Here is a 144,179-nt window from a genome sequence, read left to right as displayed (position 1 = left end):
GCTAAAGTAGAGCATAACAATGGTGATTTTGTTTCCTTCTCAGTGGCAATAATTGTGCCCATTTTTAAATCCCAAAAGAATAGTTTGCTCCAGATCAGCCATTGAATTCTCCTCTGCTTGCTCCAGCACAATGCAGTCTCCTGACTTCTCTAAACGTTTCCCCAGCCTTTTGCATAGTCCTCGGACTATTCCAGTATGTGCCCCCCAAGCACTGTACAGGCCACATTGAATCTGCTCCTTTTACAATAACAAATATGGAGTTTAATATCTCATTTTGCATGACACCGAACTCTAAAAGCCAAGGACCATTGAAGGTACCTGATGACACATGACATAAGGCTATGCAATCATCATTTATAGCCATGGTGTTGCACCAGTGCGAGCACTGTGCATGTTCTCCCATTCCTGCTCCATATCCACAACTGTTTCAACATTAATGAGTCCAGTGCACCTGAGCTTACACCTCTACACTCCCAAGGCTTGTGTTCCTTCTGTCTCATCACACAACAGGGGTGGGGATGTAAGGCCTCTTCACTATGATGAATGTCTGCTTTTGCACTCTGTGTCCTACCACCTCCCTGAACACCACCATATCTCCTGTCCCTCCTTTACGTTCCTAGTCATTCCCTTTCCCCTCTGTCCTCTCGATTCCTGTGTCAGCATTTGCTTGGTGCATTCACTGTCCCCAATTTCCTTGGCCTTGACTGGCTCATGAGGTAAAGAGGCAGAGATATGTTATAAGAGGAAAAACACTGGGGCCTTAATGCTGCCTTAGCGACATTTTTATTTATGCTAAGGTGGCCATTCTCCCATTCCATACTTACAAAGTGGTGCAATGCATGCATTGCGCCACTTTGAAACCCCTTATGCCACATTACGCATGTGCCAGGCAAAATGTATGCAAGGGGGCATTCCCATGCAACGAGGCTCAAAAAAATGGCGCAGTGAAATTTACAAGATTTCACTGCGCCATTATTTCCGTAATTTTTAGAGCCTGCTCAGGGCAGAGGTTTAAGGGATGCACCAATAATGATCTATGATCCTCCCTGTGCTTTGCTGCACTAGTGGCAAGATTTTTGGCGCTAATGTAGCAAAGTGCCACATCAGCATCACAAATTTTGACGCTGTTGTGGTAGTGACCACTGTGGAGTGCCGTATTGTAAATACGGTGCAACCATGGTGTCGTTAGTGGAACAAGGGGGAAACAAGAAAAATTATGCATCAGTGAAAAGTGACGCATCGGGACAGATGCACCACTTTCTTGTAAATATGCCCCACTGTGTCTTATTAGGGTAGGAGAGAGCTGGGCTTGGGGGTTGAGGGCATTTTGCAAACATATCATTCATGTATTTTGCCAGTAGTATCCTTTGGCATATTTCGAATACATTTTCTTGAAGTTTAAACCGCAAAATCCTCATTTTGAATCAATTGTTCTCAAAATCCTCTCACAGATGGATAACCCCGAGCACACCCCTCTTTCATTTCAGGCTCTCATGTCATGCTCATTCAATGGTTCAACTCGGTCAACATTCCGCCCACCCCTTTTAAACTCCATCACACGCTGCTGTAAAAAAAACTGTTTGATTCATCAAAACATACAATTGGCATTGCTCTTGACTATGGCGGAAATTGCAGGCAGTAGTAAGCTAGGGTTATGATCATATGGAAAGAATGAATATTACAGCCTGTGCGTCGAAGACTCCCCCATGGGTTGATGATATTCGTTTAGAAGTTTCAATCCTAGAAGCACACAAAAGGGATCTAAGGGGCACATAAAATGAAATCTTATCTTATTATACAGCGATCTATGATTTCCCTTAGAGGGTGAATGGCAAGAGGCAATGACAACCGTTTACCACCATGTAGGCACTAATGTGACATGTGCAAGAAGTGATAGAAGAGGCAGGGAAGAATAGACGTGAAATTAGAAGGGCCTAGTACAATGGAGGACATCGTATGTGGTAAAGGGTGTATATAATTTACTCTTCTTTTGTTTATCTAAAAGTGCGAATAATGAGCTACAAAGTGTTGGTAATGTATGAATTGAATATTAAGATATTTGACATACAAATACATTATTCCTTCCTCAGGAGATGCACTTGGGGCACAACCCCCAAATCTAGGGTCTGTCGCCAGCTCGTGCCCTTTTATTGACCAAAAGAGCCGGCTCCACCAACAAGTGAAAAAAAAGAATGACAGCAGGACTGTCAGTGCACAGTGGAACTGTTAATCTCCGGCATGGTATTATTCTTTAAAGGTACCCACACATAAGAATTTATTTTTAGGAAACAAAAAGCAATGTCCCTAATGCCTAAGGGATTTCAGTCAAGGAGCAGTGGACATTGTTTCAGATTTTTTTTCTGTCTGGTATCACCATGCTGAACTCCACCCCAAAATTTACCGCGGCACCCAGCACTTTTGACTAAAGCCCATCCCTACTTGCTGGAGTCAGGATTCGAGCAAACTTTCCACGTTCTAATGTCAGCAGCTTAGTGTCCGCGTCCCCAATTGTAGTGCCTAGAAATATGAAATGTAAAAAAGAACGCCGCTGGGTAAATGATAAGGTAATATTTGAATGATGTAGCACAGGGGAATGCATTTCAGTTCGCAATATGTGTGGGAGTAGGTAATGAGTGCTTATCTCCTGCGAATTTCAACCACAGCTAAACAAGGAGACCGTCAAATGTGAATAGAATCATTTATGCATCGAAATCAGATGGATTTGTGTAATTTGCCATGTGCAAGAGTGAAGGAAAGCATCAAAAACGCTGAAATAATAGAGGCGAATGTGTGACGGCAGCACAAGCCCTGAGGTACTCATAAGAGAAAGGCAGAGAGACAACAATAAAGAGCTCTTCCATTAAAAGGGAACCCCTGGGAGCTTTTCATACATGCAAATGTGCATGATGACAGCACCAGATGTTCCAAGTAAGGTGAAAGGGTAGAGTGATGCACCAAGTTAAATGCAGTGAACAGATTACAAAGAACCGAAGATAAAGGCAAGTGTTGTGCATGTTGTAATTTAGACAGAGAAGAACTATTACCAAATGAGTCATCTGTACAAAAACAAAGTTTAGAGGAGAACGCAGTAAATACGCATATTTAGGAAATGGCTGAAAGTTGCAGATAAGACTCAGTGCCTGCTACATAACAAATAAAATGAAAAGGAGATTTGGGAAGGCTTTTAGAACATAGGGAGGAAGCAAGCAAAGGTTGGGTTTAGGATACTAGGACGAATAAGAAATGTACCATTTTGCAGTGGACAAATACATATCAACATCAATTAGGAGTGACTAGATTGCACAAAAGGAATGAATTAGAAGACAGGCATTGGGCTGGTAGGTGGTCATGATTTAAGAAATATAGGTAACACACGGGTGCAATTCACAAAGATTCTACTTATTCTTTCATTTCATTGGGTGAGGTCACACCTGCTGGTGGAAGAAAGCTTTGGGAATCGGGCAACAGCGGGGGTTGTATAAAGTCTTGAACAAGAGGGTTGACAATAAGAAGGACACCCTCTTTCTCACAAAAAATGCATGGTATTGTCTAAAAAAGTGACCTTTTCGAAAGTCAGAAAGATTGGAGGTTGTCTTTGATTCAATCTCCTCCTTCTCTGCTTTTACCGGAAGCAATCTGACATGCTTCTTCCCCTTCTGCATTTGCATACACACCCATTTATATACATTTTTTGCCTCCTGCTGGTGCCACACAGTTGCTCCACACTGTTGGAGGTGACCCATGTGTAATGGGGGGCAGTACTGCCAGGAGTAAGGCTTAATTCTTACTAGTCTTTCATACAATTGACATTGTTATGTTTCCAATTTATTTCTCTCAGTCTTTAATAGTTCACCACATTTGCAAGTGCTGAGTCCGGAGGTTTCTCTCCTGATTCTATATCCCGAGCTTGATGATTTCTTCTTCCTTTCCTCTTTATAGGTATTGGCGGTTATGGCTCGGAGACTCTCAGGTAAAAGAATGAACACAGAGAAATTACTATTTCTTTCCTTTCCCCATATTATCTATTCTTTTTCTTTCTATACCATAGTTCAATCTCTGTTCCTCTCTTCCCCTTTGCAGACTTTGACTCTTTGTATCTTGTCGATAGATCATTCTTCTACTTTTTTGAATCCTTAAATTTATATTCTGTCTTGCTTTCTTAAAGTAAATTTTCTTTTCTGTTCGTTTCCTTGTTAAGATCTGTCTCCCATTCTAATTTTACACCCCTGATATCTTAGTGCAGCAGAAGGTAAAACATAAGATCAAATAACTCAAACTAACTCTTCTGTCAGAGCACAATTGAAAGGGAAAAAAGTGGGTCAAAAGGTGAAAAGAAACAAATAATCTAAGTAAAGAACTTTGTTTCATTTTCAATCATTTTAAGTTGTCAGTATTCTAGGATCAGCAGGTAGTCTCACAACAATTTAGTTGAACATTTGTATTAAGCCTGCCTTGTTCTGCAGCTACCATGTCAGCTGAGCTCCCCTTTAGTGTCCCTGCCTCCCAATCATGCCTCATCGCCAAGACTACAACTTTTCACCCACCCGTGCTAGCCACGCTCCTGCAGGAGTGTGTCTGGGGCTGGACACCGTTCCATTCTGGGTGGAGCTCAGAATATGCGATAGCTGCTGGGCTTGTCTCTTCTCTTCTCGTCTTCACTGTGACTCTGCTTGCTGTGCTCTCTCGGCGTCCTCCAGCTCAGTTCCTCCACTCCCACCAGATGTTCTCTCACAAGGCATCTGTCTGGTAGCTCTCCGAATGCTGACCACTGTTTTCACTTGCTACTCCTCTAACTCGTCTCCTCCCAGTTCCTGAAGAAACAAGGGGAGGCTGTCTTTTCTTTGTAGCATTTCCTTTCAGTTCCTCACTTGTAGTCCTCTTCCTGGTTTTACTTGGTTTTTTTTCAGGTCATTTTGGGGAGCCGAGGATAAGTGGAGTTGAGGGTAAGTGATTATTTTGTTCTGCTGCTCTGTTATATTTCCCCTCCTTTTTATTTTATGGTTGGGAACATCTGCTTTAACATGCTCTATTCCTCTTCTATCTTTATTCTTGAATTGGTACAGTTGTAAAGACAAGAACCACAGTAATATACTAGAAGTGTTCCCTTTTTAGGGTCGAGCCTGCGTTGCATGCGCTCGCGCATGCGTATCGCAGCAAGACGCTTTAGTTATTAGAAAAGGGCTCGGAGCCCTGTCAACGTCACGTCAGTGTGTTTCATTGGTTCGTGGGCTTGCCTAGTAAAATCTGCTTGCTCTCATCAGTGGAAGGCATGCACACGTCATGCCTTTTCCGGTGGTTAGCCCTCCTCGAGCGCAGCGACCAAGTACAGAAAACATGCGAGGCTCGCTGTTTTCTGTTGGATCGTGGACTACTTTTTCTCTATTTTCCTAGCGCGATTTCGCTTGGCAGAAGTCGAGCGCTTTACACAGTTAATTTCACTTTTTCGGGTTATGTACATAAAAGCACTTTTGCCGATAGATGAAAAGTCGGGTTAGGAGTTTACAATGCGATCAGCTCTAACATGAGCAAACGCGAGACCCGTTGCATTGCAAATGCTTGTTATGCTATGTAAGCGGCACGTGGTCTGTTATTGCATAAAGGGACAACCTTCCAAGTAATACCTTAACTTGAGGACCACGTAATAGCCAGACATTGTATGGGCGAGCACAAAGTGCTCGTCCATTCTCTAATCTCTCTTTGGGCTTGAAACCACGCCCATGCTACCTCAGTCACTTACATTGGTTCGTGGGCCTGCCTTTTAAAATCCGCTTGCTTTCATTTGTGAAAGGCATGCATAAGTCATGCCTTTTCCGGTGTTTAGTCCACCTACACAGCAACGGTAAAGAACCAAAAATTTACGAGGCTCCATGTTTTCAGTCTGGGGTCCGCACCATGCGCAGAGTGATCGCGCTGCATTTTACACGTTGTTTATTTTTGCTTTACAACGCTAATAGCCCTAACTCGAACAAATGCGAGACCCGTTGCATTGAAAATGCTTGTTTATATTGGGGCCTTTTAACTCCCTAAGGAATCATTTCCGACTCACAAAAAGGATAGTTTGTTCCTCTTCCTCATTGTTTATTTTTAACAGAACTGCCCGCATCAGTGGCATCAATCTGCAAGATAAACAGTTTTCGCTAGGTAGGAGACTGCAGAACCAGTTTGGAATCACAGCTTCTGAATTTTCGAAAGAAAAATGGGAAAGGATTAGAAAAGACTCTGATAGTGGCAAAAAATTTTCAGCATAATAGTAAGGGGATCTGACCTTTTAGAATAACTGGAGATAAACCTCCTGTAGTAGCCTAGCAGCCCTGGCATACTCCTCTTGTTTTTCGAAAAAGGAATATTAGTGATAGCCTTTACTTTTTCATCCTGTGGCTTTGTCTACTCATGGAGGCTTGGGGGAGCAGAGGGCTTGCCCGGTCTCTCCCCGGGCTTATCGGGCATCAGTGGTACAGTCCACATCCCGAGTTTAGTTATTGGTTTAGGTGCCGGATGGGGCGGGGAGCGAAGCACGGGGATAAAAGGCAGGGGCAGGGTGTGGGCGGCCTCTTTGGCCGTTGTCACACCCAGTAGGCGTGTTGTCTTTGTGTTTCAAAGGGTAGGCTTTGGTTGTTTGAGGCGTGTCTTAAGCTTTTATAAGGCTTTTCTGTATCTTTTGGGAGGAGCTGTGTTTGTAGTCTTTGGTTTGGTTAAGAGAAAGTGTATTATGGAGCCAAATAAGGTAGTCCAGGCTCTTAAGACCTTGCAGGATGAGGGCAGGGAAGATTTAATAAAGGAGAGAGTACTTGAAGAGGCCTGGGTTGGTTTGAGGAGGCCTAAAAGGCTTTCCTCGGGAGGTGTGAAGGCCGCGGTGATCGCTTGCTCATCGCCTCCCAAAAAGTTTAAAAAAAATTAAAATAAGAGCGTGGAAGGTGGCAAGGTGACCCGCTCACCTGATCTGTTGCAGGAAGATTTGCCCCAGGCATCTGGGTTGCATGAGCCGATCGTGGTGCGACGTCAGGGTGTTGGGCGCTGTTCAAGGCATTCTGGTGTCTCTTTAGCCAGGAGAGTGGCCGCGGGAGGGAGAGGGGCGGGCCCTCTTAGTGCAGTGGCGGTGGTTAGCCGAAAGGGGGTGCGGCATGTTGAAGGGCATGCGCCGGATTCGCACGCATCAGGCATTCTTTAAAACACGCCCAACCGCCGCGGGAAAGCGGCGTTGAGCGTAATGCGGCCATTTTAGAGGAATGGGAGTTAGGAGGTGCCTTTAAAATGGCGGCGCCCTCCAAGAGGATGTTTCCTGTTCCGCGGACTTTAGAGGAAGGGCAGTTAGACGCGGCTGTCAAGAATGCCGCCCGCAATAATTTTGTTGAGGAGGATGTCATTGTGATATCGGATGAGGAGATGGAGAGGCAGGATAGCCGCAGAGTGGAGAGGGGTAACGATAATTTGCAGTCCTTTGGGCAGCCTGCTAAAAGGGTGAGTAAGAGTGTACTAAGGATGCATAGTTTGGATGGTTCTTTGTGTCAGGAAGTGCGAGATGGGAACTTTGGGTCCCAATCTGTTTTTAAAGTGGCTGAACAGGTGTAGTTCATAGATAAGGCTGGTGTGGTTATTACGGGTATAGTTTGTGGGGAGACAAGTGGAGATGGCTCTATAGGTAGGGCTCAAGTTTTAATGGATTTTTGGCAAGGAGGTTTAGATTAGGTCAATTCTGGGTGTGACGCTCCTCGGTTTCCGGGCGGACAGAGTGAGTCGAAGGTGCATCAGGAGGCTGGGCGGCCTTCTGGTGGTCAGAGTGTGACGGTAAAGGTCAGGGCACCTTTAGGACACCGACGTGAAGGGAAGGTAAAATCCGGAGCGGTTTACCCGACAGCGAGGGAGTCGGTTTTATCTGGACCACTGGGTCAACGTGCGGGCTCGGTTTTTGATGAGCAGCCTTCCACTACCCCGGGCGCTAGTACAAGGTTTGAAAGCCCGGATGAAGAATGGTTGGACTACGAAGAAGACGTGGAAGAACAAGTTATTCCAGCATTGAAGAGCGTTGTCAGGGAGGCAACCCAATCGGTCCCAGAGGTGGTCCGGGGCGATCGCTTTGGGAATCATCATCGGGACATGGCTGTAGGCAATTTGCCCAGAGGTGAGGAGTTTGGTTTGGGTTCGGTGAATTTTGGTGTTGAAAGGCAGGTTGGGGTTGGAACTGGTACGAATGTGGGTAGTGTTGTTGGGGGGCTAGTATCACGGAAAGGCGGGGTTGATGTATTGATTCAAGTGGATTCGGATCCTGGAAATGGGGCAGGTAAGTCGGAGGTGGGTTTGGATATGGTTTCTGGTGGGGTGCCTAAGGAGGATGAGGCTATTGAAGTACAGGATTCTTCCAAAAGCGTAGGGGTTGTAAGCTCAGGGGGCGCGTCTAAAGGTAAGAAGTTGCCTTACATTGGAGTGGCGATGCCTTTGGGGGCGTATCTCACTCAAAGTCTAAAGGAGAAGATTTAGAAGGGTGAGTTTGTGGATGTATTTAAATTGTTGCACAGAGAAGTTCAGGCGAAAGAAGGGTCAAAAGAAGAGGAATGGGAGTTAGCGAGGCGACCCAGGGTGCCTACAAATATTGAGAACTGGACGTCAGCCTTTTAGATTTATGCTAGTGTTTACTGCGAGCGCCATTCGGATTCTTGTGTGGCTTTGTTTAAGAACATGGATGTGGTGTGTCGGGCACAAATGGATTATGGTGGTTTTGGTTGGTTTGTTACGACGAAGAATTTCGTGTATGTAAGGCCATGGATCCATCTAAGGTTTGGGGTGAAATAGAAAATGAACTTTGGATGCAATGGTTGTGGACGGCCAGGTATGCGCCTACTACCATACGGCTAGTGGGTTGCCTGTGCAATATAAGCCCTTTCAGGGGCGTCCCACCCATTTTGGGGTGGGGTTTGGACAGCGGGGTCAGTTCCAGGGTAATGGGTCTTGTTGGTCATTCAACAGTGGATTCTGTAACTGACAGCCATGCAGGTTTAGGAACGATTGCTCCCATTGCGGTGGCAGGCACCCAGCATATCAGTGTTTTGGAGGGATCCAGTGGGGCTGGCAAGGTCAGCAGTCAAGAGGTGGGGAGAGGGGTAGGGGTCAGATGCAGCATGTTGCTGGAAAAGGGCCCTACACCTATTAGATGAGAGGTCATTTCATATTGGTTACAGTTTTATCCTCATGTTGAGGACGCAAAGATTTTGCTTTATGGTTTCATGGATGGTTTTCGGTTATGTTATCAAGGTCCCAGGTTGCACAGATGGGCTAACAATTTGAAGTCAGCGAGAGTTTACCCGGCGGTGGTCAAGGCTAAATTGAAGAAGGAATTGGATTTAGTGAGAATTGTAGACCCCTTTTTGGAGTGCCCGTTGCCTAATTTGACGATTTCACCCCTGGGGGTAGTACCTAAGAAACAGGCTGACAAATTCCGTTTGATCCATCACTTGTCTTGGCCGGCGGATTGATCGGTTAATGATTTCATTGCGGTTGAGGACACAGCAGTGCATTATGCTTCCGTGGATGAAGCTATTGCATTGGTGAAGAGGTGTGGTCAAGGTGCGGAAATGGCTAAATCAGACATTCAGTCGGCTTTTCGATTATTGCCCGTGCACCCAGAGGACTTTTCTTTGTTAGGCATTCAGTTTGAAGGCGCAATATATGTGGATCGGATGCTGCCAATGGGTTGTTCGGTTTCTTGTTCATTATTTGAGATGTTTAGTACCTTTTTGCAGTGGTGTTTTCATTCTCAAAAGAGTGCTAGGTTGGTGACGCATTACTTAGATGATTTCTTCTTTGTCGGAAGGGCGGAGTCAGGTACATGTGGCAGGTCCCTGTTTGAGTTTGAGAAGTTGATGTCTGAGTTTGGTGTTCCACTGGCGAAGGAGAAGACAGAAGGTCCATCGACATGCCTTAATTTTTTAGGCATTGAGCTTGACACGGTGAGGATGGAGGTGAGATTACCTCAAGAAAAGGTGCAGCAGTTAATTTCCATGTTGGAGGAGGCTGTCAAGAAAACCAAGTTGGAATTGCGTCAGGCTCAGGCTTTACTTGGACATTTGAATTATGCTTGTAAAGTCGTGAGAGTGGGAAGAGCTTTCTGTAGGAGGCTCGGCTTTGCAGTGTGGGGTGCGATTTTGCCGCATCATCATATTCGGCTCAAGGCACACTTCCGAGAAGATTTGAGAATGTGGATTGGTTTTCTGCAAGAGTTCAACGGTGTTTCGATGTTGGTTGAGGATGCTGATTGGTTTTGGCAGGTTCAGATATTTTCTGTTGCGTCTGGAGCTAATGGTTTTGGGCTGTTTTGGGATGGACATTGGGTGGCGGAAGCTTGGCCAGCTGGTTGGAAAGAGGCGAACCATAGTATTGCGTTTCTAGAGTTTTTTTCCATTGGTGGTTGCCCTGGTTGTTTGGGGCCCTTACTTGGCTAACCGGAATGTGGTGTTCAATGTGGTTAATCAGACTGTAGTGGCTTTGGTTAATTCGCAAAAAGCCAAAGATGAGAGAGTGCCGAAGGTTTTGCGCATTTTCCTGTTGCATTGTTTGAAATTCAATGTTATGTTTAAGGCGAGATATATTCCAGGAATTAATAATGATATTGCTGACACCCTATCTCGTTTTCAGTGGCAGAGGTTCCGTGGTCTGGCACCGGAACGGATTTTCAGAAGACTGCTGTACTGGGGGAGTTGTGGGAGATAGGAGATTGAGGATGTTGGAGCTGGTACAGCAGTCTATAGCTCCGTCAACGAGGAAGAGTTATTTTCAGGCCTGGTTGGAGTTCTTGAATGCAGGTGCAGTGAAATGGGTTGGGGGCAGCGATGTCATTTCTAGAAGAAGGGATGAGGCAGTTCGCTTTATTATGCACCTCATTGATAAGGGATTGTCTGCGGTTACAATAGCGGGTAAGTTGTCAGGGATTTCATTTTATGGTAAGTATTTTTGGGGTTATGATCCAGTTGAAGGTGAAATTTGTAGGAAGATTTTGGCGGGATGGCTAGGTCAGGGGGTGTGAGATGGGATAGAAGGCATCCGATTACATCACAGCTTTTACGGGCCATTCTGCAGGTTTTGGAGGAGGTTTGTTTTTCGGATTGGGAAATTAGTTTGTTCTCGTTATGTATGGCTTGGCTATTCCATGGGGCATTTCGCGTTTCGGAGCTGCTGGGGTTGAGGGGGAAAGAAGGCTTATCGCGTTCGGATGTACAGGTAAGAGGTGGGGACATTGTCATATGGTTGGGTAAATCAAAGGTGGATCAGTTGGGTAGGGGCTAGGAGGTCGTTTTAAAACATACGGGTTTACGAGACTGTCCAGTTGGGCTTTGGCAGGTTTTTGCGGGTAATTTGCTGGAGTCTGCAAGGTTGGTATTTTTGTATCAGGATGGCTCTTATTTAACAGCATCCCAGGTCCTGGCTGTATTGAAAATGTCTATTAGGAGGTTGGGGTTAGATCCGAGTTGTTATGGGACGCATTCTTTTAGAATCAGTGCTGCGACAGAGGCAAGAAGGTTGGGGAGGAGCGATCAGGTAATTCAGGATTTGGGTAGGTGGAGATCACAGTGTTTTCAGCGTTTCGTTAGGCTGTTTAAATAGTTTGATGTGCTTATCTGCTATCTTTTTTATTCTGTTTTTTCTCTTTCCTTTCACCTCCCTTTCTTCCCCCACTCTTGTACTCCGCTTTTGGCTTTTCTGTTGGGACACTGGTGCAAGCTTTTTATGTCAGTACCTAACATCTGTTTCTTTATAGGTTGCGTTGGGGGCCCGGATGGAGCATGTGCGGTTTGGATTGTGGGGCATTCCTTTGTTCGCTGGGCCGAAAAGCAGGCAGCTACGAGGCATTTTGGTCACCAATTGGGTTTGGATGGGACAAGGATTAAAGTTAGTTGGATGGGCAAGAGTGGGATGAGGTGGGGGGAATTATTATATGTTCTTTCTAAGAGGTTGCGACAGGGGGTTTGCCCTGATTTATTGATTATCCATTTAGGAGAGAATGGCTTAGTTGCGCTTTCAGGTATTGGTTTATTGAAGACGATGAAAATGGATTTGGTAAGGATTAAAGAGCGGTGGTCGGGGACTCACATTGTTTGGACTAGTTTAGTACCTAGGAGGGTTTGGATAGGGCTAATTATTTTAAGGGTATTGAAAAGCAGCATAGGAAGGTGAATAGGGAAGTGACTTTTTTTTTGTAGGATGCATGGTTTTTCAGTTTTAAGTCATGACTATATTATTGGCTCTGAGGTGCAATTATTCCGGCAGGACGGAGTTCATTTATCATTTATTGGCAATTAACATTATTTCTTGGAGCTGCGCTTGGTTTTTGCAGATTTGTTGGGGGAGAAACTCTGGGATAGGTAGAGGAGTTTGGGTGGTGCAGGAAAACGCCTACCGGGTTTTCCTGTGTGGCCGGAGTTTTGGTCAATGAAAACATTTCGGGTGGGGAAGGGAATCGATCAAAAAAGATGAGAGGACAGGGAGTTTTCACAAGCAAGGGTAATTTTAGAAGGTGGACAGCAGGACAGATGGGTAATGGGTATGTCGGGTCAAGGTGGGGATGGGATAAGGGTTAGTGCTGAAGGGTTATTTAGAGGGGGGAGGGGATAGGAGGAAATGTATGTATTAGTGAGGAATTCGTAGTTTTGTGAGGCTTTTATGCCAAGGTTATGGTTTTGCCAGACCTGTTCTATTAAAGCGGCATTTTATACCTTTTATAACAAGTTTGTGGTCTGTTCACTGTAATGCACGATTGCCTAGGAGATACCTGAGGTATTGAACTTTGGAATGCTTTTAATATGGCAGGTAGATGTTGTAAATGATCTGCCATTTAGCACTAAATATAACAATATACTCCGAATAGGCCAAGGCTTAATCCTTGTGAGCTTCAAGAATTTAATTCATTAACCTCTGAAATGTAGCAAGTGCCCTGGGAAGCCCAGGTTTAAGGCCGTAAACTGGAAAAGTTTCATGTAGGAAAAAGTTAATTTGAAGTAGCAGTAAAACATATCGTTCAAGAAGGCGCCCGACCAGTACTTGCCTATTTAGTCAGGTACCACATTTGCATGGATTGACCAAATGAGCAGTGTAACAGATATTCCTTACGTTGTTCAAGTGACATCAAGGCTTTTTATCCTGATGTGCTCAACTGGAGGTAGCCATAAGCTCCTAAAGTTACCATTTATCAGAACATGCTTCAGATAGGCCTTGACTTTATAATTATTGATGTCATTTTTATTTTCAGGCTATATTCTGTTTATACAATAATGTGAGTATAGTTTATAGTTAATTTATTTCAGTGTTTACACTGCTGTAGCCTATAGATGTTTTTTTAACCTTTTTTGAGGGATTTTTATTTTATTTATTAGGATTTACATCTGATTGATGTAACGTTGACCGGTATTGCTGGGATCTAAGGACCCCCTCATGATTCAGTACATTGCCTGGGATACTTGTTGTTTATGTTGTGTTTCTGCTGGTGTTTGGGTCTCTTACTGGTCACAGGTTTTTGTGGTGTTTTCACTGATTTGTTTTTCCTTTTCACTGGGTACTTTGATCCATATTCTAGTTATTCTTCGTCTTGGTGGCCTGTGTCTTTATTTTTTATCTTTGATAATTCATATTTTGACTGTAGTCATTTTATTGTAGGTGTTGTTATTTGGCAAATGTCTATATGTATCTGTGAAGTGCAACATTTCATCCTGAAGATGGTGACATGTACTTTTCAACACCAGGGGACCAAAACTTTGACGCTGTAATCACCACAATTACCATAAGGAGATGCAAAATTCTTCCCTCAAAATAATTTGTTTCAAATAGGAGGACTATGTTGTTGGGTGATACAAATTGCACCTCAGATTTTCATAACAGGATTTGTTCATTTCAATCTGAGTGTCACCATGGGAAAGTGCAATTTGATTTATGGTTTTTGACCCTGGTTGTCTTGGATTTGTATCTTGATATAATAAATTGTATTTTACATTCGTCTATATACACGTGCACCCTATATTTGTCAAATTTTTAAATTGTTTGATTTACAAATTATTTATTGGTTAATTACATTAGCAGATATATTTTTTACTGCTATTTGAAAATAAAATTTTCCTTCAGAGGATTTATTTTGTGTACATGTATTTATATCCAGTCTCCTGGGGCTTTACTGTGTTGCCCTAGTGTATTGTGTAGTAAACTGAAAAAGGACATAGGGAGTTGCAAACACAGTTTTTATCCTACCGTTGTAGGGGAATCTTGCAAGTATCCTTTTGTTAGATCAATAGTAGATAGGTAATGAGACTCTCCTATTTGTTCTTTATTTTTGTCTATTCTAGGGAGGGGGTAGCTAACACATTTCGACAGATATACAGCCTGTAAATCAGTGCAGACCCATATGGTTCCATTGGGCTAAGGAACCAGAAATATCTGAGAACACCATTCCCTTGAGGATGGTTCTAGCACTACTTCAAGTATCAGATTCAACCTCTTCCTGTATAGCCTCTGCCTAACTTTAGGAATGTGGTACAGGCAATGTTTAATTACTTTCCTGGGTTCTTCTTGAATGTTGTGAATGGCTAAATGGGTTTTACCCTGTTGGTCCGAAAAGATCTCAGCAAAGGGCAAAAGGTAGTTGTGTAAATCCTCCTTTTGATTTGTAGATAACAAATCTCCTACAGAAAGATCCCTTATTATACTGTTTTCCGTGTGGGTGGGCTTACCCATCCGCACCTGAGGAGAAGTCAATTTATAAGAGATTATTTTGATATATTTGTTTTCTCCCTGTAGACAAATGCAATTTGTAGGTAATATTACCCATTCTCTCTACTCTTAACAGGGATATTGCCAGGTGGAATGTAGTTTATTATCTGATGTGGGGAGCAGTTGTAAAGCCCAATTGCTTATTTTAAGTTCTCTCCATTTTCTTCCTTTGTTGTAAAAATGTAATTGTCTTTGTAGGCCTCTTTCTTGATTACTTTTGTCTAAGTCCCTTAGTTTTCCCAATTCAGCTTTCAGTTGAATTGTATAGTCTACAATAGGTCCCTTCTCTTGTGAATCTTTCTCCTAGTCTTATCTGGTCATTTCAAGCACCCTTGACTGCTTTGAACTTCATTATGAATCACAAATAGAGCTGGGGAAAGTAACTGGCCCAGGTTTTCCCTTCTCTGGTGCTTACCTTCTTTAAAGTTAAAGTACCAATCTTTGAAGCAGCATTTTATCTTTGCAGTAGTACATCAGTCCGGGGATGCTCTGCAGATGTAGAAGTTTTCTCTTTAAGTGATGACAGACCTTTGCATTAGTTTAGTTGATTAGCTTTGGTAAACCAACCATTGAAAACTTTTGATTAGAGCACCTGCAGTCAGAACTTGTTTCTCTGAGGGTAACTGCTTCCGGATACCAGTTCACCTAGTCTACTAAGACTAAAACATATTTATAACCCTTACTAGGAGGTGTTAAAGGACGAACCAGGTCCTCTCCTATCCTTTCAGAAGGATTCCCAATAATAGGCATTTTTTGATCAGGGACTTCAGGAGAGCGATGTGGATTCTTTTTTTGGTAGGTAGTGTGCTCTTAACAATATTTCTTTATTTGGGCGAAAAGACCAGTCCAAAAACATTGTTCTAATATGGCTTGTAATGTCTTTTTTAGACCAAAGTGCCCTGAAAGGAGATAGGAATGGGCAAAATCAGAATTTGTTCTCTCAAACAGTAGGAACAATCAATTGAGGTTAGTCCCCTTCTTTTCCTATTCGGTATAATAGCCTCTTTTGAATTTTAAACAAGGGATATGTCCGATTGCCATTCTCCTCTTAGGAACAACAGTCCTATCTTTTTATGGGCGGAGACTCCCCACTCGCAACAACACTACTCGTAAATCCCTTTGTAAATACCCAACAATCATAATCCTATGCAAAAGTGTAAGTTTACCTTTGTCAATCAGGCACCTAGTTCCTGGTACTCTTTTTTTTCGCTGACTAACCCTTACTTTCCAGGCTCCATTGCCAGGTACAGCCAGACCGGCATCACTGGGATTATTCACCGTGAATGTTATTGTGACTCATGTACACAGGAAAGTTAACATCATCTGCCATTAAGGCTTGTGAGCCCTGATGTTTATGATCTTTTAAAGCCTGCAATCTCACCAAATACTGAAAACCACAGAAAACCACTCATTAAGGAACACACAAAGTATGCATTGTTTCCATTTGCAGTATAGTACCACGTGAAATCACTGACTAAAAAGAAGCACTTGGAAATGAGGACATACAATGATCAAATTGCACGAGGGTCAGAAGATAGAAATTGAATGTGAAGCCTTTCCAATAGCAGTCAGAATACTGAAATCAGTCCAATGCTATAAACAAAACCAAAACCAAATCAAAATTAAGTGAAGGCTATTTCCAGAAATGGTATATGATTGTACTAGACCATGGGTACTTGCAAACATTTTGCTAAGGCCCAAAAGGTTGGCAGGTCAACTGTCGGGCCGCCATCCCCATGAAGAGGAGACCACAGTAGAACTGGCGATCTTTCCCCCAGCCCGATTACTAGGTTTTCATTGGGCTGACTAGTGGAAACCAGAGGTTTCTGCTGGTCAGCCTAGTGGAAACCATGCAGCAGCATTGGCTTCATGTAGCCAAGGCCAATGCTGTAGCACAGAGGGTACCTCCAGCACTCTCGGAATGTGCACTGTCTGCCTTAGCAAAAGGTGCGCATTATGATGGTACTGGGCAGGGGGGCCCTGAATTGCCCAGGACATGGTCGTGGGTTGTGCAGGGGCCCCCCTGTTGCCCCCAATACTGATCTTCCATCACCATTTTCATGGTGGGATCTAAGCCATGAAAAGGCTGGCAGAAAGTGAAGCTGTGATCAGCACGGAGGCTGAGTACAATTTCAACTGCCACCTTCTGTCAGAAACCTTGTTTCTGGCAGTGGCATTGGTTCCCTGGTGGTTCAACCATGAGTGTTGTAATTTGGTAGTCGGACCGACAAAAGCAGGGTGGTCTGACCGCCACTGCGAGTCTGGCGGTCTAAAGACTGCCAGACTCATAATCAGGCCCTTAGTCTGTGGTGTGACCAAGGGTCGCATTGATGCAATAGGGCTGTGGGGGCTGACTGTAATGTGGGTGTAGGAGAAGTACAGCATGTAAACCTAGTGTTGGAATTGCACAATTTGAAACCAGAAAACCTGGAATCAATCCCAGCTTCCCCTCTTGACAAAATAATGTGATTCTAGGAAATTGTTTTATTTCACTTTCCATCACTTTTACAAATTTTCACATATAAAAGGAGTTTGAAATACATGACTTCAAGATGTGTGCTGTAGGAAATCTTCTGCTGTGTATGATTTATTAAACTATAATGTAGTCAATGTATAACAGCAACCCAGTCCACCCATGGAGTGCACATAATAAGTTAATAAACAAAATAACCAAAAATGTTTCTCTTAAAATAAAAAAAAAAGGAAAGAGGAAAAGAAGGAAAAGAACAGCCATCAAAATACCACAGTCTAATCAATCCGAAAAGAAGACATGCCTAAAATGTAAATACACAGAATTAACTTGTTGTAAAATTGTGTCAATAATTTTTAAATAACATATCATATACGCACAAATAACATACTTTAATAATTCTGTAATACACACATATAATAATGGAAAGTATAACATAAATTAAATCACAAACAGAAAACTAATAATACATTATAGGGGATAAACCTATAGCAAAGAGAGCACATTAGAATTGCACATAATATTAGTCCAATGCTAGCTATGGTAGAGCCACCACCAAATAATATGTTGTTCAAAGTATAAAATAACACAATCACCCTTCAAATTTAGGAATGGTGTAAAGCACTCAAGAGTAGCAAGCACATGGTCACAAGAGCCTACAACATGTATATTAAAATTATAATTCCCCAAAGTTTGTAAAGAGGTGCCTGGATAACTCATTGCCATAGAAAACCTAGAAAAAGACTAGTAGGTAGAAATAGGAGAATAAATGGAGAAACACCATGAGCACCTAGGACATGTGACATTATACAAATCCTCCAGCATTTAAATATAACACATACTAAGAGCCTCATAATGAGTTTGGTAGTCCTCAGCCAAACTCACTGTGGCAGTCAGATCGCCACACTACTGGTGGCCCAACCGCCATATTATGATGCTGGAGGTCAGACCGCCAGGTGACGGCTGCCTACGCTGGGATCAGGGATCCCGACGGGTTGACGATGGTCAAAGTTGTGGTCAGCCACTGCGGTGCCAAGTTTGGTACTGCCATGCTGATCACAACTTTGCCTTCTTTCAGCCTTTTCATGGTGGTGTGCTTCTTCAGACAGTGGGCATTCTGAGGGTGCTGTGTGCGACAGCATTAGCAACGCACGATTTTCACTGGCAGAAATGTCATAATACAATGGTTTCTGCCGGTCAGCCCAGTGGAAACATAATACAACAGGGGTGAGGTCGACGACTTGATGGCCGCCTCACCACCGTCTTATTGGACTTGTGGTGGTTCAACCGCCCAACTCGTAATTGGGTCCTAAGATTTCTTACCACATGACAATTAAAATGAATGCAAAAGAATAATTGTCTATGTAACTAACAATAATTTGCTAGACCTACCATAGTGGAACACATGGATGATAAATGGGACATTTAAATCATGCACTCCACCATTGGCACAAATATAAACTATGCATGTGCAATACTACAATACAGACGGGCAGTTATCAAACGAGCAAAGGGCAACCTATAAGAAATAGTTTATCACCAATCAAACAAAAAATAAGTAATTACAATCCCCAAAAGATAATTATTTTTTAATAAGCTATGGTTTCTACTATCCTAAAAGACTGGCCACACACACCAGTACAAAGTTGCTACTACCACCTAAACAGAATATATGGAGGCACCTACAAAAACCTAAACTAACTACAGCATAAACCACAAATGCAGAATTGGCCTGCGAAGTAAAAAACACAAACCGCCTTATCCTAAGTACCAGTCACAGAAATAGGCAAACACTACGACAAGCTTATAGAATCCTTATACTATCAATCAAAAACTTAAAAACCTCTCACCATTAATGGACTATTTTGAAGACACTTGGGTTGGTTGACTGCACCTATATACACACAAGCCCCAACCCAAACTTCATAGCCCTTGGTAGAATGTTTATGACAGCACTATCTCTCCAGAAGTCCAAACTAAAACACACAGTATAAAAGTGGCACAAGTCCTTTCAAGGAACATTTGAAAGAAGCCACACAACACTTTACCAATTGCTGGAAATATTTGAAAAAAAACTGAATAAAGCTACTAAGAAATAAGAATAGACCAACACATACCATAAGTGAAACCAAAAATATTCAAACAAACTAAACAAATGCACTAAGCAAATTGCAGTGATTTAATAACAACCAAGGCCTACCCTACAAAAACTACTGTCAAAAAATGTTACCAGAAAATAAATCAACTAAAACCCGACTTTAATAGATTTAAAAATATTGCTCTAAACCATTTTATAGATCATAAATTATTTAAAATATTTTAACACTCTGAACTAAAAATATGAAAAAGAAACAAGATTTCAGAATGATCAAAAATACATTTATTATGTATTAAAACAAACACTTTCTGTAAACAACTATGATTCAATAAAATGAATCACACATAGAAGAAGAGTACATAATGTAATATAATAACATTTCATATAATTACAAAGTAGCAAAATATGAGCAAACACAATACAATTAAAAATGTCCGCCCATCAAACAAATCATTTCTCATATAGAATTGCTCACAATATTGTAGCTGACGTTTTCCATAGACAATACAAGATCTATACTAAAGTTTAATCTATCAAATGTTTGTATAAATGAGGCCTAAAATGCAGTAGTACAAATGAAAACTAGAATCCATCCAACACAAGCAAATACAATCCAGAGGAGCCATCCAAAATGTTAAAAAGACAAAAAATGCTCCAGCAAAGCTGAAAAAAATCCTGAAAAATATTCTGCCAGTCAACAAATTCCATCTTGTTTTCCTCGTAGAGAAAAAATGGAACTCACTCACAATCAACAAAAAGAAAACCTGTAAAACACATTGATCATACATGTACAATAAAACAGAATTGGGCCTAGTGCATGCTCCTCAAGCAGCTACACAACTACCCCTAAAACTGACATTAACTATAGCCAAAAACATATAAACATACAAACACTGATCTAATGAACAATATACCACCTCCCCCAGACATATTAAGTGTAGAAAATATATCCAAATTAAACTTGCTTTTAATGGAGAACAGTAATGAGGGACTGCTAAAGTGCAGAACTACTAATGTTGGAAAAAGAAGAAAACAATAGGGTAAAAAAATGGAGGAATTATGAAAGTGAAAAGAATACTTTTTTACTATACAAACTAATGCTATAAATAAATGTACAAAATATGTGAAAAATATAAATGTAGATAAAGACTTTAAAATGTGAACATTTATCTTATGAAAAGTAAATATAATTCAAATAGTGGGACGATGAAAATGAAATTTAAGTTTTTTTAGCTATACAAGCCAATGAGATAAATAAATACAAATATTTTACTTGTTTTCTAAATAATGTATAAAATATGTGATAAATGTACATACATATGTACATGGTTTCAATATATAAAAATAGTCACATTTAAAATATAAATTGAAAAGTGCAAAATGTGCCCTTTAAAAAATATTAACAGCAACAGGAATGTAAATCTCTGTGACAATATTTACACAAATTATCTGAAAATACCTGTATAAATGGTTTAAATTACAAGATGAAAATTGTGTATTTAAAAATAAGATGTATGAATTTCAATAAAAATTGTTGCAATAAACTATTAAAAAATGTTTGAAATAGGAAACATAATTTTATTTAAACACACAGAATAATTACAAACTAAAATAAAACTGTATCAAGTCCAACTAACTTACTTAACCAAATAAAACATTATTTATGAAACTTACATTCATTATTCCCAATCCAAACTTAACTAGATTTGGGAAAGCTTTTAAACTTTGGTGGTGTTAGATTTCCTTATCCGACTCCAAACTTAACTACATTTGTGAAAGCGTGGGACTTTGGTGGATGGGGGCTAGATGTTCAGTGCCCACTCCAAACCTAACCAAATTGGGGAAAGTGTTTGACATTGTGGGGGGGGGATCAGATTTACTATTCTTAATTGAAATGTAACCATATTGGGGTACGTGTTTGACTATGAGGTAGTACAAATACTATGCTTCCACCAAAATTTAGCATATTGAGGAAAGTGGTACATGGGTTAGGTTACATGTAATATCACACTACAATCTAAACCACATTGTAGCTAAACAAACATTTAAAATAAAAATCAATAATTGCACATATAACTAACCCAACTTCTTACAACTGAAAACATCTAAAACACTGGGGCCCTCATTAAGAGTTTGATGGACAGGAAAGCCAGTTTGTCAAACTTCCGACATGGCTGTCTCTGCCATAGGAGGGACCACCCCACCTGACCAATTAGGTGGCATATTTATACTTTGCTTGCACTGTTTAAGCGTCAATAATTGTGATGCTAAAACATGTTGAGCTAACTCTATATTTATATTTTTATGCTAGAACATCTAGCGTCCAAATATTGGAGTTAGCCTCATGTTGTGGATGCAGCAAACTACCTTGCGCTAATTAGATGCAAGGTAGGTGTTCCCGTCCACCATATGACGCTAACCCCCTACCGCCTCATTTATACTTCGGCGCAGAAACGACATGCATATGGCGTATGTGGACCCAAATAATGGCGCTAAGCCTTCTTAGCGCCATTATTTAACGCCTGGGTCGGACCAGGCGTTAGGGTACCTCTGGACCCACTTAATGACCAAACACCATGGAATGGGCCCATAGATGCCCACCCAAGCCCCAGCAACACCCCTCACCCACACCAGATGGACACATAATTGTTTTTTTAATGTACCTTTGGGGGCCCCTAAAATGCGGCCCTCTGCCAGTCACAGGGCCTTCGGCCTTGCCCAGGGGACACTGGCCCCCTGAGCTGGCCAGTATTGGGGATGACTCCTGTCTTTAATAACACAGGAGTCATTTTTGGGTGCTGGTGCATCAGAAAATGACCATAGGCTGGTTAGTGGCATATTTATTGCTGCTAACCAGCCGAGCATCATTTCTAACCCTCAAAGCCACCATTCGCACCCATCTCCAACTCATACGCACCGCCAAAACAGATCACTACATGACACACCTTGACAACAACTCTCAAAACAGTAAAGAACTCTTCACCATCATTAATGAACTTGCCAAACCCAAAGCCAGCAACATAGACCCCTCACACACACAGCCCCTATGTGACGCCCTCTCCAACCACTTCCACCACAAAATACTGGACATCCACAGAAGCTTCATACCACACACACCCACCACACACACCCCTCACTCACCCAACTCAACCCCCACTCATGACCCCCCACCACACTCACCACCTGGGCCCCCACCACACACGAAGAAACCAAAAAAAACATGAACTCCATCCACTCCGGATCCCCCTCCGACCCCTGTCCACATCGCATCTACAACAAAGCCAGCCAAACCATCGCCCCCATACTCCGCAACATAATCAATTCCTCTTTCTACTCCGCCACCTACCCAGACCCCTGGAAGCACGCGGAAATCACTGCTCTCCTAAAAAAAACAAAGCTGACTCAGAGATCCTCTCCAACTATCGCCCCATCTCCCTCCTCCCTTTCCCCACCAAGGTTGCAGAGAAACTAGTCAACGCCCGCCTATCCCACGTCCATGAAGAAAACAACACTCTTGACCCCTCACAATCCGGGTTCGCAAGAACCACAGCACGTAAACTGCCCTCATCGCATGCCCTGACGACATCAGGACCAAAGTTGACAAAGGTGAGACCGTGGCACTCATCCTCCTAGTCCTCTCCGCAGCCTTTGACACCATCTGCCACCACACACTCCACACACGCCTCCACAACATAGGAATTCGCCACAGAGCCTTAGACTGGCTCACCTCCTTCCTCACCGACGGGACCCAGAGAGTCCGCCTTCCACCTTTCCACTCCACCGCTACCAAGATCATCTGCGGAGTCCCCCAAGAGTCCTCCCTCAGCCCCACACTCTTCAACATTTACATGATCCCCCTAGCCAACATCCTCCGATCACACGGAATCACTATCCTCTCCTACGCAGATGACAACCAACTCATCCTCTCCCTCACCCACAACCCCGCCACTGCCAAAACCAACCTACACTCTGCTCTCCTCGACCTTGCCAACTGGATGACAACTAACCACCTCAAGCTTAAAACCGATAAAACCGAGATCATCATCTTCAGCCCCAACAAAACCACATGGGACGACTCCTGGTGGCCCACCGCCCTAGGCCCCGCACCAACCCGCAAACCACGTACGCAACCTCGGCATCATCCTGGACCCCTCCCTCTCCACAACACAGCAAATCAATGCTTTAACCTCCTCCTGCTTCCACACACTCCGCACTCTAAAAAAATCCTTCAAATGGATTCCCCCAGAGACCAGGAAGACAGTCACCCATGCACTTAGCAGCAGACTAGACTACGGTAACGCCCTCTACGCCGGCACCACACTCAAACTCAAACGCAAACTCCAGAGAATCCAGAACACAGCCGCACGCCTCGTCCTTGGCCTCCCTGCCTCGAACGAATCTCACCACACCTCAAATCCCTTCACTGTCTCCCCATAGACAAGAGAATCACATTCAAGATCCCCCTCCACAACACCGGCCTAACCTACCTCAACGAAAGGGTGAACTTCCACACTCCTACGGGCAACCTCGATCAGCCGCCCTCGCCCTAGCCACAGTACCCTGCATCCAATGCACCACCACAGGAGGCAGGTCCTTTTCCTACCTCGCCCCCAAAACCTGGAACTACCTCCCAACCAACCTTCGCAAAACCAAAGACCTCCTGCTCTTCAGAAAGAACCTCAAGACATGGTTGTTCGAACAGTGACCCTTCCTGCCCCCCGATCCCCCCTCCAAGCGCCTTGAGACCCTCACGGGTGAGTAGCACGCTCTATAAATTTTTTGATTGACTGATTGATTGACCCACCAGCGTCTTTTACCCTACCGCCATCCCCTAAGCTAGCGTATTCCATAGATATGGCGCACAGCTGCTGCCATGGAATGGCACTAGCCGGTGCTGAGAATTTTACTACAAAACTGTGTTAGCGCAGTTCTGCGGCAAAAACCATAAATATGCACCTAGGTCTTTCCCGCTAGGCCGGCGAGCGGAAACCTCAGTTTACGCCCACCAGCCTAACGGGAAAAAAGTGGCAGCATTGTCTACAACTCATAATCGAGCCGGCGGCAATGCTGTCGCCTGCAGGGTGCACCAGCACCCTTGCAATGTTCACTGTTGGCACAGCAGATAGTGAACCTTGCAATGGTGCTGGGCAGGTGGACCCCTGCACTGTCCATGCCATGTGCATGGGCAGTGCAGCTGCCCCCCTGTGGCCCCTGCACCTGTTCTCCATCAGCTATTTCATGGCAGTGAAACCGCTATGAAAAGGCTGGCAGAGAATGAGGTCGCAATCTTCAGGGCAGCGCTGCCACCGCCAGGCTGTAGAGATCATGGATCCTGGCGGTGCTGAGGAACCCTGGTGGTCTGACGGCCAGGGTCTTTATGTGGAGGTCGGACCTTCACAGCAGCAGCCCTGACCGCCACCACGGGCTGGCAGTTTAATAAGGCCCTAGACTTCCTTAGGTTCTGGATGAGCTAGGGCCTAAAGTCCACAGCTAGCCACACTGAAAAAAAGGGTCAGTAGTCAGTGGGAAAAGTGTGAAGTGTCCATATTGTGTTTTGTGACCTTTCCTGTCAGGGGCAGTAGTCCTACCTACTCAAGTGAAGTACCATTTTTATTGGCAGACATTGAAATACAGAATAGTAGAACATTTGTTATTATCAATTGTAATTCTTTGTATTTGGGCCTTCTAAATGTAAGCCACTATGCAGGAAAAAAGACATTTTGAAAGATGCACTTTGAATCACATGCTAGTATGGGTACCCACAACTTTAAAGATGTGCATCAGATGTACATTGATACCCATTTTTCAATCTTTATATTTTATCATATCAATTTCTCTATAAGCTGCACACAAAGAAAATCCATTGTACGGTGCAGATCACTTGTTGGCTCTGAATACATCGGGTACTTGGAAAACCTACAAACCATATGTATCCCCACAACCAGAAGGGTCGAGGGTCTAGCAGCCATAATGGTGTATTGCTTTTGTAAATCAGCCATCATGAAAGGAAGTTATAGGTAGAAGCATTGTCACAAATGGACGTTTTTTCCTTCTCATTTTTAATATTTTTTTAATTCACAATTAATTACTTTGGGCAAAACCTTTAAAGGCTATTACATAACAAATAAAAGCAAATGAAAGAAAATACCAATTTGCCTGATGTATGACTAAATATTTAAATTAAAAAAAAATTATAAAAATGTATTTTTTTAAATTACAAACAAAACACAATAAATAAATTCTAAAACATGATTCCAAAAACTAACTTTCAAAATTGAAAATCAATTTAGAAACACAATTCTAGACTTTATTTAAAAACGATGCAATAATTACTAGAACTAAATAATATAAAGGAAATAAAAACACATAAAACCATAATAAATGGTTATATCTATTTAGAATTATTATAAAACCAAAACAAATAAAACACATAATTTTATATACAAAATTAAGAAACATCTATTAAAACACTGTCCAACCTTTCCATCTACAAATCCAACAAATAAGTGCTACAACATGCAAAAACTATCTTTTTGAATTGTATTTAAAAACTCAATATTAAATACAAATATATTTTACAAATCTGTAAAAAATGATATTCAGACCTGCGCTAAAAGATCCATTGATATAAGTGGTGACAGTATTACAGCAACATTATTAAGAACTGATAATATTTTTGACATGATATTGAGGCAGTACCCCAATACAGCACCAAATCTAAAGGAAGACAAATAGGGGACCCCTTTTTAATTATTCTTCACTTAACTATCTGAATTTGTAGTCAACTCTATGAATGGAAAATGTGCCCTGGTCATTTGTACAGAATTCCTTTCATTTAAGCACTGTACTCAGTGGGCCTTAAGAAATGTGTAGTTTATGAAGAATTAAGTAGAAAAATATGATTATTTCACCATTTTGGGCACTTTTAACACAATAAATACAGGAAGAGTTAACCTTGACGAAATGAATCCACACTCAAGTATTGATGAGGGTGTCCAAGGGCTTTGGCAAAGTCTCAAAAATATACTTTCTCATTTCTAAAACTGATTTAAGGGTACCATGTACACCGTTCATGGCTGACAGCAAAACAAACAATGTTGTAGTATAATGATTTGGGCATTGTATGCATGCGAGGAGTTTCAAACTATAAATGTTACTTATTCTCTCAACCAGAAAGTAAATTTGATAATAAAAAGTCACGCAAAAGAGGAATTGCTGATGGCTATATCTATGTCAGGTCATTGGGAGAACCAAAAAGTAGAATCTGATTCTGAAAGCCAGTATGATTTGTGACTATAGGGTTTTGATAAAGAATATTTACACATATGTGCCGCCAGGAAATAGCTAAACAGCCACTTTCTGGCACAAGTGTAAAATCTGATGTTCTAATAGTCAGATAGTGAATATAGAGTACTAGGAGATTCAGTCACCCAATCACCTCTTATTATGAATACCTTGATTTTATGGTAAAATACATGCTGAATAATCTAGGCTGGCCCTTGATTTTTAATGCAATAATTGAAGAATTAAGAAGGATTGTTCTGCAAATGGTAGTCTATATAAATATATCTTTGAGGAATGACTGAGCACGGTGAATAACCATCAAGATACAGAGGCCAGAGCAGGTCAACTATTGGTTACATACTAGTTGATTCACTTTTGTTGCTAATGTTACTGCAATGGAAGACAAACAGGAATACAATGGAAGGGATCACCTTTTGGAACCCGTGTTCCGTTTGAATGTGACCCTGCAAGACCCTTTCTACACCAGAATTGTTTTTTACAAAACACCTTCAAGTGCATGGTCTGACAGATGTTTTTATAAGAATGCATAGCACAAATTCCTGAAAGTTTAGCAAGAATATCAAGTGAAAGTTATATTAACCACCATAAGAGTTGGCCGCAAGTCAGGAAATAACATACAAAAATACAATCAACACACTAAAATGTTAACCAGTAGATGCCTTCAATAAATCATAGCTAAGGGCCTCTTTATGACATTGGTGGTTGGACCACCCGCCCGCCAGTGCCATGGGGAGGACGCCACTATCATACCAGTGGCATCCCCCCACCCAATTACAATGTTCCTGCTGGGCTGAATGGCGGGAACATTGTAATAGAGCTTTCCTGCAGGTAAGTCCAGTGGGAATAGTGCTATAGTATTGAAGGGAGCTGAGCCTATACAATAGAACAGGGGGGGCAGCCAGCACCTTTCAAATGTGCACTGTCTGCAAAGCAGACAGTGCGCATTCGGACAGTGCTGGGCAAAGGGCCCATGTACTGCCTGTGCCATGGGCATGGGCAGTGCAGGGGCCCCCCTGTGGCCCCCGGGACTAGCTTTCCACCAGCCTATTCATGGTGGCGTCTCCCCAATCAAAAGGCTCGCCGAAAGTGGGGTTGTCATCAGCTAGGCAGTGCTGAGTTCAGCCCCACTGTGGCTGGTTAAGAGACCGACTGCCATCACCCTGTCGGGATCTGTTATCCTGGTGGGGACGGTGGTCTAAGTTGTAATTGGGCGGTTGGACCGCCCGGACTGTGGCAGTCCAACTATCAACGCGAGTGTGGAGGTCCTTGGACCACCATACTCGTAATGAGGCCCTAAATTGGAAAACTAAGCAACACCATATGAGCACAAAAGTCTAAAAATGGACAAAAGTGTGATCACCCTTAGATTCAAACAATTTTGGCATATCACAACACGAGCTTCAGTAAGAAAGGTCAAAAGGAAAAATGTTTCCATCACCACTTAGGCCTAGATAGCACTAGTAAGCATTAGTATGTAAACTTTGTAAGGTAGAAAAATGATACTGTGGTGAAGGTAATTGGCTTAACTGATATCTCACTGGGATAAAAATTCCCAATGCTAGTTGGCAGAAAATGGATCATACAAGTAAATGGATCATATAGGCAGGGACATTTGGAATATTGTAACTTAACTGCTGATCTCTCTCCTCCAACAAAATCCACAGAAGTGTGCCAAGTGTCATTTATTTTACTGATCACTAACCTCTGAAAAAATCTAAAGAAGTGAGCAACAATTAATTTATTATAAGAGGTATTGGAAATTTCTAGAAAGTTAGCTTGACTATGCCTTTAAAAAAAAAAGAAACATCAAGCATGATTATGCTCCTTGCAATTGTTGCATGATTATGCTCTTCGTTTCTGCAGGAAAGCTCAGTGCTTGCCGTATTACACAAAGTCTAAATGATTAGGCATATTCTGAAAACATAATAACTGCAACAAACAGGTCTTAAAGCTCCTTCTTCCATATTGGACATCTGGGGAGCATTGTAAACTGTTACTATATATAAAGACCATATGTCAGCAAATCTACATAACATATAGGGCCACATGTATGTAGGTTCAGATTTGCGACCCGCAAATTGCGAGTCAGAGCGACTCACAATTTGCGAGTTGCAAATCCGAATGTAGGATGGTGTCCTTGACACCATTTGCGAATTCCCAAGGAGGTCGCAAATGCCTACCTCATGACTATTCATGAGGTAGGTCGCAATTTGTGACCCCCTTGGGAATGGCGGCCCTCACAGGGATGGTGGCCTGCTGGAGACAGCAGACCACCATGTCTGTGACTGCTTTTAAATAAAGCAGGTTTTTTTTTTTTTTAATGCAGCCTGTTTTCCTTAAAGGAAAACAAGATGCATTACAAAAACAAAAAATTTAACGTTGTCGTTTCATTTTTACAGAGCAGGCAATGGTCAGTAGGACCACTGCCTTCTCTGAAAAAATGTTTACAGTGACATTCACAATGGGGAAGGGGTCCCATGGAGACCCCTTCCCTTTTGCAAATGGGTTAGCACCCATGTGAAATAGGTGCAAACTGCGATTGGTTTGCGACCGGGTTCGCGGTCACAAAACAATCCTACATTGCACTGCGAGTCGCAATTAGGAAGGGAACACCCCTTCCTAATTGTGAGTCACAAACCAGTTTTGCGATTCTGTAACCAGGTTACCGAATCGCAAAACTGGGTTTGTGCATCGCAATGTGCTTTTTGCACGTCGCAAATAGTGAAATTCGCTGTTTGCGATGTGCAAAAAAGCTACCTACATGTGGCCCATAATGACTTGTAAAATGATTTTAATACTGTTTATTCAAAAAAAATATGGCAGAAAATAACAAACTAACACATTTTAGCAATCCTTCTATTACTGTGTTTAGTAATAGACCTGCATCATAGAGCCTGGGTCAGGAGTCAATTTAATGATGAAAATGTTAACACTGAAAAGATCAACAGGAAAAACAGCCTGAGGCAAGGATACATTTTAGCTGCCTATTTTCATTGTGTATAGCATGTTGCATACAGCACACTAGGCGCACTACACAAAATACACTCATTCCCCCATAACCTGGAGGGTTCATTAGGGTTTGTCAATGTGTTTGTGCTTCTGGATTATACTATAGTTGAGCTGCATAGGAAACGTACATCCCTACATGTCTATGTCCAAGCAAATAAATGGCAGATAAGCATAGGAAACACGAATACAATGGCTTTTCGACAAACGTCTCTGAAAAAGAGCAAATAATGGTGCTTAGAGGCCTATTTATCACATATATGATTATTTTGGATTACATTTAGAAACTGGTTTAGCTGTAAAGGTTATACTGAAATGTCATCAGTCAGTGTGACCTCGGTTGGCCTTTTCAAATGGCAAAGGGTTTTTATATTTTTCCTCAGCCTTTTTGAAACAAATAATCCATGATCTAATAGTCAAATGTTCAGGTAAGATTCCTGCAGTGCTTTAAAATGTTATAGAGTGCCGAATGTAAATTCTTGCTCTGTCTGTAAATTCACCTAGGGAAAGTGTGTTGATCCTATCTGATAGTGGGGGACTCAATGTCCGCTGAAGTAATGAATTTGGAACTCTGACTGTGTAGAACATAACCCAAAAAGTATGCACATATAACAAGGACAGTGTGTTATTTCACACAAGCTGAGGAAGGTTATCTCAGATATTTTATAACAAACTGTGAATGAATGATAAATCGTCTGTACAGGATACATTTAAGATGAACGCTGATTATAGATTGAACAACAGAAGGGCAGACATACAAATCAAACACATAAAAATCTACATTGATAATATGTATGGTTTCACCTCTCTCGCCACACAATATCAACAATAACTTGTGCCTTCTCCACGCACTGGTTATGTACTTGCATATTACATCACTTATGCAATATGAAATCATAGCATTGATGAAAACATCACAAATCTCATTATTTGTGAAAACACAGTGCATGTTAGAGTGGCAAGTTATAGTTAGTGTAGTGTGGCAAGTAAGGTAACAACACTGTGTATGGCAGTATGCAACATAATGAAGTGTTGCATAAATTAAAAGTATAAGGTACTAGTATAAGTTTAGAATTTCCAAAATTGGTGTAGTTTAAGTTTTGTATGTATAGAAAAAATAAATAAAATTACAGTAATTGAAAGGTTTGTGTAGTTTACGTTTGAATTGTATTTTCAAATTAATTTGAATGTTTCTTTTGAAGAACAATATGTTTCAAATCGTAGAGTCCAGTATTGTCAGCTGGAGTGTTAAGTGTAGTGTTTTACGGAAGACTGGAGAGACTGTTGTATAGTGTAATATTGTACAGTGGAGTTGAGTGCAGTGGAGAAGAGTGGAATGACACAGTGTACAGTAGACTGAGGTGTCATAGTATGCATTCGCGTGTTGTATAGTACAATAGCTTGGAGTGCTCTAGAATGGACAGGCTTAGTGTACCATTAAGTAAAGTGTTATAAATTGGAGGGGGTTGTTGTATTGTACAGTGGTGTGATGTGTTGTAGTGAGTTGGAAAGTGTTATACAGTGGAGTGGAGTGGCATAGCGCCAAGTGCAGTGCGATATAGTGGCACAGAATGTAGTAGAGTCTTGTACAGTGGAGTTGTATAGAATGGAGTAGAGTGATGTAGAGTGGAGCAGAGTATAGTGGAGTGGAATCCATTGTAGTGTTATAACATAAAGTGGATTTCCGCATTGGTATGTTGTAGAGTGTTAAAAACTGTCATAGAGTGGAGTGGAGTGCCACAGAGTGGGTTACAGTGTTGTAGAGGGGAGTCTTGTGAAGTACAGTACAGTGCAGGACAGTACGACCTGGGCCACTGGAATTATGCATCAGAGGCGGATCAAAATATTCAGCAGGGTTAACCAAATTATGTAGAAATAAAAGGAAAATTATGCTGCATAATGCAGCACATTTTTACACTTTGTAACAGTGTCTGATAAAAGTGTTCACTTTAATAATACCAATTACATACCCAAATACAGCAATAAACAACAGAAAGTTTTTGAGCCAACCTTTGCCAAAAGGCTTTCGGCATGCAGGAACATGAGTCACCACATGTTTTGTAACTTTTAACCATTTGAGCAAGAAAAGTTTTTTGTTAAAATTAGCAGATTATGTTGTAGATGATAGAATATGGAGCAAATGCAGCAAACCCATAATTATGTGAAAATTGCAGCAGAATTGCATAATTCCAGTGGACCTGAGTATTGTAGAGTAAAGTGTCATAAAGTTGAGTGGCATAGCGTAGCATAGAGTAGAGTGGCACAGAGAGCAGTAGTCGAGTACAGTGAAGCAGAGTGGATCTCTGTCTCACAGACTTAAAAATAGTAAAGTGAGGTGGAGAGACATGGAGCTAGTTGCATAGAGTGTCATAAAGTGGAGTAGAGTGTTGTACAATGGCACAGAGTGAAGTAGAGCGCTATACACTGGCATTGACGGGAGTGCATTGTTGTACAGTGTAGTGCTATAGTGTGGATTATAGTGTGGTAGAGTGGAGTGGGTTAGACTGTTCAAGGGTGTAGATTGGTCAGTAAGATTGCTGGGGTGGGTGAGGTTCAGATTTCCCAACAATCACGCTGGCATAGTATGTCAAAATACATTATACGACAAGCAAGGTGCACAAGAGGGGCTTAAGGCGAAGCAGAAAGGGAGAGGAATGTGGATTGGTAAGACTACTAAGTGAGAGAAACACATTATTTTGTTATATAACCAACATTTTTGAAGTCTTTACTAACAGAGAGAGGAAGAGAGTGTCTGTGCACACATTTCTGGTGAAATCCAAGAGACACCTTACCATACCTGATGAAAGCACCTCTACCCAACTATTTATCACAAAATATATTTATAAGGGGGGTGTAGCACTCCAACACCCCCTCTGAAGCTACGCTCCTGAAAATGGTATTAATTGGAGCACAGTGTTGTTGAGCAGAGTACAGTGGAGTGGTGTGGATGGAATTTGGGTAGAGTGGAGTGGCCTACACTGGAATAGCGTAGAGTTGAGTGGCATAGAGTGGAGAGACGTAGGGTGGAATAGCGTAGAGTGGAATAGCATACAGTGGAGTGGAGTTGAGTACAATGGAATAGCATGGAGTACAGTGATATATTGTGCAGTGGCACTGACTGGAGTGGCATGCAGTGGAGTAGTGTACAGTGGAATGGTGTACAGTGGAGTGATGTACAGTGAAGTGGCTTATACAGGAGAGGTATACAGTGGAATGGCATACAGTAGAGTAGCACACACTGAAATAGTGTAGACTGGAGTATCCTACAGTGAAGTACCATACAGTAAAGTGGTACACACTTGAGTGGTGTAAAGTGGAGTGAGGTACAGTAAAGTGGCATATAGTGTAGAAGAGAGTGGAGTGGTGTACAGTGGAATAGCATACAGTGGAGTGACTTACAGTGAGGTGTAGTACAGCAGAGTAGAGTAGCGTACACTGAACTAGTGTCGACTGGAGTAGCAGAGAGTGGAGTGGTGTACACTGGAGTGGCATATAGTGGAGTGGTGTAGGCTCGAATTGCACACAGCGAAGTGGCATAGAGTAGAGTAGAGAGCATACAGTGGACTTGAGTAGCATACAGTGGAACGGCATACAGCGGAGTGGTGTACACCAGAGTGGGGTAGAGTAGGGTGACATAGAGTTGAATAGCATAGAGTGGAGTATAACAGAGTGGAATAGCATACACTTTAGTGGCGTAGAGTGGAGTAGCATACAACGGAAAAGCACACTGTGGAGTGGTGTACAGTGGAGTACATAGAGTGGAGTGGCGTACAGTGGACAGGTGTAGACTAAAATAGCAGACAGTTGAGTGCTGTAGAGTTTAGTGGCATACAGTGGAACAGAATAGAGAGGAGTGGCAAAGAGTAGAGTGGCATAGAGAGAAGTTACATACAGTGGAGTGAGGTTGCGTGTAGTGGCATAGAGTGTAATGGCATATTGTGAAGAGCTGTACAGTGGGGTGGCATAGAGTGGAAAAGCAGAGAGTGGACTGGCATAAAGTGGAGTTGTGTACAGTGAAATAGTGAAGAGTAGCGTTGAGTAGAGTAGTGTATATTGGAGTGGCATTAGGTGGCGTGGCGTGGCGTAGAGTGGAATAGCATAGAGTGGAGCAGACTAAATGGGAGTAGCATATAGTGGAGTGGCATACACTGGAGGGGTGCAGAGTGAAGAGGCTTAGATTGGAATAGTGTACAATGGAGTGGCATGCAGTGGAGTAGCGTACAGCAAAGTGGCACAGACTGGTATAGCATACTGCTGAGTGTTGCAGAGTAAAGCGGTATAGAGTAGAGTGGCATCCAGTAGAATGGTGTAGAGCAGAATGGTCAAAGAGCGGAACATCATAGAGTGGAGTGAGGTAGAATGTAATAGAGTACAGTGGTGTAGGCAAGGGTGGAGTGGTGTACGGTGGAATGGCAAACATTGGAGTGAGGTACAGTATAGAACCATAAATTGGAACATTGTATAGTGGAGTGGCGTAGTGTGAATTGACATAGTGTGGAATAGCGCATAGTGGAATGGCATACAGTCCAGTGGCGTAGGGTAGAATAGCATATAGTGGAAAAGGCATACAGTCCAGTGGCTTGGAGTGGAGTGCCTTCGAGTGGATTGCATAATATGGAGTGGTATAAAGTGAAGTTGCTTACAGTGGAATAGCAAAGAGTTGAGTGATGTAGAGTAGGGTACAGTGGAGTGTCTTAGCCTGGAGTGGAGGACAGTGAAGAGGCATAGGTGGTCATTACGACCCTGGCAGATTACTTCCGGCAGGGCCGCGGGACGCGGTGGCACCGCCGACAGGCCGGCGGTGCCCCGCGGGGCATTCTGACCGCGGCGGCTTAGCCGCGGTCAGAGAAGGGAAACCGGCGGTCTCCCGCCGGTTTCCCGCTGCCCCCAAGGAATCCTCCAAGCCGGCGCAGCTTGCTGCGCCGGCTTGGGGATTCCGACTCCCCCTCCCGCCATCCAGTTCCTGGCGGTTCTCCTGCCGGGAACCGGATGGCGGGAGGGGGAGTCGCGGGGCCCCTGGGGGCCCCTGCAGTGCCCATGCCAACGGCATGGGCACTGCAGGGGCCCCCGTAAGAGGGCCCCAAAATGTATTTCACTGTCTGCATAGCAGACAGTGAAATACGCGACGGGTGCAGTAGCACCCGTCGCACCTTCCCACTCCGCCGGCTCGATTACGAGCCGGCTTCATGGTGGGAAGGTCGTTTTCCCCTGGGCTGGCGGGCGGCCTTTCGGCGGCCGCCCGCCAGCCCAGGGGAAAACTTGGAATACCCTCCGCGGTCTCTGGACCGCGGAGCGGTATTCCTGACGCGCAACATTGACGGGCGGCCTCCGCCGCCCGTCAATGTTGGAATGAGGGCCATAGACTGGAATGATGTACAGTTGAGTGTTGTGGAGTGGAGTGGAGTGGCATAGGTGGAATGGTGTACAGTGGAATAGCTTAGAGTGGAGTGGCTTATAGTGCAGTGGGGTAGGTTGTAATAGTATACAGTATTGTAGCAGAGAGTGGAGTGACACACAGAGGAGTGGCATAGAGTGGAGTGAGGTAGAGTATAGTAGAATATAGTGGTACAGCATATAGTAGAGTGGCATAGAGAGAAGTGACGTATAGAATAGTGGCATACAATGGGGTGGCGTAGAGTGGAAAAGGGTAGGGTGGAGTGGCATACAGTGGAAATTCATGCAGTGGAATTGTGAAGGCTGGAGTGGCATAGAGTGCAATAACATAGAATGGCATACAGTGAAGTGTGTAATGGAAAAGCATAGAGTGTAGTGGTGTAGACTGGAGTGGCATAGAGTGTAGTGGCTCAGAGTGAAACTGTATAGACTGAAGTGGCATAGAGTGTAGTGGCATACAGTGGATTAGCGTATAGTGGAGTGGTGTAGAGTCCAGTAGCATAGAGTGGAGTGTGGTAGAGTGGCATGGCATACAGAGGAATAGCATACACTGGAGTGCTGTACAGTTTCATACAATGAAGTGGTATAGAGTGGAAGTATGGAATGGCACAGCATACAGTAGAGTAGTATATACTGCAATAGTGTATATTTGAGTGCATTAGAATGGAGTGGCATAGAGCGGAGTGAGGAGCAGTGTAGTGGTGTACATTGGAATAGTGTAAAGTGGAGTTGCATAGAGTGGAGTGCTGTACAATGGAGTAGCGTACAGTGGAATAGGGCACACTGGAGTATGGTAGAGTAGAGTTGTGTAGAGTGGAGTGGCACAGTGAAGTTTGTACTGTGAAACAGCATACAGTGCAGTGGTGTGGAGTGGAGTTAGGTACAGTTTAGTGATGTACAATGCAATGGTGTAGACTGGAGTGCTGTTGAGTGGACTGGAGTACCATAGAGTGGCAAAGAGTGGATAGCATACAGTGGAGTGGTGTAGTGTTGAGTGGAATACAGTAGAGTGGGGGTTTTAGAGTGGAATGGGGTAGAGTATAGTAAGGTAGACTGTAGTGGCATACAATGTAATAGTGTACAGTGTATTGGCATAGAGTGGAGTGTCACAGAGTGTAGTGGTGTAGAGTAGATAGTCTAGAGTGATGTGCGGTAGAGTAGAGTGACATAGAGTGAAGTGGCAAACGGGGGAGTACTGTCCATTGAGTAGTATGGAGTGGAATAACATTGAGTGTAGTGGTACAGTGGAGTGATGTAGAGTGGAGTGCCAAATAGGGAAACAGCATAGAGAGGTGTGTTGTACAGTTGAATAGCATAGAGTGGAGTAGTGTTGAATGGAGTGGCATACAATTGAGTGTCTCAGGGTGGAGTGGTGTACGGTGTTCTAACATACAGTGGAGTGTCATAGAGTGAAGTGGTGTGGTGTGTAGTGGAGTGGCATACAGTGGAGTGGTGTAGAGTGAACTGGTGTAGAGTGGAAGAGCATAAAGTGTAGTGTCATACAGTAGAGCTGCATATAGTGGAATAATGTAGAGTGGAGGAACGTAGAGTGAGGTGGTATAGACTGGAGTGTCAGAATGACATGGCTTAGAATATACTAGCATACAGTGGAGTACTGTAAAGTGGAATGATGTAGAGCGGAGTAGAGTAGAGTGGAGTGGATACAGTGGATTAAAGTAGAGTGGAGTGGCATTTAGCGGAATGATGTAGAGTGGAGTAGCATAGAGTGTAACAGCATAGAGTGAAGTAGTGTAGAGTGGAGTGGTATAGAGTGGAATGGGGTAGAGTGGAGTGCGGTTCTTAAAACTGATATAGTGTGAAAGTGAGTGAACATATGTAGATGTAATGTTGCAGGAACGTAGATTGTAAGGTGTAAATTGTAACTTTTGGTAGTAGGTGTAAATAGTGTAGTAGGTGTTGAAGGTATAAATGTTAAAGTACTCAGTTATATATTCTGCGGGGTATACCACGGTAACTTTGTGGTATAATGCAATAGATTCTGAGGGCAAGGCAGTATGTGATTGGCTAATGGCTGTCTTTACAAAACGTTAAAGGCAGCCAGGTACTTTAAGCACACTTTTGCTGTGTTCTGGGTTAGGGCCTTAGATATAAGTAAGGAGTGGGTTTTATTGTCGATCCCTATCTATTACCACTTTTTAAATGTGGTAATAGGTAGAGAAATATATTTATATTTTTGTATATATTTTTACTGCAGTTTACAGAGAATAGTGCTTTTTTAAAGTAGCGTTGTAATATTTAGGTATGACTGTGGTACTCCTGAGAGATTTTTGTAAAGAATTGAATATGTAACTAATGGATAATACACTGTAGTACACTATATTTGTGAAATATACTGCAGTATAGTGTATTTTATATTTTTTTAAATAGTTATTTTTTTAACTTTTAAAGTACCCTGGTACTTCCTAGAAAGTACTGCAGTACTCTGTACACTTTAAAAAAACATATATAGGAAGTTATAAATAATTTTGCTTATCTATTATCACAATAATACAATAGAAGTAGGTAGGGAAAAAGTATAAAACCTAATACCTACCTATATCCTGAGGTGCAACAGCAGAACAGAGCCATAGTGTACTTAAAAGAACATGGCTGCCTTTAACTTGTGTAAATGCAGTCATTAGCTAATCATAAACTTTGTCATCTCTATATGCCACAGTAGTTTCACAAAATAACGCAAAATGTTGTGAAATTATGGAAACAAAGATATTATTCAGTTAAAAAACATTATAACTTTAAAAATACTTATTCCTACTTACCTGTGCTATCCAAAAGGATCATCTACACACCATAATCTCTATTACTGCCAAAATTGGTTGTGGAAAGAGACTCAACTCTACTCACAACTGTTACCAAGCCAATGGATGTATATAATAGACTGTTATAACGACCATCTCCATAAAGATCCCTTCCTGCAGTAACAAGTGTGCATACTAGAGTGCATGCAAGGATCACCTACTCCTTCTTAATTTTCAAAATCCAATAAGTCTCACAAGATCGTAACAGTTTTTGAAAATAAAATTAACCTTCTACTCATCATAGTACTTATCTCTTACTCACTTCCTCTCAATAACAAATGCCACAATATACATTCCTACAAGTACAGTGTATTGAGAACTCACCTACTCATTTTTACTATTCACAATCCCGTGAGAGTCCCACAACATTGTGAAAATCAGTTAAAAACAATATACATTTATTTTTATTAAAGTAGTTATCCCTTAGACACCTCCTATTTAAATCTTAGAGGACAGCATGCCTTTCTCCTGCCTCTTACATAGCTTTTTTACTGTATTTCTACAATACCTCCAATTTTTGATAGTAAATAGTTATTGCGGCCATTTCATTTCCAAAATTCCAACAGCCAGCCAATCAGAGCACTCCCTATTATGGGACTCACAGCAGCCTTTCACTGCAGTGAGAACGTGAAGTGTTATAGGAAAAACAGGCCCCTCCACCATTCACTGGGCTCCATTTTTGATTTCGAGCTTTCCTGGGAGGCTCACAAGACTCTTGTGAGCCCAACTGCCAAAATACACAATTATTTCTTACCCTTAATTTCTTAAAAACTACTGAATGGATTAACACCAAATAACAAAAAGCACAATGTACGGACAAAAGGTGCAAGGATATATTAAAAAAAAAAACACTGTGAACAGCTGCTCACGTTCTGTTGTTCATGTGCATTCAGGGCAACTTTTTAACTGCAAATGGCATGGAAATACAGGATTTAGCATAATGGTATAATTTCAGGAATTGTGCACGTGGGGTAACAATATTCCCCAAATTACACCAATTATGTAGGTGTAATTTAAATTCTGCATGGGCCTAATTGAAACATTCCCAGAAGACCATTTTCCTGCTAATGGCTATTGAATAAGGAGGAGATACATGTTTCTGTTTCCTCAAAGAGAAAAATGAGACCAAGGATGGGGTTGTTGTTTACACCTTTAAAGAGATCAAAGTTAGGAAGCATGAGTGGATGCAAATTACATTAAGAAGTTGTGTCAGTTTTTTGTTGTTACTGCTTCTTTAAGGTGTACAGCAGCTTGCAAAACATTTCCAGTGAGCAATTGAAGATTAACTTATTATTTTTATAATGCATACACTATAAGTGTTCCCCTGCTGAGCATTCCTATCTGGTAGGAGGGATGCAGATGGCATGCTGTCAATAGAAATTGTTGCGCAATTACTGCATATTGCAGTTATTTGCATGTCAATTTTGATTTAGAGTACAATGGGATCATTTTGAAGTCATTTGGTGGAACTGTTCAGCCCCTAGGGGGTAATGAAAGTTGGCTGTTCCATTTGCAAGCATCAATACACCCAGTTCTCCAGGGCACCAGGATAGATTCACATATCACATCATTATTTGATGCTCCAAGCTGTATCACGCAGTTTCCTTTTCGACAGCAGCATTTACAAGATAAGGTGTCCAGAACAGCAGGATTACTAACAAACCTTTAGGGATTCCACTACTTTGGGTGGGGGGCAGAAATACAAAAGGCATGCTCCTAAAGGATAACAAAAGCTGTTTTATTAGGAACAGGTCTGGAATCCTTTGCCCTATCATAGACACTACAATGACTTTAACAAATCCCACATTAGATCTTCTTCACCTATCCAAACCTCATACAAATCAATTTTCCCATGTTCATCTAACATTAAGACCCCTTCACAAGCCTCCCTCACCCTTGAACATGTCACCACGTAGACCTCATCACAAAATTCCAAATTTCTGGACCTGACCACAACCCCTAGGCCTCACAGCCTTTATCTGTTTACTTGACCCCATAGTTCTTTGTCTTCCCCAGTCAGATCAATCTATCTGCTCAATAAGTAGAGCAAACTCTCTATGAATTCCACTTTAAATGAATGTTTCCTCTTCTAAAGAATACTTCAATTCGAACATTTCAAGACCACCAGCACTTACACATTCTCCCACACTTGGCACTAACAACCCCAAAGAAGGGTACACATACATTTTTACTTTTACCTTAATCCATTTTGAAACTTGCACATTTCAGTCATCATTCATGATGTATTTAAATGAGAACAGAATGGAGGATGACTACATTAGTTGGCTGCCTGGAAGAAAGATGGCCTACCCCTGTGACTCACCACAGACATGTTCCGGGGATGAGTAAGCCTGAGCCTACCTTAAAACCTGCCCCAAAAGGCCAGGGCTAAGGACATGTCATGTTCCCTATCCCTGTGATGCTGCTTTAGATGTGAATATTAAAATGTGTGACAATCATTCCTGAAGTTTGATAACAAGTTGCAGGTCTGACTTCCCAATCTGGAATCCTCAACCCATCACCTTACATACTGAAATGAGACCAAATCTACATCTCTGATTTACTTACTTTAATAAAAAATTCAACCCTCTGACCTCATTGTCCCCTCCCCTGAACTGCGCCATCTCTGTCTTTACCACACCTCCTCGTCCTTCCTATTTTCCTTTAATAGACTTCCTTTGCATTGCTTGAAATATGGGAACTGTTTTGAGTGACCTGCAGCAGATGAGTAACCTAGATGGTGATTTATAAGGCACTTAGATGAAGTAGCACGGGTGTCCAGTAAGTCAGTGGCATGATTCAGCAAATCTCTAAAGATTAGGGATCCTGTAAAAAGCATAGGGAACAGCTCGGGAGACACATCTTATTTACATTATGTGCTTTGGCTATCAGGAGAAAGATGTTTCATATTCACACAGATGACACCCAGTTACTCTCCCTCATATCAAGAAGTTGTGACAGGGACTCTGCAGCAAAATGCAAAATAGGATCCAGACCTGCATGAACCAAAACTGGTGGTGTTACTAGTCAGAGATGATGCCAGTGGCATATCATATGTGATTATCAACTTAAGTCTGGATTACTCCTCATTTACATTAGGGGCATCCTCCTGCTGTATTAAAGAGGAGCATTTACAGTGAGGCGGGGAATGGGAAGTTGAACTACTAAGGGGCTTTTAGGATTCAGGGAAAGGTATTGTTCAGGGGTATTAAGGGTTTGGTAGGGTTCAGGGGTTGGTAGCTGTTGGACCAGGCATTTTTTGCAGGGTCTCCCTCAGATTTATTTTCTTATGTTGGTGTTTGCATTAGAACTCTACACTATCCCCCTGCTCACCAGTGCTTAAGTGCTAAGATTCTTTCCTTAAATCATGGTACAATTGGAATGTACCTGATTGGCACATTTCATTTTGTTGCTCAAATGTGAATTTATCTTAAGAAAAGACAATATGCATCTGACAAAACAGGAACAGTTTGTTTAATTAAACATTGTGGCCAGGAGAGCAGTTACTGAACCAGGGTCTGAGGACTGTCTCTTAATATCAGTTTGGAATAGGTTTTTATACATTTCTCTGAGTACCATAATGTAATAAAAAACATTCCTTTCTTGGTGAAGAATATGAAGTTGTCATGGAGTCATAAATGAGGTCCAGATAACAAATGAAGGTGGGCCTCGACTGCTTGGACACAATCTGTACATGTCCAGATGCCCGGTCTGAGAGGTGATGCAACATAATTTGTGTATATAAATGTATAGTTGTGTGCATCAACATTAATCACTCCAATATTAACATTCCCCCCTCTAGTGGAATTATCATCTACATGATCAAAGCCATCATCATCACATTCACATTGTTTGGCGCTTGTTGTCCCACTACCCCAGCTACTCATATTCTACCAAATGTGTGTTTTTACAGCAGGAAACCACCACTTGTAGGAAACCACATAAGCAGTAATATGACAAAAACGGGAACAATGTCATGCACAGGCCGGTCAACCACCAGGGTAGTCAGGAGAACCAGTTCATGAACTACTCCTGCCAAGGGGCACCTCCTTCTTCATGCATGTCTTTTTGCAGTTGGTGCAATGCTTGGATGGCAAGATTCAAAGTCCTATTGTCCATGTCATTGCCAGGTATGAAAGTACAGCAGGATGCACAGATCCTCGTTCACTCTCCGCCTTGCATTAAGGGCATCAAATCCAACACCTACCAATGTTGCATCACCATAAGGCGTATGGATGTCAGTTCGTCCTTGTTTGCATTAAGGCCGAATTCAGTGCTGTTCATCATTATGAGCATTTCCCACTGGGCTATTTGCAGCCAGTGGGTGTTTGCTTTTGTCTGCAAGTTGAAGAAGAGTATCGATCCTACCGCCGATACATAGGCATCGGGGAACAGTTTGAATTACTGTCAGGAGGCAACAATATCCTAATCGGACCAGGGTAAGGTCAATAACTGTAATTACCCACAAGAAACCATTTGTGCAAGAAGGAACTCTTTGGAGGCGATTCTGGAAGCAACAAAACTGCAAGATGGTGGCCAGGTACAGAATTAAGGGTTTGTATGCTAGTGTTGCAAACCAAGAAGGCAACAATAGAATGTCTAGCGCCTTCGCCTGGGGCGAAGTGCACTTCACCTGAGTAGTTTTAGCAGCAAACAGCTTTATTGCTTCAGGAAAGTTTAGTCAGGGTAGAAACAGCTCAATAATTCATTATTTAGTACCTTCGGGCTTCAATAAGATTTTCTGCAGTGACGAGAAGAGGTTCTGAGTAGTGTCTATTCTTGGAGGCATTCGGTTACCAGTATCAAAAGTGTCATGTAGCACTTGCCACTATTTGTGTGTGCTTTACATGTGCACCATTTATTTTACGACCCCAGGCATCCTTGGTTTTGCATTTCCTAATTTTCGATCACCTAACAGGAGCAGGAAATCGCAAGTTAGGAAATGCTAAATCATTCGCACCTATGGGCCTTTCGGCCCATACGAATGAATGGAGTTGCATTTCCTAATAGCGGGTTCCTAATAGCAATTGTGACTTTGTAAAAATCACTATTAGGGAATTGCTATTTTGTTACATACCATTTTGCATTTCCTAACTAGCGATTACCTAAAATCCGCTTTGTAGGAAATGCAAAATGCAACTTTGATACATATGGCCCTTCATTTTTAAAACACAGAAAAGTATGTGGCACAGTTCATGGGGGGTTTGCTGTGGAAGGTTTCAGCCGTACATCGGAAAAGTGCACCCACGCATTTCTCCTTTCCACTTTGAGGGCAGTAGGTGTAGCAAAGATTACTTGGTAGAATCCGTCAAATTTGGCTTGCTTCCATTTTCTCACAAAGTTTTGAATGTAAACCTCTTGTCCTGGTTGAAGTGTTTGATATGGTAGCTTGGCGGTGGTGCACTTGGAGATCTGAAGGTTGACCTGTTTGGATACAAACTTTGCCATTTTGGTTAATTCAGAGAGATGCACATGTAATTTGTTCCCTAGTGCTGAAGAGCTAGTCTCAGCACTCAACTAGCTCTGTGTTTCTGGGATGGGTGCTCACATCAGTTTACCAGTTACTATCTGGTGGGGTGTGAGGTGATGATCCCTGCTTGGTGTGTTCCTCAGTGCAAACAAACCTAGGGGCAAACAGTGGAGCCACTTCTTGTTCAGGGTGGTGCAAATTTTACTTATTTTATTTTTTAGCAGGCCGTTGAATATCTCAACGACACTGTTGCCTTGGGGATGTACATTGAGGTCAGTTTATGTGTGATTCCTAAAAGGGTGCAGATATGATCAAACATGGACTTGACAAAGTGGTTTCCATTGCCTGACTGGATGAAGTTTGATACCCCTCACCTGGGTATTACCTCTCTGGCCAGGAACACTGCTGCTGCCTTGGCATCAAAGTTCAAGCAAGGACCGGCTACAATCCTCCACCTAGAGTATGAGCAGACTAATATAATCAGGTATTGATAGTTAGCACATCGATCAGTCAAGTCAGTGAAGATGATGTGTAACGCCTTGAAAGGTCCGTTGGTCTGGGGATAGCCGATGACACAACCTTGAGTGTAGGTTTGGGGGAGTATAATTGGCAAATGGAGCATCCATTTAAAAACATTGTCATTATTTCAGTAAGGTTGGGAATAAGCCAGTCACTCTGAAGCTCTGCTAACATGTTTTCTTTGGCTGTATGTGCTGGTAAGTGTAACAGGGCAAGTCTATGTTGACTAAGCTCTGCAGCGTGATGGGTTTCTGTATGGATGTGTGTCGCTATATGAGGTCATGTGAGGTCTGCGTGCAGCCTCTGGCTACCCATCGCTCCTTTTCTTCAGGCAATGCAGTTTCCTGTAACAGCATAAAGAACAATCCTGCAGTTTCCATGTAAGGCTTGTCCTTGCGGGTTCAAGCCTCTGATGCCTGTTGTAAGGGGGGGTACACATGCCTCCTTGACCATACCATAAGCTTCCCTTTTTGCATATTGGTCGGCTAATGCATTTCTTTGGGATACAAAGGCCCGTATTTATACTTTTTTTAGCGCCGCATCTGCGCTGCTTTTTGACGCAAAACGGCGCGAACCTACAAAATACAATGGTATTTTGCAAGTTTGCGCCGTTTTTGCGTCAAAAAACGACGCAAATGCGCCGCTAAAAAAGTATAAATACGGGCCAAAGTCCTTGCCCCTGGTATGAACAGCGCATTTTACCAAGAGTATAGGCAGGGTCAGTGCATTGATTTGTAACTCTAGGAGGTCCCAGTGTGCAACAGGTGCTGGAGTGCACCGTGGTGGTGACCTAGGACAAGTGTTAATAAGTAGTTGCTGTGTTTCCCAAGCTTTGGGGGAGGGCTTCAATTAACGCTGTCAGCTCTGCAGCCTGTGGGTAAACAGAGTTAGCTGCGCGAGGAACTGCAGCTTTTCTGGGGGCAGGTGGCTATGAGCCATTACTACTGCTGCCCCCATGTATCTTATCCCCATCTCTTCATCGATCATGGATGAACCGTCCATGAACAGTGCCTCACTATCTAGGATGGGATCCTCCTCTGCCTGGCTGATCCTCTTTGGGGTGTATGATGCATAGTCATGAGTCTCCTCGCCCTCTTGAACCTCATGGGCTAGGAAGGTGGCTGGGTTTACTAGGTGGCACTGTACTGCCTTTACTGATGGCCTGGAAAAAATCAGTTTGTAGCCCAAAACCTGTGGTGTAGTCAGTTTACTATTGCTCTTTTGTGTGACCATTGAATGTTCTGCCTACAGTGTCAGCGGTGCCCCTATCACAATGGAGGTGCTTTTTTGGCAGCAAAGGTTGCTGCTATCAGAGCTGCTTGCTTGGGAAATTACACTGCATGACTGAGTCTAAGGGGGTCATTCTGACTCCCGCCGGCCGCGGTATCCGCAGGGCCGGCGGGAGCCGCCAGAATACCGCTGCGCAGTCACAAGACCGCCGCGGGTATTCTGGGTTTCCCGCTGGGCTAGCGGGCGACCGCCAGAAGGCCGCCCGCCAGCCCAGCGGGAAACACCCTTCCACAAGGATGCCGGCTCCGAATGGAGCCGGCGGAGTGGAAGGGGTGCGACGGGTGCAGTAGCACCCGTCGCGATTTTCAGTGTCTGCATGGCAGACACTGAAAATCATGGTGGGGCCCTGTTACGGGGCCCCCTGCAGTGCCCATGCCATGGCATGGGCACTGCAGGGGCCCCCAGGGGCCCCACGACACCCCATACCGCCATCCTGTTCCTGGCGGCCAAAACCGGCACGAACAGGATGGCGGTATGGGGGTCGGAATCCCCATGGCATGGAGGATTCCCCAGTGAAGCGGAAAACCGGCGGTACACCGCCGGTTTTCCGTTTCTGACCGCGGCTGTACCGCCGCGGTCAGAATGCCCTTGGGAGCACCGCCAGCCTGTTGGCGGTGCTCCCGCGGTCCCCGGCCCTGGCGGTCCATGACCGCCAGGGTCGGAATGACCGCCTAAGTGCCGGCTGAAGTACCCAAGAGGTTTGTGCCCTAAAGGATATTTTTTTGTCAGGACTGCTGACATGACTCACCCATCGCTGCGGCTGAAGAAGAAGAATTCCTCCTTATAATCGGGCATTCCTACCACGGGGAACTTGTGATCTCTGCTTTGAGTTTGCAGAAGGCATCATGCATCTCAGGTGTCCAGGCTAATTCCTCATGGCCAGCTTCTGTCTTTTTCATGGCTTTGAGTAAGGGGGCAAAGAACGTACTGTAGTCAAGGACCAACTGCTGGACGTAGTTGCATAACCCTAAAACCTTTGCGTGTCCTTTTTCATTTTTGGTGTGACATAGCCCTGATAGAGTCTACGCACTCCATTGTGATGCTCCAACCGGCCATTAAGATCTGCTGACCCAGATAACTGACCTCCCTTTGTATGTACTGCATCTTCCCTTTCTGTACTTTTTACCCTCTCTTGGCAAGTGTTGATAGGAGGGCTATCGTGTCCTGGCAACATACGTCCTCTGAGGGACTGCATATCAAGATGCTATCTGCGTACTATGTCAGGGTGCTATCAAATTGGAAGTTAGCGAGGTCCCTCCTCAGTATTTGATTGAAGATACTGTGGGACTCTCTGTACCTATGTGGCAATCTCCAGTATAGCAGCTGAAACCCTTGGAAAGCGAACGCAGTAAGGTACTAACTGTCGGGAGGCATTAGAATGCTATGGAATACGTCCTTGATGTCTCTCACAGGGAAATAGCGGGTTTCTGCAGGTAAGTTGGTTAGTATGATGGAGAGGTCTGGCACCATGGGGAATTTCTGGAAAATGATGTAATTGAGAGGCCGCAGATTCTGTACTAGGCACCATGTCCCTCCCTTACTCTTTTTTATTGGGAACATTGGTGTATTGCGGGGGAGATCCCCACGTGGAGGACCCCGTGATCGGCCAGTGCTTATATTGTGAGTGCTATGACCTCATCAGCTTCCTTGAAAAGGGGGTACTGACGTACCTAGGGTAGGATGATCCCTTCCTGCAAGGTTATTCTAACTGGCTCGGCATAAGGACCCTTCACTCTCACTCATAACTGTGGTGGTACTGCTGACAAGTCTTGTTCCTGTCCTGTTCTCAATAGCACAATGGGCAACAGAACCCCATTCTGCAGTTCTACCCTAACCTTAACCGAATCAGGCAAAGATGATCTCCGAAGCTCCTGGACACTCACTGATCACCTGGTCATCAGTTACCTTCCATACACTGATACCAGGCATAAATAAGAGGATGCATGCTCACATTGCATCTTCTTTGTCGGTGGCCAGCAGGACCCTGTATTCAGGTCACACCTCAATGGCCTTCAGGCAAAGCTCCTCTTCGGTTTTCACATAATGGTGGCCCTCCTGGTGGCACATGAATTCGTGGGGCATCTATAGCCTACAACCCAGCAGTCCCAGTGCATTGGCAATTATTGTGAAGATGGCTTAAGTGAAGGCCGTCTGTTTGGCGGGTACCGCTTTTATCCGCCAGTCTGTTCAGTTTGAGTGGGTTAAAGATGAGTCTTGATTAACCCTAGGGTTGGATAGGTCATTTTATTGTTCCATTTACTGAAAAATAAATGGCCATGTTTAGTTTGGCCATTTAGTCTCCCCCTAGAAGATTATTTGGAGATGAGGGGTGACATAGCATCCGTCCCTTCATGCAGCTGCCCCCCAAGTCTAACTCCAGGGGTTTTGTAAAGGGGACCCTCATGACCATGCCTGATAACCCCTGCCTGTCCATGGAGTCTTTGGATAAGTGCACAAGCCCTTCTTTTAAACATGAGTTTGTTGCCTCTGTGTCAATCAGGAAGTGCGAGGGTATGTTCTACTTGGTTTGTCAAGTTGCTGACAGTACGGGACACATGAGAGTGGGTATGTGTCTGTTATCCACTGGAGGAAGGACTGGCCCATGTTGGCCTTGCGGCTTATTTGGTTCTGGCTTTGGAATTCCCCTGTACTACTTCCTTGAATCCTGCCACTACATGCTTTATTCTTTCTGAACCTCTGCGGTGGTACCATCATTAGTGCCACCGCCTTCTGCACCATTGCTGCCACAGCTGATCTGACCAGGACCATCTTCTCCCAGCTTAGGGATTTTGCAAAAAAGTCCTGATACCATCCCAACCACTTCTGGCTCTCTCTCTCTCTTCCCTTTTTGCCTTAACTTGCCTTCTTTCCCTCCTTATGAGGCACTGCTAGATATAGGGGAAATTCCAGTCAGGATTTCCCTTCCCATGACTGATGCAGTCTCTACCATAGCCATGTTCTCCGGCTCAAATGTTCCTCCCCAGGGCCAGTACCGGTCAAATTGGTTCCCCTCCCTACTTCAGTCTGTAAGCAAGTCACAGAATGGGCGTGCAAAGAATTCTGCTTGAATTCCTGTTATTATCTCCCCCTGGGTCAGTCTATACATACAATTGTCATGTGCAAAGGCCCGCAGAACCCACTCCCTGGGCCCTTTCTTCACCCTTGCAAGTTGTCTCACTGTCCAGAACTGCTACGATTCTCCCTGTCTCCGAGCGTGTTCCGCAGAACCAGTGAGAGTGTGTGTTCTCCTTGCCCCTGAGGTTCAGTGGCCTGAAAACGACAGACCAGGGTCAACCTTTGGGAAGTTCTAGCACTGGATCAGGGTGGTCCTGGGAGTGCTTGCGATTGTTGGCCTGTTAGTCTGTCAGGTCTAGACCTGACACCTTGTTGTTCGGTGTGGGCCCTTGACTGGCGGATTGGTGTAGACTTGTGCAGCAACAGCAGGCATCTGGGAGAGCACCTACATACCTCCATATGACGGGGGCGGTGCAGACGCATTGCTTGCTAATTATTGGTTATTGGGCTGGGCCTCTTTGAAGATGGCCCATAATTCTAGTATGGTTTCTCTTTCGTCCTTCTCCCGCACTGTGTATTTCCTTTGTATGTGTGTTCTCGTGTGTTCAAATATGTTGGCGTTGAAGGTTCCCTCTTTTGGGCAGGGGAACCTGTGTGCCTTAGTGTGTGTGTGTGTGTGTGTGTGTGTGTAAAACTTGCTAAGCTTTTTTGTCTGTGTGGGGAACCTGTTTTGTATACGCTGTAGAGGTGATTCCATGATGCATTTGGGCAGTTTTTTAAGGGTTAGTTATTCTTTTTTATCTCATATATTTTTAGGATATCTTGAGTTAGATACCTTCTCAATTTTCTGTTTTTATAGAATTTTAAGTTTTGCTCTGGCAACAGGTAAATATGTTAACAGGGATTATTAGTTCTACTCCGGTAGTAAGGAAATACACACAGAGATTACTAGATCTACTGAGCACAACGTTATTCACAGTTGCTTCAAAATAAACATTTAAAAAACATAAATATCAATGCATATGAAGGATCACAACCTCAGAAACAGGTCAATTGTTAACTCAAACAACTTGAATTTGGCATAAAAATAGCAAGCCTTACTTTGCAATCAAATAGCAATTGGTGAGAATCAGCAACACCTTAATGGCACAATCACTCCTCGACAAAACATAACACTTACATATTAAATTACCAATACCTCAATATCAAAACAACACATTTCAACCGACATGAAGAAAAGCTGACAAGGCACAAGAAAAAAATAAAGGGAGCAGCCTGTCAGAAATAACTTAGTCTGCTCCTAGTGCATGTAACCCTGTGACCAGGGAAAGCTCTACGCAGTGCTCTGGACTAAGTGATCATGATCATTTTGACAATATCAGCTCCGGGGTAAAGATAACATCAATTTATGCAGAGAAAGTAAGGAATAATGACAACAACCATAGGCCCTTCTTGGCCAGATTCAAGCTATCCCAATGGTTCTAGCTCCTAATGTCTGAATTACACCCTATGTCACACCCAAGGGTCCTGCGTACCATCTTTTTCATGCCCAGTGGTCCAACGAGCACCCTTCTCACTTCTTTTAGATACTAAGGCCCATATTTATGCTTTTTTTGTGCCACATTTTCATCATTTTGTTACGCAAAAGTGGCACAAACTTACAAAATACAATTATATTTTGTAAGTTTGCACTGCTTTTGGATAAAAAAATGACACAAATACGGCACTATAAAAGTATATATATGGGCCTAACAGTGTTAAGAATCTGGTAGCACTGAGAAAACCTCTTTAGCCTAGTAAGATGGGGCCTATTTCACACCCAGAGCCTATAACACGCCCAGTGGTCTAAGCACAAGACACCTCTTAAAACAGAGGTGTTGACCCTATATCACACCCAGGGCCCAATCAGTACCATCTGAGCCACACCCATCCGTCCAAGAGGAGATCAGCAACCCAAAACAAAAACAAAAAAGATTCATAACAATATTCAGCTTTCCTAAGACTTACATTTAAAACAAGCAACTGCAATGCAACAGGTCTCGCGTTTACTCATGTTAGAGCTGATAGTGTTGTAAACTCCTAACCGGACTTTTCACTCGTAATGAAACCTATCGGCAAAAGTGCAATTATGTATGTAACCGGAAAAATTGCAATTAACTGTGTAACAGGGTCGATATTATGTAAAGCGCTTGACTTCTGCCAAGCGAGATCGCGCTGGGAAAATAGAGAAAAAGTAGTCCACGAGCCGGACGGAAAACAGCAAGCCTCACATGTTTTCTGTACTTGGTCGATGCACTCGAGGAGGGCTATCCACCGGAAAAGGCATGACGTATGCATGCCTTCCACTAATGAAATCAAGCAGATTTTAACAGGCAAGCCCACGAGCCAATGAAAGATGTGACGTGGACAGGGGTCCGAGCCCTTTTTAACTCCTAAAGTGCCTCGCTTAGCGAAACGCATGCGCAAGCGCATGCGACGCAGGCTCAACCCTCAAAACTGTGACTTCTGCTGGTTATGCTTTTTCCTAGTTTGACACACACAAAATGCTGAGACTAAGGGTCTGATGTAGTCTCTTACCATTTTGACGGCGGCTTTAGATTGGACCACCATCCGTCAAATACAGCAGAACTTCCAATCAATTGCACCATCTGCTCACCTTTGTTTTTGCATAAATGTGAATCTGTCTGGGCGGGATCCCCTTCCTTCGCTCTTAATTGGGTCTAAAAAGCCAATAATCTACTAGCTTGCTTTCCACAATGTTGCTCGAATGTGAATTTACCTTACGAAACAAAAGACAACAAGCATCTAGCAAAACAGGAACAGATCATCTAATTGAACATTAAGGCCGGGATAGCAGTTACAGAACCGGAACCTGAGGACTGTCTTTCAATGTACATCAGTTTGGAGTAGGGTTTTATACATTCTCCTGTGTACCATGAAGTAATAAAAAACATTTCTTTTTTTGGTTAAGAATGGAAACAGTTGTAATGGAGTCATAAATAAGGCCCAGATAACAAGTGCAGGTTGGCCTCGACCTCGCGTGGACACAATTTGGACCAACAAGTACGCATCCAGATGTGCGGCCTGAGGAACGAGTGGTGCTGCATGTGCTGTGTATACTGTGTTCTAGTTGGCTAAGTGTTCCTAACTACATTGGCATTTAACTTTATGGTGTTTTTGGGAATGCACACACCCCTCTGGCCATGTGTGTTTTATTGGTTCCATTGTCTTGTGACCATTGTGGTGTTGCTGCGTCTATCTGTGGGATCTGATCTGAGTTTTCCTGTTTGTGCATTTGTCTGCCAGCTAAGTGTTACAACACCTGTGACATGTCAGTCAGTAACCTCAGTCCTAGGCCTCAGAGCCTGCCTGACTATGTATCTGCGTGCCAGGGTTGACGGAGAGTTCACAACAGGGCAATCTAATAATCGTGGTGCGACTTCATTCTAGTAGATGAATGTATGAGGCCTGGGCACAGTGCACAGAGTTCTACTATATGGAACTCCACAAAATACCAAAGAAATTCAGCTGTGCTACTCGGAGTTCCTAGTGTGATGGAGTTTGGGTAAGTGGCATTGTTCACGCTGATTTTCAACACCAGGTGTTTCTACTGTGCTGTAAAATCAGTGCAAATGGCATCACACAAAGCGCCAGAGGGCACTAACTTAATTCTGCTTCTTGAGTAGATTTTCTACTCGAGCGGTAGCTTCGTCAATGCGAGCAGCGGCTTTCTCTGTGTGGGCAGGTGTGACCTGCAGCAACCACCTGCATTCAAAAATCTCACTCGCACTTGCTAACATAGCGATTTCTCAACTCAACTTCTCTTTCTCAACTTAATGTTGGGGAGGGGCGCAAGAGTAAAAACTCAACTCTGCGTCACAGAGTTTTTGGGAATTCGGATATCCGAGTGGTGTGCACACCATCAACTGATCCTCGCCACCAAAAGAACTTCCTTCACAGACAGATTGGACAAGAACACTCACAACAGCAAAGAACTCTTCAACATTGTCAAAGAGCTCTCCAATCCTAACGCCAACTCCAACGCCATCACGCCCTCACAAGACCTCTGCAACTCCCTCGCCACCTTCTTCCATCGTAAGATCACCGACCTACACGACAGCTTCGGACACCAGACCCAGCAAACCACCACAGAACCTACAACCCCAGCCATCACCCTCAACGCCTGGACTTACATCAGCACGGAGGAGACCAAAACTACCATGAACTCCATCCACTCCGGTGCCCCCTCGGACCCCTGTCCACACTTCATCTTCAACAAAGCCGACAACATCATCGTCCCGCATCTCCAGACCATCATCAACAGCTCGTTTGCTTCTGCCACCTTCCCTGAGAGCTGGAAACACGCAGAAGTCAACGCCCTACTGAAGAAACCTACGGCAGACCCCAGCGACCTGAAGAACTTCCGCCCCATCTCGCTACTCCCCTTCCCTGCCAAAGTCATAGAGAAGACCGTCAACAAGCAACTTACCAACTTCCGTGAAGACAACAACCTACTCGACCCCTCTCAGTCCAGATTCCGAGCCAATCACAGCACAGAAACCGCCCTCATCTCAGTCACAGACATCATCAGAACTCTGATGGACAACGGAGAAACAGTCACCCTCATCCTCCTCGACCTATCGGCTGCCTTCAACACCGTCTGCCACCGAACCCTAACATCCCACCTGCGCTCCACCGGTATCCAAGGACTGGCCCTGGACTGGATCTCCTCTTACCTCTCTAACCGTTCCCAAAGAGTCTACCTCCCTCCGTTCCGCTCAGACCCCACCGTCCCACAAGGTTCCTCGCTCAGCCCGACTCTCTTCAATGTCTACATGAGCCCCCTCGCCGACATCGTACGCAAACACAATATCAACATCACCTCCTACGCCAATGACACTCAGCTGATGGAATGAAAGACGTCGCAGAATGGATGAAACTCAGCCGTCTGAAACTGAACTCAGAAAAAACAGAAGTCCTCATCCTCGGAAGCACCCCATCCGCCTGGGACGACTCTTGCTGGCCCACGGCCCTAGGCATGCACCAACCCCCTCACACCACGCACGCAACCTCAGATTCATCCTGGACCCGCTCTTCACCATGACCAAACAAGTCAACGCGGTATCATCTTCCTGCTTCCTCACCCTCTGCATGCTCCGAAAGATCTTCCGCTGGATCCCCGCCGACACCAGAAAGACTGTGACCCACGCCCTCGTCACGAGCCGCCTGGACTACGGAAACACCCTATTCGCAGGAACCACCGCTAAACTCCAGAAACATCTGCAGCGAATACAAAACGCCTTTGCCCGCCTCGTCCTCGACATACCCCTCAACAGCCACATCTCCGCCCACCTGAGACACCTGCACTGGCTTCCCGTCAACAAAAGGATCACCTTCCGGCTCCTCACCCACGCACACAAAGCCCTCCACAACAAGGGACCCGAATACCTCAACCATCGCCTCAGTTTCTACACGCCCACCCGTCAACTTCGCTCCGCCTCCCTCGCACTCGCATCCGCCGCACCACGGCAGGTGGGAAATCCTTCTCCTACCTGGCGGCCAAGACATGGAATTACCTCCCCACCAACCTCAGAACCACCCAGGACCACCTCGCATTCCGGAGGCAGCTCAAGACCTGGCTCTTCAAACAGCAGTAACCCCCTAGCGCCTTGAGACCCTCACGGGTGAGTAGCGCGCTTTATAATGTTTTTTTGATTTTTTGATTTGATTTTTTTAAGTTTACATATCCTGGCAGTGAAAAACTATTCAAGTTATTTTTTACTTCTGTAAGGCCTATTTCAACTAACACTGGGTTACCTTACATTTAATAAGTGCTAATTTAGAGCAGAAAGAGATAGGCTGTTCACATGAAAATTAATTGGAATTTGCAATCCTCTTTAAGGGTACAGTCATATTTTAGAATATGTTGGACCTGGCTCTTTTTGCAGGGTTGTCCTCAAACTTTTTGGCTCCTTCCTCCCATGTTTCCTGACCTGTTTTTGTTGGCTTTTGAACTCTGAGCACTTTAACACTGCTAACCAGTGCTAAAGTGCACGTGCTCTCTGTGTAAATTGTACTATTAATTGGTTTGTCCATGATTGGCATATTTGATTTACTGGTAAGTCTCTAGTAAAGTGCACTAGAGGTTCACAGGGGACTGTAAATAGAATGCTACTAGTGGGCCTGCAGCACTGATTGTGCCTCCCACATAAGTAGCACTGTAATCGTGTCTCAGACCTGCCACTGCAGTGTCTGTGTGTGCAGTTTTAAACTGTAAATTTAACTTGGCAAATGTCACCACTTGCCAGGCCCAACCCTTCCCTTTTCCTACATATAGGACACCCCTAAGGTAGGCTCTAGGTAGCCCATGGGCAGGGTGCAGTGTATGGTTAAGGTAGGACATATACTATTGTGTTTTATATGTCCGGACAGTGAAATACTGCCAACTTCGGTTTTCACTGTTGCAAGGCCTATCTCTCTCATAGGTTAACCTGGGGGCTGCCATTAAACATGATTAAAGCGTAGATTCCCTTTGGGAGCAGATAGAAATGTGGAGTTTGGGACCTCTGAACTCACCATTTCAAAATACATCTTTTAGTAAAGTTGTTTCTAAGATTGTGTGTTTGAAAATGCCACTTTTAGAAAGTGGGCATTTTCTTGCTTGAACCATTTTTGTGACTCTGCCTGTTTGTGGATTCCCTGTCTGGGTTAGTTTGACAGTTGGGCTGTTTGCACCTCTCTCCAGAAAGTGACACAAAGGGGGCTGGGGTGTAGCCTGCATATTCTGATGAGCCATCTGTGCTAGGAGGGAGGGGAGGAGTGGTCTCTTGCACCTGAAAGGACTGTGCCTGCCCTCACACAATGCAGACTCCAACCCCATGATGTGTGCCTGAGGCCTTGCCTGGGCAAGGCAGTATTTTACAAACAAGTGAGACTTTTCTTTGAAGTAAGCCTACTTCAAAGGCCAAAATGGGTATAAGAAGAGGACCCAAAACCACAGACCTTAGACACTTCTTGGGGTAGACACTCTACCTCACAGACACTTCTGGACAAGAAACCTGCTGGTGAAGAATCCCTGAATTAGACCTGCCTAGCTGCCCAAAGGACTCACTGGGACTGCTTTTCTGACAAGGACTGCTGCCTTGCTGTTGCCCTGCTGCCTTGCTGCTCTCTGGCTGTGCTGAGAAGTGCTCTCCAAGGGCTTGAGTAGAGCTTGCCTCCTGTTCCCTTAAGTCTTAGGACCAAGAAGACTTCATTCCTGCAACTGGACTCCTTGTGCGGTGAAACTTCAATGCGCAGCCTGCTGAAAACGACGCACAGCCTGCCCCGCAGTGAGAAATTCACCACACGCCGAACCAGAATGATGCAGCACGACTTCGCAAGGAGATCGGTGGGACGCCTACGTTGCGACCGGAACTTCTACGCACGGCCCACCGGATCGACGCACTGCCGACCCGGGATGACGCATCCCGACTTCCAGAGCATGCCGTGCGGGAGAAAATTCCATGCAACGCCCACTGGATCGATGCAGCGCCTTCACTCAGCAAGCCCAGGATTCCACACAGTCCCCAGTGTGCCAGAAACCCCCGCAACCCAAAGAGGAAATCAACGCAAAGCCTTCTCCTGCGTGGAAAATAATGACGCAAGTCAGTGTGCGAATGGACTAAACCGACGAACACCTCCCCGTTTTCCATGTATCGCCTCCTCTGCGGTCCCTTGGTGAGATTGTGAACGCAAACCAGGTACTTTGTGCTTGCAAGAGACATTTACTTGTTTTGCAAAGACTTAAGACACTTTATATCACTTTCACAGTGATATCTCAACATCTACTTATTGCATTTTAATTGTTTTGACCTGCATCTTATCAGATAAATATTATATAGTTTTCTAAACACCGTGTGGTGTATTTTCGTGGTGCTATATGGTGGTATTGTATGATTTATTGCACAAATACTTTACACATTGCCTTCTAAGTTAAGCCTGACTGCTCAGTGCCAAGCTACCAGAGGGTGGGCACAGGATAATTTGGATTGTGTGTGACTTACCTTGACCAGAGTGAGGGTCCTTGCTTGGACAGGGGGCAACCTGACTGCCAACCAAAGACCCCCTTTCTAACAGAATAGAATTCTGAAAATGCCACTTTTAAAAATTTGGCATTTCCTTGTCCCAATCATTTGTACCTTCTGCCAGTGTCGTGGGTCACATGACTAAATGGTTCTGCTGTTGGGGATTGTGCTGTCCATCCAGACAGTCACACAAAGGGGACTAAGGTGTGGACAGGATGGGTCATACTGGCAAGTTGACTGGGAGGGATGTACCCATTCATACTTACACTTCAAAGGGCTTTGCCTCCTGCACACACAAAAGAATCTGACACCAGGCCTGCCCTGCCTTTTGTCACCCCCAGACAGTTTGGAGACTTGACAGGGGAAGAACCTTTCAGAACCAGATGTGGGGGTAGGACAGTGATTCCCCCCACAAAAGTAGGCACCAAATATAAATATAGGACCTCTAGAAACACTCTTCAGAACACCCCTGGACCTGTGGAAGTTACTGAAGAAGGACTTCCCTGCTGCCTGAGGACTGTCCTGCTGCTTGAAGGACTACCTTGCTATCTGAGAAGGACTATTGCACCTGCTTGCCTTCATCGCAGGCTCCAAAGGTCCGTTAGCTGACTTCCTGTGTTAGCTACATGGACACAGAAAGCTTTAGAGGTCTGTCTATGACTGCCCAGCCTACCTACTACAATTGGACCTGTCTGGACCTGTGACTGGACCTGTCCTGAACCGTACTGCTGTGATCTGCTGGAGTGAGTCCTGATTGCCAAGAAGTGCCCCACCCACCCCCTGGTCCTAAATTCTTGTCTGACATCAGTGGAAGGTCTTCCATGAAGAAAGGTGTAAATCCTTGAGTTTGGGCCCCTCAGGTGAACGGGCCTGATTTTTGCTGTTCTGGTGTCATTTTATTTATTAAAATGTACTCTATTTTTCTAACTTGGTATTGGGATTTGCATTGTGTTGTGGTTTTAACCTATTACTGTTTGTGTGCTGCATAAATACTTTACATTAGGGGTCTCCAACCTTTTCTGTAGTGAGAGCTACTTCTGATCAGAGAAAATCATTGTGAGCTACTGAAGGCTGTACAACTTGTGCAATGCAGTGGGGGGCGGGTTTCCAGTGAAAAAGTAGATGGCAGGATCGTTACTGCCAACACGTAAATCAGGCCCAAAATCTGGCAGTTATTTGTGAGTTAATATTTTGAAAAATGCAGAAAGAGTTTACGGTATTACATCGGTAGGAAAAAAAACTGAAATTATACATGACAAAGAAGAGTCGGATATATGCATGGATCTAAGCCAACTCAGTAGAAAGGGGATTTAAAAGCTTGGAGTTCAAAAGCGATATTCAAAAACACTTTAAAAGGCTAAGCAGCCTCAGAGTTTCCCGAGTTAGCCCCGTCAATTAAAACAAAATGGTCATCCTACCAAGCTATTTGTTTATAATAGACTCCTTGAAGTTAGATGGTCCTAACCCAGAACAGTGAAAAACTCAAAGCAGACAGAAAATGGTTTACTAGAGCTAAAATGGAAGCCCGTTAGAAACTGCATAACACTTTTCCCTCTTAGTAGGTTACAGGATCCATCACTTATAGACCCTTTTCAGCAAATATGTGAGAGTACCTTTCTTTGGAATATTAGGCGACGAGGAAGATTCATAGTGTACTTTGATGTCAGAGTAGGCTCATGCTCAATGTAGAACATTACAAGGAGGTTCTAATTTAGAGTGTAGTAGTTTGAGAGTTGCTGGGATGGTTGCCTTACCTTAGGTGCATTAAATCCTACTTACCTCTTTTTGTAGGTCTCTGCACGTTTGACTACATAGTTTATCGGATGTTCCGTGTATTGTGTTGTGTTGTATTCTAGTAGAATTTGTTTAACGCTTCCTACCCCTGGTGAGGCCTAGAAGCTCTTCTGGTGAGGGGATAACATACTATGAGTACACTGTGCTCAGTTGGTAGATTGTAAATTTGTAACCTGGCTTATGTGAGAAAAGTTTTCGTAATGTTCAAAAGAAACCGGAGGGGGCTTTATCCTGTGGAAAAAGCTACGAGTTAAAGATGCTCCTACTTTCAGTAAATATGAACAAACAGAGTAATTTCCAATGTTCTGAATCATTCAGTTATTCTCTATATTTGGTTTCCGTTGCTGGGAGAATCACAGATATACAGCGACTCTCTAGCCAATTAAGACATTTTTGTCTCCCACAACTGCCTCTTGATGAATATTAACGCAATATGATTTTATACAGTTACTATCTTATTTTTAGAAAATAATCTGCTCTACAATCTGCAAGATGGAGGAACACATGTAGTGAGGTTTCATCACTCAAGTTATCATAACAATATTAAGGGATCTCTCATTAATAAGCTAATAAGATAGTCAGTGTTAATTCGATTTTGAAGTCATGGTAAATTGTTGATAATGGGAGACTATACTAACGCATCTGTGCTAGAAATAGAGAAACCTATGCGAAATACCCAGTTCTTAATTCTGCATCAAGATTTACACTCTCAAAACTTTATAAATGTATGCTGAGAGCTAGTGGTGCTGGAACAAATGTCAGAGTGGTGGTTCTGTCAGTGTTGTGTTGCTGAAGTCGCAGGGTTTGCCAATCACACAAAAAACAAGTGAGGCAAATGTGCCATGCTCATTCAGCAAGAAGGCGGTATAGGTGTGGTTTGTACTCAGTGGTGCCGTTTGGATCACGGGTAAGGTATTCATTTACAGAAAACACATTTACAGTTGAAAATGGCCACTTTCATAGACATGCAGTTTTACTGGTAAAACTATATAGTGCACAAACGATGTGTGGAATCAGAGTTCAGCAAATATTTATCATTTTCACCAAGTAAAGTGGCTTGACTTGCTCCCATAAAAAATCGTAGTTTCCGTCACACTTACGAATTAGAAAAAATCGCTTTATTTGTTCTTCCTGATTTCTGATATATTTTGAAATATATGTATAGTTTATTTACAGGTATTTAAATATTGTTTTGTATTTGAAAAAAATGACATCCTACAGCCCCTCCTATCACTGCCTCTACCCAAACAAGATTGTCCACTAGGTCACTTTTACAAAATCTTCTCCTTTTGCAATTAGAGAAATAAAAGTAAAATTCAGTTTCCAAGTATGCAGAGATTGTCAGAAGATAAAGCCTGGCATTTGAGCTTTGTCTCTGAACAAGTAGCAAATGTGACATTAAAAAACATAACCTAAAACCATGTTTCTTGCTCATCCACCTTCTGAACTTCAGCATGGTTATTTTTGAGGTTGCTGCAGCACCTCTTCCCCACACCCATCCTTCCTGCAATGATGATGAGAACGGTTAATAAAAAGAAAAAATATTAAATCAGTGATTGGAACATTAGCCATATGGTGTTGTACTGTACAGACATATGTCAACATTGGACAGAAATGCACCATTCACCTGTCGCCGCTGCCGTTACATCTGCAACTCCAAATCTCCCACCTGCACAGAAACCTCTGCCACACCTTCCCTGCTGACCACAGACACCCCGGTTCTGCGTCAGTGCATCCTGTTCAACGCCCAATCCCTCAGCAAACATGCAATCGAAATCTGGGACACCATCACCACCCTCAACGTGGATGTGATCATAACAGAGACCTGACTCAACCCTTCCTCCTCCCCAGACATCACCACTGCAATGCTTAATGGATACAAGATGATTCACCAGGACCCCACCAACAAACATGGATGAGGCATCTCCATCATCTACAAAGTGACAGTTTGCTGCACCACCACCAACCAAAGATGACATCACACCCATCATGGAACACCTCAACTTCTGGCTCCAATTTGACAGCAAAACGACCATCAGAAGCACCCTTGCCCCTGGAAAAAATGCCCCAGATTCTGCAACACCATCCCAGAACTAATTGCCCCCCCAGGCAATTGACCCCAAACACTACATCTTCCACAGCGATCTCAACCTCCACCTTAATGACCCAAATGACAACAACTCCACCATCCTACAGAAAAACATGAGCAACATTGGCCTCACCCAGCTCGTCTCCGACCCCACACACCATGCAGGACACATGCTGGATCCAATCTTCACTGCTAGCGACAGAGTGAAGTACAGTCATGTCACCGAATTCACCCAGACAGACCACGCCATCATCCAATTCACCATCACAGGATCTTCTGGCACCACCACCAAGCTCCCCGGCTCCACCCACCACATCTGGAACAAAGTAACCAAGACCCAATGGGCTGACACCCTCAACACTACAGGCCGTCGCTGCAACCAACCTGGAACAAACCATCCAGAATTTAACTGCATGGATCTCTCACTGTGCCAACAGAGTCACCCAACTAAGCCAGCCAAGACCAGCAGAGCTGCCAAGCAAGCCAGCTAGTACACAACAGAACTCAGGACCCTAAAACGCACCTGCAAAAAACTGGAAAGAAAATGGCTCACCAGCTGAGACCTAACAGACTGAGGCACCTTCAAGTCAGCCCTCAGCAAATACCACCAAAGCCTCAAGGATACGAAAAGACATGCCATAACAGACTGCATCAAAGCAAGCATCAGCCTCAGAAAGGAAGTCTTCAGTATCATTAGAGAGTTCTTCTGCCCACCTGCCACGGGAACTTGAACCCCCACTCTTGGTAACTCAAATATACAGCCATTTTTTTTAAACAGGAGATATTTGAAGTGCTAAAATATTCAAATGCAGAACATTGTTCTGCACTTTAAATTTCTCCCATTAAAAAATGACTCTATTTTCCACGTGGAAATTTGGCACTGTGTTCTACTAGCCACCGGGAGCAAGAGGCCTGCTATTTCTAAATGCAACACTTTGAAAAAAATTGGAGACAATTAAAATGAAAAGTTAACTTTATTATAAAGTAACCTTTTCATTTTAATGTTCTCTGTTTTAAAAGCATTGACAAACATAATTTTGTTCTCACCTCCAAAATTGAGTTGACAAGGACTTTTATTTATGAGTTAAATACTTTAGTGCTTCAATTCTTCACCTCTGTGCCCTGGGTCATAAACCTGACTCCAGCACTGCTCCCTTTTAGGCTCTGCTATCTGCCGCCTGATGATAATAATGTAAATTAAACACAATTTTCTCTTAACTTTAAAAGGAAAAATGTGACCCTGAGCTTATTTAAAATGAACTCAGGACCACAAGCTACTCTGAAGGAGTCTAAGAGCTGCTGGTAGCTTGCGATCGACTGGTTTGAGACACCTGATCTACATTAACTTTGAGCTCCAACCCACTGACCTCTAAAGCCTCAACACACATTCAGACACCACCCACCCGCTCACCCCATGGTAACAGCTCCCCACACAGAACACCACAGCCATCATGAACATCATCCACTCAGGAGCACCCACAGACCCCTGCCCTGGCTGCCTCTTCAACTTTGAGAGCTAAGAAATCAGCGTTGCACTCACCTCCATACTTACACATTCATCACCACAGCTGTCTTCCTGATGCATGGAAATATGCAGAAATGAGGCCCCTTCTCAAGAAATCCTCTGTCTGCCCTAGCACACTCATGAACTACTGCTCCATCTCAATGCTCCCCTTTCCCACCAAGGTCCCTGAGAAGGCCATCAACCATGAGCTCAGCAAACACCTGGACAGAAATAACCTGATGGATGTCTAGCAGTCTGGTTTCTGCACCAACCACAACACCAAGACTGCCTTGATCACTGCCACCGACGACACCAGAACCCTCCTTGGCTGGGTGGAAACAGCAGCCCTGATTCTCCTCAAACTCTCTGCAGCATTCAACACCGTATCCCACCACACCCTCATCAAGAGGCTTTACCACATCAGAATCCAGAGGGACGCCCTCAAATGGATTAAATCTTTCCTCACAGGACACACCCAGAAAATCTGGCTACCATCCTTCACCTCAGAGCCCTAGAACATCATATGCAGCGTCCGTCAAGGTTCATTCCTTAACACAACCCTGTTCAATATCTACATGACACCCCGGCTGACATCATGAGAAGCCATGACCTCAACATCATATCCTATGCAGATGACACCCAGCTCATTCTCTCACTCATTAAAGACATATCCACCACAAGAAGCACCTTCCACAATACCATGAAGAATGTCACCGACTGGATGAAGACCAACTGCCTAAACCTCAACACAGACTAGACAGTAGTGCTGTTCTTTGGTAACAACCTCTCCCCATGGGAAGAAACCTTGTGGCCAGCCCAACTCAGACCAACCCCCTCCCTGACAGACCATGGCCACAACCTCTGCATGCTCTGAAAACTCTTCAGGTGGATACCTGTCAGGACCATAGAAATTGTAACTCAAGCTCTCGACACCAGCCACTAAGAATATGGAAACACCCTCTACTTTGGAACCATCTCCCAACTCCTGAAAAGACTCCAGACTATACAGAATTTAGTGGCCAGACTCATCCTCAACCTACCCAAGTGTAACCATGTCACCCCCCGTCTAAGAAACCTCCACTGGCTCCTTGTCCAGAAGAGATGACAATTCAAGATACTTACACATGCCTACAAATCCCTACACAACCAAGGACCAATACCTATCTACCACCGCCTGAAATCCCACCAGTCTTCAAGTCACCTACGCTATGTCTCCCTCTAACACAACCCAGGCATCTGCAGAAGCCACAGTGGAGGCCGTTTCTTTTACCTAACCACCAAAGCCTAGAATGACTTTCCCCTCCACCTTCCAACATCCCCATCTCTCACAGAGTTTGGAAAGGGACTCAATACCTGGCTCTTAGACTGATCCAATCAAAAATCTCAGCGCCTGGATACACGCACGGATGAGGTGCCATGCTTTAGACATACGTAATGATTGATTGAATGACGTGTGATTAACAATGCATTTTTTCTTCCCAGATTTTCAGAACATATTTGCTACATGTCTGCAAAATTCTCATTCACACACACTGGAAGAAAGACTACTATTGACTAATCTGTTCTCCTCTGCCCCTCCTAAAAAAAGAGGATGCGCCCCTACCCTCCTGACATCCACAAATTAAAAACAACTAAACCTCCCTTTTAAACAGATAGACTATAAAAGTGCATCCTTCCCACAAACACCACTGTGGCTTTGCTGCTTTCTACCTGTGCAGACCTTCTTGTACAAAATAGATAGGGTCAGATGGAGTTCATAAGTGCAGGCACTCCCTTGGAATACTCCCTTGATTCATGACCAGGCCTTGGCTAAGGGCAGATTATTTTTTATACAGTTTGTATTTTTTTCTGAGGGTGAGTGCCTGTTTGTGCAACATCTTTGACTAGAGATGACACCACTGCAGAGTTTTCAGAGTTCGGGTTTTTTCAGCCAACGTCTTGAATAGGGAGAGATTTTGCATCTCTCTTGCTAATTGATGACATGTTTGATGGCTGCAGGCAAGATCTGAGAGTTCGACCTGCACTCCAGGACTTCTTATTTTCTTTTAAGGAGCAGAGGATTTCCCGATAAGTTGCTGGTGTAATTCCGTTTCTTATACCTCGTTCATTTGCTTTTTGGTTTGCCTTTTGGTTTGCCCAATTAAAGGAAAGTATTTGTTAGAGGAAAAAATAATTTTCTCCTTCCATTGAGCCTTCTTTGGTGAGATACCATAGGCTTTGATGGCTGAGACCTTTGCAGACTTCCTAGCCAAATGAAAAGTAGGGAAGCTCTTCTCCCTCTTTATGTGACTCTCACTTTCCTGATGATGACTGTTATTTTGGGCATACCTGATCATAAAGGTTAGCTAGTGAATAAAGAGGGTTTTTGTTTGCTAATGGAACATGCTTAATTTAAACTGGCAATGAATGTGGAAGAAGCAGAAGAACGCAGTTCTAGAGCTACAGTCTGTTTTAAGTTTAAGAAGCTGTTTCCCGAATCTGTTCAGGTTACTAGTATAGTCAAGGACACTATTTTCTTTAAATTAAAGGACCTTAGTGGAATGTATCCAGAATAACAATATTCTCTTTGCGTAGACACCTTTTAAATCTTGCAGGTAGCGTCATTGTCATTTTCAAATATGCTTCTCCTATTGAGCCTGTGGATTAGAGGGGTGATGCTGTCATCCGCAAGGCTTTTTCAGGTCACAATTTATCAATGGAAACTTCTACTTATTCTTCCCATGTGCCACAAAATCTAGTGAAGAATTTTAATTTATCTTCAGATGTTGTAGCTAGGGAAGCTTGTGTGGAGGTTCTGGCCAAGATGCGAATGCAAGCTCATTTTCCGGTTATTACTTTTGATACTCTTGCACCTACAGCTATTTCTCCAGGTGCAGTGATCAATGCTTATTTCAAATATGGAGTTGTGACAGGAATGCAAAGGGTTTGTGTAAGACATCTGTACTTCATCCACCTTTCCTGGCTAGTCCGCAGTCTTTTTGTTTTCCAATCCCTGGAGAACAGAAAACAAGCATTACCCTTAACTGGATGTTCCAACACCTCTGAAGTTCCAAGATCATCCTGAAAGGCTCAATACAAACAGTGTCAATGTTCTGCAAACTTTACCCCCTGTAGTGCTTCTAAAGGAGTCAGGAGAATAGATTTGAGGATAGTCTTCCAAGGTGTATTTGGACCGGCCAGCTAAGACTTCACATTATTCCTGACGATTGTGCATTTGTAGGTTTTGACCCAATTTAAAATGTTCTTTCTTGCTGGAGAAGTCTATCCTCAGATCCTTGGGTTCTAAGAAACATTCAGGAGGGTTACAGGTGAGATTTTACCTCTATTCCACCAGATTCAGGTACTCTAAGAACTTTCTGGCACGCAGATATGGAAAAACATGCAGTTATCATAAAGGGAATTCAAGCTATATGGGACAAGAGCCACTTTTTACTGATGCATCTGTAGTATTTGGGTTTACGTGTCTATTCCCATATGTTCGGGTGCGAAAGTCTCTGAGGGGATCAAGTGAATAATCAATATTAAAGAAATGTATACGTTCACCCAGGCACTCCATTTCGAGATGCACTCTCTTCAGAATATTAGTCCCTTGGTTCTTCTGGGAGAATATATTGCAGCAATGGATCTGGAGGATACTTCCCTTCACATCCCAGCTTGGCTAGGTCAGAAGACATTCCTTAATTTTGCGGTTCTGTCAGCTTCTTATCAGTTTGAAATCCTGTCCTTTAGTGTTTTTCAAGGTTTTTCCTCCCATAGTGGCAGTGCTCAACAATCAGGGCATTAATCTCAACACAAACCAGAAGGACCTCTCAGTATGTTCAGAAAGCTTGTCAGATATTGGAATCATTCGGGTTTGTATTTCTAATCAACTCTGTCAGATCAAGGTTGAATTTTGACCAAATTCTTCATTTAATTGGGGCACGATTTCAGGCAGATGTGGGCTTGGTGCCCTTGCCTGAAGATCATGCCAGTGGATATGGAACCGTATGTACTCTGTTTGCATCAGGCAATCAACCTCCGAGAGGAGATTTTTGCAGATTGAAGGATACATGGTGTGCAGGGTATTACTTTTGGTTATTGCTACAAGACTTCAAATACTCCTATTATTGTTTTTCTTCACAGTCTTCCACAGTATTTGTCATTCCTTGATCCTGATTGCATTTGAGTCCATTGTCCAGGCATATTTCCCAGTGGAGGGGTCCGTTGCCTTATTAGTATGAGAGCAAGATTCCGGTCCTGAAAGATATTGCATAAAAAATGAGTGGGTGGATAGATCCACTCCACTGACAGTGGGAATTTCTGCCTCTTTGACCTATCCCCTTGCTGCTGACCACAGATGCCTCAAGGTATGGCTAGGGACAATGGGGTGCCACTAAACTCAAGGGATTTTGGGATGAAGAGAATCAGAATCTGTCTTCCAACTGGAAGGATCTGCTTGCATGTCTTAGGGTGCCACAGTCCTTCAAGAGTCATTCAGAACAAAGCAATACTTTTGAGGAAGGAAAACACCACAACCAAAGCTTAGGTAAATTGTGAGAGGGTGTATGGGTAGGAAAGAATGTTCTATCACTAAGATGTTTCACATAACGGAAGAAAGACAATTTCATAACAGATTCTCTGAGCTATCAGTTGCCCTTGTTGCAGAACCTTTGCATGTCCACAGTGATTTTTCCATTTGATTTTTGTCAGGCTGGGCATGCTATGAATGGTTCTAATTATGGATGCTCACAATGCTTTGCTTCCATGATTTTGGTCCAAGTTTCAACTTCTGGGTCTTGAAGAGTAGAAGCTTTGAACTGTCGTTTTCTGTACGGTTTCCTATTTCTATTCCTGCCATTTTCTGTGATTCTCACATTATTGGCCCACGGTCTGAAACAGGAGCTAGAAATGGTGCTGGTGGTCCTTCACTGGCCTTAAAAGCCATGCTTTACTTTCCTATGCCAGATGACATCTGAGCAGGAACAGATTATTTCCCCATCTTCAATTGGCTCTCCTTCCCTCCTGTTGACCTTTCAGAAAATAATGTGTCTCATCGTTTGGCAGTTGTGTAGGGGATTGAACAACTCTGCACTTTCAAAAGGTGTTGCTTGTGCTATTCAAGCCTCTAGGAGGTTTTACACAGGTGGGCTTGCTCTCATAAATGTGAAGAGCATAAATTATTGCTTGAGTGGGAATGTGACCCTTCATTAATTTTACAGTTAGTCTAGAAGGATTTTGAATTAGTATTATCTTCTGTAACCCATATAGTCCAATGGGCTGTAATGAAAGCTTACAGAGGGGTCCACCCCTGGTTCTCACTTTGTTACACTATGCTCGTTCAGAAAACCTACTGAGAATCATAAGGTATGTTTAGAACCACATGGTTAGGAACGCAATTCAAAACTTGCACAACAAATGCAATGCTCATGGCCTGACCCTTAATTCAACAGATGGTGGTGGTCTGAAAAATTTAGTTGGCTTTAAAATTAATGTCTTGTAACAGTGTACAGGCAAGTCACTTTAATATGTATTCACATAGCACCTTAGAGCAAATATCTACCATCTGAATAGTTGCTGTAAATATAAAAGCTGATTTCTGCAAGTATCTCTCCAATACAAATAGCAGATGGTTTATGAATAATATGTACAAAGGATAAACCTTATTCTTTAAGGAGGATCCTGGAGAATGACGCTTGATTACCTTCATAGTTCAGTCACTTGCAATTCTACCTCTTGCACTGAAAAACACATTTCCACTATCAGCCTTTGTCATGAATGAATGCTCACCTTGCCCTCATTACAACCACATGGCAAAGGTATCTGAAAGGAATAAGCAGTAACATAACTTTAGGGTGGTGTATAGAGTGTAACACCGTCCAATAATTTCTTAGTCAGGTCACAAACTGTAAGTGACTGTCAGGTCCTGTTGCCTGTCATTGCACAAGTGAGATCAGGTCATTGTTGATTTGGGGGATGCTGGAACAGTAATGTCCACCACATGACATGCACCCCTGCCTGAGTGCACCCACTGCAATGATACCTTGATCCTAAGTACTGATTTTTGGTTATGGGTGAACACAGATAATGCATGTGAACCTTGACCTAGAAATGTCTTAAGGATAGCAGTCGTGTGAGACTGGGAGGGGCTCACAAAGCACTACCCACATGATGGAAAAGATCTACTGCCCTTACCAGGGATTAAATGGCATGAGCACAGTGGTGGCAGCATACCATTTGTGTAATACTGATCAGTAGAGTAAACAGACCTTTCTTCCTGTGTAACTGGAGTGGTGCCAACCGGCCTACTCATATAAAGTTCTGCCTCTTAATTAAACTTAACTTGCCCTTGCCTACACCATGTTAATCTGTAATGCAGTCCAGTGTGTCTTTGCATGTGCATGTGGTAATGTATGGGTGTGCCTGTGTCTGATACAGTACATTGAGGCCTGTTGAGTCCATGTTGGAAACGTTAGGCCTTGAAAAGGCATTTAGGGGCATATTTATACTCTGTTTGTGCCGGAATTGCGTCGTTTTTTTTTACGCAAATTCGACGCAAAACGAACTCCATATTTATACTCTGGCGTTAGACGCGTCTAGAGCCAAAGTTCATGGAGTTTGCGTCATTTTTTAGCGTGGACACCTACTTTGCGTTAATGATATGCAAGGTAGGCGTTCCCGTCTAGAAAATGACTCCGAGGCATGCGCGCCGTATTTACACTCCCAGGCAAAAATGACGCCCGGGAGTGGGCGGGTCAAAAAAAATGACGTCCAGCAGCTTTTGCGTCGTTTTTTAGCGCCTGGTCATGCCAGGTGTTAAGGGACCTGTGGGCTCTGAAGGAGCCCAGAGGTGCCCTCCCATGCCCCCAGGGACGCCCCCTTCACCCTTGCCCACCCCAGGAGTACTCCCAAGGATGGAGGGACCCATCCCAGGGAACTTAAGGTAAGTTCAGGTAAGTATTTTTTTTTTTTTTTTGTGGCATAGGGGGGCCTGATTTGTGCCCCCCTACATGCCACTATGCCCAATGACCATGCCCAGGGGACAGAAGTCCCCTGGGCATGGCCATTGGGCAAGGGGGCATGACTCCAGTCTTTGCTAAGACAGGAATCATTTCAATGGGGGTTGGGAGTAAAACAAAATGGCGCAAATCGGGTTGAGGCGAAAATTTTGCCTCAGCCTGACTTGCCCCATTTTTTGACGCCCAAGCTCCATATTCCCCTACGCCGACGCTGCCTGGTCTACGTCATTTTTTTTTACGCACACCAGGCAGCTCCGCCTGCTAACGCCGGCTAACGTCATTGAATAAATACGGCGCCCGCATGGCGCTTCAGAATGGCGTTAGCCGGCGTTAGATTTTTTGACGCACAACTGCGTTGGCGCAGTTGTGCGTCGAAAAGTATAAATATGGCCCTTAGAGTTGGGAGAGCCATCCCAGACAGGTTTGTGGATTGCCTGCATTCCGGAGAAATGGGTAGGACATAAAATGGCAGAAGGGGGCGGCAGTGTCTCCTGTAGTTTGCAAAAGGGATCTTTGATTCTGGACAAATTACTGGTCAGTGGGACCGGTGCACACTGTCAGAGAGATGGTGGGGCTGCTAAGAAAAAAAAAAAAAAATGCAGGAACAGTAAATCATAAAGGACAGGGCTGGAGCCTTGGAAACTTTTGTTAGGCATATATCAGATAGATTGATATTCAATCACGATCATCTAGTCACTTCCATGACCTGTGTTGTAGGGCTATCAAGACTGGAGTCACAGTGACAGACAGTTCCCTAGACAAAGGGCAGGTCAGGGAAGTGGGCACTTCAAAGGCACAAACACCCATAGAACGAATTTCAAACATTGGGATAGTAAGTCACATCTGTGTATGGAAATTGATTATAAGAAGATGAGTTTAGGTTTCTCAAATTGTCAAACTGTAACTGTATCAGTGCGGGGAAGCTCAGCAGGATAATCAAAACCACTTCCCTTGAGCACCAGCATCTGCCTGCCTGCCAAGAACATAGGACCATGTGAGGAGGGGGAAAGTACCTGGAAGGAGCGAGGTCCAGTGGGGATTCTTCCAAATGGATTCCTTAAGTGAAGTGTGAGATTTGTAGTCCAGTTGTGATCATCACACTCATTGTGCCGTCTCCCTTTGTAATGCTCAAGTCTCTGACCTTGCATGTTAGGTGTAGCTGCCATAAAGATTAAGGGCTGTCATGCTGGTGCATTGCAGTGAAAAATAACATCCACTACCCTGGGCTGTTGCTCTGTGAGCCACTACAGGAGACCACCATATGCCAGGTGGGGGCCAAAGAGAAGAGAGTGTGAAAGTGAAGGTTAGCTCATTGTAACTCATGAACCAGAGCATCTACTTTGCCAACAAAAACAAGAAGCAACCCTAAACCTGCAGCCGGACTCCGGAGGGCTTACCTCACAAATCAGAGGAGCGGTGTGGATATCCAGCCGTCTTTGCCTGCACCAATGATACTACTGGTCGACATCTGCTCAAGTCAACTGCAAAACCAAATCACTAGACGGCTCCAGACCACCGCCACACTACTGGGATGTCTGTATTGCAACACCAGTGGGAGCGGGTAAGACTGATCAATGGTGGAACTTGCTCTGACAGTGCCATTGTTCTCAGTGCCATTGTGCTCTGACTATGGCACAACAGTACTGAGGCACTATTCCTTTCAAAGCCTTCATGGAATTTTCAAGACTTGTACACATTAGAGTAGCCTAGCTAGTCTAAATGCTGCCTCATGTATAGAGGGAATAACCACAGTTAGTAGACAGGGAAGTGGGACTCAGAATCTTGCTCGGACAATGCTATAGTGTTGACCTCAAGACAATTGTGAATATTATTTGTTTTGTGCTGTAATTCACTTTGTTTTGTATGTAAATTCTACCCATTTTCAATAAAAGCAGGTATCTCACTGGACATTCATTTATTGTGATTGCCGAACACATTTTGAGTCTTGTGCTTGTGTAATTCTTGCACCTGCCAACCCCCTGCCTTTGCTCCTCCACCCCTGAAAATCCTTGGACTGCATGACCCGCAATACCACTAATAGTCAAGTGATGAAGGGGTAGTACTTGGCCCAGATATTTAGGATTTATAGTAAGTTGAGCTCCAGGACGGAAGACCACCACCCCCAGAGATGGGCCCAGTAACTCCTGCATGCCTCTGGCCCTCTGAAAGGTATACTGATAGAGGCTGAATGCACCTAAGAGGGTGTGTGTGATGTGCAGGTAAGGACCCGGGCTAGCGGCTCATTTGATTAAAAAGTGATGCCGACATCATGGGCCTCTGCCTCTTATTTCATTCCGCGTGCTGCCTAGGGTGGTGAAGTGTTCTGTGCACAGTGTCAGACCTTTGCTCTCTTAGTCCTAGGGTGTGCTACTGGGGCACAGTGAGACATCAGTTGGATCTTAAATTCTCTGCATGAAAATGCAGCATGTATTTCCATCCATCCGAATCTGCCCCTGTATATGAGATGCATACGTCATAGGATCTGAATGCCAGTGATTATATGCCGTTTTTGGGTCGAGGACACTTTCACCAGTGAATCAAGTTTGCAATGCCCTCAGCACTGCACCACTGTCTTTCTTAAAGTTCTGAGTTGACTATCACACATCTATTTCTGCACTGTGACTGTGGGCCATGGCGGCCGTATCTGTTATTGTACAAATGTAATCTAAGGATTGCAGCACAAGCAGGTACAGGTACACTTTCACAGTTCATTAGTGCACAAAATATTGGTTCTTTTAGCACTTCTTGGTGTGTTATTCCTAAGCTCCCTAAATGTATGTGTACTAATAACTCAGATCATGTGGTCAACACACTGGCTTGAGTCATAGTTTTGTGTATAATCTTAGAACTGAAACGTATCTGTCACCTCCGTTTATTTTCAGTGCCTCAACATTTTCTACCTCATCCAGTGATAGCTCACTTATTCTGTTTCTTAGGAACTCTTTTGTCTGTTTTACAGCCATCAGTGGCAGGGTCACATCATCATATAAAAGAAATCATGTTTGTCTGTTTCAGAATCTCCTGTTTCTGGAGAATGACTCGTAAGTGAACAAAAGTCAAGCCCAAGTCATTTTGCATTATCATGTTTCGCAGCGGTATTTAGTCCCAGCAGATAAATATAATTACTATAATAACACTACAAGGTGACAAGCCACTTTTATACAGCTCATCAGGTGCACAAGGAGAGCAATTCCAAGTTCAGCAGCATCGAGGTAATTTACACAAACATCAACACATGGAGCCATCTGCTTGCTCGTGTGCGCACACAGACCCGTATACAGACCTATAGATATGATCCAGCCACACATTTGTACATATACCCACTTACAATAGTCATATGCATATACCACATACACAAGCCACCATTATTCCATTTTATACACACACAAACTGACCGTCACCGATTTTTACACAAATGCTCATCCACCCACAGATACCATGCTTTCATATGTATTCTCTATCGACAGACATTCAACTACTCATCTAGCTATCCACCCACACAAATTCAGCGTAATTACTTGAGCCACCCAGCCTCCCACTTACTCCACTGTCTCCCATCTCACCTCACCATCCTACTACCCACTTCTCCATCGACTCACTCAGGTGTCAATACAGCCATTCACCCCTCTAGTCAACCATCAATATTTAAAAGTTTACGTGCTCTCCCATCCATGCACTTACCAATCCGCACAATCGTACTGAAATGTATGTATAAAATAGGTAAGGATGCTTGAACTTCTGATACAGACTGTGTTATATATGCTTTGTGAGTGAGGAAGTTTCACTGATGCTTCTAGAGCTTTACATGTACCGTGATGATATGAAGCATGTGCTGCTGATGTAGTGCTTCAACTTTGCAGTCAGTAAGGAATGGTTGTACTGTTGTTGCCTTGTTGCACCTATGCTCTGAGGGAGGAAAGCTTCACTTCTGCTGCCCATGCTGTAACGTTTTGGTGAGGAGGGAACCTTGCACTGCTGCCGCCCATGCTGGACCTCTTATGTGAGGAGTGGAAGCCTGCGCTGCTGATGCCCAGCTGCGCCTGCTCTTTCAGGGTCATCTGCACTGCTGATGGTGTGCATTGCCTGTTCTGTGAGGGAGAAGTTTGCACTGCTGCTGCATTGCTGTACCTATTATGTGAGGATAAGATGCTAGCACTGATAAAGGTGTGCTGTACCTGTTCTATGAGGAAGAGAAGCTGTGTTGTGTACTAAGTCCTCTTAGGGGATGCACATGCTGTGCTTGTTTTGTGAGAGATGGGAACTTGCACTGTTGATGCTCAGCTGTACCTTTTGTGTGAGGGCCACTTGCACTGCTGATGCCATTCTGTACCTACTGTGTGAGATAGGGAAACTTGCACTGAAGTTACCCAGAAGCATTAATCACAAACACCGTGGTATAACATCCTTTGATGTTCAGGCAGTGCATCTGTATGGGTTCTAAGCAGGTGTAATTACCTGTGAGCAGTCGTGAGGTGTCCTCGTCTTCTTTGAAGAGATACATGAAGACTTGCCAAGTTTCTGAAAAAGAAATGCAGACATTGCTGCTTTTTTGGGGTATTGCAAGGCCCAAGAGGATGTACTTAGGTAACAGTTTGAGTATAATTTTCCACTTTCTTTTTTAAAATATTAATCTTGCCTTTATTTAATTTAAAATCATCAGCTCAAGAATACCTCTAATGTGTTTTTATCCTGTAGGAGCTGTTCAAGTTTAAATTCAATTCATTCTCCTGACCTGATATGAAAATTTTGGGCAGGTCAATCTCTGGCATAGTTTCAATCTTCATTTACTAGCTTTGAGGGATAGTGTGCCTACTCCAGAATGTTGCATGCAAAAATAGATCTCAAATTTGAATTCCATGTAAGATAGCTCAGTTGGGTAGTGGTTTTGTATAACCCGTGGGTCACAAGATGCAGTGATAATGTAATAGATCAGTGAGTTAAACATCCAACTGCAAAAAGCTGCATCTAACAACAAAGGTTTATTTTTGGATCCTGTGGGGTTTTACTCGATCTGTCATTCTAAATCGTACAGAAGTGGTTCAAGTGGGTATTTCTAAAGTCCATTAAGTGTAAGAAGTCGTTTAATACAGTGCTATATAAATGGCTAATTTTAATGTAGTAACACAGAGATACATTTCTACTGCATTACTAGTAGGTAAAATATCCAATTGCTTCGGCTATTATGAACATAAATAAGTTACAAGCCATCCCACTAACAGTGTTTGCTAGCTCGGTGGCACATCCTAAGCAAGCTAAAGTAACAGATCATCTAATAATAAAAGTGCATATTACACACCACTACTAGCACTATCGTGCACATAAAATAACTCAACCCATACAGCTGGTAAATGGCTTTACTGCCTCAACAGCACATTCATATCAAGCCACATATAGCCCCTGTAACAGCAGTACATGGGAAACACAACTCATGCCACCATCACAAGCACACTACTGCCCCAAACCAAACAGTTAGCTTAGCATTACCTACTGCAAAAGTACAAGTTATAGCTGCAAGGCTTGCTCTTGCTCCCTCTCTAAGACTGGTCTGCTGATGGTAGGTCTGGGCTGAGCTGGTGCTTGGCCTGCTCTCCTTGGCCTCCCTGCCCTACACTGCTGTGCGAAGAACTGAACTCAAGTGGACAACATAGACAATGCTGTGTCCATTGTACCCTATTCAGCAGATCCACACTGCTCTATCCGTTTTAGTTGGGTACAGCATGGTGCTTCTTGGGGTCTCAGAACACCCCAACATTATTAACTAAGCCACGCTCCTGCAAATAAGGCCATATGGACTAGTAAGGGGCGTTGTATAGCCTCAGTTGTTCCTGAGGAAACTCTGGAACTTGTGAGCTGGCAGACGTACACGAAGTGCACAGGAAAATTAAGCAAGAGTTGTGGCTGCTTTGTGAAGGTATGGGTAAACAATAGCATGATGCGAATCAATTGAATATAAGGCAATCATATTGTTGAAGCAATATGTATTAAATATTTGACTTGCAGCGAATTATATTTACTTCATAGAGTCTCGTGAGAAAATAAATTGGATGGAAGTGAAGAAGATAAAGTTGATACTAGAAAAGCTTTTCAGTTGAGGGTTTTTAGGGCACAATATTGTTGCCTATGGAGATGTCAGAAATGTTGATTATTGGTTCCGGCTGCGTTGGATAGAGGGAGCAACTGTGGGGCATGGTTATTCATTTTTCTGTAGAAAAAGGAAATTGTCATGTGTTTTGCCCTCCATTTTCCCAGAAATACATTTAACATATTTACTATTTAGGTGAAAGAGGCTGGCGTCTGGATGGCAATACACTTTTGAACCGCGTGTTACAAAGGTTTGTATTCCGTTGTGCAACCTACTGCGATTATGAGGAAGTGAAGACAGAAACAGCTTTCTTTTATATTTTTGACAAGTGCTGTTTTCAAATTGCAACCTGGGCAATATGCAAAAGATATGGCAGCACACCGGAAATCTTATCAGGGAGAAACAGTATTTGATGTTCACAATTATTACATGATCTATAACTTTAGCCTCACTGGATGAAATGGCAAAAGTCGTGCATTTCAATCGTGTAATCTGACTGCCGATGTTCCGCATTGGCAAAATAAAAGATAAAAAAAAATGCTGATGTGGAACAGCTTTGGAAGAAAGAAAGACTATGATGCAAGTGCACCCATAGCATCACGCTGCTACAGTGGATACCAGTGTATGTGCCACCATGCATGCATACGTATATGTCATGACATGTCTGCCATTTTTTCATGTTTTAATTCACAGTTTCAAGATGGTAGACTCTCATCTTGAAGCAATACATTCAAAACAGACAAACAATTTTTTAAATGAGTTGCCTGGACATCTAGGCCTCATCTGAGAAGAATGGCCAATTGGTAGTAGAACTCTGCACCTTACATCACTGAACACAGTGTTTATTTTACATAAACGTTCCACAGCCACACTGACATTTACAGGATGAATTGAAGAATGTGTGAAGCACCGAGGTGAGGAGAAACTATGGGAGTTGACTGTCCGAGGAGATGGATTCAAGAAGACTATCTTGTGCAAAGATGCATATGGCTTCCCAAAATATGGTTCCTGATGACTGCCTAAAATTATGATCTGGCCGGAGCAACTCAATTCAACAGCTATTGGAGGAGAGCAGTTATTAAATTGTAGCATGCAAAAGTCCCCGCCATACCGCACTAACTGAATCCAAGCACAAAATCAGACTTCAGAAATCTACTGTGTCGACTGTACTGTACACATGAAGCTTCTCAAAATAGTACCCACAATCACTCTATTATGACAAGATTAGTCCATGCACTACCCAAAAAGCTACTTGCCCTACAACCAAACATCCAAGCTCTCTCTACACCACAATAGATGAGGCTGCCTTTTCTTTTTTTCAGTGTATAATTATAAGTGACCAACTGCGCATTCTTCACAGCAACTTCACAGTGCTCATAAAATAGCATCCCTCACCATCCTGCTGGGACAAAATCTCATACAATCCATCGTCAGCAAGACATCTCCACCAAAGAACGTGCCTGAATCAACCATGAGGTAAAGTAGGCTTTTAACTCAGGTGAATAGAACATGAGGGGAAGAACCTATACAGCAACATGCCCTGGGGCTTGAGATAGAATATGAAGCCAGCAGAGATCAACCTTGCAGGGATCAAACCAGCATTTGAGATACTAATCTGTACCTTTAAAGACTCACATCATTGTATACATCTCATACATACAAATCCAAGAATCACTACACACCATACCACTACACACCAGCAATTCAAGTCTTAAGTAAGATATCAAATAGCTCTGGCTGGGCCTACCGTATAAATACATCCTGAATGAAACCTAGGCAGACAGAACCTGGAGAAAACACATATTTGTCTTGGTGATAAACCTAGTACTTGAGTCCAGTGGGGGGGCGGAGACTCTCCAATATACATACTGAAAAGACTCAGGAGCCCTCAGACCATTGTAGGAAAGAATCATAATGCACTTGCAATACTTCCTGGCAATCTAAGTGACACATTATCCAGCGTGTACAACTCACAACAGTCTACAAGTGTGTTTGTATAAGAAATAATTGCCAGGCTACTAGAAATGTCTGACTCAGAGAAAAGGGACCCAAAAGTTAAAAAAGAAGGGAAGGTAGGCCAAAACACTCCAAACCACAATCTCTTGTCCCAGAGTCTCTGAAAAAAGGAAGAGTGACACAGTGGAATTAATGGACTTGACGCCAAACCACCAATGTACCACACCGACTGCCATGGCGGTAACAGCCGCCGGGCTAGAGATATCATTCTCCACCTCGGCAGCCATCACTGTACCGCCTGTGGGATAATGACCACGCCTACCAACATGGTTTCCATGGCTTCCTTACCTTCATGAAAACCATGGCGGTAGGCACTATCAGTGACAGGGTATCCCTTCCCAGTCACTGATGGGGGTCTTCCCCACCCCCTCTCCAGATACTCCCACCACCCCCCTTCCTCTCCAAACCTCCTCTACATTCATGCCTCCCCTTCACACACACACACACACACACACACATACACACACCCATTTCCACATCCATTCACGCATGTATACATCCATTCACACACACATTCTCACACACTTTCATACACATACGCAGACACGCAGTCACAGAGCACAACATACACACACTCACACCTCAATGCATGCACACGCATTCAACACGAAACACACACCCGCATATACGCACACACAAACATTCACACACACACCCACACACACACACACAACAACCCCCACCTCCTTCCCCTGTCGGAGCACCCACTTACCTGTATTCAGGGGGTCGTCCGGCAGGAGACGGGACTGGGCGCTGCTGCCACCAGCAGCATCCGCCAGCAGAACACCGCCAAGCCGGATTATGGGTCATAATACGGCTGGCGGCGGTCTACTGGCCTGGCGCTGTTGGTGGCAGCAGCGCCACCTTACCGCCATCCACCGGCATGGCCACAGCCAGATTTCTGCCATTCTTGTGGCGGATATCTGGCTGTGGTCATGATACGGCGGACGGCTGGTAGCCATGGCGAGGGTCTTTTGGTGCCCATTACCGCTGTGGTATGTGGTTTTCACCGCCAATATCAGAATGAGGGCCGTAGTGTTAACTATGAAAGCTAGGGCATTGGCAATCCAGAGCTCTGTCATGTTCGATCCCTTGAGGTATAACTATGTGCAAATGATCCATTCACAAATGAGGAAACACCAGAACTTAATCTGGAATGGCACCAAACCTGGAATATTTCAAGACAAATCTAAATATACCATTACACAACCACAGACCTTCCAATCTAAGAGTAAAACCTTCAGAGAGATGTCAATAACCTTTTTATTCACTGGCCTAGCTTGATTCATTGCACACAAAAATAAATCTGCTGCCTTGGACTCTTTATTTTCAAATTTGTCTGAGTTAGAAATGATTACTTAGGAGGAAACCCAACAAATACAATGTTCTAACTGTGACTTATGTTTTATGCTACCCTCACTTCCTGACTTCATTTTTTGTTTATTGTCAGGTTATTTTTTGAATTTATTATAAAAATTGCTCACTTATAACGTTTAGTTTGCCAATGTGGTGGTTCACAACCTAACTGTTGCAATTGGGTTCTGCCCATTCAGAACGGCCGGATTAATTTGCTTTTCTGATCATCCGTTTTTTTTATTTTTACTGTGGGTGAGTCTCACTACCGGTATCTCACCCACGGTAATCACTTGACAAACAGACTGCACATGTTTACCACCCATGTCGGCCTTTTGAGATAAGGGTGCTGTGACACAGCAAGGGTATGAGATATTTAGCTGGTTTCACATGAGCATGTGTGCACAGCAATGTGCACACATGGGCAGGCAGCATGTAGGAGTCTACTGTCGTGCACTGCCTGGTAGCAGCACACAGGTAGCCTGGTGCAATGGGGACTCTGCAGGATTGGGCATTCACCTGGGAAATGCCTTATAAGGATAGTGTACAATAATAGGGAAAGTCCGTGTGCGTTACTGTTTGCCTGTAATGGCACCCCATTACTCACACAGGGAGAGAACTACCTTAGAGTGTAGTTTACTCCTCCTTCGCCTACAGAGACCATTGACGTCTTGAACTGGAGTGTAACCTGTGCGAGAAAACCAAATATGTAACTTGCAAAATTATCTGTCCGTCTTTTGGGTCATGCAGAATTTTCATATTTCTCTGGCTCAGTTCAAGATCAAAGCCAAGGCCTTGTGTCACCCTGTTGTGCCCAGTTAAATACATTTTCTCCAGCAGCAGGAACAAAGGCTGCCCCACACAAAAGGAGCAATTAGCAGCACTTCTCCCAGCTCCTGAGGAGGAATGGGGTAGGGTGGAATGATCTGCATCAATCACCCAGATGCCACACTGTACCACACTGAGCCTGCTCAAGCCCAATAAACAAGGGAGGGAGCCCAGACAACTGGAGGCAACCCACCGGGGGCCTCTCTCTGAAATTCTACTGTGCAACTCCCTGACTGTGATGATAGCGAGGGATGGAACTGAGACCCTGGAGCTTATGTGACCAGTGGCTCCTGGATGATGTCATTTCTGACTGTCCCAACATGCTGTTCAGGAGGGTTGGGACCGTGGTGGAGAGGTGATGTTGTACCCTAGGATTGGCTAGGGGTGCCTGGCTTCTGGAACCTCCCTCTCCACTTTAACAACTCTTGCACAAAGGGAGAACTCTCTCTTGCCATTGGACTTTCCTGTGCTTCGCTACTGGATCCTTGGACTACCATGAAGAACTGGAAGGAGAAACCCTCTGACCGCCGACTCTGGACCAAGGACGCTCCCCAAACATCTCCTACACAGACTTTAGATCATTCAGAACTCCACTGCTAGACTCATACTCAACCTCTCAATCCATATCCACATCACATTGCACCTCAAGAAGCTTCACTGACTCCCCATTTACAAGCGCAGCCAATTCAAACTTCTCACATACACATACAAAGCCCTACACAACATAAGACCAGAATATCTGAACAGCCACATACACTTCCACCAACCCTCAAAACACCTGTTCTCTGCCTCACTTTCACCCGCACATACTACCCACATCCACAAAAGCAAAACTGGAGGTTGCTTGTTCTCCTACATCTCACCTAAAAATAGAATGACCTTACTCAACACTTCAAAGCCTCCTTCTCACTTCTTAAGTTCCACAAGAAGCTGAAGACCTGGCTCTTCCTTTTAGAGCCCCGGGCACCTTACACCTACAGACCTGCCCAAGCAAATAGTTACCATCTCAAGTGATTGGTGCACTATACAGACCATTATAACATAACAACATTACTAAGGAACAGAGGCCATTGGGTAACAACATTGAATGACTAAAGGAGGACCTAGGATCAGTCATTTTGTCTTTGAGTCATTGACTACTAAGACGTTGGCTGTCATGTAGATTTTGAATGATGGTGAGGTAGCCATGTTTGTGGTACCCTACACTGTGGCCCAAAAAGAATGGATCTTTACTTAGACATTAGAGATTGTCCATGGCACATGACACTTTTAACCTGGAATATGAAGCACCGGCTTACTCCAGACATATTTGCTTTGTCACTGCTTCTTTATTTCACTATGTGTTGCTTGAATCCCACAGTAAGGACCTAGATTGGAACTACCAGCAACCTATAGGTTATGCAAGCACTGTCCAGTCATTGTCCATCCCTTGCATGTTTATTCAATTAGTGCCATGCTCTCAGCATTGTGTTCAAAGTATAATTGAAGAAGCTTAGAAATTCAAGAAGGAAGAATGGATTCTTGTGAAATTCCCAGGTACGCTCTAAAGGGACAGCTGTTGGTGAAAGAACTTCACTGTAGGTCTGATCAGTGCTTATCTCAATTGGATAGTTGCCGAGGAACAGAACTTATTTTTACTCATCAGACGTTTCCTAAGCACAAGAGTAGGAAAAATACACACATGAGAATGCAGGTGGAATAGAAAGACGAGAACACTGCATAATTGAGATAAATGGGCAGGCAGTGTCTGGCAGCAGATTAAAGAAGCCTGGTGTGGATTCAGGACTATGCAGTCTGGTATTCAGCACACAGCATTTAACAGCACCGGCTGTGGAATTCTGAGCAGCGCCTTGGGCACCGGCACACATTATTTTACAATTTGAGCACTGGGTCTGATGTAGCATGTTGTGGTGATGGGCCACATGGTTACCACTGATTCTTTGGATAAGATCGAAGGAGGTATTTGGCGAGGTCTGTCAGGTGCGGTTGTCATGTCCAGTTGCTGGTTGAAATGCTGTGAATGACAGTGATTTTGTTGCTGAAGAATTGAAAGAGATTTTGCTGAAGTCCTGCTGGGGGGTTATCGAATTGCAGGCAGCCACTGGTGAGGTGGTATCCTCCACAATGGCAAATATTTCTTTGCTTGTGTTGGTGCGGGCATCGATGCAGTCCATGAGAGTGGTGTGTTTGGTGGTCCAGATTATTTGGTAGTTTCGTTTAAGGGCAGATTTGAACATTTTCCTATCTGAATTGTACTGGCTCATTGGAGCTCCAATTGTTTGCAGTGGTGTTTCATCTATCTGACTACCTCAGTGTACCAACTGACCTGGTGTTTAGATGTTGTTGTATTGCTGTGTTTGCGGGGGTAGGAAATCAGAGCAGAAGGTGATCCAATTGATGAAATTCTTGATGGCTTTAGGGAGGCTGTTGCTGTGTTTGGTCAGTGAGTGTTGAGAGCAATCTTCTGGTCCTTACCAGTGATGCTGTTTCAGTTTCGGTGGGCTGGTCTGGCAGTGGTGCATGTGCACTGGACTTGGCCTGGGATGCTGAGCTTGAGGGACATGGCATGTCCAGGAAACTAGCTTTTACCAATGACTCTGATGTTGTCAAAGGTGCTAAAAATAGGGTCCAAGAGGTGTCCAGCGACGTGAGTAGGTCCCTTCACTTGTTTGGTGAGGCTTACGCTTCCAAGCTCTTTGATAGGTGCTTTTGAGTTGACGTCAGAGTGCTCTTCCAGTTGAAAGGTCAGGTCTCCAAGTTGGATGTAATTGCTAACCTCAAGGGTGAGTGGTGCAACATAGTCTGTGATAAAGTCAGTGATTTTGGTGCACTGTCTGCATGGTCTGTAGCTAAGAGTGCCACTTAGGGTGATGTTGGCTCCGAATTGGAGCTTGAACACAGGTGTTCCCTGTTGGAGGATGACGTATCCATGGAGGTTATGCAGCAGATGGTGTTCCTGGGGATGATGGTGATTGTGCCTCTGGGATAGTGAAGTCTGTCTTGTCTGGTGAACTTTTAGCCAGGGAGGACTGTGGCAATTGCAAGTGTTGACGCAGGGTTCAGTTGAGTTTCCATGAAGAAAAGTAGGTCTGGGCTTTGCTGTGTAGCACATCACAGATCTTTGTGGCATGTTCAATGAGTGAGGGGATTTTCAGGAGCATGCATGCAAGTGTAGTATGTGCTGCAGAACTGTATGAGTGTGAGAAAGTGGGGTGTTAGCAGCTGCTGGTAAAGGTGCAGGGAGTGATGGTTATGGAAAAGAGCATGAAAACTTGCATATAGCACAGGAGAACAGTCCCTCAGTGTGTGGTGTGGCAAAGCAGCTGGCTGTCAATTGGCAGATGAGGGGAAAGGTTTCCTGGAGTTGAGCTTGATCCTGACAACTTCGGGCACCGACAGGCTTGCCTTTGGTGTGTCTTCAGCACACCAGCAGAACGTCTGTGCTGTGGGTACCTTTATGTAGGTCCCGGGGTTGTGATGCCACTTCCTGACTTCCTGTGCAAGTTGAAGATGGAAAATTTAGTGGTGTCACTTTCTGTGCAGATGGATGATAGGAAATCCAGTGATGCCACTTCCAGTGCAGCTGGATCATTGACATGAGTACTCTTGCTTGGATTCTTCATTCAACCCTGTGAGTTCTAACATTGAGATGGTCTTGCACTCATCAACACTGGGGTTGGCTGCACTGAGGATAGAACCATCTCATCTTAAATGGTTACAGACAGCTTTGCCGTAGTTTGACTCTTGCTGTAGGCAAGATTTCTGGATTAAGGATGACAGTACTTATGTTTGTAGGTGACTATGCCAGCCCTACAACAAGTCTCAACTGCAGTCCCAACCCTTCCGGCTCACAAGCAGTACCTCACCAAAAACCCAAACAGTAAAAGTGATTTGTGGCAGCCTTTACTCATGGACTCAAGATTGCAACATCTCAGGGAATGTCATGGTTAAACTGAGATTACCCATTTCTCACATGAACAACGATCGTCAGTCAAACACAGGCAATGAAGGAGATGCAGTAAAGTTTTCATTAGGTTCTATTAACACCAACCCAGCCGTGCCGTGAACGTATGGTTCAGTTCTTTAACGCTCCGTTGCTGGAACAGTTGGAGCATGACTGGCCACTGTCATTCAGACCAGTCCTGTGGTGTGTGCAGCCAGTCTTTCGCTGCTTGTAGTGCCTCTTTGAACATTTGCCTACAGTGAGTTTTGCTGTTCCGCCAGTGCCTCATGTGGACCAAGAACTGCTGATGTCCCCGATGAGGGTTCTTTCATGGTCGAGCCCCTTAAGACTAAGACTGATTTGTGAGGCCACTTATGATCCACCCTGGGTGAACAATCTGGCTCTTTTCGGAGCTGGGGATAGTGCCACTCCTGCAGGAGGTCCTGCACAAGAGACTGCTACACACTACTGCTCTGTGGATCCGTCTGCCTATCCTGGGATTGATCTAACATCTGACTTTCTTGGACATAGATAGTGGCTTTCTTGGACATAACAAGAAGTACTGCAAGTCTATGGCCCTCATTATGAACATGGTGGTCCCTTCCGCACCGCCGGCGGTGGTGGCAGAAACCGCCAACAGAGGAGCGGTCTGGACTGCCAAATAATGAACCAAACGAAACTCATGCATCCCGCGTACCACCCACCGCCAGAAAAGGATTCCGACTGACGACGGCAGAGGCCGCCCACAGGCCATCGGAAAGGCCCAACCCGCCCATCAAATTGTGAACCACCATTCCGCCGCCAGTTCCGGGGTGGGAACCACCACCACACAAAGCCAGGCGGAAATGAAACAAATAGAAGGAAACACTCACCGGAGCTCAACAAAACGTGCAGTGGCAGCCATGGACAGAGAGCTGCAGATCATGCCAGCCTTGCTCCTTGCCATATATCTGCACGACCGAGACCGCTGAAGAAGACGACGACTGTAAGTACTGCAACCTACAAAACAAGGGAGGAAAGGGCAAAGTTACATACCCACCCACTCCACCCACCCCGCAAAGTCCCCCCAACCCTACAGAGCAGCAATAGTCAGACACCCCACACCAAGAGGGATGTACCCGACCGAAGGCCACTGCAACTTGGCCATAGGACATACAATAGCACCACAGTCATAAATTATTTAAACAAACACCAGGGTGGAACTGTGTGCAGCCCAAACACAAGCCACACCGAAACTTTATTATGAAGCTCACTGAACGAAATTATGAAAACAGGACCAATGGCCAGTCCATAAAAAATCCATTTTCCTTGGCCACAACTGGCCACACCTGACTCCCACAAGTGCTGGGTACTCCACTCAACAGGGCACCATAGGAGGATCCAGGCACCTCACGGAATGGGGGCGGGGAGTGGGGCTGGGGATTTACAATGGGGGTGGGACTTTGACCTGCTTGAGGAGGTTGGGGGGGAGCTTCTCCTTAGAAGGGGGTGGGGCTGTTTGGCACAGGCAGAGCTGGATGCCTTAGGCTCGGAGAGGGCCTTCTTCTTAAGTGGAGAAGGGGCACGGGAATGGGAAGGCTGGACCGGGGTGGGCTGCAATGTGGATGGAGCGGAAAGGACAAGGAGGTGGGCACGTTTCGGAACAAGACAGGGTGGGCCAGTGGGTTCGAACAGGTCCACACGAGAGAGGAAAAGTTTCTTGGGAGCAATTAGGGTGGGCGTGGATGAGGGCTTGGGAGTGGAGGCAAAGGGAGTTGATGTATGGGGTGTAGGTGTGCATGTAGTGGGTGCCGGTGACTGCTCAGTATGCTGTGGTGTAGTGGATGTCTGATGGGTGGGTGTCTTGCTATGTTTGAGTGTTTTGGGAGGTGGGGGTGGACACAGTGGGAGAAGACAGACAGCTAGTGTGGATGTATGTTGGGTGGGTGTCTGCAAGTCGGGTGAGCATGCTGCATGTGTCAACTACAGTGGAGATGATGAGTGCAGGTGTGGTGTATGGGGTGCATGTATGGCTGTCTGCTATTGTGGTGAGTGCAGGAAGAGGAGCAGTAACAGTGAGTGACGGTGCAGTGCATGAGGGTGTGCATGTAGAGGGGACAGACAGGGAGGCTGAAGAGGCGGGCACACTGGGGGAAGTGGACGTTGCGTTTGCAGGTGTATGTTGGCTGTGTGAATGCTTGGGGTGGGAGGTGTGGTGCTAGTGTTGGGAAGTGTGTTTTTTGTGTGTTGAAATGCTTGACTACGTGTCTGAATGTGTGCCTTGGACGGGTGAAGGGAGTGCGGTGCTGGAAGGGGTAGAGGAGGTTGGAGGGAGGATGGAATGGGCAGGGAAACTGGCTGCCGTCCATGAGGAGGCCAGAGCCTGAAAAGATCTCTGTAGGGCAGATACAGCACCGTGAATGCCATCCAGATAGGCATTAGTCTGCTGCACCTCTGATGCTAGCCCCTGGATGGCATTGATGATGGTTGTCTGCCCTACTGAGATGGTTCTCAGGCGGTCAATAGCCTCCTCTGTGAGGGCAGGAGGGCTGACTGGGGCAGGGGAGGAGGTGCCTGGGGTGAAGAAGATGCCCACCTTTCTGGGTGGGCGGGCACGGCCAACTCGGTGGGGAGCAGAAGGGAGGGCACTGATTGTATGGGTGGTGGCGGAAGATGTCACAGTCGTGATTTGTCCACTAGTGTCCGCCACCGCAGGAGGACCCCCATCGGGGGAGGTTTCAGAGTCACTACCACCAGTGGTAGTAGCCTCTGACGTGGAAGTCCCCTCGCCCTCCCACCCACTGGTCCTCTGGGCATCTGTTGTCTCTTCCTCCGAGGATCCGTGGGCCGCTGTCTCCCCACTGGCCGGTGCCTCAGCTCCCTCGCCTGATGTTGATGCTGTACCAGACACACAAAAGAGAACAGGGATGGGGAGACAAAACAGGAGAGACACTTGTAAGTAGCTGAGTGCTGATACACAATGGCCAGACATACACCTACCCAGCAGACACACCCAACAGGCAGCACCGTGCACTAGGCCCATGACCATGGCCCTGACTACTGAGCAGTATACTGACCCACATCCATATCCTGCCATTGCATTGAAGCTGAGCTAGGTGAAACCTGACAGGGACACCCCTACACCCTTTGAGGAGCAGACAGTAGCCGGACACCAGTCAAAACCCTGCTCTAAGCCCCATGAGCCCTATCGCACACACACTCATCCTTCCAGGCTGAAGTATGGGCTGTGAGTACTCACCCCCTTGTGATTGGTGTACAGCCTTCAAGCACCCATCCAGGTCTGGGTATGCCACGGCCAGGATCATTCGCATTAAGGGGGTCAGTGCCCGACTGGCACCCCTACCACGTTAGGAGGACTTCCCCAGCTGGGCCTCACTGATCTTCCGCGCCCAGCGCCGCAGGTCCTCCCACCTCTTCCGATAGTGGGTGTTCCACCGGTTGTAGACCCCCAGGATCCGTACCTCCTTGGCGATGGCATGCCAATGTGCCCTCTTCTGGTGGGCACTGACTTAGTATGGAGACACAGAGAAGAAACACAGAGGTCAAGCACCTGCACGATGGTGATAGCTGGCAGTATTGTTAGACATGCCATGCACCAAGCCCCATCCTGGCTCACAGGAATGTACATCAGAGCAATCAACTCCATCCATTACACACACAGTGCCCCCCAAACCCGGACTTACCTGTACCTCTGGCCAGCCATAGAGTCTGCCGTACAGGGGCAGGACCCCTTCCACCAGTTTCTCTAGTTCTTCCTGGCTGAAGGCCGGGGCCCTTTCCCCTGCACCACGTGGAACATCCATAGCCAGAGGCAGGCCACAGCAATACACGGAGTGGAGTACTTGTCCGCACAAGATCAGGGAGTCAAGTGAGCACACAATGACAAACGTGCGTACGTTCCGCGGTGGAATGCACCGTCAACGCCGGCAGCAATCATGATACGCCAAGATTCACCATTGGCATCTGAGGGTGGGAACAGCGGTAAACACCGCCGAAAGCTGTGATGTCAACCGCAAGCGGTTTTAGGTTACTTCCACAACGAAGGGGCAGAACTACAGTGGGCAGACATTTTGCCATCAACTACGCATCTTGAAATTCAATTTAGTCACAATGCTGGGCCTACTAGCCATATGAATCACATATGTCTCTATCCATAGAGTATATTATCACACATGATTTACTCCGTTCCCTCTTAGTGATCTGTTAGGTTGCAGTTATTGTACAGACACTACTATGAAGAATGCAGTGAATGTGTTTAGCAAATATGCCTGTGTATGTGTGCACATGACTCCTTGTTCTTACCCCTCACAGGTACAGACCCTTGTGGCGAGGAAGGGCACCTTCTGTGTACAGACCACTTGTGGATATGGGGACCATGGTTGAGCGTCAGATCATTATCACTTACAGACTCACGTGTGCAACTATTCAGGACCTATGTGCATTACTGAATCCTGCACTGACTCCCGGAACTCGTAATCAGCATGCCATTCCAACTGAGGTGCAGGTTCTCTCTGCACTCCATTTCCTGGCCACAGGCTAATTTCAAGTGACAGTGGCCATGGGTGCTGGTTTCTCACAGCCAATGTTCAGCCAGGTACTTACAAGATTTCTAAATGCATTTGTACAACATCTGCAATCCTATGTGCAATCCCCCCAAAGTGCTGAGCTCCCTGCCATCAAGTCAGACTTCTATGCCTTTGCAAACATTCCCCATGGGATTGGTGCCATCGATGGAACCCACATACCCATCATCCCCCCAAGAGTGAGTGAACAGGTGTACAGAAACTTTCACTGAACATCTAATTGGTATGTACAGCAGACCAGTACATATCCCATGTGAATGTCATGTTTCCTAGTTCAGTCCATGATTCATTTGTTTTGAAGAACAGTAGTGTGCCACAAAAGATGGAACAACTCCAAGAGGACAGAGGGTGGATCATAGGTAAGTGTGCCTGTCACTAACTGACACATTGCTGAAAAACAGCCTGTCAGACTAAGGACATTCCAATGGCGACTCTGTATTGACCATTTCTCTAGGTGATTCTGGCTATCCAAACTTGCGTTGGCTCCTGACACTAGTGAGGAATCCCAGGAAGGATGCAGAGAGGACATACAATGAGGCCCATGGACGTACTAGGATGGTGATAGAGCGTACAATAGGTCTCCTGAAAGCTAGATTTCGGTGCCTGCATATCTCTGGGGGTTCCCTGGCCTATGGGCCTGATAAGGTGTGTAGGATAGTGGTGGCCTGCTGCATGCTGCACAACATGGCAGTGAGACATTCAATCCCCCTTTTGGAGGTGGAGGGTGCTATAGGTCCTGATCTGTTACCTCAGAGAGGTGAGGAGAGTGATGGTGAGGATGAGGAAGGGGAAGATGTAAATTCCAGAAACCAACTGATACAACTCTCTCTGGGACTTCAGCCTGTATATGTGGTTAGTGACTGAGACTGTAAGTGTGCCATGTCAACTAGGGGGTCATGATATGCGAGTCATGGACCTCTTCAGCATGGTACAGACAGACAACATAAGCATTCCCTTCTTGACTTTTTAGAAACACACTGTACCAGCAGCATGCACAACTTGACAATAAAGTTTATCCCTGCCTGTTGCATCATTACTCCACTTTGTTCAACATTGAAGACAGGGGACAGTGTTACAGGTAATATATGTTGTTTATTGGTGGAATACAGTGAAATGTGCTATGTACAGTGATGGAAGTCGGTATGGTTGGTTGTCCTCAAAACTGACTTGGTGGCAGGCCTGTTTGATTTCATAGGTGGGTCCTATTTGTAGTTCTGTACATCATTTAGCCCTCAACTAAGTGCAGTTTGTGAATGGGTGGGTTGGTTGCTTGGCAGTAGCAGCAGTGTCAATTGTTGGTAGAGGGTTTGTTTTTTGCTGGGTTTCCAGTGCCATATCTTGGTCTGAGACTACGTTTGGGTGCCTGCTATGAAGCTACTTGGGGTGACATGGTCGGCCCTTGTGATTCCTGGGAGGGTTTTTCCTGTGCTGTTTCAGCTGCTTGGGACAACTGTTGCTGTTTGTCCAGGGCTGTATTGGGGGCCCCTTGTCCGGTGTGGGCATTTGAGGGTTTGTTGACCAACTGCAGTAGTGCTCCAGCAATGGTGGCCATTGTGGCATTGTGTTCTTTCCACTGCTCCATGGCCTGTTGGTGGTGTTCCAGCTGCTTCCTCTGACTTTGCTCCAGGGTGGTTACAATCTGTGACAACCTGTCTTGGGTATGTTGGTATGCCCCCAATACCTCTGCAATGATGTCCTGGGCTGCTGCATCTATCCGGTGCCCTACCCCCTGACCCACTGGGGCACTTGGCCTTGCCCTGGCCCCCAGTGCCTGTGTCCCCTGCCTTTGGTGCCTTTGTGAGGTGGACATAGCATCTAGTGGCAGTGGTGGCGTTACATAGTGATGGGGGTTATTATTCTATTATGGGAACGTGCAGGGGTGGGTGGCTGTGCACAGCAGGAGTGATGTGGGCCTGGTAGTGAGTTGTGGGTGATGCAGGGTGGTGGATGTGGTGGGTAATGGCTGGGAGGGGTGTGAGTCTAGGTGGGTGTGGGTGGGGTGGTGCATGCATAACAGGTATGGTGTATATGGGGTAAATTTAGACAACTTACCCAAGTCCATTCCTCCAATGAGTCCAGTGAGTCCCTCTGTGTGCAGGATGGCAAGTACCTTCTCCACCCAGTCGGTGTAGTTGGGTGGTGTTGATGGTGGCCCTCCCGCAGTCTTCTGCACTGCGATGTGGTGCCTGGATGCCATGGCCCGGACCTTCCCCCGCAGGTCGTTCCATCTCTTGCTGATGTCGTCCCTGGTGCGTGGATGGTGTCCCACTGCATTCACCCTGTTGACGATGGTCTGCCACACTCCATTTTCTGGGTGATGGGTGTGTGCTGCATCTCAGAGACTAATATTTGTGGCTCCACTTTTAGGATCTCGTCCACCATGGTCCTTAGCTCTCTTTCGGTGAAGCGTGGATTTTTTTGGGGGGGGACATGGTGAGGGTGGTGGATGGTATCGGGACTAGGGATGGTGTTTGGGTGCTCCTGTATGGGTCGCTATGCGTGTCCTGTCTGCTGGCGTTCCCTGTCTGGCTTTGGTGCTTTCCGTCTTCTGGTCCTGGTTTCTTTGCAAGGGATTGTGGGGTGTGTCTGGGGGTGTTTTATGGTGTTCTGGATGTGTGTCAGGTGTGTGGGTGCTAAGCCTAGCCAATGTGTGCAGTAGTTGCTGTTGGGCCCACTTGCCGCCCGTGGCGGTCGCAGCCGCCAATGGTCGTCCGGCCTCCACTGTCTGCTGAGGTGATTTGTGCATCTTTATTTGGAGGGTGGGATGTGGGTGTCCTTGGCGGTGGCGGGTGGGGTGGGCCGCAATTCCCGCCGACAGGGTCCTGGCAGGGAGTGGTGGTGTGGGAATGTTTGGGTTGGGGTTGGGTTTTTTGTTTATTATATGGCAGGTTTCCATTTGCCGCTGCCGGCGGTATTATGTTCACCGCAGGCACAGCAGTCGGCGATCTTTACCGCCATGTTAATAATGAACGCCTATATCTTCAGAAAGAGTGTTTAGATGTTCCTTAACTGCTGCTAAGGTGTTAGTCTGTAACCACTTCTGGCCCAGTTTACCCACACTGTACGTTGTAACTATACCCGTGTGTTGACCCGAGACAAAGCGTGGGTCTGGCCAGCTAATCTTAAAACCCCCTGAGGAATTCACAAAACGTGCCTGGCACCCATTTGTGTCAATTGGCCATAGTGACAACCCGAAGGGACTGGAAAGTGAAGAGGTATAGGTACCAGCCTGAACCTTTGCATCTAGTTCAGTGATATTCAGGAAAGATTGCCAGTAATCAAATTTTGCTGGTGTGGGGGTAGTGGGTGCATTTCTTTCTTTCATTTTTGCTAACCCCAGACAGGATGTCTGCTGAATGGTATCATTTAAAAAGATCATTTGCACATGAATAAGGCATGTTCTAAATAAAGCTCCCTACCCTGTATTTCCTAATCTGGTGTTACCCATAAACTCTTTACATCAGTAGTGGTCTTCCAGTATTCATAACCCTTAACTACAAGACAGGAAAAAAGGAATTTGAATAAATCCGTGTGTGTTAGTTAGCAAAATGTTCCTAATTTCAGAAGGTGGTAACTTGAAATAATATGATTCTGGATTAATTTTTGTGTCATGCCCAGAAAAATAAGCAAATTTGTCCGAATAATGTTTTGGGCTCCCACAGGTAGAGCTGAACAGTTTTCCCACTGTGTGTAATTGAATACTGATCTATGCCTCGTTGCATGGTGCAGGTAGTAATGTCCACAATTATTATAGCAGAACATTGCCCCATAATTCTTTGTGTTGGTGTACACATCATCACTTTCAAATGCTGAATAGTGCTTCATTTCATTTAACATAGAATCAACACCAGGTGTAATTACATCAGTCATTGATATTTTGAAGACAAGGAATTTGAATGACATCAGTAGGCCCGTATATATCAAATGGAACTTTGTGCCACACAATCCCATCAGGAATTGGTACAGTTCAAATGTTCACAAGAGACAAATCTCTTCGGACCTTATGCAAGGAAATATATGGAGTTGAGACTTCATCTATGGGCTCAACAGAAGAGCGTTCAGAAAGGTAATGACCATTTATAATAAAGAAATAAACAGTCACAAAACCAATCCATAGTAAAAATGCAAGCAATGTCAGCAAGAACCACAGATAGTTCCATAGATAACTTAAATTGTTGTTTTTAAGCCATTTAAAGCGTACATATCTTTGAAACAGTTTCAATAGCAGGAGTGGATGAAGTTCAAGAAAAGTCATCAATATCGATGAAGTAACCAGAAGCAGTCTTTGCAAACGCAGGAGCCTGTGCATTACTGGTGGATGGATTTACTTCACGAAGAGGCTCAAAGTAGGCAATGTTGTCAGTTTGTGTGGTGTTAGAATAGAAGACAGCCACATCTTGGACAGGTGATGTCGTTGAGGTGGTAACTGGAATCAGCAAGAGCTCATTTTCTGTCCTCCCCTTGATCGAGGAGGCATTTGTAGCATTGTTGGACATTCTTGTGTGGTCAGAAGAGTTATTGTTTCTTCTTTGAATAAGTATGTCCTGTTGGGGTAGTGAAAGGGGACCAGGAACTACCCCAGGGACCTCTGGGTCTACTGTGCAGGATCGGCCACATGGCGAAATTTAATGTTGTCAATGGAGACGAATCTGTTCGCTATGAAACCAAGTAGCAGTGGTAGAATGACAGTTCTGGTACCTTGGATTCCCAGGACTTGGACCAGTACTCTGTAGGATGGACCAAATTCCTTCTTCACAGCAATCTTCCCACCAACCAGATCCCCAACTTTAGGAATTTAGCCTGTAGAAGTTGTTGGCAAATCCCTTATTCCTAAGGTGGCAGCACTGGTGGATGATTTATTATCACAAAATTGCTGAAGCTCCTGTAAGACAGTGAGGCGTTCATTTATGTCAAAAGGTGTATCTGCTGCCACAAAACCAGGGCCATCTAGATCTGGGACATACATAGGTATCCCAAAGAGAACCTCATGATGAGTGCATCACCCCAAGGACCTTCTTGGCAGATTATTCATTGCTCTCTGGACCCCATAGAGGTGATGACGCCAGCTGCGGCCAACACTTAATACTCCAGCTGCTAAGGACTGCTTTAGATCACGATTCCCGCTCTCCACAACCAAATTTCCTTTGGGATGGTTGGTTGAGGAGTAATGGAGTTCAACACCCATCATCCCTGTGGTATCCCTGAATGCCTTAAAGGGAAAAGCAGGGTCCTGGTCTGAATGGAATGCTGCAACTGCATATGTACCGATAAAGATCAGTAAGTCTTTGATAACAGTTTGAGCGTCAGTGGACCTCTGTGGCTATACTCACAGGAATTTAGAAATAGAATCTACAGCAACTAAGATGTATTTGTATGCATCGTCAGGTTGAAGGGGACCGAAATGGTCCAGGTACACACATTGTAGTGGCCTGTTGAACACTAGGAGGGATGTCTGCAATGGGTGTTTAATGTTTGAGCCCTTGATCTGCTGGCAAATGTCACAACATAGAACATATTGCTTGGTCTGCTTGTACAGACCTAGCTCCAGAAGTGTTTCTATAAGAGTGTTACTGTGGCCGCAATACCAGCATGTGCAGAGGCGAGACTCTCATGCGCGGCTTTTATCAGATCTAATCTCTGGTCTTGGTTGGGGATCACTCGATCTCCAACCCCAGGAAGTGTTGCATGGGCAACATTCTGTGCACTGATGTTGTAAGAGTATTTTTTATGGTATGCTTTTGAGAGAGGCTTGCATTCAGCCGAAGCTTTCACAGCAGCCAACATTTCACTATCCAATCCAATCTCATCTGAGAAGGAGTAACTGCAGCCACAGAAGCCGTAGCTACTGCAGATTTGGCTGCTTCATCTGCCAAATTATTGCCAATAACCTGTACACCTACACTTTGGTGGCCCAATGTATGTATTACATGGACACAAAGTAACTTATCCTTGATATCAGTCACCCTCCCTACAGATTTCTGTGCTTTATGGTGTTCCCTTTGGAATCTCTAAACCTGTTCAATTGCCAATGATTAAGATAATTGTTAGAAATTGGGTCTTTGGTTGACAGTCAGGTTACCCCCGTTCAAGCCAGGACCCTCACTCAAGTCAGGGTAAAAGGGAATCACCCTCAGCTGACTCCTGCTTACCCCCTTGGTAGCTTGGCAGAGCAGTAGGCTTAACTTCAGAGTGCTAGGTGTAAAGTATTTGTACCACCACACAAAGTAGCTTAGTGAAAACACTACAAAATGACACAACACCAGTTTAGTAAAATAGGAAATATGTATCTAAATAAAACAAGACCAAAATGACAAAAATCCGACATACACAAGTCAAGTTATGAATTTCTAAAGATTAAACTCAAAAATAGTGCTTAGAAACACAAAATGCTTTGATGAGGTGTTAACATGGCGTCGTGACGGAGTCGTTCCCAACAAGCCGACACCAGCGGCGCCGGACACGGAGTTGCGTAGACCCCCAAGTACAGTGCCTTTGGTGAAGCGTGAAAAGAAGCGATGCGTGAAGTCGGGGATCGCGGCGTCTGTGTGAAACGTTGAATCCGCGCACTTCGAGCGGCGTCGTTCACGACGTGGCACAGTGACTTCCACGGAGTCGCGGACTTCAGCAGGGCTGCAGCGACGTTGGGCCTGCGAAGATCATTGCGATCCAGCGGGTGCAGGCGGCGTCACTGGATTCAGCAGCGGCTTCAGTCCGAAGTCGTCAGCATTCAATTTCCTTGGATTTGCACCAGCTTTCCTTTCAAGGGCCCAGGGACTGGATAGGGCACCACTTGTCAGAGCAGGAGTCTCTCCAGAGACTCCAGGTGCTGGCAGAAAGAAGTCTTTGCTGTCCCTGAGACTTCAAACAACAAGAGGCAAACTCTAACTCAAGCCCTTGGAGATTTCTTCACAAGATGGGAGGCACACAAAGTCCAGTCTTTGCCATCTTACTCTGGCAGAAGCAGCAACTGCAGGATAGCTCCACAAAGCACAGTCACAGGCAGGGCAGCACTTTTCCTAAGCTCTTCAGCTCTTCTCCAGGCAGAGGTTTCTCTTGTTTCCAGAAGTGTTCTAAAGTCTGTGGTTTTGGGTGCCCTTTTTATACCCAATTTCTCCTTTGAAGTAGGCCTACTTCAAAGTAAAGTCTCTTTTGAATGTGAAATCCTGCCTTTCCCAGGCCAGGCCCCAGACACTCGCCAGGGGGTCAGAGACGGCAATGTGTGAGAACAGGCCCAGCCCTTTCTGGTGTAAGTCACCACTCCTCCCCTCCCTCCTAGCACAGATGGCTCACCAGGAAATGCAGACTACACCCCAGCCCCCATTGTGTCACTGTCTAGTGTGAGGTGCAACCAGCCCAACTGTCAAACTGACCCAGACAGGGAATCCACAAAGAGGCAGAGTCACAGAAATGGTATAAGCAAGAAAATGCTCACTTTCTAAAAGTAGCGTTTTCAAACACACAATCTTAAAATCAACTTTACTAAAAGACGTATTTTTAAATTGTGAGCTCAGAGACCCCAAACTCCACATGTCCATCCGCTCCCAAAGGGAATCTACACTTTAATCAGATTTAAAGGTAGCCCCCATGTTAACCTATGAGAGGGACAGGCCTTGCAACAGTGAAAAATGAATTTAGAAAAATTTCACTGTCAGGACATGTAAAACACATTACTATATGTCCTACCTTAACTATACGCTGCACCCTGCCCTTAAGGATACCTGGGGCCTACCTTAGGGGTGGCTTACATATAAGAAAAGTGAAGGTTTAGGCCTGGCAAGTGGGTACACTTGCCAAGTCAAATTTACAGTTAAAACTGCACACACAGACACTGCAGTGGCAGGTCTGAGACATCATTACAGAGCTATTTATGTGGGTGGCACAACCAGTGCTGCAGGCCCACTAGTAGCATTTGATTTACAGGCCCTGGCACCTCTAGTGCACTTTACTAGGGACTTACTCGTAAATCAAATATGCCAATCATGGATAAACCAATCACATACAATTTACACAGAGAGAATATGCACTTTAGCACTGGTTAGCAGTGGTAAAGTGCTCAGAGTTCAAAAGCCAACAGCAACAGGTCAGAAAAAATAGGAGGCAGGAGGCAAAAAGATTGGGGATGACCCTGAATAAGCAAAAACGTCCAACAATAATCATTGTAGGACTGGACACAGTAGTATGAGTCACAGAAAATCAAAGTCAGTAGTTCTGGCTCTGTGTGTTCTAGTGCTAAGATAAGGGCTTTGAGTTTGGCCAACTGAGTTGTGCAGTCCCCTAGGGTCTGCGTGTAGGTATTATGACGATGGAATATACCATCCTTCATCATTCCACTTACGGCTGCACAGGCAGCTGAGTATTGATGTTTAATACCTACAGCTGGTTGTGGTGAACCATCAGTGAAAATAACATCATAGTATCTGTCAAGTTACAAAATGTCTAGAGGTGTGGGGTACTCATGTTCATATTGGAGGAATTCTTGTGTCTGAAGTTTTGGATCAAAGATGTTATCAACATTGGTGGCAGTCAGGGAGGTTGCCCACTGAATCCAATGTGGATGTTATGCCTTAGTGTTAGGAACACTTGCTTTGGAGACAGCCTTTAACGCTGGCACTGGGGTAACAATAATAATGTGTTTCCCTTGGGCAAGTAGTAATGACAGCCATCTGAACTGCAGTTAGAATGTTTTTTTCCTGCAGGTGCAAAATGTTGTTCTACATTGGAGTATAAATGTGATATAAATGCTATGGGCACCGTGTCGCCTTCGTTAAAGGTGACATAAGTGAAACCAATGGCATCAGTAATTAATCTGATGACCAAATTTGTTTTGTTGTCACAGGTGTGTAAGTGTTTTGCTTCTAGCATGTCGTGTTGTAGTCCTCTAAAGATGTGTATGTGTTCTACTGTCCAGTGCCTGCTTGAAAAATCAGGGCATATTAAGTCATAAAGTGGCTTGATACGTTGTGCATATTCTGGAATGTAAGTTCTGCCACATTGAAAGAAACCAAAGAAAGACTGTAGTTTCTTGATTGTATTTGATGGCTGGAGTTGCGCACATTTCTCTAGAAAGTGCGGGCCAGGCTCTTGCCCTCATTTGATAGCTCATACCCCAGGAACAGTATGCTGAGAAAGGCTTTTTTGGCTTTCCTAAAATTACATTTGTGACCAAGGGCTGTGAATCCTAGAACTATCCGATCGACCCTGGCAAGATGAGTGTTGAGGTCGTCTTTTGTGACACCCATGAAAGACAACGCCTCAGGATCAATATCGTGCAATATTGATGTTACACGGGTTGAGGACAGCCCTGGGCTGTTCTTGTATCCTTGACACAAATGGCAGAAACGTTTCTGTGAGACAAGTGAGAATTCACTCATGTCCCGACTTTCGTGTGCTAAGTATTTGGCAGAAAAAAAAGTTGGAGATATCCGAAGGTTTTTAATATTTTTACGCACTATGTTGTTATTTAGTGCTGAGCTATGTGAATTTTGTATAGCGTATGTGCATGTATGACTGTTTAAGTGTCTCTAACCTAAGACTATTCTATAAGAATGGTCGGGTTTTGCAATGGGGATTAACAGGTCATTCATTGCAGAGACACAGGGCTCAATTATTCCCTGTTACTCAAGCTGAGTGAGGATCTCCCTTACCAGAGCTTTGGCTTTGTGTTTAACAGGATATTGTGGCTGAGGCTGGGGTGTGGACCTAATAAGTATTACATGGCAAGGAGAATCCTTGTCCCAACCTACATAGTTGCGGTACAGCGCAGGTGCCTGCTCTAAAGCCCAGTTGACAGCGTAGGCTTGTTTTACTGCCTCTGGAACAAGATCAGAGAAAGAAGGCAAAATGACATCTTCCCCATGTGGGAGCTTACGGATGTGCTCAGGTGGCCAGTCCCTTTCTGCGAGTAGGATATCACAACTAAGTTAATCGCAGAATATCACTCCAACGGTGCACTCTAGGGGCCAGATGTAGCAACTGACGAATTTGCGAGTTGCAAAGTGCGAGTCCATGCGACTCGCAATTTGCAAATTCGTATGCAGTACGGTGTCTCAGACACCGACTGCAACTCGCTATGGGGTCGCAATGACCCACCTCATGAATATTCATGAGGTGGGTCGCAAATTGCGGCCCCATAGCGAGTATAGGCACTCGCTAACATGGAGGCCTGCTGACGTCAGCAGACCTCCATGTTCTTGACCTGCTTTTAAATAAAGCAGTTTTTTTTTTTTTAAGTGTAGCCTGTTTTCCTTACAGAAAAACGAGCTGCACTTAAAAAAAGAACGAAACCTTTAGTTTCGGTATTTTTTCAGGGCAGGGAGTGACCTTGGCCGCGCTGTCTAGCAGTGCCACTGCCCAAGTCTTTTACTTCAGCCATGTTCTCAAGTGTCTGGCATTTTTAATTGACAGTGCTGCCACCTTTTTCTTTTTAAACTGTGGCTTTTGTTTTGGGGACTTATCTTATTTTTTGTCTGAAGACTGTGATGAATTTTTCTTCTGTTTTTTCTTCTGTTTCGCATAGTCAGGACGTCGCTCTGACTGGCCCATTCTCTCGCTATGTCTATCCGTTGTGCCCTGAAAGGAACGAGAGGGACGTAAATCAGTATATATGTCAGGAGCTTTTATATTTTCTCTATTTCTGAGAGTATATCTCCTGTCTGAGTTCTATGAAGAATCTGCTCTCTGATTTTGTCTGTCTTTAAATTGTTTTGTCTATCCTAGCACTTTTTAGAACCCTTCTGTGCTTGTTTAGTACCTTCCATAGGGGTGGTATTCTGTATTTCTGGCTTTTTTAGCTTGGCTCCCAAATGATCCCGTCATATATTGGTAGAGGCACAGAAATAAATTTGGAATATCTCTGAGTCGCTGGCATATTGCCAGTGCTACCGCTTCCCCTTTGATATTACTCAGTATGAGTGAGGAGACTGCGTCAAAGTTGCGCATTAATTTCATCCCCAAGTCTAGGGCTGGTGCAGCCCTGTGCTCATTCTGAATTTGTTTTAACACTTCCAGTAAATTAGCAAGTGTTGGGGTACCATGTGTGGTAGTGTAAATTGCAGCGAAGACTGTACCGCATGTGGCACAGTCATCCCTGAAGAAACCATTCCGAAAGGCAAGCACATTGTTAGAATTCTATGTTTTTCCTGTTGTCCCATATATGGGAAACACAGCTTCCAGCTGATTTGTTTTCTGGGCTATCCTGAACAGGATTTTCTCTCATTCTGTGGGTATGTTACCCATGATAGAATGTACTGTTTGTGGATTAATCCCAGTAGTAGCCAATTGGTATCCAGTAGTTGCTGGTGGTGCGGGATGTGCTGGTGTAGTGTTCAGAGTTTGCATTACGAACTGAACAATTGTCTGTATATGGTTACCAGCTCAATGTATAGATTGCGCAGATCAGCTGCCTGGAGGTTTTGTATACCTGGGTGAGGTGTGTATGTGGCACACATAGGCCATGTTGGTCCTTCATTACAGAATCTCACGGGTTGTATTACGTGTGGTAGGGCGCCATCAAACCAGTTCTTATGTTCTTGATAAGTAATCGGAATTTCAAGATATTGGTTTTCTTGGTACCCTTGAGGTATGTTCGCAATTCTGTATGTGTGGAATGTAAATGATCTTTGGTCTTCCTCAGGAAAGGTGACCCAATAGTATAATGTGTCTGTTGGCAAGCTTCTCTAGCTTCTACTATGAATGTGACATTTCAGTCCTTATCTATTAAGCCATGCACCACTAGTGGTAGTGTTAATGCCTGTCTAGCATTCTCAGGAAGTCCTTTAAATGGTTTGAGCTTGAACAACCTAAAGCCTAATTAGGTACTCCGTGTTCAGCTGAAGAGGATCCTTCTCCAGACCATAGATGTCTCTTTATAATGGTACTTAGGGAACCTGTTGTATGTGAGACAGTGATAATCAGGGTATCCATAAATTAGTGCCTAAACACCATTGTTGGTGGTGCCATGTCATAGTTTGACTCTTGCTCTAGGCAAGACTGCTGATTTAAGGATGGCAGTGCTTATGTTTGTAGGTGACTATGCCAGTCCTACAACAATTTGCAACTGTTGTCCAAACCCTCCTGGCTCACAAGCAGTACCTCACCAAAAATCCAAACAGTAAAAGGTGATTTGTGGCAGCCTTTATGCATGGACTAGAGAATGCAACATCTCAGAGAGTGTTGTGGTTAAATGGAGATTATCCCTTTCTCCCATGATCAACATGCCTCAATCAAACACAGTCAATGAGGGAGATGCAGTAAAGTTTTCAATAGGTTTTATTAACAAAACTGCAATCTACAATAAATTGCATGGGCTGCAATGATAAGGATGATGAACAAGGCAAGAAGCAGAATTGTGAACACGAGAGTCATTAATACAAAGAACCCCACCATCTTGCAATAACATAAAATGAAATGAGATATGAAATATGTCCTAATACCCTATTATGATTAACCTACTCCCTAACCTAAAGAGAGCTAGGTGTGTTAAACCTTATCTGCCAGTACCATGTCCATGAGAAGAGCCCCCAACCATTGTTACCCTGGAATGAGGTCTCTAGATCAGACCCCGTGGAGACACGAAGACTGGGTCAGCATCAAGGTGACGTGCAGCATGGATAGTGTTGATGGCATCTGGTAGGAATCCCTCTGACCATCTGTCTGTGTAAGGTGCATATATACAGATCTGATCGGACCCCTGACATAGGTCTGTTCCTAAACAATAGATAACAAGACATGCTTGGAGTGGCAATTACATAAACAATTCCCTCAAAAACACAAAGTGGGAATGTACCTAATGTGAATACCTACATCAAGCTAATAGTGACGCTTTAACAGAGTGGCACTGATAGCTTGAAATTAAAACATTGTCCTAACTAAAAACAATGCAGCCATCTTGGAAAGATATAATTAAACAATTGTGCTAAAACAGAGCAAGTTAAGTAGAGTAAAAGTCACTGGGTGATGGGGGCGCAAGTCTGCAAGCCAGAAGGCTAAGCTAACTCCTGCTTCTCAATAAAACAAGATAGGATTCACAACAGTTTTGTAGGAAACCAGTCACGTCACTTCCTGTGCTGAAGGATGATGGAAAATCCACTGATGTTGCTAACTTCCATTCCTCCCCTCTGCCCTGCTCTCAATGTATTTAAAGCTGTTCTTCCATCCCCCACTACCTTCTCTGGCGGTCCTGATCTCCTTTAAGGGTCAATGATCAGCTCGGGATCCAGTGAACATAAATACCTACATACATCATGCTTACACTACATGCTTTAAGCATTGAAGAGATTATAAATTTTACTTCCATATTTTTATGTACTTTTTAGTTATTAAAGTCCCATGTTCCATGTATGCTTGAGACATTTGTAGACCCTTCCTATGGATTTTGTGCTCTGTTATGCAATATGCGATATATCAATCTTCTCAAACCGTAGGAGGAATACATTTATAAATGCACTCCATTAGTGCATACATAAATAAAATTGTGTGACATATCTATTTAATACTTGCATTTTGATGCCAAATGTAATGCCCCCTCTGACCACACAGGAGAGCCTCGCCCTAGTATGATGTGGATTGTTGTATGAGAAAATGTAGGGAACAAGAATATCAAATGACACGAATATTGTGACAAAAATATTGCCTACCATTATGTTGGGTTTACTTACTTTAGATGTAAGCTACCAAAATATTGTGTTGCAAAGAGTGTAGAAGAGAATATCGTCCAAAAAATGTAAGAATATTGCTCTATATATATATATGTATATATTTAAAGCATTGCAACAAAATAGTATAAATAACAATAAATAATAGTTTAAACAAACAAATGTAAATACAATATACATAAAATATGCATATCTATACATTACTTGAAAATATGAAAAATTCAGTACATCAAATATGAAAATATCAGTGACTCAGAAATACACATTTAAAACATATTTAGGGGGTCATTCTGACCTCGGTGGTAAAAGGCTCTTACCGCCAGTCAGAAGACCGCCAACATACCGCCGCGGCCGCGGTAAACCGCCACGGTCATTCTGACCCACAACTGCCAAACCGCCAAAAACCCGACATCCACTGAAGGCCGCCTCATCAGCGGTCAGCGATAAACTGGAGATGACCAAACCTCCACTGTCACGCCAACACAAACACGGCCATGCCATTACGACCCACGAATCAACGTGGCGGTCTTTCAACCGCGGTATTCCATTGGCAGTACACACCGCCGCGCTCAAAATACACACACCTTTACAAAACACAGCCACATTGGACAATTCGAAATACACACACCTGATACACATACAAACAACACACCCACACACCCATCACCATATAAAACACACACCCACATCACCCACAAACCCCCACAAATCGAAAATCAGAGACAAGGCGCAATACACAGAGAGAGAGCACAGGGAACGCAAACCACAACACAGACAGGAACCCAACATCATCACCCACACCCCATCTACGCACAAAACACCACACACCACCACACACATCACCACAAACACCACCCCACACCTCATCCACACCACCCCATGGCACCCCAAAGACACCCCAGGTTCTCGGACCAAGAACTCAGGGTCATGGTGGAGGAAATAATTAGGGTAGAGCCCCAGCTCTTCAGCACACAGGTGCAGCACACCACAATAGCCAGGAAGGTGGAGCTATGGCAAAGGATCGTCGACAGGGTCAACGCTGTGGGACAGCATCCCAGAAATCGGGAAGACATCCGAAAGCGCTGGAACGACCTACGGGGGAAGGTGCGGTCGATGGTGTCAAGACACAACATCGCTGTGCAGAAGACTGGCGGCGGACCCCCACCCACTCCACCAGAATTCACAACATGGGAGCAAGAGGTCTTGAACATCCTGCATCCTGAGAGCCTCGCTGGAGTAGGCGGAGGAATGGACTCTGGTAAGTCTAATCTCAACTACTTCACCCCCCCCAACCACCAGCATGCCAACCCACACCCCCACCCTCACCCCCAACCCCCCAGCACACATACTCCCTGTTAATGTCTCACCAGCACAACCCACCCAACCCAACCCCAACCCCTGAATGCCAACACAAACCATGGACACCCATCACCTAAGCATGACCACTGCACCTACCCATCCCCCCCCACAAACCACCCTCACAACTCCTCCCACATGGGACTGCCAGCACTGGGCGACAAGGGCACCCACAAATCGCATGCCATGGCATAGACAAAATCAATAACCATACTATTTTACCCCTGCAGGGCCCGAACGCCAACACACCGGCCAGGAGGGTCCAGATTTGTCCATCCCACCCCCAGAACAGGCCCCCAGTGATGATAGCAGCTCTGTCGACCTAGAACCTGATGACCAGCCCGGACCATCGGGGACCTCCGGACAGTCGGTTACCCTCAGTCAGCCACAGGCCACAGCAGACCTACCCCCCTCTGGAAACAACAGCACAGCACCCACCCAGCGGGCCCATGCTTCTGTCTCATGGACAGGTCAAGCAGCGGTGTGTCTACCAGTACAGGGCACCCAGGGTAACCCACAACCCCAACAACAACAGGGACCTGGGGGCACTGGTAGTGGGCACACCGTCCAGGGGACAGAGGCCCAGGAACAAAGAGGAACTGGGAGGGCTGCTGTGCGACAGAGGGAGGACAGGCCTAGGGAACCCACTGTCCAAGAGGCCCTCACCACCATCATGGGAGCGTACCACCACTCCCAAGAGACGATGGCGACGGTCCTGGCCAGGTTCCAGGAGGTCCAGGCCATGCAGGAGGGCCAGTAGATGGGGTTCCGGGAAGAACTGCGCAGCATCAGTTCCGCAATTGGTACAATCGTGGTGGCACTCAACCAGATTGTCACCACATTGCGGGACCATGTGGCCCCCCAAAGGGCCCCAGCCAAAAGCATGGAGGAAGAACAGCCCACCACCTCCGCCGGCGCTAGTGGTCAGGAGGCCCCGACACAACAGCAACGGCCCACCCGGACCCCACCCCCTGCAGAACAAGAACCACCCCGCAAGAAAGGCCTGAGATCTAGGAAGAAGACACAGTAGGATGTCAAGACCCCCGCCATGCACGGAAACCCACGGATGCCATCCCACTGTCCCACTTGTTCACCCTGTCCAACCTTGAACTGCCCCTGCTCCACCTTCCACAGGCATATGGACAATGCACCTGTGCGAACGAGAGTCTGGACTCTGCCATGGACATGCCTCCACCATCACCCAGCACCCTATTTGAACTATACACCTATTTGAAAACTTCAATAAACACAATTATTGCACAAAAACCAACTGGATTCTGCTATGTATTTATTTAAACCAAATGTATTCAATATAACCAACAAAACATTTCTAGTTACATTGTGATGACAACATACCAGTGTCACACAGCGATAGTCCATGGGGAAAAAACCAGAGGGCACTCCGTGGGGATCAGAGCACTGTGATAGGAAGTGATATACACAACTAAGTTACCATACATTGGGGTGAAAGGTCAGACAGTAGAGAGCCACTACAGTTACAGATATAATACAATGCAGGAGTAGATTATTACCTGTGTGTCACTGGAAATACTGCAGTATCACTCTGTCCCTGTTGTCTGTGTCGTCCTCTTCGTCTTCCTCCTCTTCACTCTCCCCAGGCTCCACAGCGGCCACAACACCACCATCTGGATCATCCTCCTGCAGGAAAGGCACCTGGCGTCGCAAAGCCAGGTTGTGAAGCATGCAGCAGGCCACGATGATATGACACACCTTCCTTGGTGAGTACATTAGGGATCCACCAGTCATATGCAGGCACCTAAACCTGGCCTTCAGGAGGCCGAAGGTCCGCTCAATCACCCTCCTGGTACGCCCATGGGCCTCATTGTACCGTTCCTCTGCCCTGGTCCTGGGATTCCTCACTGGGGTCAATAGCCAAGGCAGGTTTGGGTAACCAGAGTCACCAATTAGCCACACACGGTGTCTCTGTAGCTGTTCCATCACATAAGGGATGCTGCTATTTCGCATGATGTACGCGTCATGCACTGACCCTGGGAACTTGGCATTTAAATGGGAGATGTACTGGTCAGCCAAACAGACCACCTGGACATTCATCGAATGATAACTTTTTCGGTTCCTGTACACCTGCTCATCTTCTTTTGGGGGAACCAAAGCCACATGGGTACCATCAATGGCACCAATGATATTGGGAATGTGTCCAAGGGCATAGAAATCACCCTTCACTGTAGGCAAGTCACCCACCTCAGGGAAAATGATGTAGTTCCGCATGTATTTCATCAGGGCAGACAACACTCTGGACAACACCTTTGAAAACATAGGCTGAGACATCCCAGATGAAATGGCCACGGTAGTTTGAAATGATCCACTGGCAAAAAAATGCAGTACTGACAGCACCTGCACTAGAGGCGGAATCCCTGTGGGTTGGCGGATGGGTGACATCAGGTCTGGCTCCAGCTGGGCACACAGTTCCTGTATAGTGGCACGGTTGAGTCTGTAGGTGAGTATGACGTGTCTTTCTTCCATTGTCGACAGGTCCACCAGCGGTCTGTACACGGGAACATTCCTCCGTCTCCTCGCAAGTCCCAGCGGACGATGCCTAGGAAGGACAACATGGAGCACAGAGTCAAGCAACCCACAGGTAAGTGCCCACAGCATGCACAGTACACGAATCTTTCGGGATTGAATGGCTGGTGCAAGGCCTAGCCATGTGTGACGCAGTAGGAATTAAGCCATGTGGGCCCTTGAAATGGCGGCTGCCTGACCTGTGAAGTGTGACAATGTGAAGTGAGGCCATTGCGCAAGCGTGGCACACCGTGGCAGTAGGCGGTCGCAGGGCGCAGCGCAAAGGCGCATTGGACAACATTGAACCCTATGGGTTTCAGGAGCCAATGGCGGTGAGAGCCGGCGGGCGCGGTACGCACCGCCGCGGTACGCACCGCCGAGGCCGTAACCGCCATTTTCTATGTGCTTGATCACACGAGACCTGAGAATCCACAGGAGAGGACCTATACTGCAAGTGCTGCTGTGACCTTGGTCTGGAAGTGACAATGGCTGCTGCGACTGGGGAAAGGGCCCCCGCCTTCAGTTCCGAGGAGTTGGAGAAGCTCGTGGACGGGGTCCTCCCCCAGTATGCGCTACTCTACGGGCCTCCAGACCAACAGGTGAGTACACAGGGGGAATGCATAGTGGCCAATGCCTGGGTTGAGTGGGGAGGATGTACGATGGAGGGGAGGGCAGCGAATGACGAATGCATGGCACGACAGATGAGAGCATGTGCCACATGGCAAGGTTGGGGAGGGGGGCCACTCACATCGAGAATGCAGAAAAGTGATGATGTTTCTCTCCCCCCCCTGTACATGTCACATAGGTCAGCGCCCATCAGAAGATTGACATTTGGCGTGCCATCGCCAAGGACGTCCGGGCCCTGGGGGTCCACAACAGAAGGGGCACCCACTGCCGCAAGAGGTGGGAGGACATCCGCCGCGGGAGCAGGAAGACCGCGGAGGCTCTGCTGGGGATGGCCTCCCAACCTAGGAGGGGTGCCAGTCGTACCTTGACCCCCCTGATGTCCCGGATCCTGGCGGTGGCCTACCCCGATTGAGGCGCTTGAGGACATCACAGCAGACACAAGGGGGTGAGTACCAGCACATTCTGCTATTTTGCGCGCAGTGGAGGTGCCTGGGTGGGGGAGGAGGGCTGTGGGTATCCCTAGGCCAAGGCGATTTCTGTAGGATAGGCCCGTCCGTGAGGTATGGTCCTGTGCCCCCGCCCCCCACCTCTGAAGGGTGTCTAGTAACGCAATTCATGGACCAGTGTATACTGTGTGGGCAGTTGTCGCCCATAGGCTTGTAGGGCATGTCCCAGTGAATGAGTAGTGTACCCCAAGTGCGCAGCGTAGTGCAGGGGGCTTCTGTGTCTGTCCTCTCTGCCAATGGTGTCCCCAATGCATGCATTCAACTTGTCTTTATGTTTTCCACCCCCCCTTTTCTTTGTTTTTCTGTGAATGTGTGCATTAGCATCATCAGGCGGAGGAGAAGTGGCATCGGTGCAAGAGGGAGCTGCATCTCACATGGCCCCGGAGGGCCATGCAACGGACTCCGACATGACCAGTGAGACGGAGGGCGGGGGGGCTCCACCACGGGGACCCGTGGAGACGTCAGCCACACTGACACGTCCTCGGAAGGGAGCTCCCTTGCGGTGGCGGCAACATCCGTGCCCACCGATCCTAGAGGTACAGCCGCCACCCAGCGCACCAGCTCCACCCTCCCAGCAGCCCCTCGGCCTTCGGCCCGTGCCCGCAAGGCCAGGAAGCCGGCCATCTCCTTCGCCCCAGGCACCTCAGGCCCTGCCCCAGTCAACCCTGCTGCCCTCAGTGAGGAGGTCATTGACCTCCTGAGGACCATCATTGTTGGGCAGTCTACCCTTTTGAATGCCATCCAAGGTGTGGAGAGGGAGGTGCATCAAAGCAATGCATACCTGGAGGGCCTTCATTCGGGTCAGGCTGCCCATCAACAATCGTTCAACGCTCTGGCCTCAGCACTGACGGCAGCGATTGTCCCTGTCTCCAGCCTCCCTCTTCTGACTCCCTCCACCCTGTCCCACTCCCCTGTTCCTCTGCCTATCCCATCCACACCTACAGACCAGCCTGCACACACCTCAACACCCAAGGGCAGCTCATCCAGACATAAGCACCACAGGACACACAAGCATTCACCCAAGCAACATCGAGATGCAGACAAGCCAACAGTCACTACCTCCTCTGTGTCCCCCACCTCCTCGGCTCCCTCCTCCCTCCCTGTGACGTCTCCACACACACCTGCAAGCACACCACCATCAGCCATTGCACCCATCACCAGCACACCCTCCAGCCCAGTCCGCACACGTGCAGTCACCACCCCCACTGCCATGTACACGTCCCCTGTGTCCTCTCCCAGTGTGTCTGTCACCCCCGCTTCCCAAACACACAAACGCAGGCAGGCACCCAAACAACAGCCATCCACCTCACGTCAGCCTCCTGCCCAAGCACCTGCACCCAAAGACAGCACACTTGACTCTCCTACAACCACATCCTCTTCCTCCACTCCCATACCCACTCCAGCTACCCTTCCCATAGCTCCAAAGAAATTTTTCCTCTCAAAAATTGACCTCTTTTCCTCACCTGACCCCCCCCCTCCATCCCGTAAGAGTTCCACAAACACCTCAGCCACCACCAGCCCAGCAACTCCCAAGAACGTCGTGCCTGGTTTTTGGAGTCCGCCCTTTCCTTGGGCTGGGACATCGTCCAGCAGCAAAGGCACAGCCAGCCCCCCCCCGGGAAGAGGAGCAAAAAACTGAAGGGCAGGCGCGACAGGCCTGATACGCCTGCCCCCAAGGAGGGGAGCCTTGCACCGTCACCTGCCACATCGGGTAAGGGAGCCAAGGGCCACGGACAGTCTGCCAAGGAGGGCAAGGGCAGCAAGGAGCAAAAGGCAGGGAGCAGCCGACCTGGCCATGAGGGCCCCACCAGCCCCATTACGGGGGTATCGGAGGAGACCCAGGGCCCCAGGACTCCATTACAGGAGGGCCCTGCAACGGAAAGGTCCGATGCAGACTGAGCAGCAAGTATTGGCCAGGTGTGGTTCACTGTAAACACAAGACAGGCACCGCTGACCAGGGCCCCGCCGTCTCAAGCACCGCTCCGCTGGGCCCTTCCTGTCAAGCACCGCTCCGCTGGGCCCTTCCTGTCAAGCACCGCTCCGCTGGGCCCTTCCTGTCAAGCACCGTTCCGCTGGGCCCCGCCGTCTCAAGCACCGCTCCGCTGGGCCCTTCCTGTCAAGCACCGCTCCGCTGGGCCTCGCCGTCTCAAGCACCGCTCCGCTTGGCCCTTCCTGTCAAGCACCGCTCCGCTGGGCCCTTCCTGTCAAGCACCGCTCCGCTGGGCCCCGCCGTCTCAAGCACCGCTCCGCTGGGCCCTTCCTGTCAAGCACCGCTCCGCTTGGCCCTTCCTGTCAAGCACCGCTCCGCTGGGCCCTTCCTGTCAAGCACCGCTCCGCTGGGCCCTTCCTGTCAAGCACCGCTGGCCCATTGGCAGTCCCGGTTCTGTGTCGGGCAGGCCTTCACGACGCACTCTGCCCACCGTGCCTCCTCCATGACCAGTGGTCTCTGTAATCCACCTGATGGACTGTGGCTTTGCCCTCCCCAGGATGTAACAGTGGGCAATCCACCCACTGTAGAGACTTGTGAAACTGTGGCTTTGCACTCCCCAGGATGGCACAGTGGCCATGGAGGGCCTTTGTGGATCTGGCGTCGTGGACTCATGTGGCTGAGGTGCCCCCCCTTCCCTTCCCCTTGAGGTGCCTGTTTTTTATTTTTGTGATGCCCCAGCAGTGTTCTCTCCAATGGACTCGATCTCGTGTGTGGGCTTTGCCCATGTGTTGCTGCACATTGGCCCACGGACATTTGAACTTTGAATGACTGGGCCGGACTTTTGCTACTTGTATGGATATAGTTCTAGATGTGTATTGATTCTTCATATATTGCTAAGGTCGCTATACTTTATTGTTGCAATAATATAGTTCAACTTTTACATTCATTGCCTTTTGTCTTTGCTTTTTAGGGGGGGGGTTTGGGGGTGTCACTCTGACTTTTTTATCTGCATAGGTGTGTAGGTATTTCGGTGGCGGTGAGGGTGGGGGTGGGTGTGTGGCGTATGTGTGTGCCCGTAACCTTTCCTCCTCCCCCCCTCCCCCCCTCCCCTGTGTTGTAGGTGCAGTACTCACCGTTGTCGTCTGCGGCGAGGTTCGTGATCCTGGAAGAAGAGCAGGAAGGCAATGGTCGGGAGGATGTGGAGTTCGGGTTCCATGCTGTTCCGATTCCGCGTGGAGTGTGTCGAGGTAAGCGTTTTCCATTGGAGATGTCTGTTTCCGCCGTGTTTTTATCGGCGGGGCTCCCGCCCCGGAAAAGGTGGCGGATTGGTGAGTCGTGATAGGGTGGGCGGTACATTGTCTGCCGCCTGCCTGTTGGCGGTGACCGCCGCGCTGTTTGTTTGTACCGCCGTGGCGGTCGGAGTGTTAATGTGGCGGCCTGTGTTGGCGGTTCCCGCCAGGGTCAGAATTCAATTTTTTTGGCCGCCAGCCTGTTGGCAGGTTGGCCGCCGCTTTAACACTGACTGCCAGGGTCAGAATGACCCCCTTAGTGTCAAAACATATATGTAACAAAATTATAATAATAGTTTAAATAATATATAAATATATTATATTTACATATACAGACATATAAATATAAATATAGCTATATGTATATATATATATAAAAAAAACTAGTGCCGATTGCCACAAGATAGGTATAGTTAGGACCATATTTTCATAGAAAAAGCGTTTTTTTAACTTGCCTATGTCTTTGCCACTGTTAGACGAATCTTCACCAAATTGGCAAAAAAAAGTGTGCCGTGACTCCTGTGGCGCATGTAATGTTTTGGGGTGATCTGTTAAATGGGGACCAAGAAAAGGGGGGTAAGAAAAAGTTGTGTTTCCCATTTAAATTCCTAGAAATGCACAGCTCTGGTTGGCTGCCCACACTACAAACCAGGAAGTGTTTGCAGCCATCTTGGGAGTCGGCTTCAGCCGAGTCCCACAAAACAAGTAAAAAAAAATAAACATGGGTCCAGGATAGAGTCACTCAGACTCCTTACCTCCAGTGCTGCCCCCCCCCTCCCCCCCAAGAGCTAAAAGGCACTTTTTAAAAAAATGTTCACTGCGATTCATGGCGGATCCAGCAAATGTTTTTTTTTTTAAAACACGAACCAAGGGCTCCCATGCTTCTTTATTCGGAAGCCCCTGGGAGGGTCAAGTCCCAGGGGCATTGTTAATTTAATGTAGGGGGAACATTTGCCCCCCCCTGAAGATCTGGGGACCGACATCTCCATGGGGCCTATATCATATTGAGTGCAGGGGGGCCACGCGGCCCCCTGCAGCCCTGGTGACCACCGGAGGTTTGCGGTCCCTCCGCAGCCAAGGACCACAAACTCCCCAGGTGACTGAAGACAAACAGTGCGGGGGCACACCCCCTACAGCTTCGGGGACCACCACCTCCCTGAGGCTATCATAAAAAGAATGAAGGGGGTCCGTTTTGGACCCCTAACCCCTGGGGACCACCACCTCCCTGGCTCTCTGTAAAGTTGGATGGACCACCTCCCGGGCCAGCTCCTGCTATTTCCCACGGATCCCATTCGCGGGTCATAGCTATTTGCGTTAGCTTGGTGGAGGCTGACAGATGACATTGCACGGATACTGCCTCAGTGTATTTGTGTGTTTGCTGTTCATGCATGAAAATTTAATGCACACATTTATGTAGAGCAATTAGTTGTAGAGATAACTCCCTAGAGTAGGTTAGAGTGAAAAACATTGGCTCTCACATCTAAGCGTGAGCAGCACAGCCCTGGCGATCTGTGCTAAGGGGGTTTAAAACTTCACAGAAAAGCTTGTGGATAGCAGGTTTCACTTATGTTATGCATGGCGTCCACAGGAAGCCTCCATTGGGTACATCAAATGCTAAATCTGGTAATTCACTACTATGACATTGGAGCAACTCAGTAATCACTGTTGCTACAGCATAAAGGCCTTCCAGGCCAGACTGGCAGGGCACTCTGAGAGCCTGTCAGAGCAGTGCTGCTTTTCTGCTTTGACTGAAAGCAGAAAGCACAGCTGCAGGGAGGGAAGGAAGGCGTGGGAGAGTAGTTGGGGTTGGTTAAAGATGGCAGGTAAGGGACTGGTTTCACACTGGGGCCAGGGAGGAAAGGCCTCATGATTTATGGATCGCACATTACTCTGTTGCCTCATCCTAGCAGTTACAAGCAGGGGCAGATGATTTCTGGACCATACATAACATAAAACTATAAATCTCTCATTCTCTATTTGATGTCTTTTAGAACTCCTCAGTGATAAACATCTCTGTAACTCACAGATACCCATCTTCATTTCTACATAATATATATGGCTCTCATAGCAGGCCTTAGGGTATATGACTGGATTCTAAATCCAGTAAGGCACTGGGTGTTGTACTGTTAGCGCGCCTGACCTCAATTAGTAAACTTACAAGGGGACGCAAATAGGTCGATGAACCTTTTGACTCGCAATTAATAAGTTCTTACCATAGCTCCAGTACATAATCAATAATCAATACACAGTAATTGATAATCATTAGCTATCAATAAATCAATAATCAATGGAGTCAGTAATTGTCATGCACCATGACCTTCCAGTCATGAATAACCACACCTTTAGTAAAAGTTTAGAATGTTAATTTCCCTATATTAACAATGCTAAGGTCATGTAGATTAATCTCAAACTCAAATGAAACACATATAGAAACAATACTGGTTGTCCAAAGCGGCAGAAGAAACACAATCTAATCAAAGCTTGAACTACAACACATTCTAATGTTACGATGCAAATCAATAGCAAAGTCAGCTGCGTCAATGTGATGCAGTAAATGAAGCTAAGCAGAGGAATCCATTAAGCATTAGTCCCTATTGTCATAAATCAGAATCCTTAACTTACATCAGATTAGCATCAACATGTTAGGCTTCATGCAAAACAATTTCGAAATTTGGAAAAACATCTAACTATAATAGAGCCATAGATAAAACAGCGCAGTTGCTACCTAGAAAGAAAAAGCAAATTGTAATCACAATTAAGTTATACCTATCCTCCAGGTGGATCAGCAAAACAGAATCAGTCTTCATCCTCAGGACATCAGTCGATCAGCAAGGCATCAGGCTCTCAGTCGGGAAAATATGGGCAAAGTCATTAAGCACTAAAGATAAGCACGTCTCTAGTAAAGACGCACATAAAAATAATAACCTTTTGGTCAGGAAGAATAAGGGCAATGGCTGCATGAAGGCAAGGGCAGAATGTCTTTCTTCTCCCAGAATGAGCATTGTTATATCAAAGTCACCTAAACTATCCTCTAATTCCCTATTGATCAGTTAATCGTATGTTCACACTCTGTCCAATAAACTACTACACCATATCCATGAATTCTAATATTTCTCCGTTCTCATATTGTTTATTGGTTCATCTTGCGATGTCCTCATCATCCGGCTTGTCAGGTAACAATATTGTTGCAGCTTCCACTCTAGTCAGTATCTTCATTGTTCTGGTCCTGGGAAACTCAGTCTCACACACACAACACATAGATTGTTACATTAGCAAGAGCATCATCTCCTACCAGTTGGTTCTCACGAACAGCTCCTGTTATGACTACCTTTAAACAATACAATAGACATTTTTCACAGTTTAATTCACTTAGTCAGCACTTTTATTAAATGCTAAGAAATACATCTTCTGCATGAGGCCTGGCAAAATAGGCCAAGACACTCGCTAAGTTAAGGCCTACAATTAATAAAGCTAAAACTTAATTCATAATCCTTAATATGACATATGACTGCATTAGCCAAACATATATTCAATTTTTCATCAGTATTAATCATTGATTGGTTCACTTCATTAACATTGGTGACCATTCTTCGTGATCACATTTTCAAATGCGTGCATCATTTTTCTACATTATTTCATTTTCTACACAAACTTATTATTTAAAATACATAAACACTCATTAATAAAAGTTTTATTAAGGCACCTGCGCTAGCAGTTCCAGTGGGTAACAGAAAATGTCAACCACTGTTGCTATGTCATAAAGGAATTCTAGGCTGCACTGAGAGCCTGTCAGAGCAACACTAGAAAACATGTAATACAGCTTTGAAACGAGAAGAAAGGGGAGGAACAGAGAGTGGTGGGGGTCGATGGCAGAAGGCCTTGTACTTTAAAAAAATTTAAACGGAGAGGAGAGCCATGTTATAAATGGATTCCTCATTACGTATTTCCCTTTGCAGAGCAGCTGAAAGCAGGGAAAGGATTTTGGGGAAAATACATAACATAAAATTATAGATGGGTGAATAGTGAATTACCAGGATGTTTGTCACCTTCGACATCTGAGTGGTATCATAGACACTCCAGCTTTTCTCTCATTGTCAATCTGATGTCACTCAGAACCCCTAAATGAAAATATCCCTGTAGCCACTGTTAGTGTTACTGTCTATTATTCTATATATCTTAAAATTCCCAGAGCTCATGTGCCTATTCCAATCAGCCGACGATCGTTGCACAACCATGAGGTTGATACAGCCCACATAGCTGGATTTATGCAATGCTTTGTAATCTGCAACTGTAAACTTAGGACCTGAAGCTTGTTGTACTAACTGCGTTTGATTGACGGTGATGTGTACTGGCGTAACACACAATGATGGGGCCCTCCTTCAGACTGAGATGGGGAGGGGGGTCTCCAGTCACCCATATTTCACAGATATTCATTGACCTTGCAGCCTGCCAACTAAAAAAAGTCACCATTTGAGGGGAGGATGGGGTCTCGTGTTGAGAAATACCTGAGTAACTTTTCACCCCCGCCCCAACACCCTCACCCAACCCCTTTTGCCACTGTGTGATATCAACGCCTCATCGGATGACTGTGTGATGGGAGCCGATATTGTGTGACACACTGTACCACTGTGTGAGCTGGCAGGTCTAGGCCTTACTCAGAATGGGGCCCCCTGATTGCTTAGGGGCTACAGGAGCCTGCATTACGCCCCTGATGAAGAGCTATGCAGAATGGAAAGGGCAGTTACAGAAAGCAGGTTGCAATTTGCTAACCGAGCGTAATGGAAGCAGCTCCTGTAGTGCCAGCTGGTCACAATGAGGGTTACCACTCTGTGCTAATAGGGTGTTTTTGGAATTGTTTATGCCGTGCTTACTAAGCATCTTCTAAACCGGCAATAATATAGTAAATGAGCGATGGAAACTGGCAGTGATGGGCTTGCTGAGCAAGATTACATTGAGTGAGCTGTTCTAACAAGGCAGAACTGAAACTTGTCATAGTAGGAGACTTATTTCCTTTGTCCAAGAAACAAATGGTGTCTTGATGAGAACTGAAGAGCTTCCATGGGAACCTACATTTATTCTTGAAACTGGATGTGCGCTCTCCTTATGCAAACATTAATTTTGCGGACAGCGTGGAAGTAGTTATGTACTTTGTCCGTAATCAAATTCATCATGAAGCATCTACATGCAATGTAGCTGAGTTTGGCGCGCAAACTTTGAGCAGCAGCTATATTTTGTTTGATGGTTCTTTTAATTTGCAGATCGAGGGCAATGAGAAAGAATGCTGCTTCGCTTCATCAATGCAAAAATGCCAATGGGGCACTATGGAAAACTTGGTGTGCAGAGACTTTGTGCAAGAATTTTATCATCATCCAGTGCTCTTGATAGATGAATAGATTATCTGTTGATTTGGGATGATCTGTGATGATGGGGAATATTTCAAGTACCTTCTGAATAATAATTGCTATTTACCTTTACATTAAAAATGTATCACATCTAAACAAAGGTTCCACTAATATGACCGGGCAAATTATTGCAAAAATGTTGCTATCCTCCACTTTCCCTGCTTTTAGTCTGCAGGCCTGTACTTTCACGGGGCATCTATTGACAGAAAGAGAGTTCCTGTGGCAGCTGACGGCCTTTGTGGTGTTTATCCACTACAGTTCGTTTCTTTCTAAAAAAAGCAGAATGCTATAGGAATGTGCAGCCTGCTTGAAAATGTTGTACTCAAAACAGCCCATGAGCACCATCCATTACCCCCTCATCTTGTCCTCCTTGCCCCAGTCCTTACTCAAACGATGTAACTGCACCTCAGACAACAATTTTGCCATACTATGGGATCCGAGATCTCAGATATCTGTGTATTTCTTCTATTTTTATTATCTGATACCAGACAATGTACCCCCAGTACCTCCTCATGTATCTTCTCATCTCTGACAGAGATAAGCCACTGTTAGAAATGGGGTTTTTGGTTGGCAGTTAGGTTGCCCTCTGTCCAAGCAAGAACCCTCACTCTAGTCAGGGTAAGTCACACACAATCCCAAATCAGCCTGTGCTCACCCTCCGGTAGCTTGGCACGAGCAGTCAGGCTTAACTTAGAAGGCAATGTGTAAAGCATTTGTGCAATAAATCATACAACACCATAGCATAACACCACAAAAATACACCACACAGTATTTAGAAAAATATATAATATTTATCTGGGTAATTGTAGGTCAAAACGATCAAAGTTGCAATACGAATTTGTAAAGATATCACTGAAAAGTGATATTAAGTGTCTTTGAGTCTTTAAAAAGCAATAAAGTGTCTTTCAAGCACAGAGTACCTGGTTTCGGGTGGGAAATCTCCTCAGAGGGCCACAGGAGAAGAGATGCGTGGAAAAAGGGGTGTGTGCGTCGTTTTCCGCTCCGCACACACAGACTTGCGTCGTTCTTTTCCACGCGGGGAAGTCGGGCGTCGTTTTCCGGCGCGCAGACAGTCTCTTTGTGTGGATCGCGAGGATTACCAGATGTCCCGGGTCTGTGCGTGGATTCTCCTGCTTATTTTCCGGCTGCGCGTCGTTCTGCGGGGCTGCGCGTCGAAGTTTCGATCTCACGGTAGGCGTCGCGTCGATTTCTCCTTGGAAGTCGGGCGGCGTTGTCCTTGCGAGGCCGTGCGTCGAAATTTTGGTCTCACGGCAGGCGTCGCGTCGATTTCTCCTTGGAAGTCGGGCGGCGTTGTCCTTGCGAGGCCGTGCGTCAAAGTTTCGCACTCACGGTAGGCGTCGCGTCGATTTCTCCTTGGAAGTCGGGCGGCTTTGTCCTTGCAAGGTTGTGCGTCGAAGTCTCGATCGTCCCGAGGGCGTCGCGTTGATCAGCGTCGGTGTGCGGCGTTTTTCTCGCCGCGAAACAAGCTGTGCGTCGAAATTTTCGGCGCACGGAGCGTCCACGTGAAAGGAAGAAGTCTTTTTGGTCCTGAGACTTCAAGGAACAGGAGGCAAGCTCTATCCAAGCCCTTGGAGAGCACTTTCACAGCCAGACAAGAGTTCAGCGAGGCAGCAGGGCAACAGCAAGACAGCAGTCCTTTGGAGAAAGCAGACAGGTGAGTCCTTTGAGCAGCCAGGCAGTTCTTCTTGGCAGGATGTAGTTTCTGGTTCAGGTTTCTTCTCCAGCAAGTGTCTGATGAGGTAGGGCAGAGGCCCTGTTTTATACTAAGTTGTGCCTTTGAAGTGGGGGTGACTTCAAAGAGTCTCTAAGAAATGCACCCAGTTCCCTTTCAGCTCAATCCTGTCTGCCAGAGTCCCAGTAGGGGGTGTGGCAGTCCTTTGTGTGAGGGCAGGCCCTCCACCCTCCCAGCCCAGGAAGACCCATTCAAAATGCAGATGTATGCAAGTGAGGCTGAGTACCCTGTGTTTGGGGTGTGTCTGAGTGAATGCACAAGGAGCTGTCAACTAAACCTAGCCAGACGTGGATTGAAGGGCACAACAAGATTTTAGTGCAAAGAAATGCTCACTTTCTAAAAGTGGCATTTCTAGAATAGTAATATTAAATCCGACTTCACCAGTCAGCAGGATTTTGTATTACCATTCTGGCCATACTAAATATGACCTTCCTGCTCCTTTCAGATCAGCAGCTGCCGCTTCAACAGTGTATGAGGGCAGCCCCAATGTTAGCCTATGAAGGGAGCAGGCCTCACAGTAGTGTAAAAACGAATTTAGGAGTTTTACACTACCAGGACACATAACTACACAGGTACATGTCCTGCCTTTTACCTACACAGCACCCTGCTCTAGGGGATACCTAGGGCACACATTAGGGATGACTTATATGTAGAAAAAGGGGAGTTCTAGGCTTGGCAAGTACTTTTAAATGCCAAGTCGAAGTGGCAGTGAAACTGCACACACAGGCCTTGCAATGGCAGGCCTGAGACAAGGTTAAGGGGCTACTGAGGTGGGTGGCACAACCAGTGCTGCAGGCCCACTAGTAGCATTTAATCTACAGGCCCTAGGCACATGTAGTGCACTCTAATAGGGACTTACAGGTAGATTAAATAGTCAATCATGGATAAACCAATCAATAGTACAATTTACACAGAGAGCATATGCACTTTAGCACTGGTTAGCAGTGGTAAAGTGCTCAGAGGTCAAAAGCCAACAACAGCAGGTCAGAAAAAATAGGAGGAAGGAGGCAAAAAGTTTGGGGATGTCCCTGTCAAAAAGCCAGGTCCAACATGACCCCCCACCAGCCTAAAGCCAGGGGAGAACAATCACTATCCTGATGTACTTCCCTGTTTGAGGCGACAGAACAAGGACCCAGGCCCACAACAGCAGGGGCATGCTCCAGTTCTTCGCCTTCCTGACTCCAATTGGATCCCTCTGTCCATACTCTCAGGGCCCACTAAGCCCATCCATGGGGAACCTTTCTCCTTTCCTGCGGATCCCATCTGTGCAGCACCTAACCTTACTTTGCTCACAGATGTATCCCAGGAGCAGGATAGTACCCCCATGACCAACATAGTGGTGTTGCCCACTCTACCCCTGGGGTGTGACACTTGTCCCCTCCCCAGGGATAACTCTGTCCACCCGGACAGCAAGCCACAGTGATTACTGACAGCTGCCAGGGATGAGAGCCAGGCCCCAGGCCTCTCAAAGCTCTCCAACCACTGTGGCTGTGGAGAGTGGGGGGCGGTAGCCCCAGGTGCTGGGCACCCTTTAACCACTCTCCCTTCCACCAGGTCAGGGATGACAGCCTGAACCTGGTCCTCCCCTCTGGGGCTTTGTACCCTCCTTCCTGGAGCGGTACCCCCAGAGTCCAACATGGCCAGGGGGCTTACAGAAGTCGCCCTGTACCATTCCTCCACCAGTGCAGGGCTGTTAACCTGCCACTGGCCCTCCAACCTGGGGTCTGTACCTTCAGGTTGGACTAGGGCCCGGGGTGAGGCTTCCCTCCCCCTGCCCTCCCTTCTGGGGTCCAGCACCCTCCAACTAGGAGTGGCCTCCTCAGAAGACAACATGGTAGGGGCACTGTTATCAGTAGCCCCTCCCTCCAGGTCCGGGGGGACACCCTGAACCTGGTCTTCCAGCCCAGGGTCTGTACCCTCAGACTGGATCACCGCCTGGCAAACCAGGACTTCCTGGGAGGCACACCTACCCCCCACCAGGTCAGAGTTTAACCTCTGCACCTGCCCATTCAACTCAGAGTCACCACCCTGAAGTTGAACAATTGCCTGGCACGCCAGGACTTCCTGGAGGGCACACTGACCCTCCACCAGGTCAGAGTTTAACCTCTGCACCTGACCATTCAACTCAGAGTCACCACCCTGAAGTTGAACAATTGCCTGGCACACCAGGACTTCCTGGAGGGCACACTGACCCTCCACCAGGTCAGAGTTTAACCCCTGCACCTGACCATTCAACTCAGAGTCACCACCCTGAAGTTGAACAGTTGCCTGGCGCACCAGGACTTTCTGGGAGGCACACCTACCTCCCACCAGGTCAGAGTTTAACCTCTGAGCCTGGTTCCCCAACCCAGGGTCACCACCCTGAGGTTGGGCAATTGCCTGGCACGCCAGGACTTTCTGGGGGGCACACCTACCCCCCACCAGGTCAGAGTTTAACCTCTGAACCTGGTCATCCAACCCAGAGTCAACACCCTGAGGTTGGACAATTGCCTGGCACAGCAGGGCTTCTTGGGAGGCACACCTACCTCCCACCAGGTCAGAGTTTAACCTCTGAACCTGGGTATCCAACCCAGAGTCAGCACTCTGAGGTTGAACAATTGCCTGGCACGCCAGGACTTTCTGGAGGGCACACTGACCCTCCACCAGGTCAGAGTTTAACCTCTGAACTGGGCCATTCAACTCAGAGTTACCACCCTGAAGTAGAACAATCGCCTGGCACGCCAGGACTTCCTGGAGGGCACACTGACCCTCCACCAGGTCAGAGTTTAACCTCTGAACCTGGTTCTCCAACCTAGGGTCACCATCCTGAGGTTGGACAACTGCCTGGTACACCAGGGCTTTCTGGGGGGCACACCTACCCCCCACCAGGTCAGAGGTTAACCTCTGAACCTGGATATCCAACCCAGAGTCACCACCCTGAGGTTGAACCATTGCCTGGCAGGCCAGGACTTTCAGGGAGGCACACCTACCTCCCACCAGGTCAGAGTTTAACCTCTGAGCCTGGTTCTCCAACCCAGGGTCACCACCCTGAGGTTGAACCATTGCCTGGTATACCAGGACTTTCTGGGGGGCACACCTACCCCCCACCAGGTCAGAGTTTGACCTCTGAACCGGGTTAGCCAACCCAGAGTCACCACCCTGAGGTTGGGCAATTGCCTGGCACCCCAGGACTTTCTGGGAGGCACACCTACCTCCCACCAGGTCAGAGTTTAACCTCTGAACCTGGCCATCCAACCCAGAGTCGACACCCTGAGGTTGGACAACTGCCTGGCACGCCAGGACTTTCTGGGGGGCACACCTACCCCCCACCAGGTCAGAGTTTGACCTCTTCACCTGGTAAGCCAACCCAGAGTCACCACCCTGAGGTTGAGCCATTGCCTGGCATTCCAGGACTTTCTGGGGGGCACATCTACCCCCCACCAGGTCAAAGTTTAACCTCTGAACCCGGTTATCCAACCCAGAGTCACCACCCTGAGGTTGAATCCTTGCCTGGCATGCCAGGACTTCCTGGGGGGCACTCTCACCCCCCACAAGGGACACGCCGTCCCCAAGGGCCATACAAGAGTCTGGTTGGCGCAGGTCTCCCGACCTCTGCCCATCCGGCAGAGTCTGGGTTTCCCCCAAACCAGAAACGGTCTCACCTGGGTCATTCCTGGGGGGCTCTGCTCTCAGAGCTGACCCCTGACTTTCAAGATCCTCCACTGGGGTCTGCCACCCCCTCTCAACCCTATGTCTGGACTTCTGCACCCCCTCACTAGGAGTGGTACTGCCAGACACCAGAACTGTTGGGATGCTGTCTACAGTCATCCCCCCAAGTTCTTCTGACACTGCGGGGCTTCCCTCAAAAGGTGGCCCTACGGTACAGGTTAGGCTCTGAGACCTACCTGGGACACTACAATCCTCTCCCACCTCACTTGGTCGGGAACCACCTAGACCACTCCCTTCAGGAGCACCCCCAAATGCCTCTTCAGACTCTCTGGTACTCACCCAAAAGTCTGCCTCCACTGTAAGTTCCCTGGGGTCAGAGAACTCACACTCCACCTGGTGTTGGCGTAGCTCTGGAAAATAAGGACCAGACATATGCTCTCCAGCAATTACATCACTCTGCCCTTCACATGTATTAACCACAGTACCCTTCACCCAACCACCTAGTAACTCAACCTTGGAAAAGCACTCTACTTCACCCTCCTGAGACTGGTGAGACAGTATCTGTCTGTCCCTGACACTCAACCCAAACTCTTCTGGGATGTCTCTACACTCTATATCCAGGACGTCCACCAGGGGGGAACCCTTTTCTCTGTCACTCTCTGCTAGAGTCAGTAAAGTGTCCCTCCCCCCAGTAGGAATATGACTCCCTGTGCCAGTTCCCCAATTCTTCTCAGGGACCCTGTGCATAACGGGAACTACCTCATACCCTTGAACTGCCTGGGGTGTGTCAACTCCCTTCTTCAAGTTGGGCACCACATCTCTGGGCTTGTGCCCTTCTTCAGCAGTACTAGATGCAAGATTTTTGCTGCCACCATCTGAACTGGACTCAGCCCTTCCGGCCTCCAGTTTCAGCTCTTTACAGCTCAGCTCTTGAGCTGCAATCTTTTCTTCTTCTAGGACTAAGAGACTTGCTGCCTCAGCCCTTTCAATAAACTCATCTAGCTCTTCCATCCACCGTGCTTGAGCCATGAGCCATTCCTTTTTCACTGGGTCTCTTTCCTCATCTGAGTCGTCCTCCTCCTCCTCTGAGGGGTACTTAGTCATTTGGTTTCTTGCTGCCTCTCTCTCTGCCCATCTGTCTTCCTCCCAGACTATGTAGGCATGTAGCATCTCTGCTTTAGTAGATTTCTTTGCTACAGTAAGGCCACATTCTCTGCAAAGCTTCCTTAGGTCAGCCTTAGTGAGGTGGTCAGTAGGCAAAAAGAATAAGTAGGTAAGCGATCCCATTCTGATAGGATCTTACCAGCAAAAACCAAAATCCAAAGTCCAAAATATCAATAGTATATCCAGGAGGACATCAGAGACCAAAAGTCAAAAAAGAGATAAAAAATCAAGTTGACCTTCCACTGTGGGTAGGTAGTGAAATACTTAGCTACTGTATGTCACTGCACAAACACAAGTCCTATCCTCACCGCTGATCACCAATGTTAGAAATGGGGTTTTTGGTTGGCAGTTAGGTTGCCCTCTGTCCAAGCAAGAACCCTCACTCTAGTCAGGGTAAGTCACACACAATCCCAAATCAGCCTGTGCTCACCCTCCGGTAGCTTGGCACGAGCAGTCAGGCTTAACTTAGAAGGCAATGTGTAAAGCATTTGTGCAATAAATCATACAACACCATAGCATAACACCACAAAAATACACCACACAGTATTTAGAAAAATATATAATATTTATCTGGGTAATTGTAGGTCAAAACGATCAAAGTTGCAATACGAATTTGTAAAGATATCACTGAAAAGTGATATTAAGTGTCTTTGAGTCTTTAAAAAGCAATAAAGTGTCTTTCAAGCACAGAGTACCTGGTTTCGGGTGGGAAATCTCCTCAGAGGGCCACAGGAGAAGAGATGCGTGGAAAAAGGGGTGTGTGCGTCGTTTTCCGCTCCGCACACACAGACTTGCGTCGTTCTTTTCCACGCGGGGAAGTCGGGCGTCGTTTTCCGGCGCGCAGACAGTCTCTTTGTGTGGATCGCGAGGATTACCAGATGTCCCGGGTCTGTGCGTGGATTCTCCTGCTTATTTTCCGGCTGCGCGTCGTTCTGCGGGGCTGCGCGTCGAAGTTTCGATCTCACGGTAGGCGTCGCGTCGATTTCTCCTTGGAAGTCGGGCGGCGTTGTCCTTGCGAGGCCGTGCGTCGAAATTTTGGTCTCACGGCAGGCGTCGCGTCGATTTCTCCTTAGAAGTCGGGCGGCGTTGTCCTTGCGAGGCCGTGCGTCAAAGTTTCGCACTCACGGTAGGCGTCGCGTCGATTTCTCCTTGGAAGTCGGGCGGCTTTGTCCTTGCGAGGTTGTGCGTCGAAGTCTCGATCGTCCCGAGGGCGTCGCGTTGATCAGCGTCGGTGTGCGGCGTTTTTCTCGCCGCGAAACAAGCTGTGCGTCGAAATTTTCGGCGCACGGAGCGTCCACGTGAAAGGAAGAAGTCTTTTTGGTCCTGAGACTTCAAGGAACAGGAGGCAAGCTCTATCCAAGCCCTTGGAGAGCACTTTCACAGCCAGACAAGAGTTCAGCGAGGCAGCAGGGCAACAGCAAGACAGCAGTCCTTTGGAGAAAGCAGACAGGTGAGTCCTTTGAGCAGCCAGGCAGTTCTTCTTGGCAGGATGTAGTTTCTGGTTCAGGTTTCTTCTCCAGCAAGTGTCTGATGAGGTAGGGCAGAGGCCCTGTTTTATACTAAGTTGTGCCTTTGAAGTGGGGGTGACTTCAAAGAGTCTCTAAGAAATGCACCCAGTTCCCTTTCAGCTCAATCCTGTCTGCCAGAGTCCCAGTAGGGGGTGTGGCAGTCCTTTGTGTGAGGGCAGGCCCTCCACCCTCCCAGCCCAGGAAGACCCATTCAAAATGCAGATGTATGCAAGTGAGGCTGAGTACCCTGTGTTTGGGGTGTGTCTGAGTGAATGCACAAGGAGCTGTCAACTAAACCTAGCCAGACGTGGATTGAAGGGCACAACAAGATTTTAGTGCAAAGAAATGCTCACTTTCTAAAAGTGGCATTTCTAGAATAGTAATATTAAATCCGACTTCACCAGTCAGCAGGATTTTGTATTACCATTCTGGCCATACTAAATATGACCTTCCTGCTCCTTTCAGATCAGCAGCTGCCGCTTCAACAGTGTATGAGGGCAGCCCCAATGTTAGCCTATGAAGGGAGCAGGCCTCACAGTAGTGTAAAAACGAATTTAGGAGTTTTACACTACCAGGACACATAACTACACAGGTACATGTCCTGCCTTTTACCTACACAGCACCCTGCTCTAGGGGATACCTAGGGCACACATTAGGGATGACTTATATGTAGAAAAAGGGGAGTTCTAGGCTTGGCAAGTACTTTTAAATGCCAAGTCGAAGTGGCAGTGAAACTGCACACACAGGCCTTGCAATGGCAGGCCTGAGACAAGGTTAAGGGGCTACTGAGGTGGGTGGCACAACCAGTGCTGCAGGCCCACTAGTAGCATTTAATCTACAGGCCCTAGGCACATGTAGTGCACTCTAATAGGGACTTACAGGTAGATTAAATAGTCAATCATGGATAAACCAATCAATAGTACAATTTACACAGAGAGCATATGCACTTTAGCACTGGTTAGCAGTGGTAAAGTGCTCAGAGGTCAAAAGCCAACAACAGCAGGTCAGAAAAAATAGGAGGAAGGAGGCAAAAAGTTTGGGGATGTCCCTGTCAAAAAGCCAGGTCCAACAGCCACTCTTTTCAATTTCATTTTGTATTGAAAGTTGTTAATTATATCTATATTCACAACACGCTCTCCACTCATGAGCGGAGAGAGTAACATCGTGCAAACCGGCTACTTATATGATACTCATTTTCAGTGTAGGGCACTAAGCCAATCTATGCAGCAGCTGCTGGCGCGCTCTTCGCTCATATACTTAGTTGATGCGGGGAGAAGTGCAGTGTGTCTGAGGCTTGGCCGCTTGAGAGACAGTTCTGTTGCCTCGCCCCGTTGTCAGTGCGCTTTGCACACATCAGACTTGGAAAGACAGCAATGTTGATTCTAGAAATTAAAATCTCGCAAGATTTTGCCCTATATGTACAAACGTTTTCTATTTATGATTCCTAAATAGTGAAGCATAAGAAATCATCATTTGGGAATCGCAAACTGGAATGTACAAAAATGGTGATTTTCTAGTAGCGATTCCTATGGAGTTACAATCACTATTATGAATTTGCAATTTAGGAAATCGCATATTTTGCACATATGGGCCACAGAAATAAGAATCTCAGTCAGAGGTCCTTCTCTCTCTGAAAAGTGTTCTATCACTACCTTGTATCATCCTCTTCTATCAGCGCCTTGTGCATCCTCTTGAGGCCAATATTTTTCACTTCGAGATTCCTTCCTGATATTCTCAAATCCCTCCCTAGTCATAAAACCTCAATATCTATGGCTATCAGCTGTTTGCTACTCAGGTCATCAGGACCATGTCCCACTCATCAAGGAAACACTTAACGGGCTATCTCTCCACAAACATTGTCAAACCTGGTCTTCAGGAACCATGAGGAGGACCTAATATGTCAATCGAATGCTCTAGTTCTCACTATGAACTAAGCAAGAGATATGGGTCAAAATTGCATCGTTCCTTCCAGCAAAATAGCCCTTGTAAGATGAAATATGGTATGCCACAAACTTGCATAATTTATTTACATGAGCATGCACTTCGGTTAAAAAAAAAAGTGTCATGAGCTACTGGCTGGAGACTGGTTTGAAAGAAAATGCCTTCTGACGAGATATTTACTGTACAATTAATTCTTGCGTGAAACAAAATTTGATAATCCTCCAAATTTTGCCAACATAATTAAGATTTCTCCTAGGCCTACTTCTCACACATTAAGCACCTCAAAAAGGAAGCAGGAGAATGTCTAAGGAGCAAGTAGTAACACAATTAGAATTATACTTGATGAACACAGACGACTCAGAATAACCAAGAACATGTCACGTAATCAGGATGAGACATGGATAAAAATAGAATTGTATACCAGTATCAAAATGGCTCCCATTAGCAAACCACATAGCTAAAATAGTGGCCACGTTTGCAAATCAGGCCAGTTTAGAAGTTGTAAAGACACACTGTAAGGGTCTCATGCAAGGTATGGGAGATTGCACTCATCTGTGTGTACTGCAGACAATGCTTGTGGTAATATCATGTAACTCTACATTAAGAACATGCATTGCCAATGCCAATAGGTCCGGCTTTGCAATAATGCTGTGCACTGTAAAGCAGTACTAATCAATACCATGGGAAAAAGTATGGATATTTGTGGAAGCAAATAGCTGTAGAATACTATTGGAGTAGGTTAAAAGGTTAGGTGACAGGTGACAAAGGTGCACAAACGTCAGCCTGTCTGTGCATGCCAGTGCCTGGACCACGCCGAGCACCAAGAACCCTGCCTGTCCGACCACCCACAGGTACTCTGCAACCAAACTTCAAGCCCTGAACCCCAGTCACTGCAACAACTGCTGCCTTGCTATTCCTCACTAAACGGCAGAGCCGTTCACCTGCCACTGCTGTCTCTCCACCTGCAACTCAGGACCTTCCACTTTCATAGAAACCTGGCTCAGCACCTCCTACACCCCTATCATCCCCGCTTCAACAGCTTCAATATAGCACATTGTTTCCTATAAGTGAGAGCTGTCGAAACTTACCAGACAAATACTGAAATGAGTGTCACATTTTTATGAGAAATTTTGTGAAGATTCATCAAACGGCGCCAAAGTAATTAGCAAAACAAAAACCACCTTTTCTATAGAAACTATTCCCTAACTATAACTATCCAGTGGTGACCCCAACTAGTTTAATATATATATATATATATATATATATATATATATATATATATATATATATGTATATATATATATATATATATATATATATATATATATATAGATAGATATATACCCACACACACACATGCATATACATATATATCACAAGTAAGTGTATTATTATGTATAATAAACATACCTATGAAATATAAATATATATATATATATATATATATATATATATATATATATACACATATATATTCTATATATTTAGATACACATATATATATATATATTTATATATATATATATATATATATATTTTTTTTTTTTTTGTGTGTATTTCACAGGAAAATTTATTATATATTTATATATATATATATACATATATATATATATGTGTGTATATATATATATATATGTATATATATATATATATATATATATATACATATATATTTCACTTACCCGCAGAATACTTACTTATTTTGTGGTAATGGCATACGTTGTTGCGCCATTGGGTATGATCCTAATGCATTTCCAGTGCCTCTTCTAAGTTCGCGATTCGGTCCGTTAATAAATGCAAAAAGTTATTGTACATATGGGCCTTTGTTACTAAACATCACAAGAAAAAGCATTGCCATAGTGCGTGTTGACGCTCCTTATTGCAAAATGGAGGTAAAGAACACTGTCAGTAAACAGCATAATATTGAAGCAATGGGGGAGGAGGAGATGCTTCAAATTTCCAGGTGTGATATAGAGACCTTAATAAGAGGGGCAGCGGATTCTGCCCTTGCATGGTCTAAAGCTAAAAGGCAAAAACAATAGCAGCAAAAATTCAATAACATGGACTAGAAGGGCAAATATGTCCACGGTTCTCGACTGAATGGCCTCTTAAAATATTTCAGACAAGTCTTAAGAATTGAGGAATTGTCCCAGGAAAAGGAGGGGTTTTACTCTAAGTACAGTAGGCTCCAATTGGATGATTTCCCTCTATAAAATCTATTTAATAAGGTGTATAGCCTGCCATGCTTTGAGGATGATTTCCCATATGCCCCAAATATGAACACCATTCTTGTGCACATGTCTTCAACATTGTCCCTAACGTTAGAAGATTCTAGGCTGCCAGGTGTGGTGGACAAGAAAGAGTAGGCAACTTTTAAAAGATTGCATGCTGCTTCCAATTTTTCAGCCAGAGCAAATACCTATGCAGAATATGCCACACAAGTTCTATTGGAGGCTCATCATCATTTACATTATTTCCTTCAGGACACTGGTGATTCAAAGCCAAAAGGGAATATTTATCACAGTTTCTTTCCGAAGCAACAGCCTCTGGGTGGTCGGGTCCTCAGTGGGCGCTTTTTATAGTAGGGCATCATCTTCTCTAGATGAGATCATGGAAACTGGACTCTGCACACAGATGTCTTATTCAAAACTTAATGTTAATAGGCACCAAACTATGTTGTCCTATTTTGGATGAAGTGGCCAAAAAATAGAAGATTTGAGACCTTTTAAACTGTTCTCTGGAAAAAAAAAGCATTTTTGGTGAAACATCTATACAGAATCCACTATGAGGCTGGTTTGTTACTACTACACTACCAAGAGATGAATTACAGAGACAAGCAATGCTCGTAGGGGTTCAAGCATTGCTACTGAGAAAAGGTAGTGGTCCCAGCAATGGAACATCAGAAAAAGAGAGCAGCTTCTATTCTATTGTGAACTAATCTAATCTTTTTCTGATTCCAATGTTGGCTGGGAAATTTTGACCAGTCTTAAACCTGAAGGCATTACACTAATATGCTTTGACTGACATTTCTGGATGATTTCTCCCCAGACAGTTTGTTGATAGCAGAAGCCAATTTTCTATTGACTTTGGTCTTGCAAAATGCTTATTTTCACATTCCAATCCATCCAGTAAGCCAGGATTTTCTACTTTTTCCACTGAGGAACCAGCACTTTCAATTTCAAACTATTTCCTTCAGGTTGGCAACATCACTGTTAGTTTTCCCAAAGGTACTAGCACCAGTTATTGTAATTGTATTTCTATAGAGCTTACTACCCCTGGTGAGGCATCAAATCACGTTTCGGGAAGTAGCACTCTATTCTGGAACCCAATAGAATTAGGAGTGGATTAGTATAGGAACATATAGGTAGAGTATTAGTAGGTTAGTTAGTAGTTAGGCATAGGATGAGCCAAATGAAAGATACATGAGGGAACATTTTGTAATTTAGTTTGGGAGAACATAGTAGTAAACTGAGGTTTGGGGTGAGCCAGGAGGGAAGAATCTAGGAAGAGCTATTTTGAAGATCATAGTAGTAGAACAAGGTTTGGCATGAGTCAGAGAGTGGAGATAGAAGATAGATAGATGATAGCTTGAGAGAGGTTTAGGGTAAGACAGAGTAGTGCATTGGAGAGAGTTTTTTCTCTTGTACAGTAGGGCTAAAGTAATAAATATATAGATACATGGTTAGACAGAAAGGGAATATATGTATAAGGAGGATAATGAATATATTGAGATTTAATGTCGTATTGTATAAACACAGACTTTCAAGTGTTGCGGTATATGAAGGTAATGTATTTGTGTACTTTTTATAACATTTTTATCTTTCCTCACTATTTCAATAGTGAATTGCTTGTAAATAAATAGTTAAGATAATACTTACGTATTGTGATAGATGTATAAAACAGAGACTCAAACATCTAATCAAAGCAAATTATGTAGAAAATATGAAGTGACCTATGAACATGCTAAGCATCGGACTATATATATATATATATCCTTAAGTAATATATGCATTTGTTAAGAAGGCCTAAAGAGTATGTACATATATTAAGAGCAAAAAACATATTTGCCATCTTTCCATTTCTTGATTACTTGTTGTCTGCTTCTTCTCTCCTTAAGGTGCCATAATGTGTGAAGTTGGTAACCAGAGGGCTGCAGCAACTGGGATTCATCCTCAACTTTCAGAAGTATCAACTTTATCCTAACCAGGAGAATATGTGAATCGGGTCACAACACAACGGATCACGTTTTCCTACAACAGAGCAGAATTGCAACAAACCCACTTCTCTCAACCTCTCATGCACACTAGTGTGACAGTGTGGGGTTGGTTGAGGGTGCAAGGGTTGATGACAGCTTCAATGGTCATAGTCCCTAGGCTTTGTTATAATTACCCACCTTAATAAAGGTATTGGGCCCTGAGCTCATAGAATTTTGAAAAGCAAATCCATGTACCTCCTCACACCCAACAGGAGTTGAGTTGGTGGTTGTTGGAAGACAATCTGTTGAGGGGCGTTCCACTCCAGCTTCCTCTCCCAATTCAGTTGAGAACAGAAGCCTACTTTTGGGGCTGGGGCACATCTTAGAGAGATCAAGAGAGGCTGAGCCATTGATTGGAAGAAGATAACTCCCATTCATCCAACTTGAGAACTAGCAGTGGTGTGGAAGGCACTTCAGTCGTATTATCTTCAGTTGGAGAAAAGGAATCTAGTAGTCAGAACAGACAACCAATTGACAAAGTGTTATCTGAACCAACAAGGAGTTGCAAGAAGCAGGGAATTTAAGGTATTGGTGGTGCAGATATTTGCTTGGGTGGAGGAACATCCTCTGGCCTTTAGAAGAATCTTTAGATGGTCTCAGCAAGAATCTCCCACCCCAACTGATGTACCACCTGTCCAAGAGATCACCCGGATTGGTTCTCACTTTGGGGCACCATGGATAGGGCTGTTTGCATCACAGAACAATGCAATGCTCCCAGTGTTTTGCTCTGGGGAGTGGTATCCTCTGGTTAGGGCAGTGGATGCACTATCAGTCCCTTGGCCTTGAAGAATCCTATATATCTTCCCACCAATTCCCCTACTCTTACTCCTAAAGGTCCTTCAGATTTTGGGGGAGAGGACATTCTTGACGTTCTTGGATTTCGCTTTTCATGAGCCAATAATTGCAGCCCATCCCTCTACAGTTTCCTCTTCTGAAGTCAGTTTAGCTTCTACGTCTTAGATTTACTACCTAGAACTTGATAGTGTAGGTTTGATACAGGTTGCCCTTGACATTCAGGCATCAAGAAAAACTTCAACTCAGGCATCATATAGTTATAATGGGGTTCATTTCGAAGGTGGTGTATTTCAAAAAGTTGAGATCCTTTTATAGCGAATTATTTTCGAATATTAGAATTCCTTGGGTTTGGTTTTCCGCAGGGTTTAGCTCCATCCAGTGTATTCTGTCAGTGGGGTCCATAAGAGCTCTACATATTCCCCTGCTTGCATTGTGGCTTTTAAATGAAGAGATTTTCTGTGAAGAACCCTACTCCAAGCTGTTACCTCTATGGTGTGAAACTCATTGCGTGATATTCCTTTTGAACCTCTACACAAGACAGATCTAGGATGGTAAAGATGGCTTTTCTGGTAGAGATTACCTTAACACAAAAGCTAGGAGAATTTGGTGCTACTGCCAAGGTAATTTCCTATCCGTACTTACAATTTTCTTCTGCCAGAGTAGCTCTTAAGACCCTACGTTTATCCTGAAAGTTCATTCACCTTTTTCATTTAACCCAGGCCATCCTCCCAATTTTACAGTCAATCAAGGATTTTGAAATTCCTTCTTCCCTGGATGTCAGAAGGGCTTTTTCCATTTATTTGGATTGTATTAGGGAGTTCAGCTCAGTCACTGCATTATTTGTTTCATATTGTTCAGCAAACAAAGGCAGAACGTAGCATCTAAGATGATAAGTAGATGGGTTTTTCAAACAATTTTACAATTTTATAAAGTGGTAGGGCACTCTCCTCCATCTGCCATTCGAGGGCGATCCAATAGAGCAGTGTCTTCTTCTTGGGCCGAGGCACAAGGAGTTTCCCTGCATGAGATATGGAAGGCATCTACCTGGGCATCTCACCAGATATTTCTAAAGCACCATAGGCTGGATCTCTCTGATTGGATTGAATTGAATATTATTTTGTTTCTACGATGTTTAAATCAGCACAGAAGTAATTATCTGCATAATCAATATTTTTGAACATCAGTATATTATCGGACTGGGACAAAGAACACAAGATGAGGAGGTAATGATTCAATTATTTACCGGTAATCTTTGTTACCCCCATTTGTAGTGCACCTAATCCCAGTCCACATTCCCCCATGGTTGCACCTCCAACCAGAAGATCTTGTTAAATATTGGAAGAGTGGCACAGGGGAGTTTTCTAGTGGTAGACAATGCAAATAGAAGAAGTACATGGATAGCTGAGATCTCTGATCCCATAACATGGTACAATCTGTGACTTAGATGAAGTTGCCTTATTGAGTAAGCATTGGGAAGAGGAGGACTACAAAATGGGGTAATAAATATTACTGATAACAAATTGAATTATTTCTTGCCCTCATGCAGGTTTCACTACTTTCAGGCCTGTCTTGTACCGTTTGAATGGCAAATGCACCATTTTAAGGACAAACAACACATATAAACCGTTAGGCTTGTCACTTTAACAGTGGATCAGTACAATACTAAGCAAAAACACTGTGTTTCTTTTAGGTAACAGTCAGGGTTGGACTGGGACAGAAAATAGGCCTAGGCATCAAAATAAAATTGGCCTCCACTAGAAAATTAGACAGCTTAAAAAGTGACTTTCATTTTCAGATTGAGCTAGTTTTGAATTTGATAAAGACATTCTTTATAAATGTTTTGCAAGGTATGAGAGACTGAATGCATTTATGCTTGCTGCAGGCAGTGTTGGTGGTAATATCAGGAAAACAACATCAAAATAGCCCATCAGACCATAAAAACTGCCCAAATACGGGTCTGTAAGACCAGTTATTCAGGCACTGCAGGTTGCCATATAGACCAGTCCAACCCTTGTAATAGTGAAGAAAACAGGTTTAGCTAAAACATCATATTACAGTGTTTTAGTAGAAGTGCTAGCTGTGGAAAATGTGAGAATAATTACAAAAGACTGAAGTGAACCACAAGTTTTTGTTAAGGACAAGTAAAGTGGTAATTATAAAAACAGTAATTTTTAGCTAACTCTTTTATTTTGGAAGAGCATCCATTGTCTTTTGCTGCAGAGCTGTTTTTTGATGGGTCTCCATTCAAATGTCTTTATAGGCTGCTCTCCAGACACATGCTTTGTTTAGACGTGCCGCTCACAACAGAGTTGTCTCCAGCCTAAAGCGCCCACTGCAAATGCACAAAGAGATATGATGTTTGTGTGATTGGTTGTCAGCAGCTCACATGAAAGCAAATCTGCATTCCCCCTCTAAACCCTATCATTTAGGATAGGGCAGTGCTTGAGAAAATCTAATCAGCAGTCTCTTGCTAACAAAGTAGTCAATAAATTTCTAAAGGGACACTAGTCACCATCTTTATCTCATGGTCTGGATCTCCACTCTAGAGCCACAGAAATCTAGAAAATACACTTCAGTTTCCTGGGGCAGCTGTGCTCACCTTCTATCGTGTACCACACTAGACTGGTAGAGTCAAACAAAGTTTTCCACTTTGCTTTGTAAATAATACTGTGTGCCAAGTTTGAGGATTAAATCAGAAGAAATTCACTCCAGCGTTTGCAGAACCCCCATTTTTAATAATTGCTTTATTTGCCATATTGTCTCACATTGCTATGATCTTGAGGTTGTTTCCTCAATATGCTACCAACCATTACTTTACACTTCCAACTTGTGAGTGGTCTGCTGTCCTTGCTAGAGCAGTGAGTTAGTAGCAGCCTAAGATAGACAGAACATTCACCCGATGCTGGTGCTATTACAGGACCTAATGTATCACTAAGTTCACATAGAGATAATGTTTCTTTTCACAGCCATGCATCCACAAATATTCTTAGAACCTGGCATGAGAAACTGTCCTTTACTTAAAACGTCAGATTGTCACCACTCTTTTTCTCTTTCAAAAGGCCCGCTCCTCCCTTCCATCCTCTGCATGCTTTCTCTCTTAGCACAATGTTCTCACTGTTTGACATGCATGCTTGCCTTAATCCCTATTAACATATTTCTGCAAACTGCTGACAACTCATTTTAAAGATCACAACATCTCCTTTGAAAGTCATCTGCCTGCGACCTAGCAATACCTAATCTCCTCTACCCCATCTTTAATGCATCCTTCTGCATGGACTCGTATAACCCCCATCACCACTAATGCTCACACCAAACCCCTCCTCATCTAATCTACCATAAAGAATTTGGAGCAAATATACAGAATGGTTTCTTTGAGAACACAAGACTAATTCTAAGTACTAACGATGCCAATACTACTGGACTAACCACTGACTATAAGTTCTGGAGCAGCGTGCTGCCTTGCGTAAAGAGCTTCAACTCCTCATCAGAGGTAGTAAGAGCTATATTAATGCAATTGTAATTACAATTCCTTAACCTCTGGATCATGATCATTATTAAAATTATTTTTTAATTTAGCTACATAAAGAGTATTGTATATATTCCATAAGGAAAGCTCACCCTACCCATGTTTGGAGAGAAGTATCCTATAAGGGAGGATGATTCAAGCAAGACATAGTTGCTCCAGTGATCAAGAACGGCATAAGGATTTGAAATCCATTTCTGATAAGTTGATTAAAAGAGGTTAATCAAATGAGAGCATCACTTTATCTGGGAGCAGGTTTCTAAACATGAAACACAAGATCTATTAATGAATAAGCACACAAAGAACCATATGAGCTAATTTAGGTTTATTATGAGACACTGCAATGAAGTGGCCTAACAATGGAGGACTATAAACAAACATTGGCATAAACTGAAAGGAGATGTGGATTTCCACAACATTCATCATTGGTACTTAAGAAACTTCCAACAACTGAAGATCAAATTGCCTACAATTTCTTAACTTCTCAAAATGACAGTCAATCCAGATTGGCTTCCCTAATGACTTGAAGACTTCTATACCTGTAGTCAGTGTAACTAGTTTGCCTATTGTTTGAGTAGAACCAAATCTCTAGCATCTATAGCTTGGCCTAGAACATGCACAATTCAGAACATTATAAATTGTGACATGCGAAAGCTGGTGTATTTTATGATGTGGCTGTGAGGACTGACTGATATAGGCATAACCATCAACAAATTAAGATGTCTTAAATTGAATGGTATCAGGCCTATTGCATTGGTAGATGCCGAAATCGAGTTGTCTTGCACCTCCTGAACAAACATTGGAAGAATCACAACTTATTGAGATTGATAGACTACATAGGGTTGAATAATTTCCCACATTTGGCGACAATGTTGATAATTCAAAAGCAGTGGAAGAAACCAGTAGGCCTTCACTAATAAGGTGTACGTGGTTTGAGGGCAAAAAATAGTTTATGGCTAAGCCCTAAAGTGAGACAGTCTGCTGCATAAAATTGGATTTGTTTGAGAAGAGTGACTAGTTAATTGTATTTACTTTAATAAAATAATTACTGTACCTGAATATTTGCATGATAAATTGACATGTAGGGGAGAGATTACCATTTACAAACTAACCATCATTGAATTAATAACAACTTGTATATAAAATAAGAATGCTACAGCATTATTAACTTAATTTGGAATTAAATACTTTTCTTTGTGTAAATATAGTAATTTCAATACAAAGTATTTTTCAACAATTTATTTTAAAAATATCTCACCTAAAGTAAAATGTTTGTATTTACCTAATATTTATTAGAAAATATAAACAGTTATTAATACAAATAATTGAAACTATTGTTTTTGTTAAATTAAAGTTACCTTTATTATTACATTAAAAAGCTATTAAGATAGATTGTTATTAATAGTGCTCCACAGGATCTGATGCTTTAGCCCCTGCACAATACATAATTAATAACGTCCCTTACAATCTTATGTTGAATGATTAACCCGTGCTCTAAATTTCACCTTTCACTGGCGATGCTGGATGTAATGTTGATACTGCCAATTTTTTGCCAATTGACTACATCCATCTCTTTTTAGATGATGACTTCCTTGAGCAAATTGTGTAGCAACAAATTTGAGTGCCAAACAATTTCAAAGGGAGCATGGAGGCACTCTAGAACCTCATTCTATGGCACCCCAGTGGATTACTACTTCACTTGAGGAGTAGAAGATATTTTTGGGCCTTACAAACAAAATAGGGCCAGGGCACAGACCAACCTTGCAGTCCTACTGGCCTACTCCCACGGTTTGGGTAACCCCTATCTTTGCACCGCACATGAGCTGAGATTGTTTTTTACAATTGCAGCATATGTTACATTTCAGTGACAATTCTGCTGCATTACCCCAGCACCATTCAGACCATGACAAGGTGTTTAAAGTGTGGCCTTTTGTGGAACATATGTCTGCCAGGTTTCCAGATATCAATGCTGCTGAAAAGAATATAGCCATAAATGAGTCATTGACCCTGTACAAAGGGTGGCTGTATTTCAGGCAGTACATTGCGAGCAAAGAGCTCACTGTGGCATCAAGTTGTTAATGCTGTGTGAGAGCTCTACTGGCTATGTGTACAGTGTGAGTTTGTATACAGGGGAGGACTCCACTCCAAGCCCTGTAGGTTGCCCTCCCCCACTAGGAGTCACAGGAAACATAGTATGGGAGCTTGTCCACCACTCCTTCACAAAAGTTATAGGTTAGAGGTCAAAAGGTAAAGCACACCTTTGGATTGTGTCACACGATCAACATGACTGCAGATCACGTGATGAGAAGACACAATGAAAAGGTATACTTTTCCTGAGTAACCTATTTATCTCTACAGGACAGCCTATGGAAACGAGCAGCCAGTTTTGCATTTTTGACTTTGTCTAAGAATACTCTTGTATGTGTACGTGTGACCACTTTTTCTACACAGTACAAAGGTATACTTCTCCTGAATAATTTGTTTACCCCACCAGAACTGTCTGACTAACCAAGAGGCCACGTACACGTTATAGACTCTGTCTTGAAGTATTCTTGCAAGTCGTGCAAAAAGGATGCTTTATTGAAGGTCCTAAGATTCCACAGTTTCTAGGGATTTGTAGTCAGATGACTTTTGTTCTGATGACACCCAAAAAATAACTACAGGTAGAAAGGTAGACATCCCCTCCTTAAGTTGCTTTCAAAACATGTCATGATTTGTTGTTGTATCTATGCTGGTGCACTGTCTGAGCACTACATTGCCTGCATTAATTTGGATACCTAATGAAAAGTATATTGTTGTTATATTAAAAATGTGAACACAATCATCATACAAGACAATGTGTCTTGTACCCTTTTTCAATATCATTGGTTATAATACAAGTTACTAATTGAGTTTTCAACTTTCAATGCAATAGTAGAAATGTCGGTGAATGAATCCCAGAGGACATTTGTTTGGCTTACTACTTTAGGGAACTTATGCAGTATGTCCCAGCATGTTTGCCTTAGTTTCAAAGGTAGATATGTTCACTCAGGTCAAGGAATGTAGGCTTTAGAGGCATACTCAGACACCCGCAACTGCAACTGCACCCGTCGCACCCCTTCCACTCCGCCGGCTCCATTCGGAGCCGGCATCCTCATGGAAGGGTGTTTCCCGCTGGGCTGGCGGGCGGCCTTCTGGCAGTCGCCCGCCAGCCCAGCGGGAAACCCAGAATACCCGTGGCGGTCTTTTGACCGCGCAGCGGTATTCTGGCAGTTCCAGCCAGGCCGGCGGCTTCCGCCGCCGGCCGGGGTCAGAATGACCCCCATCGTCTTGATTCTTATGTGGCTGTCTTGGGAGCCATTAGTAAAAGTCACTAGACATCTGTTCTGTAAATTCAGGATGGAGGCGGTTACTAGACAGGTGGTCAAACAGTTTTTTCATTTGTGAAGGTTGTGGATGCATCGAATGCATTAACTGCCAATGTGTCGGGACATATGTTTTTATAGAGGTTTGTTTGTGGTGTGTTTGTGTGCAGTTTGGTTGATGACCGGTTAAGAGGTTGTCTTAAATGGGGATTCTGTCCTATGGATTATGAATGTGATAGCCCTTGTATGCAATGATATGTTCATGGGAGTGCACTGATCTGTTGGATTGGGCCCATGGCCAGCGGTACGAAACTCTTGTGTGTGGTGCATGAATGGCGTGTGAATGGACCGTTAAGCGGTTGGTGTCTTGTCATGGCTTTACGGCTCACCTTCAGTAGTCTTGGTTTTAATATTCAGATACCTTGATGAATATTGGTGCTTTGAAGCTTGCATTTCTGGACATACCAAACCAATCAGTGTAAGTTGTGGATTAACTTTGAAAAATGAGTGCCAGATTTATAGCTGTGGTGATAAGGATACTCTGTCGCAATGGCAACAGAGTATCCTTTACCGTGAGGATAACAGTCTGGCCCTCCAATATAAATGCAGAGTGACCTCTTGCATGATTGCACCCTTTCCATGTCCCGACTGAGTAAGGGCCATTTGCAGATGACCTCTATGTCCGCCCACCTAAAATACACGTGCAGACATACTGGTAAGTTTTCACTGCCTGTCACCACCTGGAAAACCACGGTGGTAAGGGGCAGTGATAACTGTCTAATGTTCCCCTTGCCATGGGAGATAACTATCATGGTGAAAGGGGAATTTTTTTTTTTCATAAAGACAATCTGGCCCTGGGATTTTGTTTTTGAAAATTAAAAAGTGGATGTAGGGCTCTGTCATGTTGATGGAGTACTGCATCAAATGTAAAAAGGCATTGACAGGAACTGCTGTTGTGGCAGCTCCTGTCAATGTTTTTGAATTGACCACCAGCTTGGCTGATATAATAGTCTTAGCATGACATACGTTAAACCCTCTGACAGGAGTCTTCTTTGTCAGCCAAAATGTAAATATGGCCCTTATTAACTATTGTTGTTTTTTTTCTTTTCCAATGTGGGTATCTTGGAATTTTAGACCCCAGCTCATCGGGCACCTGGACAAACCTGCATGTTTAAAAAAATTAGAACACACGGGGAGTCCTGAGGTGTCTGACTTGCGTGGCTCTCCCTGGTAATCTTTCCCAGAAGCCCTTGCAAACATCAAACTTTGATAAGAAACACACATTTTCCTCATATTTCTATGACAGAAAGTTGTGGAATCTTAGGGGAGCAGCAAATTTCTCTCATGTCTCACAATGATAATGGTACCCTACTTGTGTGGGTGGGCCAAGAGGCCACAACATAAAATACCCTAAAGGATTACATTGAGAGCTAAGGAAAAAGAGCTATGCTGTGATGCTATCCATGCAAACCTAGAAACCACAAACAGTTTTAAAAACTAGACAACCAGAGGAGTCCATGGTGGTTTTCCAATCATGGATCGCACCAGGTTTTCTTACCCACAATGCTCTGCGAACCTCAAACTCTGCCTGAAATCACACATTTTCCTTTTAGTGATGGAACTTTCCAGAATTCTATTGACCTTGGTTTCATCTGTTTCTTCCATGGGCAGTAGGTCTAGCCACACAAGTGGGGCTAAGTTTTAATCGGCTTGACAGGTTTAGTGCACAGATGGAGAAATTTTGTTTGTTTGGATTCCAGAAATTTTCATCACAGGAATGGAAGGAAAATGTGTGATGTGAGACAGAGGTTGAGGTTTGCTGAGCAGTGTGGGTAAGAAAGCCTGATGTTTGCTAGGGCTTCTGGGCAAAATTACCTGGTGGGAAATATGCAAATCATGCACCCACTGAACTCCCTGCTTGTCTAGTTTTAAAAAATGTTCAGGCTTGCTAGGTTTGCCTAGGTGTCAGCTGAGCTAGGGTCCAAAATCTACACCTACCCACATTGGGAAAAAGGTTAATTTTTCAGTGGAGAAATGTGATGTGTCCATGTTGCCTTTTGGGACATTTTCTGTCACAGGCACCAGGTCTACCCACACAAGTAAGGTACCATTTTTATCAGGGGACATGAGAAAATGACAGGTGGATAGAAGTTTGTACCTCCCCATAGATGCCAGAACTTTTGAATCAGAGAGATGTGTGGTAATTGCATTTTATTTTGTCACAAGTTGAGGTTTTCAAGGGATTCTGAGTAAGAAACCTCAGTGAGAGCCACAAAAATCACCCAACTTGGGATAGCACTAGATTTCTATTTTTAAACAGGCTTGCTAAGTTTCCATAGCTGTCAGCAGAGTTAGAGTCCAAAATCTACATCCACCCACTTTGCAAAATGTGGTCAGTTTTGAGTGCCAAATGTGATGCATCCATGTTGTGTTTTGGGCCGTTTCCTGTTGTGGGTAGTGGGCCTTCTCACACAAGTTAGGTACCTTTTTTATTGGGAGACTTGGGTAATTCTGGACAGATGGAAGCTTGTGCCTCCCCACAGATTCTGGAACTTTCTATCATAAACATGAAGAAACTGTGTTTTTTGGATGAAGTTTGAGGTTTGCAAGGGATTCTGGGGAAAAGAAAACTGGTGGGAACCATTCAAATCACTTCACACTGGATACCCCTAGCTGTCTAGTTTTAAAAAATGTATAGGTTTGCTAGGGTCCCTAGGTGCCGGCACAGCTAGGTCCAAAATCTACAACTACCCACATTGGGAAAAGGGTCAGTTTTCAGTGAGGTGTTCATGTTGTGCTTTAGGCCATTTCCTATCGCAAGCACTAGGCCTACCTAAGTGATGTACCATCTTTATCGGGAGACATGGAGGAATGCTGGGTCGAATGAAGTTTGTGGTTCCCAGAGGTTCCAAAACTTTTACTCACCTGAATGTGAGGAAAGTGTGTTTTTAGTCATAATTTGAGGTTTGCAGGGAATTCTTTATAAAAATAAATCCTGATGAGAGACATGTAAGTCACTACACCCTGGATACCCAATGTGTCTAGTTTCCAAAAATGTACAGGTTTGCTAGGGTTCCCTAGGTGCTGTCTGAACTACGGTTCAAAATCTTCAGCTACCCACATTGGAAAAAAGGGTCAGTTCTGTGTTTTGGGCTGTTTCCTCTTGCGGGCACAGGCCTACCCCCACAAGTGAGATACCATTTTAAATGGAAGTCTTGTGGCAGCATAGAATCATAGAACATTTGTTATTACCAATTAGAATTTCTGCAATTGAATCCTTCAAATGTGAGCCGACGTATAAAAGGAAAGACATTTTGAAAAATACCCTCTAAATCATATGCTAGTATGGGTACCCACAAATTCAGAGATGAGTAAATAACCACTGCTCCTAAACTCCATATCTTGTGCTTATTTCAGAATTACATGTTTTCTTGATACCCTCTTTTTACTCTACCCATTTCACCACATGAACTGATCTATACTCAGTACTCAATGAAAAACTATTGTACGGTAGAGCTTAGTTGTTGGCTCTGGGTTCCTTAAGTTCTTGGAGAACCTACAATCCCTATACAACCCACACAACCGAAGCGCCTATAGGAAGTAAAGATACATTGCTTTTGTAAATTGGCCATTGTGACAAAATGTTGCATACGAAAATGTCACAAATGACCGTTTGTTCTTAATGATTTTCAGTATGTCTTTATTTCAACAGTCATTTTCCTTGGGAAAACCTTGAGGGATGTACACGTATGACCCCCTTGCTGAATTCAGAATTGTGTCTAGTTTTTACAATTCTTTAGCTTTCCTGGATCACCAATGGTTCTCACACTGGTTACCACCACAAGCTGGAAAGAGGTCCAGAGCACAAAAAGTGGGAAAATGGGCTAACTCTTTGAAAAATGCCAAAACTTTGGTACAAAATTCATTTTCTTGATTGATCTCTGCATGTTCCTGAAAGCTGGGAAGATGGTGACTTTAGTACAGTAAACCGTTTGTTAATACAATTTTTCAGGAAAAATGTAAACACTTTTATCTGGAGTGCTTTTTTCCTATTTAAAAAAAAAAAAACTCAAAATGTTGCTATATTTTGCCTATTTTCTCAGTCCCCTCCAGGGGAATTCCACAACCCCTGGGTACCTTTAGAATCCCCAGTATGTTGGGAAAAAGGACGTACATTTTGCATGGTTACCTTATGTGGGAAGAAAAGGTAGGTTTCTCTATGCACAAACCACCCCAAATAGCCAAAACAAGTGCTCATTAAAGGGTTGGTCATGTCATCCTGGACATAATAATCTAAGCCAATGGTAAGCTCTTTAACACATATTTTCCACCTCCCATTTCATCAGCGTTCACAGTGAAAAAAAATTGCATCAATATTCAGCCAGTCAGGCCATGCCAAAGTAGTGAATAAATGCCCTGTTTTCAAAGAACTCCCTGGTATGGCATTGAGTGGTTGAACACGATTCAAAGTATGGCCATTTCTAGTGCTAGGAGATGCTGGGATGTGGCTGTAACACTTTTTAAGTTGATCTAAAACCTTGCCAATGAAAGCATGTTTGGTTGGAACGTCAGTATATTGATTAACTGCCATGAAGGATTCTAACTCGGGAGGCAAGACTGGGTAAGTTTGAAAAAAATATCTGAGTTACAATGCTGGGCATCATATTCAGTGCCTAGAAGCAATGTGTTAGCGGATAAATTCATGTAAGGTTTATGTTAGGTGGTCTATGAAATACTAATAATAGTGGACAGGGGTTATGGGTAATGGTAAAGTACGATCTATTGCTTCCTTTAGATGCAGAAGTTTTTTTTTTCTGCCACAGACATCTGAATCTCTGATTTGCAAACCAGATCTATCAAGCAGCATGCAGGTGTGGTATGCCTCCAAGTGGCGCTCTCGAAAGCAAGACACTCACTTGGAGCAGCAAACCTGAATCTGAATTCTGCCCCTCGCAAAAGCATGATAACAGCTGGGAAAACAGGGGCTGATGGGCCACAAGGACACATGGCTGATTCAGAAACCAAAATTAGCCCTGCCAGAAATGATCAAACATAACCACACTGCAGGTGGCCGCAACAAGAATGGGGCCATGGGGCATTATAGGGACGGGCACTCCATGCTGCTCTGAAAGTAGCCCCTAACCTATCTCTCAATGTGGAAAAGCCAGAGTGGCAGAATGTCTCATTAGGGGGCAAACACAACTGGAAGTGCTACCATGATGGAACCTTAACAGCACCCCACATACCAATGTTTCTAGTTGAGCTTTCTTTACAGGATTGGTAGGAGTTTTGGGAACACAAATAATTAATGGAATCTAGGTCACTTTGAATACCCTAGTCACATAGTCAGTTGGTTGAGGACATTTACACAGTTTGTGCCTCCTTCGCTACATAGTCATTAAGGCCCTCATTATAACCCTGGATGTCAGTAATAAAGCGGTGGTAATACCGGCAACATGCCGGCGGTAAAAGAAATTGATTTTTGACCACAGGGGAAACCACCATCACAGACAGCCACTTTAACACACCGACCGCCACGGCAGTAGCAACAAGCACCGCAGTGGTATCCGCCAACAGACAGGCGGAAGGCAATGTACCGCCCACTGCATTATAACAGGCCTATCCACCAGCTTTTCCGGGGCGGTACCAACGCCATCAAAAGCACGGTGGAAACACTACTTTGAAGGGAAACGACTCACTTCTCGACACTCAAGGAAGAACCAGGACGCCATGGAGCCCGAACTGCAGATCTTCCCCATGCTGGTCTACCTTCTCATACACCAGGAACATGTATGCCGAAGAAGACAACCACGGTGAGTACTGCACCAAGCACACAGGGGAGGGTGGGAGGAAAAAGAGAGTGACACACACACACACGTAACACGCAACACCCCCGCCACCATCCCCAACACGATATGCACAAACAGATGCAACAACATTACATATACACCCCGTAACCCTCAGGAATAACGCAAGGACAAAAGGAATGGAGTAAAATGAGTGTAATAGTGTAATACAAGTAATTATTAGAAATATGTTCAGAAAGAAAGAAATAGTATGTACAATATATACAAATATATACAAAAGGAGGGACAATGCTTAGTCCAAAATGTCCGTGGCCCACGGGGCCATTACACATAGGCCAAGGCCACACTTGACTCCTGCCTCAATAAGGAGAGAACACTGCAGGGATGTCAGGTCGAAAACACACAGGCACCTCAGGGGTAAGGGGAATGGGGGCACCTCAGCTGGAAAATGGTATAACACCACTGCTCCTGGAGGGGGCTCCATGCCCACTGCTTGGTCCTGGGGAGAGCAAAGCCACGGTCTCTCAAGTGGGTGATTTGCCCACTGTTTGGTCCTGGGGAGTGCAAAGCCACAGTCTCTCAAGTGGGTGGTCTCTGAAGTGGGTGGTTTGCCCACTGCCTGGTCCTGGGGAGTGCAAAGCCGCGGTCTCTCTAGTGGATGCCTTCTTCCAGTGGTTCTGGAGGGGACTTTGTGCCCAGTGTGCTTCATACTGCCAAGGAGGAGCTGAGTGGATGCCTACTTCCAGTGGTTCTGGAGGGGGTTTGTGCCCAGTGTGCTTCATCCTGCCAAGGAGGGGCTGAGTGGATGCCTTCTTCTACTGGTTCTGGAGGGGTCTTTGTGCCCAGAGTGCTTCATCCTGGATGGGGCAAGGTCACAGTCTCTCACCTGGGTGTCACACTGACAGGTGTTGCAGGGGCAAGGACACACTGCAGCCCATGTAGTCACCACTATACACTGCTCTCCGGCAGTGACGGCTGCTCAGTGGATGCCAGTTGCGTTGCAGGTGGCAGTGCAGGCAGTGGTGGTGGGAGCCTCCAAGCCTTCACCTGCAGCCTCGGACGGCTGCCCACTGGGGCTGCTGCTCCTGGCAGTGGTGCTACTGGCAGCGGGGCAGGTGGCGGTGCTGGCTGCGGTGCAGGTGGCGGTGCTGGCCGCGGTGCAGGTGGCAGTGCAAGCAGTGGTTGTGGAGCCTCCAGGCCTTCACCTGCAGCCTCTAGTGATTGGTTTGCCGACTGCTTGGTCCTGGAGAGTGCAAAGCCACAGTCTTTCAAGTGGGTGGTTTGCCCACTGTTTGGTCCTGGGGAGTGTAAATCCACAGTCTCTCAAGTGGGTGGTTTGCCCACTGCTTGGTCCTGGGGAGTGCAAAGCCACGGTCTCTCCAGTGGATGCCTTCTTCCAGTGGTTCTGGAGGGGGCTTTGTGCCCAGTGTGCTTCATCCTGCCAAGGAGGGGCTGAGTGGATACCTTCTTCCAGTGGTTCTGGACGGGGCTTTGTGGCCAGTGTGCTTCATCCTGCCAAGGAGGGATGAGTGGATGCCTTCTACCACTGGTTCTGGAGATGGCTTTGTTCCCAGTGTGCTTCATACTGCCAAGGAGGGGCTGAGTGGATGCCTTCTTCCAGTGGTTCTGGAGGGGGTTTGTGCCCAGTGTGCTTCATCCTGCCAAGGAAGGGCTGAGTGCATGCCTTCTTCCAGTGGTTCTGGAGGGGGCTTTGTGCCCAGTGTGCTTCATCCTGTCAAGGAGGGGCTGAGTGGATTCCT

The sequence above is a fragment of the Pleurodeles waltl genome, chromosome 3_1 (genome assembly GCF_031143425.1).
Source record: "Pleurodeles waltl isolate 20211129_DDA chromosome 3_1, aPleWal1.hap1.20221129, whole genome shotgun sequence".
NCBI classification, from domain to species: domain Eukaryota; kingdom Metazoa; phylum Chordata; class Amphibia; order Caudata; family Salamandridae; genus Pleurodeles; species Pleurodeles waltl.
This window is presented reverse-complemented; position numbering follows the sequence as displayed.